Here is a 133019-nt window from a genome sequence, read left to right as displayed (position 1 = left end):
AAAAATACCTTGACCCCATGGTTTGGGGTGAGATTAGAGATAGCAAAACTCAGATTTCTGCCAGAGATTAATCTGATCCCGTACAGGTGAGGCTAATCAGCACAGTCCATTAGAAGGACAAGTCTAAGGGGAGCAGCAGGTTTGAGGAGGCAGAGGGAGAGGAGCCAGGTGATCCCTTCTAACTCCCATCTTTCCAGCATGTGTACCCCCCGCCTTCCCCTGCTGCCTTTGAATTAAAAGGAACAGGCTGATGTTTAACACAACCAGCCTGCGCAGCTGCTTTAGCGACATAAACCCCGCTTTAGCTACACCACTGGCCTCACGCCATGCCTTCCCTCACACCGTACACGTTCAGTAGTCATCAGCCTTGGAGTCAAAGCACTGCTGCATGTCAGCACGGCATGGAAGCGACGGTCTGAGGAAGTGCCACGGTAGAAACTGGAGCAATGGGGATTCTGGAAAAGGAATCTTCCCCTCTATGTTTTGTTGTCGTTTATTTTCAGTATGTACAACTTACGTTCCATCAAATGCAGTGACGGTACCAAACGCAAAGGCCTGACCTGGCTGAGTGCTTTCAAACCGACTCCATCGGGCTCCGCTCACAACATCAGTGACTGCAGTTTTGTTGCAAAGTTCTATATTCTTTATAATTCTGAAGATTTCTGTTGAAAATATAAATTCCAGAGGCAAAGTGTACACTGCAATTGCTTTTTCTTTCCTCCCTTATTTTTTTTTTTTAAAAACTCAGAGCAATTTTGTAACAGCCAAGTCTTTCAGGAAATGCAGGTGTGTGACCTCTTTACGGTAAGAGATACGCAACTGTGTTTCTGCATGGGACAGGGAACTACTTTTGTGACACCGGTTTTGTTCTACACAAAGGCACGCTTGCAATAAATTTTTACAAGTTTTGTACACCATGAGCTAAATTCTGAGTTCCAAAAATGTGAAGTGTGGCGACAATAACAAAATGGATTTATAGTATCACTCTGATATCTTGTCATGTGATTTTATTTCTTCAACAAAGTTTGTTTACAATCAACAACTTTGAAATACAGTCAGATATATTACCGGTTGCCTTTCCGTCTCGTTCTTTTCCGGAATAGGCGGGGAAGATGTTTGAGAGTTCTCTGCGCGTGTAGGTGAAAGGATGTGGAAAAAGTACTGCTAGAGTGAGAGCCTGTAATTTATCTAAGACCATTAGAGGCAAAAGCCTGACATCTTTATCCAGCCATTGAGTACAAAGGCGTTTTCTTATAGAAAGAACTGAGTTTTAATCGCCTTTCAACATGGTCTGCACACAGGCATAGGGAAGGGACTGGCGCCCCCGCAGTGCCTTCCCGGCACCCACAAGCGATGCTTCCCAGCCACCTCGGGGCAGGGATGGGTGGACACAAGGACACACGGGCGGCTGTCCCAGCTCTCAGAGGCGTCTCCACTGAACAGTACCAACCTTTCGTCCTCACTGCTCTAACTCTTCCTGGCAGGGTTTGTCTGTACCACTAATGGTGCCCACCAAAACCATGACCTGCATGACAAATAAGTGGCACTTGCAGGCAAAACCAGTGATGACACTGCCGTTTCACAGCTCCATGTAGGCAAGTTACTACGACCTGGTTTAAACCTTAAGCCACAAAGGGAGCAGAAACCTTGCAGGAGAACACATGAATGAGATTACAGAGGGTCTTTGCCGCCAACCGCAATGAAGATGTCCCCCACGCCTTGAGTTTGTGTCCCTCATTCCCCCATGGCCGCAGAGCCGTCTGCTGGGGACCAGGCTGCAGAGCATCCTCCAGGTAAGTGCTAGTGTGGCTCAGCACTGACCTCTTGCTGTGATCCGCCAGGTGTCTGCCGTGTCTCATTTGCTCAGGGTATTTCTTCACAGTAACTTGTGTTTCCCACGGGAAAAAATTGAGTTTGCATCTAAGTTGACCAAAGAAAAATCCAGATTTTCAGGGAAAATAAAACATTAAACAGAAGCAACCAGCACTGAGCCCCTTGACCTATTTAATATCTCTATGGACCCAGTCTCTAGAAAGTGACTATTTCTCTTAAATTGCTCAGCTAGTATCAAAAAAGGGGAGGGCAGGAGATTCTGGTGTGCTCAACACAGCCAAGCTCTCACAAACCTTTTCGACATATAGGCAGCTGAATCGACACCCCTTAATGTGCTGGTCTGAAAGACATTTTAGTGTGATCTAAAAGACAGTCTGGACCCATCATAAAATCAGCTTCTCCAAGAAACAGGTTCCTTTTCTCCTATGCCTTCTATTTTTGTGGGGAACCCCCAGGTTTCCACTTTGAGACATCACATCCAAGATCAAGGACTGATCAAACCCCAGGGCTCGCCTGCACTGTGGAGGCTGCCTCGTCCCAAGCGAGTGCCGAGTCTGGAAACATCTGGGTGCATCATCAGGGTGCTGGATGGGCACAAACACACCCTGGCTGGTGGCAGGGCTCCACGAGATGTGAACAGCCACACACAGCGCAGCACCTGCATCCACAGCTGGCTCCATACACGGCTCCACAGGCACGCAGAGGCAGGAGGGACCTAAGGAGATGATTATGAGCCCATGCAGTGAGACCAGCCACACGCCAGTCGAGACGGTCAACTGTGTCATAAGCCAAATGAGAATTTCCGTGTTCACTGTGGTGGCTGGAGGCCACCCCCAGGAGCACGTGGCTTTGCTCCCTGGTCCCTGGATGTGCCGTGACCAGAGCTGATGCTGTGTGTAATCAGCCTATACGATCAGAGGCGCGAGAAGCAACGTGAATCATCTTTAACACACTAATTGAATAAAACAAGGAATTTAATTTGTGAAATTATGAAATCCAGGGTCTGGTTAAGACTGACACACACACACACGCATAACCTCCGCGCTGTCATTTAAAGCAATGACATCCATTCATATCAGGCCAGGGCCTGCAGTAACTAAATCTCCTGCAAAATTATTCTCAAGAGAATTTGCAATTAATAATTCCAACAATGTAGTTTTTCTTAATTAAGCCAAACTTATCATTCCATTTTGCGGTGTTTTCTAATATCCTGCTCCACTTGCCCCTCCGTCCCCAGAGGGGAGCAGAGAGAAACAAAGTGCCAAGCCAGAGACGCTGCAGAGAAGGATCCCCCCCAGCCGTCACTAAGTCAAAGCACAGGCAGCTCTTAAAGCAGCTTCATCCGAGACTTGAAAGAGCACTTTACACGCAGTAACGAATGGCATCTCATCAGACCCCTGCAAAGCAAAGCCATCTCAACTCTCCTCAGAGATCGTCTCCGCTCTGGTTTCCTTAGATTACAGCCCAGATCAGAGGCACAGCCAGCCACAGTTTTGTCTTTGGGAATGAGAGTTTAAGAAAACAAAAGGCAAAAGGTGATGAGAATTGAGGACCCAGAGACCTCTCTCCCTTTTCTGCCGTTCCCACATCCCCAGGTGAGGGCTTGGACAGGATTCCCCAGGAACAGCTGCACCAGAGATGGTGGCACAGGATTCAGATATTTTACCAGCTTTGGCTTTGTTTTTGCAGAAATCTGTTTCCCATTACAGGTTTTGCTTGGGAACCTGCAATCCTTCCTTCATCCAAGAAGCAAGAGCAAAAGCAGGTTCTCAGGCTCGTGGGGACTTTGTGATGCACAAACCTGGATGAGAATCAACCTCCCCCGCTCAGACAGGCTCACCCACCGCAGCGCAGCCCTCGCCCCACGCTGGCCCAGAGGCAACCGCGACGTGAACACGCCGAGGTGCAACAAGCCAAAATACGCTTCTTTTCATACTTTCATGACTCGAGGCTGGATTGCAAACTTAAAAGAAGGGTGAGATATTCCTTCTGCCAGATTCGGACTCCCCAAGAACAAGGCAGGATTTACAATCGCAGCATTGTCTCATACCCTTTGGGGAAAACAGCAAAGCAAACCACTTCAATCTCTTCTGGACAGACACAAAATTTAAAAACAAACAGCCAGGTATAACGATGCCAAACAATAATCTACCAAAGTGGAAAGTTGTGAGGGAAAGCGGGGGAGGGGAGAAACACTTATTAAATTTGCTGGAAAGAAGATTAGCATCTGCAGCCAGCCACCCCAGAATAAACTGCAAATCACTGTCAGGCATTGGAAAAGTTCATTGCCTACTAGTCTATCTGTATCCCAAAGCCTTTTAACATTGAAACTGTTGGAGATACAGACAAATACATGAATTAATGTACATATGTATGTATGTTTGTATGAACATTTGGACTGCAAAAGCGGGTCTCCAAACATAAGCAACTGTATCTCCACCCAGCCACAGAAGAAAGTACCCATCCAACGCTCGCAAAGGAAAATATAGCTCTGTACCTGTCAGATTTCCTCTGGTTTGTGTGTGCTGTTCCTCTTCTCAATGTCTCTGCGATTCATCTTTTCTCAGTCCTCTCCATTACTGTGCCCAACAGCCCACTACCACCTGGTACAGAGCTACTTCTGAGGTTATATGGCAGAGAGGCGTCCCAACAACTAGCAGCATAATACTAGCATAACATTTTTGTGTTCAAGTAACCCCTTTTTTTTTTGTTCCTACCCCGTGATTAATATAGAGCAGGTAGAGCACTGCTCTGTTCAGAAAAGCAGTTTCAAAAGTGCCACTGCAGAGTTCCACAGTTTCTGTCTTTTCCGACACCCGATAACATCAAGTATTTACCAAACCAAACACGGGTGATGACCCACGGTCTGCAGCCAGACTGAACAACCAGTGCTATTAAATACTGCAAGCCAGGCTTAACGAACTTATTAAAGTAGGGGAGAGAGCAGCACTTTTAATGAAGACAATTTGTTACTGCAGCCAGGAGCTTGATGTGCGTCACCCTGGACTAGAGAATCTCTGACGTATCTGAAAGGTACTTCAGTAGGACTCAGACCAGCTGCTAAACATCCGTATTCCTTACAGGGGTCTTGGCCAATGCAATAAACAGGCATTAGATAGTTTAAACAAATCATCCATATTCAGCAGCACTCTCTTACCCGGGATGACAGCAGACAATTTCAAGGCATTGTGCACTACAGTGATTTTAGAAGCTGGTTTTACATTATATAAGATACACCTGCCTTCCCCCTGGCCTGGGGTAAAAAAGCACACACCAAGTGTAGACATCTGAGTGGCCTCGGTCCAGGAACAGCTTTCTATTGCTCATGCAGTAAGCAAAAGAGACTCCTGAACTTTTGTTCCCACAGGCCACCGTCAGCCATCCGTTTCTCGAGATTTGTCCAACAGCATCACCACCAAATTTTAATGGAAACATCTATAGAGGCGGGTTGGATCACCAGACCATTTGTAAATCACCTATCGTGAACAGGTTGCAAGGCACCGGGATGAATGTTTCTCGGATTCCTTCCCAGCAGAGCAGCCTGCGGGAGTGATGACCAGGCACCCTCTGAGCAAGGGAGAACAGGTCCTTGACAAAATCGGGCTGCAAGGGAACATCCCTGTTACAGCCTAAACCTCAGCGGTGCTGGAAATCCTGACCTGCAGCTATCTAGGTGGGCACCCAACCCTCATGCCTGTGCATCAGGTTTAACCACCAGATACGCCAGACCAGCCAGACCTTACTCTTCTCTCCGTGTGCTCACCCTACCTGTTTTCTCCTCGGCTTTATGGCTGCTGGTCCCGACCAGCTCCGCTTTCCTGCTGCAAATTACCAAATCGCTTTGACGCTACCCAAAAGGGAGAAAACTGGAATGGAAAGAGAGAAAGGAAGAATTTCCTCTTACTGTTTTCTTTTCGAACAACAAGGAGTTATTTATAACATGGTTAGGTTCGTTGTTGCGAGACAGCAGTGCCCTTTCCCAGCTGCCAGAGCCTCTCTAGCAACGACAGCCTCGCAGCAGCCTGCAGGATTTTATTGCCTGGGGGAGCTTAACCCAGTTTCTCGTGTGGTTAATGAAAATCAGCAGCGGATGAGATTTGCTGTCGCTGCGGTTCTTCGGGACCCTTCAGCAAAGGCTGAAGCACCCAGGAACAGCTGAGCAGCTCTATCTTCTTAAGACAGATTTACTTAAAAATGGGTGGCTGCAAAGTCATCTTCCCTCATCGAAAACAAAGCAAAATGTCTTAGCCGGAGTCGAGGGGGTTTACAATCTGGTTCGAAAGTTGCCCTTCCCTCCTGTCGGCACCTCAGGGCTGTGTGATTGAGGCACTAAGCAAAGAGCACACCGCTCCCTAAGCGGGTGACCTGAATCCTGCTTTGCCCATCGATGCTGCAGGGCACTGAAGGGGTTTCGTGTGCTGCCTTCCCTCCCCTCCCCATCAGGTAGGTGCTCCAGGATGCCAGGTAGATGCACCACAGGACAACCCAGGGGCATCCTCTCCTTTCGGAGGAACCCAACAGCTCCACAATCCCCAGGGCTGAGGGACGGTGTCCTCCACAGAGGGGGACAGCCTTCAGAGGCACCGCTAACAGGGTCGGCATCACAGATGCCAGGCCCTTATCCACACGGGTGCATGTTGGCACAGCACGGCTGAAGGACCCAACACTGCCCTTCAAGGCTCCCCCACAAAGTGGTCTGCAAGCGCTTGCTTCGGCACATGTCCAGCGAGAGCATCTCTGGCCAAACAGCACACAAGTGTCCCAAAGAAGTGGCAAGAAGAGCAGATTTGTAGGTCCCCGAGCTGCTCAAAGCAGTGGGGAAGAAGATGGAGCAGGAATGTTTTAGGAAAGGGTGATAAAGGGTCACTATCATGGGATGCTTTGGACCTTTGGCACCTTCACACAGGCCTCGAGTTTCATGAGTTGCTCCCTGGATGGACCCAAACCTCCTGAGTCGAGCTACGGCCAAAGAGCTTCGCTGTAACTTTGCAGCAGTGGTTGGAAAAAGACGCAGGACTTTTGTTTGGCGCGGCTGCCAAAAGTTAATTAAAACAACAAAAACAAACTAAGGAGAGGGCTGTGCATATGACAGGGTTCATCAGTCGAATCAGGTAGAGCTTGTGCTTATTACACGCGTCAGACCAAACTCCCCGCAGCGAGCTTTCTCTGCCTTTCCACCTCTTCAGGGCTAATTTAAGAGCTGTTCTTCGCAGCCCATAATAATCATTAGGGAAAAAAAAATAATCAAATTCTGTTCTGCCAAAAGGAGGACACTAGAACAAGGGAACCAGCAGGAAACTTGTCTTGCTGCCATCTCTGGCTTTCCTAAGGTAACTTGTGCTCCAGGGCGCCCAGTGACAGAAAACGGAGCTGCCAGCGGGACACAGGGCTCGAGCCCTCCCCGCGAGGGAAGCCGGGCAAACAGGAGCTCGGCTGCTGGGAAAGGGAAGAGGCCGCTTCCCACAGATAAAAAAAAAGCAGTGGCCTGATATGTGTAGGTGAACACAGAAATAACCTTACAGAGAAGCAGACAGACAAGCATTTTCTCTGTGGATACCTTCCACTCAGCCTCTTTTGTACCCAACAATCCCTCCAGATCTTCCCTGCGAGGGGAAGGAGCGGTAACCTGGTAATCCTGCGAGGGCTGGGAACCTCCCCTGCCCTGGGAGGCAGCCCCCGACAAAAGAGAAAGCGTCATCTCAGTGACAGAGCTCTTCGCACACGACAACCCCAGCTCAACAAAACGCTTAAAAACACGTTTGTGGCTGCACTTGCTCCAGCCTTTGCAGAGGCAGGGAGCGAGGCCGCCGGGAATGCCACCTCCAATGCAAGTACTCAGGCAGAGCCAGAACAAAGCAAGCAGGCTAAAAGGTCACGTTCAACTCACATGGATTTGTGACCCCCATGAAATGACCTGTTATTCGGCCTGGTGTAAAGAAGATATTCCTTTCCCTCTCAATGTTAAAGTGAATGCTTTTCTTTTTTTCTTTTTTTCTTTTTTTCTTTTTTTCTTTTTTTCTTTTAAAATCTTTCCAGAAAGTCACTCACAGAATCACAGAATGGTAGGGGTTGGAAGGTACCTCTGGAGATCATCTAGTCCAACTCCCCTGCCAGAGCAGGGTCACCTAGAGCAGGTTGCACAGGAACACGTCCAGGCGGGTTCTGAGTGTCTCCAGAGACAGAGACTCCACCACCTCTCTGGGCAGCCTGTGCCAGTGCTCTGTCACCCTCAAAGTAAAGAAGTTCCTCCTCATGTTTAGGTGGAACTTCCTACGTTCAAGTTTGTGCCCGTTACCTCTTGTCCTGTTGCTGGGCACCACTGAAAAGAGCCTGGCCCCATCCCCCTGACACCCACCCTTTAGGTATTTATAAGCACTCGATTGCTCCAAGGGCATTGCTCACTCCTGCCAGGCTCAGTTCTGCTCCGCACAGGCTGGGCATGTCTTCAGCTTCTTTGCCAGAAATTGTTTTCATCCATATGAAATGGATCACAAAAGCATAGTAACGGCACTAACAAAAAACAGTGGGGCTGCTTCCCACCTATCCCACAGCGCAGGAATTCCCAGGTTGCAAAAGCCACTTTCCCTTTTTGTCATTATTTCTCTAGCAATAGAGCCTGGGGTGCCCCGTCTTGAATCAGGACCTGCTTTGTCCCAGGTGAAGTTATTCAGAAGCTCATACAAGCCTTTCTCCAAGCACTGCTAATAAAGGTCAAAATTCAGATGCGGCACAAAGATCATTGCATCCAGGCTGATGGAAAATCCCATGGCATGTTTTCAGAAGTCTATAAAAACTTGTTTCCTTCAGAAGCTCTCAAAAACTGTCCTTAAGGACTGTGCAATGGAGAGACACTGGAATGGCAAAGATGCCGTCTTCTACCTAAGAGGCTATTGAGAATGCCAATTCTTATAGGTTTATATCTGTAGCGGTTCTGGATGGGAAGGAAATTCTTAAAATACCATGTGGAATTTGATCCCTGAAGGCACCAGACTTCTGCCATTCACAAGAAAATGCAAAACTGGTTTCCTGATCTTTTCTAGGCTCATTTTTTCATGTTTCTTCTTTCTAGATGAAAGTCTGAAATTTAAAATCTTTCTGCAGCCATTTGCCATTATGATATCAAAATCGACAAAAAAACTTTTCACATTTTATGCAAGAGGTTAAGGACACCGCTTTGTGAGCTGTAGAAAAGAAAGGTAATTTGAAACCTGTGCTGGAGACAGGGTTGTCCACTTAGCATATTAAATATCAGCTGCTTGGTAATTACTCCTGGGTGTGCTCAGTCGGCATCGCCACCTCACACGTTCCTGGCGATGCCCTGTTGCTTACCCAAGCCTGCTGCTCTCCAAGGCACTCTGTGCAGCCTCAGGTATGACCTACACAGGGCATTTCAGCTGGAAACTGTTACCCAACACGGACTGAAGGACAAGCTAACCCAGTAACTAAATGCCTAAGGAAAGATCAAAGGAATGAGATTAACACTGAGCAATATTTCCTCCACCTGCCCTCCAAGCTCCCTTCAGTCTCTGATTTGGAGACTTCCTGGTGCATGTTTTAGATGTTTGCACATTTTACAGCCTCTTTTTTTTTTTTTTTCCTTCACTGAAGAAGCTTTCACATCTATGGAGTAATTTTCAACAGCGTGAAGAACTTTTGTCTTAAACTTGGTACCTGAAAACATCCTTTTTTTGCCTTCTCATTCACTGTTTGTGAAGACCAAGACTTAACTCCCTACCCGTGTTCTCCTTACTGTTCACGATCTAACCTCTTCTTGTAGAGTCACCGTACCTTTCCAGCTCAAATCAGGTGGAACAAGATAATTCCTGCTCCATGCTGATAAAGGGCTTCGAATTAACAAGGAAAGAAAGTGGGCCATGGCATCCGCTCTGTGCCAGTTGAGCTATGTCTGCCTCCCTTACTCCATTTTCCCCATGTCTCTTAAGATTTACCAGCACGCTGTGCGAACACTTTGATCTATTCCAGCACATAATCCTGTCCTGAAAAATGGGAACCACAACAGGTCAGAGATCCCAAGCGGACAACCAATTTTTGGGATGTTTTCCGAGCACACTGACAGACCCTCAAGAGTATCAGAGCAGCAGCCTGCAAGCACTGCTCGTCGACAGCTAACAGGGTTTTCCTTGTTACTTTTTTGATCCAAAAAAACCCCACCCTGTTTTATCACCTGCAGGCCCAACACCAATTTACCTGGTTCTGCTGGATTTGCTGGAAGCCAAGGAAGATGTACCACCCCTCAGGATCGTTGACTCACAGCACCGTCTAAAAGCTGGCTGTCTTTGCTACAAAGCCTGAAGTACAACACCAGTGGTAAGCATCAGTGGGAACCTTACCCAAGGAACAGCCGTAAGGGCCTCATCCTATATTTACTGGAGTTGAGAGGGGGATCTTCTTTCCTCCACATCCCTTCATCTGCCTTGAGGACAGCTCAGGGAGCAGCTGTGGCAACGGATAGTCTGAAAAACCTGCTTCTCAGCTAGTTTAAGCGGCTCAGTCTGTAAGGGGAAAAGTTAAGAGATGACAGAATCAGACTCCAGAAGCTCGGATACAAGAAGAATATTTTGAGGAATAAAACTTGATTAGCAGGCAAGACGGATAGACATTCAGCCTGGAACCAATTACTCATTAAAACAAATATTGGAATAGCTGACAAGACAAGGAATAGATCAGCTGAAGAATAAGATTTCCTAATTCTCAAATTCTTTGGTTTCCCAAGATGTTTAACTGCTTAAATTTTATTTTCAATTAACTGACTGTCCTGCACACTTCTGAAAATTGATCAAGTCTTCTACATCTGAGCTGGATGATGTTGTTGGAGGTCACATCCAAACAGAAGCTGACGACTTGATATGGATATCATTGTTGAAGATGTTACAGCTTCTGCTGTAGAGCGCAGGAGAGCGAGACCTCATGTTACCTGAAACTGTGAATTTACTGACTTTGAAATACATTCTAAGCTGCAGCTCTGCAGCTGCTTCTCCACACCATCTCACCTTGCACCTCCTTCTCTTTCACTTCACTGTTTTTTAATCTTTTCTACCTTGACATCAAGATACTAGTAAGGGTGTCATCTTCTTTTGTAGCTTCTACTGTGACAGAAGCCCTGACCCTCCCACCAGTGACCTAAAGATGCCACCCTCTCCCAAGTAACTCGTTCAATAGGAAAAGTAAAAACAACATCTTCATACAGTTCTGAAACCAGCTGGCAGAGAGCCTAACACCGGTACGGTTTGCACCATACCACGCAAAACACAAACTGCATGCAAGTTGGAGCATTTTCTTTCTCAAGATTGTTTAAACCAAAGCATTATGTCCCTTCCAAGTAGGAAAGTCCATATCAAACATTAGCGTGATGCTGAAACCAAGACCTTGATGCAACTTAAAAATTTTTTTCTTTCTCGCTCTCTCTTCCTCCTGTCTTGCCACTACAGGCCCTGCTGGCTTAAGACTCAGATATCGGCTATAAGGCTGTTTTGGTATAAGTAACAATAATAATTGTTATTAAAGGCATCTCAACTGGAAAGCAAAACAGAACATCCCTCAGCTTGGGCTCTCTGATGAAGACAAAAGGTTTGATTTTTACGGTCTAGTCAAGCGAAGCTCGAGTGGCTTTCAGCTACTGAAAGTAACAACACTTTCCATGGGGTCTTTTTTGCCAACGCTCTTCACACCCCTCGCTGGCTCACCACGAGGCATTCCCAATGCTCCTTTTAAGTGCTGCTAGCTCACAGATCAGCACAAGGCAGCGACAAAACTGTTCCCAAAGTCTCACAGTGACGAGCGGGGAGGAGCAGTACCTTAAGCAGATGCTGGATCCCGCCACTCACAGGATGGGGAAGCTGCTTTCATGTTTCACTGGTGCGGAAGGGAGGGAAGTTCAGCATCTTCCCCCCTCGCCTGCTTCTGGTTATGGAGCCCCACCACTTTGTGCCAGCTCCAGCTCTCCACACCCTTCAAAAGGCCGACTCAACTCTCCAAGATAGACAGGAAAAAATACAGTTAATCTTGTCCTGCTGCTTTATTCACCCAATGGTCTCATAGAAGGGGCACCAACACTAGCACAAGGGAGGGGAGGCAGGATCAGCATCCCTCTCCCCCTCGGCAGCAACAAACAGGCCGGCTCAGCTGAGCACGGAGCTGCCACCGAGGAATCCACCTCACGTCCACTTCAAAACCAACTTGATGGACAAGAAGAAGGGTGGCACGGAAGTTAAAAAGTGAAGAGAAAAGTGTTTTGCAGAAGTGGTGCTCGCTACGCAACCAGCGCACAACAGGCTCTTTGTAGTCGTTTTCTAACCCTGGTTTTACCACAATTGCCAGCTCACTAAAGGTGAGGTTTAATTAATACAGGTGTGGCAGAAAACGTAGCTATTTGCTACTTTCAGACCCCTTTTAACAAGAAAAATAAAAATCTTTGTATTAAACCCATCTGCTGGGTAGAAATAGGGACTTGAAATCCAACAGGTCTCCCTTCCTGCATGCAGAGCAACAACACGCTGCTGTGCTGCAAGAAATCAAATCAAATCAAATCAAAAGGGTATTTTGCACCCATTCAGACAACTTCTTGGAGGGCTGTACAGAGAGAACATCTGCGGACTGACTTTATTCCCAATTTTTAAGCTTGATTACTAGCAGATCTTAAAATAGCTACTGGATGTTAAGCAGTAAATAAAATGTGCAGTCTAACAAAAGATGCAACCCTGACATTTGTGCTCATTCTGTAATCATGGCTTATTATCCCAGACTATTTTTTTCAGTGGTTTCCATTCATTTGAACTCATTCTGTACAGGAACAAGCCTCTTGCTAGAGTGTTCCATAAGTGTGTTCTATAACAACTTATTGCTATGAAATTATTCATTGTGTTTCAGGCTGAATGCGGACACAGGTGATGCATGCATGCAACTCAGGCCCACATAAATTTTCCAGAGTATCTATGTTTAATATACACCTAAGTAAGGCAAAGTAGACACTGGTGTTTGTATACAGAAAAAATAACATATTTTAAAATAACTGAGGTTATGGCAGTAGCACCCCAGACAGGAACGGGATAGTGCTCTACAGGACCGACTTTAAACAAGACAATGGTCCTTACCTCAAGCAGATTACAGCCTTTTACGCTACCCTGGTATTCAGCCCCCTTTCCAAACACATGCAGGCATCTATCTTCTTGAAAATTCAAGACTTAAATCCACAAAGAGGAAAGATTAAACGTTCCCTTATAAAAGGGGTATAAATATATCAGGTTTTATGTACAGTGACAGGCATGCAGAGTAAACCCATGCATAGAAACTGGATAAAAAGCATGACCTGAAATTCCAGAAAATTAATGACACTGAATGGGAAACTTTTTTCATGTATATACTTGGGTATGAAGCAAAGGAACCAACAGAGTTCTGGTCAGAAAGTAATGCAAAATTTGCTGGATGGTTCATTGGGTCCTGATCCTTATACCAAGAAGTTCACTGAGAACAATATGCACAGAAAGAAAGAAAGTTTGCACCCAAGAACCCTCCTTTCCTACAGCATGGTAAGTAAAAATCTTCCTGTCAGTACAATTAACAGAGTAGAAGCGTTTAAATCTTTCCTACAAATGCTCCTGCAGGTTATGCTAGCTGATCGTGTCCTTGGGGCTAACTGTAGAGCTAAATTCCTTAGACCAGGAGCAAGGATCCTAGTCCTGTATGCCACAGAGTGGGAAAGAAGGATGTGCCCCAAGGACTGACTTGAGGCATCTCTGAAGCAGGACAAAACATCACAGATGAGATTTTTTTTATTATTTTTTTTTTTACCTCATTCATTCTCCTGCTTCCCATTTACCGTCCCAGAAAGCATCGTACCGTCCCCTGCCTGTTTGGCTTGCTGCCCACCTCTGCCAAGGTGATGCTGTAACAGAGCACCGTGCCCTGGCTGCGGCCCCACTTACTCTTACAGCAGTGGGAGAATCTCACGCTTTCACAGTTGTCCATCACCTACCATGGAGGATTTGCTCCCTCCCCAACTGTGCCTGTGCCAAGTTAATTTGCAAGCTCTCTAAACTAGACCTATGAAGAGTCCACCTCCCCAAAATGCCTTTCTTCAAAAAAAAAAAAAGTTCTTTTTTTTTTGTTTTAAATATGGAATATTTAAGATCTGGTTTCCAGTGCACCACAGACATCTGAATTACCACCCTGCACAACAGAGAGCAGAAAGACAATGCGAGCAGATGAGGACAGGCACCCCAGTCGACTATGAGAGCTGCTGCTGCAATCATCCTGCAGGCTGCAGGAGGCCCCAGCACGCTCGGCACAGTGGTTTCTGGCAGCAGAGAGGGTCAGTGGAAGTCTCGAGAAGATCAGGCCTAATGGGGCAGGAGGGGGAGTGCCTTAACAGTATATTTTCAGGTGACTACATCAGGCAGTGTTAACTCACTCTTTAAGTTAAAGCGGCTTCCAAAATAAGACAATTTCCTCAAAGTTACCATATTAAATACAGACAAATTCTCTTTTCACAAATGCAAATATACACCCACATGTACACACTTTTAGAAACGTGATTTTATGAAACAAAGTTAACTGAAGCATTTGAAAAATACTTCAGTCTACAAGCTCCAGGCAGACGTCTTGATTTTATTCGGTTATATTAACCACCACACATTTATCTATAAAGCATTCTTCTTTATTTAAGTTAAACAATTTTTCAAGGATGGTTTCCATCTATAAAATGAACAAAGTACAAGCTCTGTACAGCAGACTTTTCAAACCAACTGAAAAAACAGTTTCCAAACTATGTTTTGAAAATCTGCAAAACAATATCACCATTCTTGCTCTGAAGACAATAAGAAAAGTTCTCAGGAGACTCCATCGCAATTTGCTTCAAGGGCTCTTAATTTATCTTTCAAATGGGCAAATTTCTTCAACATTAAAAACCCCTAAAATCACAGTAAGTAACTTTGGCACACTGTCATGTAAACATAACAAAAGGATACCACTTCTTGTCTGTTCTCTCAAAGAAAAGCAATGCTGTCTTTAACATACAGCTCCTATATTAAAACCCCTATGCACAGCATCCATGGGGAATTAGTGAAAATATTCCTACTGTATATGATAGCAGTTGACATTAAAGACTTAAGAGGTGGAATATGGATTATTTTTTTTTACAAGCAATTCTGATTCAGAGTTAAGAGACAGGTCAATATTCAGAGTTGCAACCGCTGATTTCCGTTAGTACTACCCTTACTATGATCAAAGTTGTAAATGGAAATACTTCCATGGCAGAGACTGAGTAGTTGTTTGGTTTTTTTTTCCTTTTAAATTCCGTTTTTCAAAACCTCAAACAACTGACTTGCCGCTGAGCCCGTATTTCAGCATTTGTTTTCCAGAATATGAAGCAATCTACTGCTATGTTTATGAATCACGTTCTTCAAGTTCTCAGCTAGGTTAAAAGGCTACAGATAGGGAAAGACTAAAAGCTGAGAAATAGTTTATCCACTGTACAGCCTCTAAAACAGGCAAGTTTTGGAGAAAGTGGATTGTGAAGAAGCCGGGGGCGGAAGTATTAATTATTCATAAAAAAAAAAAGTCAGATAATGGATGGGAGAAACTGGATTTCCCATCCAAAAGGTATGCAGGTACTTGCAAGTCGTGACTTCAAACACACAAGGTATTTATGGGCACATTGACTAGCACAGTTAAAGCCATTTTGCCCAGAAGAGTCCCACCTCTACACCTCATGTAGAGATGCAGCCAAAGGAAACTGAAAAATGGGGAACTACTCCATTTCCAGGAACAAAGCAAGAAGGGAACTGTACCAGCATACTACAGTACAGAAGGTGTTTTTCATCTCCTTATGATCAACCCTTACATTTTTTCCCCGAGATCCATCATCTTACCAAAACCACTTCCTGGCACTGCACGTCTGCACTCACTTTTGTCAGTGCTGTCTCACTTATTAATACCTATTTACCTTTCATTTTAAAAGCTCATTGAAGCATTTGCTTTCAATAAAAAAAGTATATAGTCTACACAAACATAAGAAAGGACAGGTCAAAGTTGGGGTTAACTTCGACAGTATTATTTTAATATAAAAATGACATCAGCTGGATTGAAGCTGCAAAATGCACGGGTTCTATGGTTAAAAACACATAGGATTTGCTGGTATCCAGGCTGATTCCCAGAGCCAAGCCTGAATCCATTCAAAAGCTCCATTTAAAGAAACAAAATGGAAGAAAGTTTCCCAGTAGTAGGTCTATAAATTAAGGAAGTGCAATTCAGAGATATTACATAGCTGCTCATCCTTGCAAATTAAAATTCAGATCTTGTGCTGTCAACAGTAACATTACTATTCTATCTTATTTCTACAATTCAAAAGGGGAGTTTGAGACAAAGAAATTTTTCTCATTAGGGCCCAGAATAAAACTGTGCCAAACACACAGGGCTGCATGAAAGCTCTGCAATGTTTATGTAATTTTGTAACAAAGGAAGAAGCATTTTAAAGACAAAGTACTACAGAAATGATCAACGCAAATATCAAGTACAAGTTTAACGTTATCCAGAGCACATGTAATGAATTTCCAAGTTGGAATAAACGATCCGAGCAATCATGTGTGCAGATGCATTGGCTTATTCTGCTATTTTCTTTCTCCTCCTGAGTTTCATGATCTCCAGTGAGGGCAAAGTGTTAAGAAGTAGATCCAGTTTGCAAAGCAAAAGCATCCAGTGTTAGCACGGACATCATACTCAGCAGCACAAAATCCGCACCTTCATAAAGTTTCACCCTCCTAACATTCCAATCCAATTTCTGGTTATACATATGTCAATCACTTCGTTGATAATTATAGGATGATGAAAACTGATATAAATCGTTGGGAGCTGACAATATATATACTTTTATATATTTATATTTAGAGTCCATCATAGAAAAGTTCATATTCAAATTACCAAGTACACATAGGAGAAAAAAAAAATCAAACCCTTCAAAATGACACTTCTGTTCTGGAAACGACAAACCATGATTTCTATGCAAATGGAGATTCCAAATGACCTTTTCCTAGTAATTTTTCCCACCCTCCCTCCCACACCCTGTTCCCCACAGGTGTTTCTTCAGATCCTTTTTTTATCATACATCAGTTGTTCCTAGAGTTAATCATCTGCTGTGCAAGTACATAACTGAAGACAGAAAGGAACCGTTGAAGTCTTCACACCAAGAAGGAATTGTGCTGCAGTCATGTTCAGTGACATCTTTGCAGTGCTCCAAGTCTCCTGGATCCCTGCTGTCTGCTTCAGCACTCTCCTACTTTCAGATAAAGGTGGAATACTGAGGTATATAAGTTCCGTGGAAAGTTTTAAGAAATACATCAGTAATTCAATCAAAACTTTGACCAACGTCTATGAATTGAAACAGCATTTTGCTTGTAAGTCCTTCTACTGCTGCAGATTAAGTGTGAATTTCCACTGTTGTGACAAAGAAGGACCGCAGATCTCAACGGTGAGACCACCATTTTTGGCATTTCGGCTGTCTAGACAGAGGTTGCTGCCAACGTGCCTCAGTTTAGAATTGCTTTCAATTTGTTCCCATTTCTGGAAGAGAAAATACAGTTACTGAGCTGGAAAAGCAGGAAAAGGACAAGTTCTACATCCTGCCTTTTGAAGTCTTCATAAGTTTCCCTGGCTTGTGCTTAGGAAAGCCGTGACAACTGCAATAATAGTAGGCAGTTTACATGATCCTCGAATAAGAGCATATATGTTATTGCAAGCCTTGCCAAAACAACTGTTCATTCAGCTAACACACTGCAATAGACACAGAATACACCAAATCATTTTCCTCTACTTCAGCACTTCTCAAATACGCTGTCACTTCACCTTACCTGTGTGAAACCTTCAGTCTGAAGAAAAAAAATAAAAATCACAAAACCCATCCACATAACACAACAATTCTGAACAAAGAGAAGTAAGAAGCACAATTACTAAAGACACCTTTACAGAAATCTGTCACCTTTCAATTATACAGAAGACAACCAGTCAACCTGGTCTGTCAGAAACTCTTTGCCCAAAGTGACGCCAAGAATAGAGTAAATCCCAAACACGGGATGTTAAATACAGAATGTTGTATTTCTTACATATTGTGCCTTTAAACCTTATCAAGATAATCTCACTTCCTTAGTTTCCTTTTCTGAAGAGTAGCAAGAATATTCTTCCTTCATCAAGGAATAGCATTTCATTTATCTGTCTGCAAAAACTGAGATACAGAAGCAGAGAAGCTGGCAGACAATCAGAACTGATGACTTAGAAGAAAGATATGAATTGTTATACGACTAGATCAAAAAGATGGAATGACTCTGCAAATGTGATTTTCTGCAGGCATAGGAAATAGATGAAGTTACAATGCTGCATTATTAAAAATGAATTGAAGGAGTCTAGCACTGTTATAAACAGGTCACAGCTGAAAGAAGAAAGGAAAGCCAAACCACACTCTTCTGAGACACAGACTACATAATCTTCAAACTTCACTGAATAAGACCTTTCAAAAATACGTTGTGGAATATGTATTCTATTTCAGAAAATAGACGAGGCAGTTGAAGACTGTTACACATCAATGCTGTTGGGTGAAAGCTTTACATAAGGCCAGCATTGGGATAAAACCTCTATACATTCATAAGAGATTGTCACTAGCATATGAAAACAAAAGCTTAGTACACAAGCTATTTCCCGCTGCTCTGCCCAGATGTCATGCATCCTAACTTTACAACAGCGAGACAGAGTGACAAGTAGAACGGACAGAAGAGATGATTACTAGTGCATGTTCTTGCATTCTCATTCACAGCCCTTGTTTTCTCCACTGTTTGCAGAGAGCATTCACAATATACTAACCTGTCTGCTGTCGTTTTCCCTACAGCCCTGAAGTTTTATTAGTGAACCAGGTGCTCTGTCCACAACAGTAAGGCACAAATCCATGTGTTTCACCGACTTGTCCTTTGTTAAGGCCCACTCCTAGAAAAAGGAAGAAAAAAGTATACAAAATTGTTTATACGAACATATGCACAAAGTGCACATGCAATCTCTGCATACATAGCACAGTTAAAATCCTGTAAATAGCTACGTATGAGGATTACAACAGTTCATTCCTTCCCATAAAGCAGGAGAGTCAAAAAGGTCCCCTTCAAACACCATAACTCCAATTGCTTCAGTATCCCTAAGTTGGCTCACAGGCTGGGCTGGCTGTTTGCCCCCTCTGCTGGCTTTACACAAGTACAGCAGGCAGTCACACAGATCCTCAGGTTTACAATATTTGTCCAGCTATATTTTTATTTCTCTCTCTATATATATATATGTGTGTGTATGTGTGTATTATACAGTCCCCATATCTTCTATGTAGGATAAATTTCTATATATGTAAAATATACATATATAATTTTACATTTTGCCTTCTCAGTTCTGTCCAGTTCGTAAGATGTCAACAAGAATCATTAGTAGCCACTTTTAACAACTTAAGGAATTAAGCAAGTTATTTTCAGAGCTTATCAGGATTCATAAGTGACCCTAAAACAGTTTGCCCCTTATAAGATTTATACTGAATAGTGACAGTCGAAAATACTACCAGGGAAGTGGTAAAACTTCTGTTTGAGAACCCTGCAGTCAGGGAAAGTTAGGGCCTTGAAAATATTGCTTCATACATCTTCACCCTTGCATCAAAAGGCTGTAAGAGCCCCAGACACAACAGAAACCATGCAAAAAATTAACACATTTAAAGGACAAAGGCACTACTTCACAAAAAGCTCCAAGCTCTGCTGCTGGATACATCTACATGACAGCCCCTTCATGATACAAAACACAGCGTATAGATGCTTTCCTCCAGTGATCAGGAACTAGACTAGCTATAATGGAAATAAGATTAAGCAAGTTCCACTGCACCAGAAGAGAAGAGAAGTTACAAGTAGTGTATGTGCTCAGGGCACAGGCTGGAAATAGGATAGCTCCATATAACAATTTGAAAATCGGGACATTCGAAAGAACCTGTACCATAAATCAGAAGTCACCACTAACCTGAAACCTTCCCCTTGCACTTAAGTGCATTTGGCTTTACTTTTAGTTCCTTATCATAATCCTACATATTTGTACATAATTGTCAAATACACCACAATTTCTTCAGCCCTTTACAGGTGCACATCTGCCTTTTTAATCATGGAATTCTAGTAACCTCAGGGAAGAGGGGGGTAAGGCAGAAAACCCATTTTGACTTAAATTTTGCATTTTAAATTGTGTTGAGTGTAAGCCAGAGAACACTCTTCAAATTATAGGAGGTGGTCTGCACAGCCTATAATATCTAAGTAGTCTTAAATCCAAACCCATCCACCCCCCACCCCCCCAAACCTCTTGATAAGAGCAGGTACAAAAGATGCACTACAGATTTAAAGACTCTAATTTGTTCCCTATCTCCCTTCTCCATGCTGTTCATTCCTTCCAATCCAATGTGAATTCTGCTTGGACATAAAACCCGGGTTTGACCCATTCTGCAGACCCACTCTGTCTGCATGGCCTCCCACAGGACCTGTTCAAAGCAAGTGTATATTGCTTTGTCAAGGTCAGCTTCACAGAAGAAACTACATAGAAAAAGAGGGTCAGGGGAGGGGAAGAGAGAGATACGGGGAGGGGCATTTGAAAGAGGAAGATAAATTTGTGTATCTATAGAGAATACGCAACATCACCAGAAACTTCCAAGATTTCTGCACCAAGGAAATTCTGACACATCCACCCTATCTCTTAAAAAACACTATGATATTCTGAAAAGATGAGTGCACTTTCATAAAGATAGTAGAAAAAGCCTCCCCATATACATTCCCTCTAATGATATGGAAAAAGGGGCATATTGAGTATATGATGGCAACACAATCAAATCAACAAAGAATCATAGAACGGTTTAGGTTGGAAGGGACCATAAAGATCATCTAGTTCCATCCCCCCTGCCATGGGCAGGGACACCTCCCACTGGACCAGGCTGCTCAAAGCCCCATCCAGCCTGGCCTTGAACACTTCCAGGGATGGGGCATCCACAGCCTTCCTGGGCAACCTGTTCCAGTGCCTCACCACCCTCACAGTAAAGAATTTCTTCCTTATATCCGATCTAAGTCTACCCTCTTCCAGTTTGAAGCCATTACCCATTGTCCTGTCACTACATGCCGTTGTAAAAAGTCCCTCCCCAGCTTTCCTGTAGGTCACCTTCAGATACTGGAAGACTGCTATAAGGTCTCCCCGGAGCCTTCTCTTTTCCAACATGGTGACTCTTCCAGGAAATAACTTCTTTATTCTAGTCTTTGGCTGATTTTAGGGTTTTCCCCTTCTAATTTAAATCAGAGCAAGCAAAATTCTGATACTCTTTCAACAGTTAATTTGTAATTGGTCAGCATTCTATTTTAACAGATGTACTTGAAGATTTAATCTTACATTTGATTTATAGTCAGGTTGATTCTGAAAATAATTTAGCGACAAAGCAGCTCACAAAACAGTGAGCACGTATGCATAGACTTCGTGATAACTAAGTCACAACTGCATAAATAGATTCTTTGAAATAATTAATGCTCTCATTTACAGATTTGACGCATTTCAATTATTTTAAGAGTAGGATTAGAAAGGATTTGTTGAAACACTCCCTTTACTGTGAGCGAATAGGATTATGACATTTAGGCACCTCTGTTTTCAACAAGAGCCAAACAGGGATTTAAGACAGATTTTTTTTATACCCCACTACCGCAAATTGGAAGTGACTAATAGGGCATCACAGTAAAGCATTCTTCTATTTTGCTGGCCTTAGGCAATATGCTTAATACAACCCAAATCTTTTTTTAAGTAAAAATCCCCTTCAAAAAAAATCAAACACACCAATTCTTTGAAAAAAGCTTTCTTTACAAGTATAAAGCTCCTGGGAAGGAAGTTACTGTCTTCTAGTATAAAAGCAAATATTAATAGAGACAAAGGAAGGGGATAATCTGATGCACATTGGATGTATCTCTAGGCTCAGATTCTAATCCTGAAACTGCAAAGTTATATTTGAGGGAGAAGTTATTTAGCCAGTCTGTTATAATAACTGATTTGCTGATTTGGCTTCACCTTCCTATCACCAGCACACAGTACCTGCTTGAGTTAAAAAGTTCCACTTCTGGTTTTTTAACTTAAAGGTCACATACTGTGGGAAAAAAAATAATAAAATCAATGGCATACAGACCTGATTTCCTCCAGCATTATGACATTCATAAACTCCAACAACTCCATCTGCAAAATGGCCCAAAGTGTCAAGGCAATTGGTACCCTGCTGCAAAGCCCCAAAAGCTATATCTTGATGATCAGGTACCCTAAAACAAAACCAGAAACATGTGATTAATGTAATTTCTTTATATTTGTCTTTAACTCCTTGTCTTTACTCAGAGTATTTTTAAGATGACAGGTTAAACATGAGTGATTACTACTATCTGGAAATTTCAATCATCTTCTGAAGAGGGAAGGCAATTATCTGGTCATGAACTGATCAAACATGAGTAAACTTGCAAGTTTTAGGACAGAATATAAAGAGACTTGTACCAGAGAATGAGGATGAACATACAAATCCAGCACAAAAAGCAAATTAAAGATGACTTATCATCATCATTTTAAGGTCACTCAAGCTTAATGCTATCAGTTAAGGTCATCAAGCCCTCTTGCTCTTTCAGCCAAGCTAGCTTGTGGCATAAATATGACATTTTACATTTTTTCCTAGACTGTTTTTACTGAAGTGTTAGAAAAGTGAACTTGTGGGGTAGAACCCATGAGTTCACATCAAAGAGTAAGGCATATTAGCTCTTTTTAAAAACTTCAGACTATAATATGAGTGTAGTAATTCAACCCAGCAGAATGAGCACATGAGAGATGACACAGTGTAAGACAGCATTACACTTCAGTAGTGCTTATGGTAGCACATTTTCCAGAAGAGCTTGCAAGATGTATTTTTTCTGACAAATTAAACAAAAATAAATATCCTCTGGCACTTTTAAGAGAAAAATAAGGAATAACTTACTTCCTCAGCATCATCCTGGTTTATGAGACTCTCTAGTATGTGTCGTTCTGTACATGTTTCACTAGGACTGTAATGGCTGGTGCTTTTGCATTCCAAGCCTAAATGCCACTAGCAGTTACCTGACTCTACTGACATGACATGCCCCCAGGAAAAAAACAAGTATTCTTATAAGCCACACAGAGTATCTTACCATTACGCTACCAATATTAGGTTGACAGCAGACAAACTAGTTTACAGACTCATATCTGACAGACATACTTATTAACGGATTATTGAACAAAAACCTTTTTATCCTTCCAAAAACTGTTTCTCCCCCAAGGATTTTTCGTTAGTCAGCATGCATTCATGTTACAGAAACTGTTAAGAGATGTTACCCCTCATTTCCGTCTTCTCACACACCTTCCTCAAAAGTTAGCAATTATCCAGTGACAGAGAACAAGAGACAGAAAGAGCAGAAGACTCAGTTTCTTAGAGTCTTAGGCATCTGCCCTTTTCTGCCAAATGTAGAAGGCCCTCTTGTCTGCTGACTCCCGTTAAATTGTACTGTACTGAGATTCAGTCTCCTCACTCAACTAGGCACGTGCTTTGGTGAAGGCGAAAGCTTTAAAGGGATGACAACAGGATACAGAACATCTCTGAGCAAACAGCTTGTGTAGGAGACTAACTTCAGGCTCAGGCAAGTTGGGTCCTTTGGACAGTGTTCTCTAAAATAGCACGACTACAGCTGCAGTAGCAGGTAAGTAGAAAAAGGAAAAGGAGCTTACTAGGGGAAAAATTTCTCTTTATGAATGGAACTAATAAAAAACAAAAGCAAGTAAGCCTGCATGAGGCATTGATTTCACGAATAAATTAAAAAACATCTTTTACATCCAAGGAAGGGGAAAGAGAAATTGATGATTTCTGGTGAAGGGAGAAGAAAAAAAAAAAAGAAAAGAGAACTCCATACTATCTCCGATTCAGCCAAGACTCACCGTAACTCAGGATAAACATTTTCAAGATACCACTTGAAGGGTTTGCAGCTCAGTCTCTTTCTGAGTTCCATTCGGCTTTGAATACTGGAGGGGAAAAAAAGGAGCAGTTTTCAAAGTCAGGCTGTTGTCTTCATATACATTAAGGAATATATAAGAACTACTAAGGAATATAAGAACTATCTCTTAAAGAGATAACATGAGACCTAGCACTGCTTTCACCTCAGAAGGTGCTGTCTCATGAGGAATAAATGAATAGGACAAAGAAGCACTTGTGACTTACTTGCCATAAGGTACATTCCTGGCTGAAGGCACTGCGGCGTAATAGAAGTTTTTATACTCATCCATCCAGACTTCTGCTGCCCTGCGTGTATTTCTAGGGACAATGATATGAAACACACAGGTTATATTTTGTCTAGCTGCAATTAAACCATATAATTTATCCTTGGGTTGATTTTAATCCTTCCTAGTACTACATAGTCAGCTGCCTCAAGCCAGGCAAAAGATTCCCTATTAAAGACCCAAGTAATAGAAAACCATTAGAGAGTAACATAACTGAAATCAATGCATTTATAATGAAATTTATGTCTTTTCCACACACATCACTACTTCAAGCTTTCATCCAGAATTTAATACGCATCTTGGAGTTCTTTCTGCAAACTTCATTAAGTTGTTATGTTGTTGTTTGGTTTTTTCTTTTTATAACAGTACCTTGACAGAAGCCAAATTCAGTGAGTGTTCACCTGGATAAGCGAGTTAATTGGAAACATAAAAATCTCAACAATTGGCAATATCTAATAACATCTTTTACCTTTCTGAAAGCAGATATGCTAACAGAGGTAAGATCTATTTTCAGTCTTCGTCCTATTCCTACCAGCAGGTCACTCAAAGTTCCCAAAAGACAGAAGCTGTCATGACACTTAAGGCTATGAGCCAAGCAAGTCTGCTGTAGCTGAGGTAACAGAGGAAATCCAGTAATTAGAAAATATTTTTAATGTTTTAAAATTCAAAAGATCAATTATTGCAATAAATGTGAAAAACACTAACCCAAATTCTTTAGTTCTAATCAAACACATCTCTAACTAAAATTCCTGTATTTATGTAACTGGTGTCTTTAAATCTCCTTTTGGACTGCCAGAGGGTAATGCCTTTTACATGGAAGCCAGGGGATGGAAAAACTCATTTACTTTTATTGTTTGTAGTTTTATGCTTAGAAAATTAAGTCTTATTTCACTTGCAACTGCCATGCTCTGAACTTATTTTACATTTGGCAGTAAGTTAATCTAAAGCAACTGGAGTAAACTCAGTCAGCCAATAACTTCTTTAAATATGATTTTCCAATCCAAAAGATAAAAATTAGTCAGGAGCTGAGGAAGGAAGAACGTGGGGAAGGAAAAAAAAAAAAACCCAAAACAAAACTCACGGGACAGACCTCAATCATTTTTTTTTTGTTTGAGGACTGATTTTTCCTTGCAAAGATTCCTTTAAGCTTTTTGTAAGCAACATCCCATTCAATACAGATTACAGAGCTATTTCAGTTTATCTGCACTTGCAGTCTCTCAGGCTTGCGTGAGTGAGAGTCAGCCACTCAGCACCTGCCCCTGTGGCTTGCTCAGCAATCAGCTTGGCTGCCCACAGACCAAACAGATTTTAGTGATGGGAGAGGAACTATTCAGTTTGCCAGGGTTTAACGACTCCAAAGGCACTGTCAGGGCCACAATGCATGCCCGCGTCACGCTTCCCCATACTCAGGGACGAACAGTTCAGGTTTAGTGTGACACGCGTACAGAAACTGTGTAGATGTAGAGAACTGCCTAAACTAGTAAGACCGCAAAGAAGGCAGGGTACCGAGGAACAAAACATAGGGCGCACTCAGCACTTAATGCTGAGCTACAGTTAATGAAACCTAGCACCGGGCGATCAGAGGCAGCTTCGCACAGAGCAGACTGAAGTCTGCAAGGTTTATGAGCTCGTCTGAAGTGGTGTATTAAGGCAGTGCATAATGGTCTAACAAATCCTGCCAGACACAAGCTGTGTCCGCCCACACCACAGAGCCAGGATGTGGTCTCCCCTCTCATGAAACAGGACTCCCAGCCACTCATCCAGAACCACCAATTTGTTTTGGCTGCCAAAAGGCAGTGCATACTGACTAGTCAGCTAAAAATAGGACACTTACCCAGAGCACCCCAGAACAAATTGCATACAGTCAAGGGACAGATGATGGTATAAGCTAACAAGTCCCGACTGCAAGACTAGCACAGATTCCATGCAGCAAGTTTCTTGGCACCATCGTCCTACACATATCTGATAATACCTGTATTACATGGGTATCCCATTACCTTACATTTCTTGTTCTCTCATTGCTAAAACTGATTTTAAGGCATTCTGTTACATTGCTGTTACATTGGGTTTGACACCCAAGAAAGCTGACCGATGAGGAAACCAAATATACAGCAACTTGTCAACCCTGCTTTTAGGTGATATGCAACTTTTGTAGGTCAATTCAAGAATAATTCCAATGAAACAAAGAATTTTAATGTCGTTTCAGAATTTGAGACAGCTGGACAGCTAAGGACACAGGTAATAAACTACTTGCAGAGAAAGGTAGAGCTGGAAAGGGATGTAAGTACCCAAGACAGTTTGCAGGCTTCAGCTGCTCTCAACATTCAAGTACGCGAGGGATCTCGTTTCAAAATCATTTTGAATACAAATGACTGCGAAACACAATGCGCCTTTTAAAAAAGCCGTCATAGTAATCGTCAGGATGTTTAAGTGATCAAATCACAATGATTTGATTTCACCACAAAATCCCAAAGCTTTAATCCCAGTATGAATGCAGAATCTTCAGTCCCTGCTAATATGATGCATTTCTGATGTCTGCTGTATGCTTGCATGCATACAGCCACACCTTTTTCCTTCTTTTCGGTTGAGCTATGTTTAAGTACCTATTTAAAAAAAACAAACAAACAAACAAAAAAACAAACAAAAAAACCCCACAAAAAAAAACCCAAGAAAAGCAGAATCTTGGCTGGAATAGAGATGTGATGTATTAAGATGTAGATTTCTTTGCTAGCTTTTGTTTTCCTATAAGTACTATTATTCATTTCACTGTAGTATAAGATACAGATCTCAAAGAAAAAGACCAGAAAAATCCCTACTATAACTACTGGAAGAAACAGGACAGTGACTTTATTTTAGCAAACAATTAAATTAGAGTCATCTTGGTGGCATAACCAGAGTGGAAGAGAAGAATTATACCCTAAGGAAGCTCCTCAATCTAAGGTGAAACACAAGTCCAAATGCATCGGCAGCTTACAACGTTTTTAGGAATTTAAGTACAACTGTGCTCTGTGTGTTGCTTCATGTTAAACAGAGTTTGGGCTCCATATCCCTTCAAGGGTGAACAAACAACTTTATTTGCAGCTCTTAACACACAGAACCTTTAGTTGAGACTTGTACTTCTTCAGCCCCCTGAGAATCAAGTCCAATTCTCTAAACCAAAACCTACAGTAATTCTTCAGCCACAACTGATATAGCCTTGGTCAAAACCTCCACCATACACTTATACAATACCTTCATCTGTATTACTTAAAAAACACTATGAACATGAATCAGAATTACTGTTCTCTTTCTACAGAGGAGAAAATGAGGAAAGAGCTCAGTATTTCAGCTACTGCTGAACATTGTATCAACACCAAAATTAATAGGCATATTAATCTAAACCCTTGATACCTCAGTTTCTTAGGTCTACAGAAAAAGCATTTTTAAACATATCACAGGAAAGGCAAATATGATATAGGATGAAGTTGCCAACAGACTGGCACAAATGCCAGAATCAGTCTACATAATCATTTGCATATCACATACTGATCATGTATTAACAAAAAGCAAACAAAGCATATTCATAACTTAGTGTATTCTGGCTCTTAGTGAATGATGAACCTTTCTATAAAACAAAGATTTATGAGACAATTCTGAAAAGAAAGCCTCCTTTAAAACCAATTAAGCAAAGTTCTCAAAATTGATAGAATGCCAAGCTAAGCGTTCCCTTTTTTTCTAGATTCTCAGGCTGTGCCTACTAGAAGTTTCCCTTTTTCAACTTTCAGGTTCTTCTCTCAATCTGCATAGTTGCTTCAAAGTCATTAATTTCCTTTTAATTTTTTTCCACGCTAGATAATATTGCAAATATTTCTAAAGAAGAGATCCTTAAAATGAAATTACTGCCACCTTCTGATCATCTGAAGAAATCCAAAATATTGCTATTTAGCTGAAGACTTAACAGTTACCTTGCAAACACGGTACCACTCCCACCGGGAAACGTGTAAGGATGCTGTTTGCGGAATACATGACCCACTCTGCTGCAAGGGATGATTTCTAGGCTCCCACCACATTGCCAAACTCTGAATGAGATCTCTGAAATAAAAACATGAAAGACCAACATCACAAAATACTGTAATTTTGTAGTATATTATTTACAGAGAAGGCTTTCAGTGATTATTGCTGAGAAGATCAATAAGATGGTTTTCTGAGAAATTATAGGATAAACAAAGGCATATTTCAGCATTTATTATTCTCCAAGCTTGAGAGAAATAATTATAATAACTTGGAAGCAAACCTGTATGTCTTCTCTTATCAGAGGTTACCAGCATTCCCCAAATTCATAAACCACATTGCAATTTGCCAGAGTACATTAGGTCTATATGTACTATTCCTGTGCTTTATCTAAAGGGTAAGCAACAGTAGGTACCCTTAACAGACAAATTAATGTTCTAGCTTATAGCAGAATTTTTTAGCTAAAGATGGAACAACACAGTGGAAAAAAAATCAAGGCATGATAAAACAATCAATAGATACGAGCTGCTAACTTATTATAGCAGATAACCAAACAGTCCCAAACACTGGCCATGGAAGGTGTTATATCAAGTCAATCTTTATTTGAAGACAGACTGAATAAAAATGCAACTTCTGTAAGCAGAAGGTTATGGACAGTACAATTCTCAGCCACACTAGTGAGCTTACCCACCTAGTGAGGACAAGAAGGTCTAGAAATATTTATACACCTTTCTCAACTTAGGCCTTTGGCAGCAAAAGTCACCTGGTACTGATAGAGAGCTTTTCCTCATTCACTCCAAATAAGCACAGTCAGAAGAGTGAAACAGTGCTACTGGATGCAATTTTGATGATTCCCCCTTTAGTCCAGCAGGTGCTGCCAGTTATTGAGTGCTACCTTTAGTTTCAAGCCTCTTCATAATCATTCAGTATATTTCCACAAATTAAAAATGATAGTAATAAATGCCTCTAATTTAAATTCAGTGTCTACCTTTTATGACTTCTAAGTGCCATTCCATCTCCCATAAGTCTTCCCCTCACATACACAAAATTAATCTTAAACAGCATTACTTCAAAAATTAAATTTACAAAAACAAAACAAAACCAAAAAACAACCCCAAACATTAGAGAGCATGTCTTCTTGGTGGTCTGTCCACAGAAAAAGAAAGAAAGAAAAAAAGAGGTGCTGTGATTTCAGCTGTTGACAGTGCAAGTCAACTGCCTTTCTTCTGAATAGCCTTTACTTTTACAAGGATAATTTCCTGTTTGTTTTACTTCAGTGATAAATTCTGTTGCATCAGGGCCAATTAGGCATATTCATGAGTCCTAGACAGTCAACATAGTCCAATCTCCAGACAGATTATCCTCCAAAAATATTAGTGACAATATTGTCCTTGTCAGTAATTTTTGGTCTTGATCTTCCACTTAAATTAATATGAGAAAATAGGCAAAAGTATTTTTAAAGCCATTGAACATGACATTCTCTGCATACATTTTTCACGGCACTGACTTCATTCTTACACCTCTTATTTTGAACTTAGAATGAAAAAAGTGAGAATCGCAGTAAATGACTGGTCACTGCTTCTATTAAACAAGTAAGTAACAAAAGCACTTCTATGTTTCTACCAGAATAAATTACACACAGATAGAAGATTTCAGGCTTTCCCATATCTAGCTCAAATTTCATCCCATACTTCTAAAATTGTGAAAGCAGAGGAGTAATAGTTTTCTTGTACCACTCTGAAGCATTATTTATGGAGTTTTGCTAGAAAGTTCATATAGTTATTAGCCCAATGTGAGGACAAGCTAGTGACAGAAGACAGGGAGATCTATCAAAGATAAAGGCTTTTGCATTAGACAAGTAAGTGCAGAGTAAATGCTTCAAATCTACTATTAGACTTATTTAAGTATTAGGAAATAAATGCCTCTGAAATGATGTAAAGTGAAATTCTGGTTAAAAATGAAGGTCAATGCAGTATGCCTAAAGCTCTTTCATTTTAAAATGATTCATTTGAACATTTAATCCAAAAAGTCACTGTCATCTATTAAATGTATGTCGGTATTGAAAAAGTATTGTTGTTTAATAAGTAATTTTGAAATACCTTGTGTCAACTTTTTTCATTATTCATAGCTTCCTCTACCGTGTACATTAATTTGATTAATTCTCCTCCATAAATTCCCAGAAATGTAAACTTACACGTATACTTTCCAACACCTTAGATTCTGAAGATTCTCAAAAAATGTGAAAATGATGAAAAATAGCTCTATAGAAAAAAGAGCAAGGGACTAGTAAATAGGGAGAAGCAAACTAGTTCTTATTTGCACCTACATGGCTTCTAAAGCCTATGTGGATTTTTTTAAAGAAAAAGGAATGTACAGCAACTGAGACTTAAACACCCCACAAATTCTCAACATACTCAAATAGTGGGAGAAGAAATGTTACTATTGTATCAATGTCGATGGACAGTTTTTCATTAAAAAGGCATAAACAGCACATCAAACATTCTTCAGTTGCATGAGGTTACGTTACACCTCTCAATAACAGATTTGCTCTTTTTATTGTAGTGTGTCATCAACATAAAAGATAGGGAATGTCTCTCTCACTCCCTGATTTTAGCAAAATTAAGAAAGGCCCAGGTTTTCAAACTAGACCCAAACTTTCTAATGGTCCCTCCAGCTTTCCAGTGTACTCCAATCCTTCTCTGCTTATTAAAAAGCATTGTAAAGATTCTGAGAATTAGAGTTTAGGATTTCAAGACAAGACTGAACAAACCCTGATCCATGTTTTGTACAGCAAGCACGTGTCATCAGTCACATTTAGCAACAAACTGAAAATGCACTGGGTCTTCATGGTAACGGTAAGAGCTGTCTCTTAGCTAATTTAGGGAAAATACTGCAGGCCCATCTTGAAATTTGTGAAGTTGGGACTATACTAACATGTGAACAAAATCTCATACAACAGCTGCTCTGTACGTGCTTGAAGGAAAAATGCTGAGTTTTATAAAGCATAAATATAATGTATAGAATTATTTCGCAAGTCCATCTAGCAGGTTATTTGCATGAAATATCAAGCTGCTGATCCAGAGATACGCTTGAGAGCAAAGAAGCGTGTGAGTACACATGTTGAATTTTAAAATGCACATCACAGATTTCCAGTATCTGGTGCATGTGTCATTTATTGCCCATAAAATCATTCGTCACATGATTTTTTACTCATCTTCAGTTAGTCTGGCAGCTATGAACAAATCATTAGCTGTTTGCTGTACTGACTGACTTTGCCTTTTCAGGGAACAGAGAAAAGGCACCCCAAAGTCTCCATCTCCTCCTTTCCACGGAGAAGGGGGAACAGAATGCAGCAGCAGCAACATAAACAGTCTTCTCATCTTGAGTAAGGAGCTGTTGCTTGTGCCCCTTCCTGCTATCCAGTTCTCAATTATGAAAGCAGCTGCTAAATTTTCAGGAAAAAAGCTTTGTCGCTCACGTACATGCTTGCAGCTAATCAAATATTTAAGTGCTGTAGTGGCAAAGGAGGTTTTCAAAGTGAATGCGAGTATTGCTGTAGTAAGTCTATCCAATAACTTTCCAGTACATTTAAAAAATGAAAAATTATGATATGCATATGAATACAATTTAGCAATATACAGCCATAATAGTGAGAAAACAGAAACACAGAAAGCTATTGTTGAAAATACATAAGAGCTTTCTTTGAGTATTGCATAGAAAGGTCAGAGACTGGACTGTAAGGATGCCTCCTTCCAGCCTTTAAAATCCTTACAGGAGTGTTAAACATTTGGTTACCACGTCTCCATACTTTGTGTGCTCTATACAACAGACGTTTCCTTGTAGGCCAAGCATACACTCGATGCATATGAATATATCAGTAACTCAAAATACTCACGGGTTTTTACAAGTTCAAGATATTTTAGGATTTTGCAGCTAGCACGTGCAGTAGAGAAGTTTCTATCCTTAGAACTGGTCCTGAAAACACACTACTTTGAACCATCCCTACCCTAAAAAAACTAAATTAATGACAGACTGGAAGTCTTGAGAAGTTAGACAGTTCTGGTCCTCTCAAATCTTTTTTGTTTTAGTACAAGTATACCAGTCTTAACTGGAGAAAAAAATTGCACAATACAGTAATGCAAAGCACAAAAAAAAAAAAACCAGAACAGTACTAAAGTCAGATCTAACCACCAGGTCAAAGAAGAGATGGCTAAAGCACAAGTTCTCTCAGCCCCTGCTCCCTCTTCCCTAAATCCCACTCACTTAAACATCTGAAAATAAGGAATTACAGCAAAAATGCCTTCTCAACCGTAATTATCTTATAGGGCTAAAGTAGGCATTTAAAATTAAAAAAGTCACTAAGTTTAGATGTCAGGCAGTATAGTATTATTAAAGTTAGAAACAGATTATTCTTCAGTCAGAGTTTTAAATGATTTCTTAAGCTGTAAGAACATTAAACTCGAACTCCTGTGTTCTACTTTCAACGATTAAATTTCAATGACTTCTTAAAACATGCCTTAGATTGCCAGCATTTAAACATTATTGTATTTTAATCAATAACTTTAGATAAGGAGATGACTTGCAAACAAGACAGTGTTTTTGAAAATCCTTTTGAAAGGATTTTGAAAAATCCTGTAATTTTTTTATTTTATCAGCCAACTTCCATTAAAAAAAAAAACCACGGTGTAATGAACAAATACTTTTATTCTCTCATATTTAGCATATAATTCCTACCTTGTTTTAATCCTTTAATTGAAACAAACTTTTTGTATTTTGCCAATGATATATGTGAAGTTTTAACTCTGGTTTTAACCCTTTTGGCACAAAATCAAGGAGACATGAATCCGTGACAGTAAAGGCAATGATGAAAACTTGCTTGCTTTCAAGACTTATCCGAAGGTAAATAATATACATACCTAAGTTTTCTCCACCCCAAACATCCATCATCATGTCATACTTCCCTAGTTGTTCAAAATAAGATTTGTCCATCACAAATAACCCACCAGCTATCATGGGTGTCCTAAACAAACAAGAAAAAATAAATTAAACACTTAAAGAACCATGAACTGGGAGGTAGCTATTATTTGCACCTCAAGATTAACATCTCCTTGAAAAAATTTGCAATGCTTTCAAATGCAATGAATTTCGCATCTACCACTTCAAATGTTGTCTGCACACATTTCTATAGCATATAGAGTGCTATGACCACCATCAGAGGCAGTTCCAAATCCCCATTTGGCTCACAAGTTCCTTATGTAAAGGGTGGCAATTTGTGCCAGCAATAAAGCATTCAAACTGATGCCGTATCTTTAGCCCTCAAAACATGCCAACTTTTAACAAAAAGCGGATGCCACTCTGTTTAGGGGAAATAATCTACTAGTGTGCTTTAAAGTATTTTTTTCAAATACAATTTATTTCTGAAAGTCCCATAATGCTATACAAATACGAATGAAATTTCAATATTAATGAAAGCTATAGTAAAGATCCCCTTTCAGACTCAGAGAAGATGATTTTTAACTTTGGTCAGTTGCAAACTACAGTCTTTTAGAGGGAGAAATGGTGGTTCAGACATACTTTATGGGAGCAACTGGATTTCCCTGCCGTGCTCTTCTTTGCTCTGGTGTCATGTAATCCCACTTAAACACCAGGTTCCAATCAAAGCCTTCAAGGAAAAAGAAAAAAAAAAAAAAAAAGAGTAGGATGTTAAAAATATTATGGTCATCATTCAACTTGTGATAACATAATGTTGACTGAAAAAAACAGGATCTGTTACTTAAAGGAAAAATTTAAACTTTTAAAAGCTTCTTGGTAAAAAACAAACAAGTAGGAGTCCAGATGAAAGATAAAGAAGTTGACAGGAAAATAAAACAAAAAGTAATCTCAAGTTCAAAATAACTTTGATTTCTCTTGTTGCCATCTATTACACGAAGTAAGAAACCCAGTCAACACGTGAAAAAAATGCCTTATATATGAATCCAGTGTCTCATATCCTTAAATCAAGTAGAACACCATATGAAGATCTTCCAGCCATTTCAAATGCTCCTAACAGTCTTTACTGTTCAACTCCTATCAAATGATCACATATTTATGTTTACACAGGCTTTATGCAGTACTCTTGCTACTCCTCTATCAGCAGAAACTCTGTACCGTGAAGGTCACAACAGGTTATGTAGCTCCCACTTATCTCATTAACGTTCATTTAACTTCCTGCCTCCCCACTGCGTACTTTAAGTACATCACTTTTTGAACCTGAGGCAAACGCTAGAGCACCAAAATCTTACTTCCCTTATGTATGCACATATATGTGTGTACACACACAGCAACAGCTGGCCTGGTCCTTTTGTGAGTTTAGCACAGAAGAACATAAAGATCACTAGAATAGACAAGACCAACAGATCACCTACAGCAGCTTTCTACCTGACACCCATTTGAATTAACTCCTTTAGGCAATGATACGCAGCTGGTATAAGACAAACTTCCTATAGAAAACACTTTCATAACAAGTTTCTGAGCTGGGTTATGCCCATAAGCATGAACATCTATTAAAAAAACTACAGAAGGTCCATAGCCCTCTCCCAGTACACCTAGCAAACCAGCCTTATACAGACTGCCTGCTGCAAAACACATTTAGATTCTATGAAGTCATATAATGAATGATTTCCAGATTTCTGGTGCACAGATGTCAATAGTTTTCTTTCTCCAGCATGAGGATAAAGCAATTACTTTGTGGGGAAGTGAGGAAAAAGCTAAGGTAAACAGACAACAATTACAGTTCTACAAACTGTCTGTCTGCATCTATAAATGTGCATAGTAACGATTGATGCAGGGAGTTAAAAACTAAACAGTTTTCATTTTAAGTCACAAGATACTTATCACACACAATACAGAAATTATCCCGAACAGGCTTTACAGCATGCATGCCAACTCTCTCTCTCCATGTTTGAGTATTTCATGAAGTGTTGCACTGTAAAAATGAAAGACTGTCTAACTACTCCAAAACTCAAGTAGCAAAACAGTAAAATGGCTACAATCGATAGTACTGCAAAGCCTCCAGCATGAAGAGTAAAATGAGTTTGAATATTTCCATGCAGTTAAAAAGTCACATTTCATCATACATATGCAGCAAAATCACTTGCATCTGGGAGACCTTGAAAATACCTACTCTTCTCTGGCAGAAGCGGTAGAGATACTGTTACGTATACTCCAGTGAACACAAGGGGTCTCTTTTGGAACACAGCACTCTGTTACAAAGTCTGAACAAGTGTATAAATTATCTACCCATAAAAACTGGTTTTCTGCCTCCATTTTCACTGACTCTGGGAAAAATCTGAACTCAATGAGATAATATCAGTAACTCTGTAAAAGGAGTATTTTTAAACACAAGTGCATATCCAATATGAAATTCTATCCAGTGTAAACTGCATCATAGGCATAGTCTAGATTATTAGATCTCAGTTAACTATAGTTTATTCCAGTGATTAAAGTGTTTCTCAGGGCAGCATAAACATTTTTGCAAATCCACCCTCAAAAAAAAAAAAAAAGTATTTGTAACATGAAGTGCATGGATTTAGTATTGGCCAGACTTGGGAAGTATTTCAGCACTGGCTGTTTTAAAATGTTTGTAGCATTTGCCAGGTTGCTCGTCTTGGGTGATTAAGTCCTTTCAAAACAGGCCAGGCACAACTGCTGTCCCAGCTGTCTCAACTCTCCCAGCTTCAGCCACACAGATACTGTATCTAAGGTTGAAAGCATAGTTTGGTCTCCATGTTTAGACTTGGCTCCAGCAAGAGTCCCGTGATGCCAAATGCTGTAGTGCCTCTAACATGGTAATCTGTCCTCTGGGAACTGAAAAGAAATATATTATTCATGTTTCAACAGACCCCCAAATAGCTTTAAACAGTGGTATGCGCAACACTTCTATTGTTAACATTAAAAAAAGGCAGCCTCTCACTACTTAGTCCAGAAGTATGGAGGCTCCAGGTACTTTAAAAAAAAGAAAAACAAAATTCAAAAAAATAGTCCATTTCTATTGTGTGCAAGGGGACAAAATGAAAAAAAAAGTTAAAAAGATAAATAAGTAAATTGTGAAACCGTTCCAAAGATGAAAAGTGAAAAGCAACAAGTGAAATGATCTCTCAATCTTCTCCCACTTCACTTGGGAAGAATTAAAGAACATGAACCCCGCAGGAACCAATCGAAGGTTTCAATGAAAGAATTCCTCCTCCTACTGCAAACAATAAAAGCCGCATAATGGTATAGAGATTTCCATACTCAAGGCATAGTGAATAGATTGGGTAAAAGCCTTAAGGTTTTAATAAAGCTGGCACACAGATAATAGCACAGAACTATCCATTAGCATACTGTGAATATAAGCACTGTAGGTGTTATTTCAGAACATTAATTAAAAGGATTAGAAGCTCTCACCTTCAGATCACTGACCGAAAATTGAAGCATATGTGACATTTTGCAAATATCACTTTTATTTTATTTTACTGGAACAACACTTGGTGGCCAGTTAGGGACTAGTAACTGATAGAACAGGCTCAAAATTTCTTTTTCCTTCCTCACTCATTCAGAAAAAGCTGAAACACTGTGGCAACTGCAATGCGTAATTTCTACATTGTGGTTCACCTTATACCTTTGAGCAGACAGTTCAGTTTCCAGGTTTGTGGAACAATTATTTCAGGAAAAAAAGAAAGGGTGTGTGTGCACAGAACAGCTGTTTTAAATGCTAGATTCTTGCTTACAGTGACAAAAACCAGGGAAGGATTTTTTTTTTTTTTTTTTTTGAGAGAGAGCTTCACAAGTCTTTTTATTATTTTCTGTCAACAGTTTACACTAGCTAGACATAGTGAAACCGTAGTACTTCTAAATTCAATTTAACAGGAATTTTTGTAACTGTAAAGGTATAAATACTGCAAATTTTCAAAGTCACATGTTACTCTCTTCACAATTACAGACCATGGCCAACAAAAACATTTAATTTTAAAACACATTCCAAAACGTTCTGCTTATTTAGAAGAGTTTAATTTTTTTAAGCAAACCAGCATCTCAAAAAAAACTCATAGGCACTGCATTGCTGATGGGCTTCTAAGCTAGAGAGCAATTAAAGCCTATCTTATCTAAAAAGAGAATCATAAGCTCTCGCCATAAGCTGCTTCTGACACATTTACACAATCCTACAAAGACTGGATTCAGTACTGCACATTATAAAAAGGCAGCATAAACTTACAAGAATTAGTATAATAAAGATGAAGTGTTTTAAAGCAGAAGACAATAAGGCCAATTAAAATCCAAGCCTAAAACCAACTGAACTATAGAACTTAAACTAAATATATGAAAGGGAAGAAGAGTACATTAAGTGCCCATTCCACAACTGCAGTGATCATGAGTTTTGATTCCTGATGCTTTTTTTAAAAAAAATTTGTATTCCAGTACAGGTACATACCGCCTTTTAAATCAGCTGACGCCCCCACGTACTGGAAGTTGTCCATATTAATTACATCAATAATAGGAGACACAACTCTGGTCTTGTCCTAAAATAAATATTAGAAAGTAATATTGAAATAATGAAATCAATATATAAAGGTTCAGGCAAGATGAGATGTTGAACAGTGCAGCAGGATTTCATTAGCACATCTCCCCCAGCTCTCCCTTCACCTTATGGGTCTGAAAAGCCAGCGCTGGGAATAGCATTACTCAGCTCTGCTTCAGAAAGCAGAAGCCACACGATATGGCTGGGAATCCTCTTTCTATTCTAGGCTACTTATATTCAAGTAATCCCCCTCTTCTGACTTGCTCTTGAAGAAGGCAGCAAACTTAAAGTTCTAAAGGCAGTGAAGCAAACAGCACTTCCATTCTTAGTTTTAAAACCAGCTCAAAGAAAAGAAGCATCCAGCCAATTCATATTTTCCACAGGAAATCTCTAGCCACGCAGTGTACTACGGTCTTATTATTTCAACCTTTAAGGAACACTTAGGCCTTTCTGCAATCAGAAAAGTCTTAGGTTAATGCTAACCCATTTTGCACTAGAAGAATCACACTTCACAATCGGATACTTAGATAGGAAAGACAACCTAACCCCCTCCCCTCTAAACTAATGAATGCTATTAATCTCCAGCAGCCAAGATTCCAGTGGTACAGATATTACATTCCTCTGTCGAACCATGGTCTCGTATACTACTCTGAGCAATATTAATTACCTCAGCTGATGTTTTTGGCAAAGCAGTTTAAGAAAAAATAAAAATCTTTCCAACAACTCCACATGCATCATCCAGTAGGATCACAAGACATCAGTACTCTAAAAAAAGACTCATCTAATATTAGAAATGCAGTATCATGGTTAAGCCAGTTTGTCTCCATCAATTATTAAGAGGGAAAAAAAGTTACAATTACACACTGGAGCATAACTTCTATGGTAGTTTGATGGAACATTTTGATTGAGCTCAAAATAAAAGTTTGAGCTCCACAATTCAACATCATTCAGAGAGCACAGATAACTTCAGAACAGTATAACACCAAACGTGTGAATATAAAAAAAAGGTTTGAATAAACAGGAGATATTTTGGTAACTGTTAGAGAGAAACAGGTCTTATAGTTAAAAAACCCATACCAACCTTAACATCTCTATTTTAAGAATTTACTTCATAAGTATGTCTTCAAACAACAATACATATATTCTAAGTAGTGGCTCAGCAAAGCAAAGCATCCCTCTTGCTAATCAGTATTATACAGAACAGATTGGAACCAAACTAGTACAAGAATAGCTTGAGCTCATAACATGAGATTTAGAAGCCACTCTCTTAGTCAAATGCTTTGCTTGGTCCAATAACGACATCAAACGCCCATTGTCATTTATTGAATCTTAACTATTCAACTTGTGCTGATTTTAATAAGCCATAATTCCACAGTTGGCATTTAGTAGGTCATCCTGCCTGAGTCAGCAAAAGGTCGCTAACTTCTTATCAGCCAAAAGACGAATTCAAGAGAATCCAAACTGAAGACTAAGCCAAAAGCTGAAGACTCATTACTGATTTCTATATTCCTTTTAAGTATCACTGCAGCTCTATCACCTGGGCCAGATATCTGCATTTATGAGGGATACAACATAAAATCTAATCAGGTCTGCTACTAAGTATTAATTAGCTTGGTCTAAAGCAAACTGGAAACACAGACAAAGAGACCAACCTGTCCTATTCCCTCATCGATCACATCTTTAGCTCATGGTTTTGTTAGCTGTAGCCCCAAGTCTGTGTTTTTAATGGCAAGCATACAGTTTTGCTGTGTTGTACTTGAGAGCCCATTATGACTTACTGCACCTTAACTGCAAAATACTGTGTTTGTGTGCCCTCCCCTACACCACTAAAGCACTTCAGATGAACCCATGAGCTTATTGTAGGCATTCTATGTACAGTGACAGAATTAAAAAACTCCTTTATTTGAAGACTGATGAATTAGAAGATATCCAGTTATTCACTATATATCCATCAGCATGAAATACAAAAATGAAACTACCCTTCCTTTTTTTCTCCTTCTTTCCTTAGATGAAACTGAGACATCTTATACATCTATGCCCATCTCTAAAAACCTTTTCTGACAAAAATGTGCATTTTCTCAGGTGGTTGTACTTCGCACAGTCGAATGTGGTGGTAAAAGTTGCCCAAGCTATCAGGTATCACATTAGCTGGAGCTTCAGTTAGGCTCCAACTTCTGTCCACTGTGCTGAGTAAGCGGGTATCATGCTGTCTCTATACCTTTGGGAATTCCTCAGGCTTTTACTGCTGGTCTGATTAGTTTTATCAATGTCAGTGCGACACCACAGTAACACCACTTGCTACACCTAACGTATTATTTAAACAACTTACAGTTGTTTCTCCAACAGACAAAGAGCCAGGTTGTGAGCATTCAGTTTGATGTACAACCACCACTTTGTTAGCTTGGAAACATACTGTTCCTTCCATGATTTGAAATAACAGATTTGCGCAGCAGCAAAATAGACAAGACTTGCACATTCTTAAGGTGATGCTTTGCCGGGCACTACAAAGTTGTTAACACAGAAACTGCCAAAAAGAGCTTGTGGGCTCCAAAGTACAGGGCGTTCATTCACTTAAAATACTAAAAAGCAGATGTTCCCTTTAAATTATCCTAAAGCCAGATACTTATTTATCCATAGTGTGATATTAAAGTAGAAATCTTATGTGCATTTTAGGAACAAAAACACAAGCAAAAAGGAACTCTTCTTTTTGTAATCTCCTGTTTTGTTCTGAGGGGATGATGCCATAATTTATAATGGAACATACAATTGGAAAACCATGTGCTTCTTGGTGAGGATAACGGAAAGAAATAGCCTGTGAATACTGCAAGTTTGTAGTGCCTGGAAATCTGTAGCAGAATATTTCATTTTAATACTTCATAAGGAGGTTATGTATACTCTAGAGACTTTGACTGTTATATATTATTCTCATAAACCATCAGAAATTATCCTCAAGATTCTGAATACATTGCTTCCTCCCCCCTCTAAAAATCTCAAGACACTTCAAAGATTAAGCTTCACAACAGTCTCAAGAGGAAAATATAAATATTTCCCTTTCAGCATTGTGCCACTTAAAGGTTGACACATTCAAGGTCACAAAATCCGAGACAGATATGAAAAAGCAATCCACATCTCAATTCTTAATTTTAGGTCTTTCTTCCTTTTAAGATCATCTTTGTTTAAAAATACCTTCCTAAAAGTGATATAGGATTTGCAGCTATGCTATGAAAACAGATCAGTTCAGTTCTGCACCAGAATCTTCCAATTTTTATTTTTCTCATATAACTGATGCATTATAAGAATAGAACATCAAAGTGATTAGAAATTGCAAATGGAAAAAGCCAAGTAGACAAATGCTCATGAAATAGCTAGTTGTTACCAATATTTTCAAGACTGTGTGTACTTATCACTATGTTGAAATTTTGGGACAATCAAAGGGTTAAACTCCAATGGCTCCTCATTTAATCTTCCTTAACCAATGCACACACACAAAAAATCTAGAAGTCCTGAAATATAGCCTTAGGGAATCAGGCAGAAAATCATTCTCCAGGAGGGAGCAAAGAGGGAGAAGATATATCAGCTCCAGGTTACACAGTTACCTGTATGTTCTGAACTCTAAAATATTCACCTTGTATGTATGTTGCTTCTGCTTTAAGCCTTTACTCAAATTGCTGAAGAAAAATCCTTAGCAGCGTCAGACCCCTCTAGGAATGTTAAGCAAGTATGATCAATAGACAAAGATACATAACCAGGAAATCATCTTGAAGAAAACTGTGGGATGGTTCATCCTTCAATTGAAGAGGAGCGCGTGATGCCTCAGGGGCTCCTAACACAAGCAAGAGGTCAAAGACACAGCTTTCTAAAGTGGTTACAGCACATAGAGTATTGTAGAACTGATTCTATTCAGACTGTTCTTGGAAGCTGTAAGTTTTTTATATTGTAACACACACAACTAATCCCCGAAAACTCTGACAGAATCAAATGCCAAGTGGGCAATTCTGGAAGGAAAAGATAAAAAACTCCCCACGCTTTCCACTACATATAGCACAGATGCAGCAGCTCATCAGAAAATACTCTCTTAATGTCTAGTAGCCCTGACTTGAAAAAGTTACCTTTGAGGTCAGAGCAGAAATGAGTTCGTATCTGTTCAGCTTCCTGTCACTGAGACTATCCAGATTGTTTAGCCTGGAGAAGAGGAGGCTGAGGGGAGACCTTATCGCTCTCTACAACTACCTGAAAGGAGGTTGTAGCGAGGTGGAGGTAGGTCTCTTCTCCCAAGTAACAGGCAATAGGACAAGAAGAAATGGCCTCAAGTTGCACCAGGGGAGGTTTAGATTGGATATTAGGAAAAGTTTCTTCAAAAGGGTTATCAAGCATTGGAACTGGCTGCCCAGGGAAGTGGTTGAATCACCATCCCTGGAGGTATTTAAGAGGTGGGTAGATGGCTTAGGGACATGGTTTAGTGGTGGTTTTGGCACTGCTAGGTTAATGGTTGGACTCTATGACCTTAAAGGTCCGTTCCAATCTAGACGATTCTATGATTCTATGAAGAAAATGCTGCCAATTAAGATCAAGTAACATACTGTCTGCACTGTGAGCAAAACCAATCCATTTAAAATAACAAAGAACTATCATATACTATACATAAACATTGTCACTGCCTTAGTTATTTGAACAAGCAGAAAGCTTAGAAGCTACCTTATCAAACCCCATACCTGTTGGTTGGGAATCTCCCCAGATGAAGGTAAACTGGAATTCCACATCAATTATTTAACAGTACATCAAGTTTTAGCAATGGAAAACTGTATTCATACAGATGAAAACTATTCAATAGCACATAAGATTAGCATGTATCACAGTGACAATTATGAGGAGCAAGTTTTGAAAGATCTAATAATTCATGTGCTGCTAAAAAGTAGCTGCTACACAACGCAAAACATGCACCAGTTTCTCCCACCAAGTATACCATGTGTAATGCTGGATCTTCACAAAGTTGTCAGCAATTTAATAAAAGGCTTTACATTCTGTTATTATGAAAAGTTAATGCTTTTTCATATCCCATATCAGTTTCGGAAAGCTAAATGAGTGTGCCCTGACAAGCAACACAGTTGTCTTACTAAAAGCAGGGTTTTGTTGACCAAAACTACCATTTCTCTTCTGATTTCTCAAACGGGTAGATGCTTCAAACCTTTTGCACAAAAAGGCTTGAAAACAGTTCCCACATCCTAGAATCCATTTATGAATTAGCTTCAAGCATTCTCCACTTCTTTCTCAGATGTATTTAATGCCTTCAAGTTTATTTGCCTAGTTAATAATTATAGAGAAATTTCCCCAACCCTTCTGAGACTGCAACACTTTACAGGGCCACAAAAATAGAAGGAAGTGCTATGTTACTCATGCTGAAGGGCTTTGTAGGCTCTAGGTATTTTAATAGTCTCCAGGTTTGAGCTGATTAAAGTTATTTCTACTCCAAAATAGGATTTTAACTGCTGATGTGTCTTAGGTGACTTACAGTATTTCTGGAATGCACAGTAAAGCATCATAGAACCAAACAGAATAAGGAAAATCAGTCATCAGTTGATATGCCAATGGAGAACCTACTGAGTATAAGGATTTAACTTCCTTATACCCCTCCCCTCCTTTTTGGGGGAAATGCAAAGGGAAGTGTAGGGAGGATAAGCAAAGAACTGGGCATTAACAAGACAGAGTAATTTAGCAAAACCACTTTGACCAGAGCATTTTGAAAGAAAGCCCTTCCAGGAAGAGGAGTTTACCAGAGAGAGAATGCAATAAAGAAAGAAGAAAAACCCTGTTGTCTTGAGTGTTCCCCAGTGCTTCTTAGGATCACACTTGATTCACTTACCACTTCAGCTAGATCCTCCAGAGGAAGTATAACCAACCCTTGGAGAAAACAGTATACTTTCACTCTCAATACTCTCAATTGCTTTTCTGGGACACAGATTAAGCGTCATTTTCATAGAAGCTGAGAGCCCACAGTCCCTGCCAATTTCCATGAAAATTTTAGTTTCACAGCTCAGCCTCTCTCCTATTATCACACTGAATCTTAATGAGACATAAATACTCAGGTAAACTGAATTACTTTGAGATAATATTGGTTGAGGAGAAATATACTTTGCTCTAAAGATCTTCAATGCTTACAGAGGAGGTCCCTAAAGAACCAAAAAGCCTATATTTGAATTGCACGTAAAGATAATAATAAATATTCACATTTTATGTTCCTGTGTTCACAGATTAAATGAACAAAAAGTGGGTTTTAATCACGAAACTCTCTGATCATCTCCATCATCTCACTTCAGAGAAAAAGCTTCCTTAGAAAAATGCATAAAATTAATGTAGTATAAACCAGATGGCTTTAAAATTTAAAAGCCGCTCCTTTAGGAAATTACTTTAGAAGAACACTACTAACCTCAGCTACTCTTTCCAAAAGTGGTTCCAACCAGTGTTCATTGCATTCACAGTGGCTATCCAGGAAGGTCAGTACTTTTGCTTGTGCTGCATCTGCCCCTCTGACACGGGAGCGCATCAAGCCTGAGATGTAAAGATAAAATGTATAAAGTATTTATTGAGGAAAACAATCTACAGTAGTGAGAAACTATTGCATTCCAAGTTAATCATGAATTAAATTACTTTAACTCAGACAGGACAAACACACAAGTTCCAATGTCAAAATGAGAATCTAGTTAACAATTCAGTGAAATGACTTCACAACAAACAGCCTGCAAGCTTCCAACCTACTGCACTTTAGCCTACAGGTTTCAATCTGATTTAAGTAGAAAAATTAAAGTACCTTTTTGAAAAGAGTGATACACAAGTACAGTTGGGTCTGCATTACAATAAACAGTATTTATACTTATAAACATTATTCGAGGTGAGTCCTAAACCCAAACACCTTTCCTACAGTTCTACAACAGAACTGCGGAAAGCACCATCATTAACTCAGCCCCCCCACCTTTTTGCTGCCCCCCCTACCCCACGTCTCCCAGTTCTCATCACAGTCTGTCCATTCTTCTATCGTCTCCTTCCAGAAATAACCATGCTTCATTAATTCATCTCTGAGAGCCTTCCCCCCACCTCTTTCAACTGTCTTTCTCCTATGATTCTTGTGACTCTCTTGTTTTGTGGTTTGGTGAGTTTTTGGCGTTTGGTTTTTGTCTTAACACTTACCTTGAAAATTTCATTTTCAGATACACTGATGCATATTTTTAAGTATGAATGAAAATTCAGTTCATCTGTGTATACATTATAAAGGTAATATTTATAATTACCAAAAATTACTAAAAAATAAAATAAAAAAATTGTTACTTCATCCCATTTTTCCAGTACTATTATCTCCATCTTTAAGTGCTGTACTGATCAGGGGAATGATATCAACTTACTCAGAACCCTGCAGCCATGCATGTCCTAAGAGGCCTGCTTTCCTAACAAGCCTTTTTTCACAAGTATATCCCATCCCAAACAAAATATTTAAACACTAAGAGCCCATCAGTTTGCAATTACTAATTACAGGACAACACGGGTTTTGTGCATGTCATTTCCAATTTCTGACAATCTAATGATTCTAGCTGCTCCCTAGGCCAGGCTGGCAGCCTAGAAGATACAGCACCTATAAAAATAAACAAGTACATATCTGCTAACTCAGTCAGCTATTTCAACTGTCAACTCTCAGTTATTATTTCAAACAGCTGTAGAATAACAGTTGCCTGTATCTAATACTTTAAGCTCCGTAGCCAGGAAGCTGCTAACTGAAGGGCTCAGTGACATGGGACAATAATTTACAAAGCAACAAAAGGGAAAACAAAAAAACATAAGACAAGTTTGTTACATGGCAGACTGGCTTCAGCAAAACTGGCATATATGGTCCCAGCCTTCCTGGCTACCCAAACACTCTCAAGTCTGCCAAACAAACTGTGTGCCGGGCTGTCCATCAACTGGATCCTTAAAATGATCTCTAGTAATGGAACCAGCAAAAAAGGAGACCTATTTTTAAACTGGATCGTTTCAAACATTCATACAGTTTACAGTGAGACTTTACTTACAACAGAAGCAGGTTAACTGAGGATTCAGTACAGTAAGAAAAAGGAGAGGGGAAGGGTGAAAAGCAATTTCTCCAGTCAGTAAAAGCCAACAACGGGCAACTGCACACACAACAATATGGAATTAATCTGGATTACTGTTTTGATGTGTACAAATGCATTTGTTGTTATTCCTTACATTAGTAAGTTGATTTATAAAGTGAAAATTGCCCCTCCAATATGGAATATATAGCAGAATGTTCCTTTAAAAAGACTTGATGAAGATTAACAGAGAAGGCAGCACAGAGGAATTTGTATCTTCCTTCCCCCAGATAAAGCCTACCTTCTCGGCGATCATTTCGAAGAACCCGCACTTTTTCAATTTTTCCCAAGAGAGCACCATCCTCAGCTTTAAAAAACAAAAAAATTAAGAAAAAAAAAAACAAGTTATGAGAACCAGTTTAATATCCAACACTGTATACCATAAGGGAGGCTGTCTTCAAAGAAAAACAAAAGCTTTGTAGTGGAAAATATTTATGGTCATAAATAGTTACATATAAAATACATGCTTAAAAAAAAAACCCACCTGCTTGTCTCACCAGAAATTAAGGAAAGTCACCAGGCTAAGAAATTGCTACCCTCATTATGTTATTTAAACATAATTTAATTTTAAACTCTTGAAATTTTTATTTGATTGTATTCTCTTTGCTTACTTTAGCCAGTTTCTACATTGCATAAGGAAAAAAACACTTTTATAGGATTAAAAAAAATAAACAAACTGATGTTTTTGCACATAAGAAAGTTCTCTTTTTAACAGCATTAAGGCTTAAACCTACCCTAAACTAGCTATAAGCTAACAATGCAAGTGTAGACACTAACTTCCTTTAAGAAATATTACTCAGAGGTCCATTTCAATTGTTGAAGTTTGTATTATGATACCCTAGTAGTTATAAAACCTTAACTTAATTTAGATTCAGTAAGAATTTTTCCAAGAGACTGATGGAGACCAGCATTCATTTAAAGCAGTGCTACAAAAACACTTGGCGCAAGCACCATGGGTTTAGTATGTTAAGGCTATTTTCAATTACATACTCCACTCCTTCAGCTAGCAGGAAGCAATAAAATACACTTGAAGTATTTATTAGAACTCTTCACATTTCCACAATGACAGATATGAAAGAATTGATAACTAGTTTTAGATCAGTCTCTGCAAACTCCTATTCACGTTAACCTTTCTTAACCAAGTCACCTACTAGCATTTACAGAAAGTCTTACCAGAATAAACAAAGTCAAAATCCTGTAAAAGTACTTACAATCATTACTGTAGTCATCTACCAGTATGATTTCCTTAATAAGATGTGATGGGCTTTTTTTAAGGACACTGAAACAGATTAAAAATAAGAGTATTCAAAACCAAGCAGTCTTAATTTTCTACAATAATGTCATAAAAGCAGTTACTTCATTAAACCACAGTAGAACCTAGCCAAGGATGCTATCTTCAATGTTGGCTTATTCTTACAGAAAAGAATCGTGAAGAGAGGCACACATAGAATCATTCCCCCCAGAATTCCAGCCTCCAGAAATGAGTGGATTAGACAACTTGTAACATGGAAGTCCTGCAGATGCTTTAGGTCAAACATCCCGTGAGAATCCATCTTCCCCGAGTTTTTCTTCAAACAAGTTATACAGCCAACTTCCAAACATCTTCTTTCTAGTAATCGGTTCCACATTTTCATGCATTTGCAGTTAACAGGAGGGATTTTATTTGTTTAATGCTGCTATTTCAGAATGTAAGAACCGGAGGCATGAAGGAAATTAAGGCTCAGCTTTCCCTCTGCAAACGGTTCAGAAAAACATAATGGATTGTTGCCTCCCTTCCTTATCATAAGCTATTATCTGACACAAATGAATGGCCTTTAGGGGGAAAATAAAATAAAAATAATTAAAGTCTTTCTTAGGTATACCTGACAACAGTTCGAAGCAAAGCAGATCTTGCCTCATTATGAAAGGTGATCACCACGCTAGTGGCTGGCAAATCTATCCGCCATTGTTTCCGTTGACATCTGAAAGACATAATACCCTGTCATTTAAACATAGTATTTACATCCCATGCTTAGCAGACAGCCTTCATCATGAAGCAGTTATCTGTTATATTCATATACATACTATATCTACCTAGGAAGAATGAAATATCTTCTTTGAAGGTGAGATTATAATCAACTCCTGCCACTTTTGGTAGCTGTCTTAGTACACAACAGCCTAAGAAGTCAGTGTAAAATATAGGCAAGTTCAGAAAAGTCACTGGATTATCATCACTGCAGTATGTCGTAAACACCTTTTATGCAACTGAATAAGGAACCAGAGTGCTTATTTTACATTAAAAGCATTCAATAAATCTAAGCAAATGAGCATATTTTCAATGAAAATGCACAGGCTAACAGGCTACCATATGTCTCCTCTTTAGCATGGCACAAGTCCACTTCTCCCTTTATTTTTAAAGCTCCCGTAGCATCCTGGTCTTGCTCATAGAAAAAATAGCTTTCTATTCTAATGAGAAGTCATAAGGATTGTAACATTCAGGATTTGAAAAATAAAGCTAGCTGTGATGATATTGAGCCAGCTAAACACAGAACCACATCCTACCAAACCATGAAGATAATGAAAAATTCCATCTATGTCAACTCATTTTTCATCACCTTTAGTAGCCTGAATAAAAAACAAATCCCAAAGGAATTCCTTCAGGACTACATAAAGCTAAGCTGTTCGAATCCATGACAATAAACCTAAAGAAGACACTACTCTCATTGTATTAGAAACTAACAGTACTAGAAAACACTGTATATCGAGTTTATGCTGAAAAAGCATTACAGTCTGACAGGTCACAATATTGATCACCGTTACGCAGTAACATACAGGAGTGATGATTTCTTCACATATCATTTATTTAATATTAGGGGTAGAGTCTGAACAGGCCTGATTGTCTTCAGAGGGAATAAACCCAGCTAGCATACACCTGTAGCAAATTCAGCAAGTAATTCTGTACTCCGTGCAGCATTAATCAAGCTAGAAGAGAGGTAAGTTACATTGCTACCTAAACTTCTAAAATTAGGCCTCTGCCTATAGAAAAGGCCTCTCTACACCTGAGTAAACATTTGCAACGTGTATCGTAAATCACACCACCTTTATCTTCTTGGAATCAGAGAGCGAACAGCAACGTGCTGCTTTCCCTTGCCCACCCTACAAAATCCCAAGGACCTGCAGCTTTTTCGATATAACACACCCATAACATCAACACTTAGTGCTTGCTGTGAAACAAAACATTATTGTGCCATGCTGACCTCATTCACTCTGAAGAAAAACAAAGCCCATGCCAACCCTACAATTGCTGTATCAGATTAGGAAGTCCTTATCTAGCTCTGTTTCTCAAATGGTGGATGTACAAGATGGCTTCGTCACTAGCACCCAGCATTGAAGCAATAAATCACAAACGTGTATGCATTCCTGGAAAGCAAAGAATTAAGACCTCCCCTATTGCAAGCTTCTGGCAATTCATCTAGACAGCTACAAGACATACAGCTACTATACACCAAAGCCTACAGTGCCAAAAAAGATAGTATTTTTTCCGCTAACTTCCAAATTGCCCACAGAGGACAAGCCTACTGTACATGCAGTTATCACATGAAGCATTTGCATTAGAATAATTTTAAAAGTCACATTAAACTTATACTGATCTCTTTGCAGAAGAGAGCACTTGAGGCAGAGCACATCTTAGGGTAGAATTACTCAAGGCAATGAAGCCTCTCAATTTTAAGAAAACTTAAGAGAAGAGCACTCCTGTGTATTTCTGAGGGAGAAATTAAGATCTTTAGGCTTTGAAATAGAACTGGAGGAATATTTCAACCAATGTTTCTGCTCTTCAAAAATCCCTGCTTTAACTGGCTTAGTAGCGGTCCTCCTCCCATTCTGCTGTGTCAATGGTGCCACAGTTAAAAATCAAACCAAAGAAACGATGTCATCACTTTTGGCACAGAAATTAGACTTTCTTTCCTCAACTTACAGCACTTAATTTTTAATGCAGAAAGAGAAGAGTCATTTGGATTAAATAGAATCTGAACTGAAAACTTCAATTTAGAGCTTCAATGCTCAGCATAGGTCTTTAAAACCAGTTAAAACATGGAAAGTACATTCTTTTCCCCCAGAAATTTGAGCCACTGGACTAGCTCACATCATTAACAAATTTTCTGAAGTGTCCATGGTTTATTGAAACCATTATTTGACAGAAATATCCACTTTAACTAGTGCAAAAAGTACATTCACCCCAACAGATACCTGGGTATCAGAGAGACAGGAAAGTTTGTCTGTTCTCTACTTAAGAGTAAAACTTGTGTGAGGTCAGAAGCTTCGATTAGTTGCCAAATGTGAAAGAAAAAACAGTTTAGCCCAGCTAAAACATTTAGCAGCAATTCTCAAGAATCAAGCCAACACATCAGGTAAGAGATGTGATGAGAAACCGCTGGTCCAAAGTAAGCATGGTGGACATTGGTCCACAAAAAAAGCATGGAGCATTTTACATTTCATCCCACTTGGGAGACTATTTTACCTTGACAGGACAGATCTGGAAGTTTCCTATTGCAACTGTAACACTCTCTTTCTCAATCTCCAAAATCTACTATGACACGGATAGCTCTCTGTTACTCCTTGTAAACACACTGCAAGAGGGAAACCCAAAGGTTTCTCACAGCTGTTGGAAGTGGCAGTTGTGAACATCAGCTGGAATGGGAATCTGCATTCCTGCTCAGACCTCCTCTCTCTACTTCCTTTCTTATGTCGTACCTGCCTGTTTCTCACTTCTCCCTTTTGCCTAAAATAAAGGCAAGAAGCTCAAACAGGCAAACCAAAGTGTTTTCTATTGCTGCTGGCAGGCTTTCTGAAAAAGCAAGTAGTAAACTTTGGTCTTAGGTTGATGCTAGTAAAAGTTTGTCCAGAGCAGAAAAGACTAAACAAAGTAGCATTGAAAGAGATGCATAACTACACACACATTTACATATCTAACGTAGAATCCTGATAAACTGTTTCTAAATAGCCTAGACAATTTCAGTAATTAAAGAGTATTATTATGCAGTTATTTTACAGTCACACCTCTTAGACACATCAATACAATTAATAAAATGTTGCTTAAGCAGAAACAAGTATTTAATAGAATAGAATAATTGTTTTGGTAGGAAAATGCCTTTAAGATCATCAAGTCCAACTGCTAACTTAGCACTGTCAAGTCCACCACCAAACCGTATCCATCAGCACACCTACACATCTTTTAAATACCTCCAGGGACAGAGCCTCAACCACTTCCCTGGGCAGCCTGTTCCAGTGCTTGTCAACTCTTTTGGTGAAGAAATTTTTCACAATGTCCAGTCTAAACCTCCCCTAGCATAACTTGAGGTCATTTCTCCTCTTGTCCTCTTGCTTGTTACTTGGGAGAAGAGACCAACCTCCACCTCGCTACAACCTCCTTTTCAGGTAGTTGTAGAGAGTGATAAGGTCTCCCCTCAGCCTCCTTTTCCAGGCTAAACAACCCCAGTTCCCTCAGCTGCTCCTCCTAAGACTTGTGCTCTAGACCCTTCACCAGCTTTGTTGCCCTTCTTTGGACATGCTCCAGCACCTCAATGTCTGTCTTGTGGTGAGGGGCCCAAAACTGAACACAGTATTCGAGGTGGGGCCTCACCAGTGCTGAGTACAGGGGGATGATCACTGCCCTAGTCTTGCTGGCCACACTATTCCTGATACAAGCCAGGATGATGTTGACCTTCTTGGTCACCTGGGCACACTGCTGGCCCATATTCAGCTGGCTGTCGACCAACACCCCCAAGTGTTTTTCCTCCAGGCAGCTTTCCAGCCACTCTTCCCCAAGCCTGTAGAGTTGCATGGGGTTGTTGTGACCCAAGTGCAGGACCTGGCACTTGGCCTTGATTAACCTCATACCATTGGCCTCAGCCCATTGAACCAGCCTGTCCAGATCCCTCTGTAGAGTCTTCCTACCCTGAAGCCAATCAACATTCCTGCCCAACTTAGTGTCTTCTGCAAACTTACTGAGAAAGCACTTGATCCTCTTGTACAAAACATTGATAAAGATATTAAAGAGAAATGGCCCCAATATTGAGCCTTGGGGAGCACCCCTTGTGCCCAGCCATTAACTGGATTTAACTCCATTCACCACCACTCTCTGGGCCTGGCCATCCAGCCAGTTTTTCACCCAGCGAAAAGTACACCCATTGAAGGCACAAGCAGCCAGTTCCTCCAGGAGAATGCCGTGGGAAACATTGTCACAAACTTTACTAAAGTCTAGGTAGACAACACAGCCCTTCCATCATCCACTAAGCAGGTCACCTTGTCACGGAAGGGGATCAGGTTAATCAAACAGGACCTGTCTCACAAACCCAGGCTGACTGGGCCTGATCACCTGTTTGTCCTGTGCCATGTGATGGCACTCAAGATGATCTGCCCCATAATGTCCCCAGAACTGTGGTCAGACTAACAGGCCTGTAGTTCCCTGGATCCTCCTTCTGGCCCTTCCGGCATTTCTTGTGAAAAAAAGTATGTGTGATGAAGAAAATTCAAAAGTCATTTTAAACTCCTCAGTATACCACAGGCATTGTGCTTCTCACTGCTTTCCTGGCAACAAGTGAAATACCAGATTATTCCTACTTGTCTGTTCAATTAACAGCAAATTATTCAAAACTTGCTTTACTCTATCTACAAGTCAGCTGCTTAAAGGAACCTAAACCCATGCTATTATACAAAGTATTCAAAAATGACATAGTAAGTGTCTGAGTTTTTATACAAATCTCCTTCACCGTGCCATTCCTGATTAAAGAGCTTTTTGGAGAAAAAACAGGCACCTTCCTTTTCTCTGTCCCTCTGGTGTCTCCTCCAGCTTCTTCTCCCTACAAAGCTGTGAATGTATGTTCATCCTAACTGCAGAATTAGTTAGGCAAATTAACTATACACAGTTGGCTAATTTTATGCTTGGAGACTAGTTTTTAAAATCAAGTTCAACCTGCTTTTGTTGTTTTTAAGTTATGGAAGTCCCAATGAGCAACTGCTGTTTTAATATTAATCAATTCTGCTTAAACAAGATTAGTGCAAGTCACTGAAATCCCTTTCTAAATGAAAGTCATCTCCACCCACAAGAAAATAATGCTTTTCCTCACTCTGAAGTGTACTATTTCCTGAATCTGCACAAGCAGCCTGACACAGCAACATTCGTTAAGCATCTCAAGCGTAATTCTGTCCTGTGTTCACTAGGGTGTGCATAAATGTTTTCCTTTAGGTCTGAGTTAGCAATCGTCATATACTTAGAAGAACAGAATCACAGAGCAACTGAGATTGGAAGGGGCCCCTGGAAATCTTTTAGTCCAAACTCCCTGCTCAAAGAAGGGCTAGCCACAGCAGGTGCGCATTGGACTTTGAATATCCCCAAGGCTGGGGACTTCACACCCTCTCTAGGCAACCTGCTCCACTGTCTGATCAACCTCACAGTGAAAGAGACTTACAAATGTAGAAACCAAGAAAAGCCATCAGATAAACAGGAACAAAAAGAGACTGAAATGCAGTAGCAGTTTGGATATAGAATACATACTGATGGAAGTCATGGGAACAGAAGAACTTGAATAAGATTCATTGCTGTTTAACCCACTGTTCAAGGTTCACACCACAGTTTAGTGTTCTGTCATTTTGAAAGCTGGAGAGCTCCTGCTTTAGAAAAAACACCTGATGCTCAAAAGCCATAAATATAAAAAGGTTAACCCAAAGTCAAACATGGCTCAGTTTGGCACTTACTGATCATGCCTAGTGTCAGGAATGCTTCGGTCCATTCGTAGTTTGTCACTTTCTACCTGATTGAACTTATTGCGGGCATACGGATCCTGACCAGATCGCACCATGGTTGCGCCAACATAAGCGTCTTGATCAAAGTCTTGCCACCGAACTTTTCCTACAATACAAAAAAACAGGAAAATATCTAATTTAATCCTTGCAATTTGAAGAACAGCATTCAGCAATCCAAACGTAACCAATGAACTAGCTTGTTTTTTTAAATTTTGCAACAAAGTAATTAATCCTCAACAGCACTGTTAACAGTGTAACATCAACAGTCATTTTTGCTTATTAAATTACTCTAGAATACCCTGCGAACCAAGTAATCACCAGACCATGCTTCAGCTTGTCCGTTTTGGGGTTGTTTTGTTTGTTGTTTGTGGTGAGGTTTTTTTTGTGTGTTGTTGTTTGTTGGTTTTGGGTTGTTTTTTTTAAACCCCAACTACCACAATTTCCATTAAAAAAAAAAAACCCTGCATGTATCAACAGACATTAATATGGCAGATGATCTATCCATAAAGTTATCCAAGTAACATTTATTTTTTAAGATTTAGTCCAGACTTCAAAGACATTATAATTTACTGTCTCATTAGATAAGTAAAAACAGTCAGTCATAAACAAACCATTTGAGGACAAGGCCTTTTAGAAGGACAAGGCAACATTATTCTCAAAAACAAGCACTTCATGTAGGCAGAGCACTAGATCGCACTCCAACATGACATAACTGCAACCTCCTTCACAATCAGAACTGATTCACAGATTAATCTCTCCTTAACAAGGACCGTGTTATTATGTGACTGGTTGTGGCGCTAACACAGAAAGACGCATTAGCATCCAGGCATCAGGAATGAAATTTCAGGACTTTCACCATCTTCAGGTGTCAAACAACAGTATGATGTTTACCAAATATCTTAAAACTACCAGTTCTTACCTCTAGTTGAACATTTACCTTTTTTGCCTATTGACAGCCAAACCTATGCTACCTACAGTAAATTTATACCATCTTTAACTCAAAATCAGAGCTCAAGTTCTAATGCAATACAGATGTTCTTGTTTTAACATGGATGTATATGAGAAGTATGTTGTGTGGTGAACACAGCATACTGTTGGCATAAAAAAAAAAGATAGAAAGCAAAGGCTGTCTTTGGGGGTCACTGTTTATTACAGATGAGAGGAGTTAATATTGTTTTCATAATTAACAAGTTTTTGAGGTAGTTTCTATTAAATTCAGTAAGTAGCAGATTGCAGAGATGTCACTCCATTCAAGCTCAACTTTTAGACAAATATAAGCTCAGGCATATCCTAAACTAAGCTGATACACATAGAGGGAATACTACTCCAGCAACAATTAACAAAAGTCAGAGGTTGCTCAGATGTTTCAAGATTTGCCTTTCCTCTGTCTCTCAACCTGCACAGCGTGGAAACTAAGGCAGACCTCATTTACAGCTTTCTATCCATAAGCCATGCCCCAACTATGGTGCGTTAACTCCTACTAGGAGATTTTGGTATTGAAAGAATACTTTCCAGCATTAAACAAAGTAAGGGTCTGTTGTTTAACCAGACAAATACTACCAACTTGATTAAAAATTCTCTATAATCTTAGGATCATTTAAGGAGCTCATCTACAAAAGCAACTTTGACCCAAGGCGTGGCTTGGTTATCAGATGGTAGTGGAGGTTGTAAGGCAAAAATATCAAAGTCACGGGGAGGTGGCTTCAGGTTGGTAGGTTTGTTTTTAAGAAACTTCCAACATCCAAATAAAGTCACAGAGTAAAAGAAAAGTGCCCATACTTTTGGATTACTGGTTTAAGAGCTAGCCTAGCCAGTTAATACTAAGCTACTATTTTAACTTCTTTAGGATGGTTATTCAGATGCAAAAACGTGCACACACACACACACACACAAGCCAGAACTAGAGAGTTAAATAAAAACAGACTGCAGAACATTTAACAGACACTCAGTGAAGCAGCCCAGAGGGGAAACTATAGGAAAATGACTGGAGGGAAAAATACAAATTTTCAAATTCCAGTTACTGAAAGAACACTACAAAGAAACTTTCCAGCTGTTTTGGTAGCCCACAGACTGCCAAGAGTTTTTCCTTAGCCTTTCAAGTTCTTTCTTCAGAATATTTCCAGGAACTTTGAAAACAAGTTTACACCTCAGCCAGCTACCACACTATAAATAACCCAATACAGAACTGTTTACAAATATTACACCAAACCTCACTTGCAACAAAACTATACAAAGTGCAAGAGCAGCCGATTCAGGAAACTGGAAGAAACAGCAGAGATCACAAGATCATATCCCTGTATAACTCTCTCCCTTAGCATTTCCCAATGCTTTTGCAAACTCCTTGGTAACTAAACTATATTACCACCCTTGCTTCTAATTTATAATATAACTTCAATCTGGAACATATGTTGAATATTTTCTGAAATACAGAACATGTCATGTCACTGCTTTTCTGGTCTAAAAATAAAGATTTTAGTGCATTTTAGAAAATGCAATGTACACTTAAAAATGCATTTATATAGGACTTTGAACTTTCAAACACTTCAGCTTCCAATGGATTTTAATGCGATGCCTGACTTCGGGTCTGCCAGCCCCATCCACTCCTCCAGTTGCCTTCCATCCTGTTCAAAGAACAGCTAATACACAAGAGGTCACAAGGGCACCACATCAGTGATAAAGGTGATGCCATCGCAAGTATTCTTCTTAAACAGGTTGTGCTCTTCATGAACTACAACATGTCATGTGGGCTGCCCACATGCTTACAAGTGCTAATGGCTCAAGTTAACTACTGGAAGGACATGGACCTGTTGGAATGGGTCCAGCAGAGGGCCACGAAGATGATCAGAGGGGTGGAGCACCTCTCCCATGAGGACAGGCTGAGAGAGTTGGGATTGTTCAGCCTGGAGAAGAGAAGGCTCCAGGGAGACCTTAGAGCAGCCTTTCAGTACCTAAAGGGGGCCTATAGGAAAGATGGGGAGGGACTCTTCATCAGGGAGTGTAGCAAGATGATGAGGGTAATGGTTTTAAACTGAAAGAGGGGAAATTCAGATTAGATAATAGGAAGAAATTGTGAGGGTGGTGAGGCACTGGAACAGGTTGCCCAGGGAAGCTGTGGGTGCCCCATCCCTGGAAGTGTTCAGGGCCAGGCTGGATGGGGCTTTGAGCAGCCTGGTCTAATGGGAGGTGTCCCTGCCCATGGCAGGGGGTTGGAACTAGATGATCTTTAAGGTCCCTTCCAACCCAAACCATTCTACGATTCTACGAAAATGAAGGGCTGATCCAAAGCTAAGTATACTGTCCAGCCTTACTTTTGATGAAAGGCTTGCCTTTCTGACGATTTATCAACTAAATTTTGAAGTCAGAAGTTGTTTAACAAACCTTTTCTGATAATACGTGCTGTTTCTGTTATACACTTCCCTGGGGTACACAAATATGAGCATGTTTGATTTAATTTCTTCTGGAGAGTTAGCTGGCTCTCTAGTTTTCTGAGATTCAATGACCTTGCCAGGTGGAATGAGTATCAGAAAATGCAGCTATATTATTCCAAACTTAACTTAAGCATGTTTATAACTTTAAATTCAAGCAAATGTGTGTCTACCTGTACAAAGGCCTACACTACAATAAATTAATCTTTTAAACTCAACAGTAAATTAACTGTAGAGTTTGCTACCAGAGTCAAATAGAGCCAAAATATAAAATTAAAAAAAATATATTAAAAAAAATTCACTGAAGCAGAACCAGGGTATGTTGCACTGCTAAACTTTTGACAAGAAGTGCTTATTTTACAGGCTGTTCTGTGCCTGAGAAGCTGAACAGAAACAAGAAAAAGGTGAAATCCAGTGATGCTGCTCCTCTTTGTCCCAGGTATTTCACAACTCTGAAGTCTTGGAAAAGGCAATCAACAAAAATAGTGCAACTCACTCGATTTTAAATAGGAGGCACATTTGGGTTTTCTTTGCCCTGTAATAAGTAGCTGTATTTAAAAAATAGTGCTAGTTTGGTACACTTTATTCCCTTACAGTTTCCATCCAAGTAGAGCTTGATATAAATAATTGTAAATGTATTATTTACCATTTTCCAATACTTTAAAACCAGCAAATGCAACGCTAATCCAGAAAGCATGGAGTAAATTTGAGAAGAAAGGAAGGACACTGCTTCATAGGACTAAATTTACTGAAAAGCAGTGACAGCCCACAGAATATAAGAACAAGTGAATCTGGCTTCTGGAGCCAGAAAGGAGGCAAAGCCTGGCTCTGGCTCCGGCTCCAGCAGCTCCAGCAGAAGGCCCTGTCAACTGTGTGCAATATGAATCAGACCTATTAGGGAAAAGTCAGATAACAGTACGAGCAGCTCAAACTGAGATAGAAGAGGGGAAAAAAAAAAAGCCTAACAGATAAATCTGCACAAAACCAAGCAGCAGGCAAGAAAGAATAGGAATAGATGGATACAAAATCCCCTAAATATCCTGCACTCCCTCTTACAGACTCAATACAGCTCAAAAGCAATAGGATACATATAATATGACTATTTTGACTTACAGTCATTAAGAGATTCCAGTTCTTCATTAACTAACAAAAAGAGCTGTTTGAGTAACTGATGAAACCATGATTTCAGAGAACTGGTTATACATTTTTGCTTTAGTTATCCATGCAGACAATTCATTGGTCATTCTTTCTAACTACAAGAGCTAACACCACTATTTTCACAAAATAAGCAATAGACTTTTGCAGGACATAAAAAAAGTCACCAAAGGACAAAGGATGCATACACTGTGATTCTCAGAAGGTAAAAAAAACACCAACAGTTTAAATCTTTATATAAAGCCATTTTAAAAATAAAGATAACAAACAATTCCTTAATTCTGAGAAGTTCTGAAAGATACTACGCTCTATAATGCTGAAACCTAAACTACAGGTCTCAACCTCCGTGGAAAAGCAAGAAAGTTTTGAACTAAAGCCCTCCTAAAATTTGATCACTTAGCTTTAAAACAGCACAAAGAAACTGGAGAAATAAAAATTTCAAGCTTCATTGCCATAAGGATTCAAAAGTTTGCCTACATGAATTGAAATAATCAAAATAGTAATTGAAGAGTGCGTAATTCTGTGTAGCCTTTGACATTTGATTCAAGACTCTCATATTACTTTGCAGTAACAATTCTCCTGCCTGCTAAATCAAGCCATAAGAGATTACTAATCAACAGATGAAATGAAAAAAAGAAAAAAGCCCTCACCTGCTTTTACTTCTAGCTTCAACTCTTCCAGCTTCTGATCTCTCCCTTTCAACCTGTTACACTTCCCACTTCCTTAATACTCAAATGGCTACTTAGGGACACTGGGAAAGGAAGGTCTTAGAGGAAGCGTACAGTGTTTGGCACAGAATATATAAACATTCAAAAAGTGGAAATAAGAATAGTAGCTGGAAGGTACAAAATTGGCTGACCTATAATCCCAGTAACAATATTTGCAGCAAGTTCTGCTAACAAAAAAAAGTACTTGAAAAGATCTGCCAGAAACCAAGTTAAGTAAGCCAGGCTCTTCAACTTTTTTAGCATTTATTTCCCAATTCATACACAAAGTAAAGGTTTTGCCAAAAAAACATACATACATAACCAGAGTCTTGTTTCCTCTCCCCAGAAAGCAGCTGAAACGAGGTAGGCCAAAGACTACAGGAAAAAAGCCATGAATGTCAAACAGCTTATACTGTACCAGGAGTCTAAGACTGTAAAACAAAAATCATATCTCACATTATTGGGAATGGAAGTTTCCAGCTGTTTAAAGGAAAATTTACCTTGGTTAGTTCTTTCTTCAAGACGTCATAGTATTTCAAATGTTTGGCTTAGACAAATTTGTCTAAGCCAAACATTCAGATTAACAGAAGAAGAATAAAACGTGTTGTGCTATCTGATCAGAAGTTGTCCTCCTTGTGTGGTAAACATTTTCGATACAGTGTAAAATATTCCAATCCATTTTACTATTTTTTTTTATTCCCTAGTTTGTCAACTCTAGCTATATATTAAATCTCATTGGTGTGAAACAGTTAAATAGCAAAAGAACTTTATGGAAGCAGTCACATAAAGTGAAGATTCCTTAACACTTAGCTTTTCTAGCTCATGCTCAACACATAAGACCATTTCACTTAAATAAAACAAAAATCATGTTGCTCTGTTATTTGGCAGCATGTGACAAATACTGAGCAAGTACGAAAAAATAAGATAGACCATCCGCACACTCAGGAAAATCTGCCACATCAAAAGCTAGACAAAACTTAAGTATGAACCTTGGCTAAATCTTCAGTCAGAAGCACAGTCCCAAAATGACTTGTCTGTTGCCTGCCAGTATCATCCATTGAGAAATCGACTACTTTTGTACCGGAGGATTTTATGGCGCATAATAGCAAAGAGTCACATTCTCTATGGTTTTAAACCCAAAGGAGCAGTGAAGCAGGTAAGATATAAGGAAGCTGAAGCTTTAAGAAAAGAGAAGTACATATTGCTAAAATAATCCTGGCACTTCCGAACTACAAAGAATCAGAACAACTGCTGTGTTTTATGGCTTTCCAGGATAATTGTTTTATGGCTATGGATCTTTCATAACAAATGTTACTGCAATACCTGGAGGTAGCGTCTCCACACTTTGTGCTTTGTCCTCCCCATCATTGCCACGCACGTCTTTCCTTTTGGGGTTGATATCATTTGGGTCCTCCTGAAAAAAGTACATAATCTTTAAAATAATCTCCTTAATTGATTTAATTTTGTGTTTTCAAAGCAAACAGCAATAACTAAAAGCTTTGTGGACTTTAAGCTCGTGAAGTGGTCCAAAACAATTAACTTTGGATTTTAAATGAAAGGAGGATTATTTCCTCCATCACTTGAAAAACATGAAAAACAGAGCAAAAATTTAAGACAGGCCTTTGCATTTAATTTATGCAGCAATTCTTATTTGGATAAAAAAAGGAAGGTTTAAGAAGGAAATGTATTAGGAAAGATGGAATAATTTATTTTTATTTTTTTTAAAATCAGTAATATTCAAATGAGCAATGCAAGCAAAAAGATTAACCAAAACCTGAAGAAAGCCCTACTCTAGCAAGGAATAGCCCAAACTGGAAAGTTATCTGAAAAAGAGAAGTCAGGTTATATCCAGAGTGGCATTCTTACTATTAGAAAAAAACAAAAAACCAAAAAAAACCCAATTTCTAAAGTATCTTCAAGTTGCTGTTTTCACATGTTCATTTCAGTGGAGCTTATTCTGGGCTTCACAGACAACTCCATGGGATTTGTCATTCCAGTAATATTGATAATACACATATAAAGAGGGGGAAAAAAGTTTCATCTCCCCCCTCCCCCGATTTCCAGCATTTATTCTGAACCTGTAAATCTCATTTTCCTTTCAACAGAAAAGAATCCCACGCTCTTGTATGCTCATTACCACAAAAATACAAGACGTCAAGCTGGAATTATCCCATTACGCATTTGGAAGAAGCGGAGAAGAGGGTAACTTTTTTTAAAAAAAAAAAAAGGAAAGATAATTAGCAACTGTATGCCGATTTGAACACTACACTTAGCCAACTGATTTAAGTGCCATCAGCTTCTGTTGTTCTTGTACACTTGCCAAAGGAAATTCTGTTTCCTTTTCTACATCTGCATTGAAGAAGTCCCAATTATAATACTGGCTTTATTTGCACAACCCTGCTAAAGACAACACCTTTATAAATCATGTAAGAGGATACAATACTATGCCTATACTAATCAGTAAGTGCACCTAAAAACATTACCAGGCACCAAAGCCAAGCAGTGCAGAACAGTTCGTATCACTTCTAGGAATCTGTCAGTCTCCAGAACGGTGTAGTGGTGTACAAACTGCATACAGTAAACTGCCTCTGCCATCCCAGCTCCTAAGCCACGGCGGGGAATTCTTTGGGTAGAATAGTAAGTAGCTGGAACAGGCCAAACTCATGTTGGGGAACATTTCAACCATGAATGATAGCATTTCAGCATGTCCGCACATGTCTGAATTTTCCAATGTAAATTCAGTGTAAACTAGTATTTGGAAATATGTTGAACAAAAGGCAACCGATTTCTAAAATACTGAAATGCAAAACTAAATATTGATGCTTTTTTTGTTACTGTTAATCATTTTCTGAGAAAAAACAGTGATATAAACACTAAATCACTTAAAAATGAAATGCTACAAATGCATGTTTTTCATAGCATCATGCATCGAGGATATCAGAGAGAAGGAATTTGTCCAGGTTCTTATACAACATTTCACCATGTTGGTACATGCTTTGGGCCACTGTGCCTTGTGGAGGCCAATAACTTTGCTTAAAGAAGGATTTAAGACTACAGGAAAACACAACCCAAACACACACACAACCACACAACACATATCAAGAAAACGATCCTGGCTCAAGTGCACAAAAGAGGGAGAAAGCAGACATTAAAGCCATAGACGTAAGTACAACCAGTTTCTTTACATCTCTGATCGTAAATTGCTTCAGCATGTTAATTTGGTGCAATACACGAATGAATCATATGGTCATATGGCATTCCTATGTTGTCATCACCACAGTACGGAGTTGCTTTTTCAGCTTGCTTGGAGTGAAACAAAATCCCAACTTGTAATGTGATCTTCAAAAGCTGCTTGCGTTTGATGAGTAATCTTCTCAGAAGATAACAATTCTTGCTCCGACAAAAGTCATTCATACAAAAAGCTAAGCTTAAGGCAAGATTGAGAGGAACTGAAACCATTTGAGAGGAGGCACAGCTCTTTAATCATGAGAGCATAAGAGGGAGATTTAATGAATAAAAATTAAAAAGAAAAGGCTAATGCCTTTTTCTATATTAAAATACTATTAATACTATTAGTACTTAATACTTTAAAATACTATTTTCCTGACATACTAAAAAAACTGACAATACCAGGTCACAACCTAAATATGGAAACGTTGTAAATACACCTGGGACAAGTATTTTCAGCTTATTAAAAAACAAAAAGGTAGCTGGCCAGCTAGCAGAGACACTAACCAAACATTAGATGCATGTGGAACGCCACTAGAGTACTACATTTGTGGTCATTATTCACACAGTTATTTTCTCAGGCCAGGACACATATAGCAACATCAGAATAAGTACATGCCACCTATAATGCATGTGTTGCAGGAATTTGGCATACATTAGTTTTATACATCGTGTCACTGCTTCCCACTAATTCCTGATTCAGTACCAGACGACATGCAAAGAAACAAAATTGAAACCTTTCAGCTCCATTCAGAGGGTAATCTTACAACAATATTTCAGTCATATTTTTAGATGTACCAAATAAACCTAAATTAAAGGTAATTTTTTAATTGAATTGTCTAAATACCTCTGTTACTCCAAAAGTTCAGACGTTAAGGTGATGTACACTTACTTACCAAGTTGTTAAAATATTCCTTGCAAACCATAACCACCATTCATTATGGTTAAATTGAAAAAATTTGGGGTTTGTTTTTTTTTTTCTTTTAGCTTTTTTTTTTAGGCTGATTAATCACTGAAGTGCAGTAAATATTTTTTTCTTTCAGGAGGTGGTAAACTCTCTATACCTCAGAAAGCTTACATCAGTTTAGAAACCGTGCTATTACTACTTCTTTTCCTGCTCAACTCACCCACTCCATTAAGCCTACCCTGTAGATTGAATTTGAGATATGACAAAGATGCAATACGAAACTCCAGTTTCGAGAACTAGACTTGAAAAAACTGTTTCACGAAATGATTAGTTACACATTTGCAGCTGCTCTGACTGGTGTGGGGAAGAGAGGATGAGGTAGTACAAGTGCAAAGACAGATTCAAACACATTTTTACAGCATTTCCACACATCTACAAGAAGACACAATTTAAGAAAGAAATTGAAGACTAGTGCCATTTGAGCTTAGAAAGCTGTAATTATACACAGACATACATTAGTGGATAATTTCATTACCATTACTTAGATCTTCCAGACCATTTACCCTTCTGGTTTTGGTATATTTGTTTCCATTGAATACTGCATTCCTTACAAGCATTGCAAAGCAATTAGCGTTTTGTCAATTGTTGTTTCACTTGGCAGAAAAAAAGATATTAAACTGATCCAAGTCCCTAGGTATTGCTCCTATATAAAAAACACTTTAAACCACTACTCTTTTTCCTATTTCTGTCTTCCAATACTTTTTTTTCTTTTAAAGTTTCAAGTATCACGGATTTGACATTTAACTGCTATGTATTAGATCTCATTATAGCAGAGATTTCTGTCCTACACTGGCTTCTTATCAACAAGAGAACAACTTAACCAACATGTAACATCACTACATATATTAAGATGTCACACTCCTTACAAGTGGCAAGTCAACACAGACTTCAGCAAAGCTCTTATGGTTGAAAACATCTGAAGTGGGAGCTGAGTGTGCCTCCAACACCAGCCATTCCTCTCACAGACAACCCAGATGCTGAACAACATCAACATTCAGGCGCAGGAGATGGCTGAGAGCTATGACTGCACCATGCGCTACCTGGACAGCTGTTCCCTGTGTCTTCCATGGAAATGTCAGCAAGCCAGATGAAAACAACTCACAGGCTAACACACAGCGCTACTCCAGGGCTAAAGCCATCCCGCTATCCTAGACCCACGCCAAACCAACTGCTTTGCTTATCACCGTGTACCAGCACAACTTTTCAAAGAAGTTCATACAGAATATAAAGCAGGGAATTACACAGAATACAGCAAAGTTCTACTTGCCTTGGTAGCATACACTCAGAATAGTTGAGAAATGTGGCTTCATGGGACAAACTACATGCTAAGGCTTCATATCTGTTTTGGTACTTGCTTTTAAGATGTCGGCCAAGGGCCAACTGCAGACAGATTTTCTTCTACTGATGATTTTCTAAGAGGAAACTGAATACTGGCAGCATCTTCAGAGAGCATCATTTGATCCAGCTGGCCTAATATAAGGCTTCGCTGCATCATGCAGTACAGATCAGTCAAATCAGTTGATGATTTTGGAAGGGGTGCTCTCACTGCAGACAACACTCCTCTCAGCACTTCTTATACTTCTCTGATCATGTACCTGGGGCCAGATACACAGAAGCACTTTGATGTTACATAGAGCAGCACTTGGCATTCCAACAGTTTAATGCCTGATACAATTCAGATCCCTAAACCAAGCACAAAGGCTCCTTACAGAGCTTAGTTACCTAAGAAAACGACTCAAAGCTAAGCAGAGTCAGACAGCTGCCTAAGCCACAGACATAGCCAAAGCCCAATCTTCTTTGCCCCTGCTGGCACTTAATATCTGCCTCTTTTTTCCCCTTAATTCAAATTGCAGTCTTTTAATTAGACATTACATTACATGCTTATAGAATAGCTAAGCAGGCTCTGAAGCACCAGTTCCTCCTAACCCAGGAGAACCTTCAGCAGAGGACAGAGTCCAGCTGTTGGCTTGCTTTCTGACCTGACACTCGCTCACTGCCTTCCGAGAGCTCTTCAGAAACACAACTTCAAGCCTCTCTTGCAGTAGTAAACGAATCCAGCTTTCCTATGTGCCAGGCAAGCACTCTAGCAGTTCAATGTAATTATATTATAGGGCACCCATGTCTTCCCTGGTCAGCAAAAACGTTTTGTATGAAACATACAAAGATATGAGATAAAGCATGCTCTGAAAATGCCTGGAATGCTGCTTCTTACAGGCAGGACGAGCAGAAAATATCCTAGAAACAAATGCTGACTTCCTTTGATTGCCAACTTGCTTAAGATTAGTAAAACAAACATTTCCAAGTACACCAAGAAGCAAAGCGTAAACAAACAGAAAAAACTCTGAAAATATACATACTTTGAGATATTTGATTACCACTGTTAGACATAGTGTCTGAAATTATTACAGCAAAGATGATTTAATTTTCATTCTTATTCCTTTACACGGTTTAAGTAAACTGCTGCCAAAGGTACATTCCTTTCATATGGTTGGATATTCAAATCAAAAATAGAAGCTTCCAGCAGGGGGGAACAAACATATGCACACATCCCTCGTGCATACAAGAAAACAATTTTAAATTCTCAAAAAGCAGGGGGGAAAAGTAATCTAAGATTACACTTTGGTGTCTCCATATATAGGAAATGTGTTTAGATCTACTCTAAAAACACTTTTTAAATGCCAATTACTATAAACTGTAGTTTCCAGACAAAATTAAATGCCTTAGTGCCCTACCTTCTCTGTAAATTTTACCTTTGCTTAGGGAAAAGTACACATTTTAGAGCTCACAGGCACTATTTGAAGTACCAAAACAACTATAAAACCTGACATTTTATAAACCCAGAATGGATTAGAGAAAAATAATGCTTTATCTGAAGTTTCTGGTATACACGTATACAGGTACTTTGAGGAAGGTCTGATCCAGCTTTGCAGCAGAAGACTTATTTGTACAGCAAATGGGATCAACTGGAAGTTCTGGTTCAACTTCATTTAAGATTTCTGGGCACAATAAACTTATTCAACTGAAAAGAGTCAACGAGCAACAGAAACCCCCAGGTAGGGCAGGTAAGACTATGCAGGCACTAAGCTTTTAAGTACAGGTAAGCTGTTAAATAACCTAAAAGTAACAGCATGACTTATCCCCCAAATCCTCACATTGGTTTAATATACACTGGGTTAATTGATTAGCCCACAAATGCTATGCCAGTTTAGACTGTATTTCAGTATTTCACATAAAAAGATAAATCCTTCTGTAAGCATCTGACATCATATAACATGATCCAAAAGGTATTAAAAAACCCACAAAACACTTACAGCTCCATCAGAATTCAGGTATCCAGCTCTAGGTGACCTCTAATAAACCACATTCCCTTTTGCCTGGAGATTTCATCCACTCTAGTAGTAACTGTCTAAACTAAGTGGTCAACCTCATCATTTACCAAGAAACCAGAAAACTAAACGTTACTTGCCTTACAAAATTGGCAAGCTAGTATACCACCAGAAAGAGGAAACAAAAACCCCTAAAGCCCACAAACCCAAAAAACTATGACACACCCTTTGTTTTCTTCAGTTATACGGTAAAAAAAGCTGTCAGAGCAGAAGTGGTCATCAATCTGAGAGGACAGTCAAGGTGCCACAATAAGACACATCTCTGCTCAGATAAAGCATGGGTGGATAAGAACACATCTTCTTGCCAGAAGCTACTTCTAACATCAGCTAAGCCAAGTCTACCATGCCTAAAGAAGCCTTACCAACCAAGCAAAAATCTCCACAGAGACTAACACAGACAGAAGCAGGATCAGCACCTGCTCTGAAGTGCCCAAGGACCAAAAAGCAAAACAGAATCTTGCTCTGTCTCAGGGGAGAGACTATTGCCTCTCTACAGAAACAGCAGAAGCAAGGGGGAAGTCTCATACACCAGAAAAAACACAAATGCAACAGAAACACTGCAGAGGAGCCATCAAGTCTTTGCTTCTTTTTTTTTTTTTTTTTAAGTTTTTTTTCTTTTTTTCTAAGACTATTCAATCTTCATGTTCATGAAGCTGCATAGATGTATAAGGGTGGATGGCAGGGTGGGGGGTGGGAGGGAGAAGAGGAGAAACATTTAAGGGTACTGGAGCTGATAGAAGGGTAAACTCTCAAGTGCACTAGTAACTTTGAAAGCAAGGAATAACAATCTCTAAGGATGGCAGCAGGAAGTCAGAAACAGTATCCAGTATTTCCTGTTAAATTTATCATGTCCCAGAAAAAAAAAAACACTCACTTGTCTGCACTACCTGCCACAGACTATAGAAATAAAACATCATAAAACATTTGCAACGATTACTTAAATTCAAGATAACATCTAAGTCTATTATCACTCAATTTTAGTTCCCAAAAGCAAAGATTGATGGAGACAAAATAAGACATTTCTTTCAATAGTTAATTCATGGGGGCTTTTAAATAACATTTTAAACAGCCTTCTATTCCAAAATTATTGTCAGTGCAGACACATAGTTCCACTATTTCCACAGTAAGTGCACACTCAGCAGCAATGGTGTTTACATTGCTCTTTTAGTTGTGCTACATTGGGAAAAAATCCAAGAATTAATTAATCATAAATAATCATCAATCAAAAGGAGCTGAGTGATCTGATCTGTTACACATATGCCAGGAAATCAAACTTCAACAGCAAAAAAGAAGAGTCAGGAAGATGCCTCAAAACTTTACCATTTGCAACTTGTGAAAAGCATCTTATTGGTATGTCCATATTCAGGAAACATTTTGTAATCACATCTCATACGGGTTAAAGAGTGTTTTGAGGTACATGCAGCAGCACTAATTTTAGCATGCCTATCTCATACGTACTGCTTTTCCCACACCTTATAACATTTGCAAAGAATATTTTAAATTTTTTTGTTTGATTGTTTGAATCAATCAATTTCTGGAACGAGACAAGGTAGAAAAAGTGGCAACAAATCCCAAAAGAGTAGGGCATGGCTTCATGCACAAATAGTATGTGCCCACTGTGCTTCTTTCAAAGTCCACAGCTCTTGTTTGAGAATGACTGACCGTATTCATTTTCTCGCTTGAGCGCTTTCCAAGATGTGAAATCTGAACATTCGAGTAGCTTAACACAAGTACACAGACACCAATTCAGATCCAAGAGATACAGTGGGCACGTTAGTCATTCAAAAAATTAACGAGATTAGAATAAAGCCCTGTTTAACAATCCCAGTTGGTTTTACTTACAGCAGATGAAAGATCCCACAGAAAAACTAGTCCAGCAAGGGAAAGAAACCAGAGGACAATATAATACTAAACTCCTGCAACGCTTGCAAAGCAAGCATGTAGCTGGTGCCACATACCCTGACAAGTCAGTTGCTTTAAAGGCCAGCTGCTGCTGAAGGGGGCTGTTCACACTTCACCACACCTCCATCCTGAGCTGCTAGGTGGGCCCCACTTCTCCCCTTATAGACACTGGTGTGGCAGATCAGGTGATGCAATGAATTCAGCTGACTCGACAGTGGGCTGGGGGGCACGAGGGGTATGGATGTATTGTTTCACTGGTTGCACTTTTTTAAATTATAAGATCAACCAGTAAATTATATAAGTAGTTTGCTGCAAGGGAAGCAGCAGCCAGGGTAGCAGAGTAAAAAGTGCTGAAAGAGGTATTCCCATTAGAAGTAAAGGATTACAAGTTTAGTTACAACATTAAACCACCCATCGCTCAAAACCACTACATATTTTTCTGCTTGAAAGAAGGCAATTACTCTAACAAATGCTCAGGCATGATTTAATGCCATCTCTTGTTAATTCTACAATATCAGAAGTGTCTGATGAATTAGCCTGCATTTCAAAGTCCTGTCCCTAATCCTCTTTGAATTCAACTCATCATTGCTTGCTCTTAGCTCTAAGACTGACTCTCTAAAGAAAAAAAAAAAAAAAAAAAAGCTTTTCCACTGTAAGGGGTGGGGGGGAAGCACAGAAAGCGAAGGGTACACTGCTTTGCTTTATTTTGATATTTACGCAGAGGAGAAAGTCTTATATTTTCTGGAAGTCCAGAAAACTGGAGTTAAATAATTGAAAGAAAAGCAAAGCATTGAAGAAGTGGAACTCAACTGAAAAGGATGTATCCAATAACTTAAGTATTGGAATAACCCACGTATTTCCAATTCTCCACCTATATACTTCTGAAGGAAGCAGTAGGCAATCCCTCAGCTGCAATACAAGAACCAAGTGGGGCAGAATGGGGAAAAAAAAAACCCTCTCGTGCCTTTACACACATCCTGAAGCGCAGAGAGCAAAAAGGGAAAGCAATTAGAACTAAACCCTTTTCAGCTTATTTTTGTTTTATAAATATTTAAACCTGCAAATATAACTGAGATCAAAAGGATATACATTTATCAGAAATGCAGGTATATGTAAAGGCAAAACTGCTGTGGCAGTCACACCTGCAGTTTTTTAGTAAAGCGAACAAGGTGACTATTGCAACAGAACAACACAGAAACAGGATCCAGGAAAACTATCTTGGATGAGGAAAAAAAAGAAAAATGAGATGCAGTTAACAGGTTTGGTGTTTTGCTGGATCAGATCTGCAGGATTATGATGCAATGAAGTAACACAACATTACACCACATTTTCTCAGCTGTTACAGAAGGTTATCACAGACATATAAGGAAACTGAAGATCGGTTGAGACATGGGAATTAAAGTTGCTGTGTCTCAGATCTTTTCTATAGCATGCAAAAGCATTGCTTTGTTCTCTAAGAAAACAATAGGAAAACCAAAAGCAAGACTGACTTAAAAACTTATCCTTTTTAAAAAGGGGGAAAGGTTAACCTTCAGATTCAGAAACTGAGCCACTGAAAAACAAGGGAACTATTTCCTTCTAGGAGGACATCTTTGAACACAGATGGAGTAAGTCCCAGAAGTCTGAAAAATTACTTAGTAACTCCTCTAATTAAATAACCTTATGACAAGCTTGCATTTGACAGATGACTTCTGCCTTTAATAACTCTGCATATTTTCCCCTTCCATCCCAACATTAGGATTTATGGACAAGTCTCTGCGACTCTGGGCACATGATACAGTACACGTAGTATCACTATTTAGCATCACTGTTTAACTGCAGATTCTTATTTTTTAAAACTTAAAATGAAAAATACTGTCCACAGCAAGTGTAAGTTCTAGTGCAGTCCAAAAAATTTTGACAGTAAATGATATCTACTAATGCATCCAAACATTATCTGTGTGAGTTTCGTACTGTGGAGACGATAATTGCCAGTAACATCTTTCAGTTTTGCCAGACCTAGGCAGCATCGTTCATGACTACTAAATCAAAGCTCAATCCCATCATGAAACAAATGCCTACCACAAACCAGACAAGAAGTGTGAAAGGCAGAACCCTGCACTAGGAGGAAGAAATACTAATCCCTACAGAGATAAGGGACATCTATACTTCCTTCAAATCCTTTCTGGCAATTTTTAGTACTAAGATTTGGATCTGAAGTAGGTAATGCAGATCTTTGTATCTCTGCTCAACACAGAACAAAAAACTATACAACATTATACCTTTGAAAGACACCATTCTGCAATAAGGCACCAACTGGGGAAAAAAGAGCTTGCTTTTTTTTTTGTCTACTAAGGTTAACACCCAAACTGATGCTATTGCAGGAAACCAATGTCAGAGCACTGTATTAGTAAAATTTCAATCATGCACAGACCCCCAGCTTCAAAGCAGGAAATCAGGCATTTCGCCTTGCTGGTACATGCTCTACTCCTAGCACACAGCGCTGCTTTTTCTCCTTCATTCCTTCAAGTTGGGATCCCATTTGTTCAGCCCTGAGCAGACAGTGAGGTACAGAGGAGAGCAGCAGCTTTATGCAGCTAAATTTTATACCAAATGTATAGATGGAGCCCTTTTGATACGATTTAGGTCCCGTGTGCAAAACCTTCAAGATTTACCACTGTGTATCAGATATATCTAAGACCTGGGAGAACATAACCTTCTGCTAGGTTCACTGAGACAAAGCTAACAATACACTAACCTGTTCATAGGAAAACAAATTTTTCAGGACCACATGGAAGATGTTTAGGAATGACTGGGCAATTTACTGAAGCATCCCAGGAATTCTGCACACTTGCAAGCAGCAAGCTGGAAGGCAATTTCACACTATACAGGCACACTGGAGTCAATCTCATTCTAAAAGGAGGCGGGAAACCTCCTCCTGGATGTTAAGGCCTATCAAGAAGAGGACAGGGGCTAGAGTCTGCTGAAATTATGGCCTGTTCATTTGCAATCCCTCAGAGAAGAGGTCACCAACTGTGCACCCTTAGAGGAGATCTCACACAACCTCCACAAAGAGCCTTTATCATAGAAACTGACCTAAGAGGCGGAAAGCCGGAACTAAAGGCTGATCCAAGCATAACAGCTAAGCCAGGTGCAGCGCAGAAAGCTTTTGTGCTGCTCTCAAACCTACCAATAAGGAAAATCTTGGAATTTAATAGCTCAAAAGACTCCAACAGGAAAGATGACTCCAACTCAGATTCTGCTTTAAGATTGCCTAACTCAAACTATTAGAAACTTCTGAAAGTTGAAATTTAAACCCTTCTCAGGATTTTATGAGCTACCATTTTCTAGAATTCATTAGCTCAAACAAGGTTTTTTACTACGAACTTGGAAATGGAATATTAGTCCAAATGTTGGAAAATGCCAAAAGATGAAGCAATAACCTGTTTTGAGTTATAATATATATATTATAAAATATATCTATTTATAAAAAATAATCTGTTTTGAGAGTCATGAATGGTATATAAAAAGACAAGAGCAAGACGTCAGTCCTGTCATCTACAGTTTCCACAATACGTACTACCTCACTATTTTCAACAGTGAGCTCTGTGTCCTCTCACTAGATACATCATCTACTGACATTTAAGTCAGAAGTCATACCAAAGTAAGTGCGAAAATAAAAAAAAGGATTTGAGAAGAAAGACTCCTGAGATTCATGTGTTTGCATGCATATATACATATATATGCACACACAAAAATAAATACACACATGCATACACAGAGATAAGTATCCTTTCACATCAGTGGCCAGAAGTGAACTTGAATCCCAGACTTGGTGGTAGAAAAATGGGGGCAGGCACAGGGTAGGAGACCAAGTGCACTTTCAAAAGTGCAACAGAAATCCTAGTAAGTAATTTGAGCTACCACTAGAAGACAAGAAAAAAAAAAAAAAAATCTTGTGCTCTGGCAATGAGAGAAGAGCTGAAATCCTGATTATAGCACAATAGCAAATAAAATTAAGAGATACATTACCCCAAAGAAGGAGAAAAAAGAAAAAAAAAAGAAAACAAAAGAAAACCAAAACACAGCCAACCAAAAAAAATAGTAATATCAACTGTCTTGAACCCAAGCCACAGTAGCATTATCAAATTTAGCTGGTAGAATAAAAGGGTGTGTTCAGCTTCTTGAAAAATACATTGTCATGTGAATGAGAGAAGTCCTTAAAAAGATGAGAGAGTAAGGACTACATGATACTCAGGAAAGACATGGTATGTCTATACAATAGAAGGCAGCTCCAAATCACAAATTTGGAGCTTAGCTTAGCTTCAGTAAGAATACGCTTACTTAGCTTCAGTAAGAATATGCTTACCAGTTTGATGCTTGTACCAACCACAGGCTTCATATTGAGAAAGATCACTGCACTGCTGCAAATATTTTAATTACTCTACGTGAACATACTGACTCATTCATATGTTGGTGGTCAATCAAGCAAGATACAGTCAGGTAATGCAGTAAGCACCTAACACTACAAATAATTTTAAAAAAAATAGCACAACTCATGACCATAAAGAGTTTGTGTTTCATTAATAGGATATTGCTTCTTATTTCTCATAATTTTTCATTCCATTTTCTGCAACAGTCAAAACAGTAACAGAACTGACAGAAGGAAATAACTGATGTGGTGGGAAAGGACTGAGGATTATTTTAGTATTGGCTATTCCACAAAATACCCAGGAAAAAGAATATATGATTTGAGACAGTGGTATTTTCCTTCCTTGCATCAGTCTGAAAACACGGATTTTATTTGTGCCCTCACACACTGCAGATATGGTCCTCAGTTTTGAACATCAGTAACACCATTTCACACCTGAAATCTGACTCATCTACTCTTTTACAATTGTTATCCGACAAGGGCATCATCTCTACAAGACAGCAACCTTCTTTCTGGCTAAAAAGGTGATCTCTGTCTTTAAATCAGACTCACACTCCATAGGAAGTGCCACTGTGTTGACTAAATTCACCAGACACGTCTCATCACACACCAAAAAAAAAATAATTTTCAACACTGGACTGTGCAATCAGATTGCTATGGCTGTATTTTCCACTTTTACTGATTGTAGAGACTGTTTAATCTCTCTTTTATACAGAATTTTATTTTACGTAGAACTTGAAGCAGGCTCATCCTTTACAAACACATAAAACAGCTGTCCAGCCCCAACAGTTCAGACAACAGGGAGATGAAGGGAACAAGTAGCGAAGCAAGATACTACATGTAGATATCAAGACAGCTGCATCATTGGCTTTTTAAGCTACTTCCTTCAACGTTGTTCTTTCAAATCGTCCGTAATTCCTCATCACAATGAAGCATTAGAAGTGTCAAGCTTCATCAGCCAGTCCTTTCACTTCAAGCTGAATGATATTTTTGAGAGCAAGAGGGTACAGCTGCAGACATCCAGGATCTAGCTTTCAGGCCTGAGACAGTCTAAGACAAAACAAAAAAACACACCCAAACCAAAACAACTTTTCTGGATATTTCTTAAGACCTAGAACAGTTTGTTTCACCTAAAAGATTCAGAGAAGAGATTAAGAAACAAGTCATTCATCAAACTTGGAGGGATTCAAACTACATGAGCCAAAAGTTCTCAGATACTGTCTTACCTTCCAAATGACTTGTTTTGAATAGTGTAGATAAATAAACCAGGTATAGTCGACTGGCTTTAATTTTTAGACCAGTCATGCTATCCAAAAGTCAGAGCCACCAGATTTGAGAAAAACCACACATTTGTCTAATTTCTTACCCATTTTGTTCGTGTTTTGGAAAAAAAGCACCAAAGTATTGAGAATACAAGTAAAAAAGCTTCAGAAAGGTAGTACTTAACACAGCGATACTTCTCACTTACACAGATTAATAATTCAAAAGCTATTTCTAGACTAATGAGTAAATATGATCTGTCAAATTCCTTAAATTCTGACTCACATAGCCAGATTAATAGTTGAGTTGCAGCCTAAATGCAGCCTTACCATCATTTTTAAGACTTCAGTAAGACTAGGATAGATAACAGAACTATGCAAGCAGCAGCATTTGTAAGATAAGGCCATAAGGAATTAGGCTTTGTAATCTTAACCCACAAGGGGTTACAAATATTTCAATTCACAATACAGCTGTTCCTTCAGGGATGTCATAATCTGATCTGTCCTTATCTACTACATTGTCTACTTTCAAAGAACTTGACAAAAACGAAGTATTGAAGTTTATTTTGAATTGACTAAAAGATTCAAAAGCTGGAGGAGGAAGAAGGAAGAAAAGAAACAGGACAGTCCATCAAAAGAGTTTTCTGGGGCAGGAGGAATGTTAAAATAATACTGACACACAGATGCAAAAAAACTAGAGAAACTGAAGGAAAACTTCAGAACCACCAAGCAACAATTCAAAGCAAGTATTTCTTTGACATTTAATTCTCACTACTGGATACATATGTTTCAGATAAGAGCAACTTTAAAGGGTTTATTATTAAAAATATAGACCGATTGAAAACTCATTTATTTTGCACTTGCAGGAAAACACAGATAAAGACAGAGACATAGATTAGTTCACCTGCTCTTAAAGTGTGTGCTGTTCTGTTGATGGATATTAGTTACATGTTGAGATTAAAGTTGAAAAAACAAAGTGCTAAAGAAAAGGCTGAAAGATAAAACCTCCTAATTTTACACAAGTGCTAAAAGCAACACTCACAAATAATTTAAAAGGGGAAAGGAGGGGGGACACATTAACTTCACTGGCTAGTGAATGCTTCTTTCCAAAAGCCAAGCATCTGCTACCCTTTGTCAGCCCTGAGCAATATTGCTTGGTGTCTCCAACTTTCTCCACCTTTTCCCTTTTCACTTATGCACTCACACTTCTTTCCTCTAAAAGGATGAATCAGTCCTTAAAATCAGAGTGAATTCTTTGATGCTCAAACTGATCGGGTACCACTGAATCAAGCTGCAACACAAACAGGAGCAAGCCACAGCAGTGATTTCCCACATTGCTTTTGAAAACTGCCAGCTCTACTTCCTCCTACCATCAAAACCTGTTCTGACCCTGCATTTCACAAGGCCATCCCCTTCCCTTTCTCCAAATGTTTTTGACTGCTGGCATTATAAAAAGGAATTGCTTACTGTCAGCATTAGCTGCACCTCAAAAAATGTATTATAATTTGTGATGGCCATACTGGGTTCTAAAACAGTGATAAACACTGTTTATATATTTTCTGCTACTGCTTCAAAGGCATGCACGCAGCAAACACTGTTTTTACAGATTCTTGTGCTTGTCAATCCTTTATCATCAGCACTAGTAGAAAAATACTCAAAACCCCATTGTCAGCGCCATACACAATGCTAACCATTTGTTGCAGTGGCACATATTTAGAAATACTGCTGAGATTATATAAAGGTAAACTCTAAACTTTCTTATACATGGAGAAATGCAATGGGGCAAGAGTCTCCCTTCATAACCACAATAATATAAGTTGGTTTGGAATACTTGTTGCACAAAATTATTATTGGGCCTATTCCTCTATCAGCTGCTTTCATATTACCAAAGGAATACTCTTTTTTGGCTGGAGTTATTGAAACAACTGGCCCATTGCTAAAGATGAGATAAGTGAATTATCAGCCATAAGTAGGAACTCAGAATTTTAAAATCATATTTAAGTAGATGCAAATCAATAGAATATTGAATATGGGTTAAAATTCATGACCTACACAATGGGAACAATAGCCTTTCTTTTAAGGAACACCTTTATAGAGTAAACTGGTTTTTAATCAGGCTATTAGTTTAAATGCTTTTCACATACATTAATAAGAATATCATTAAACACATGACTACAAACAACAACTTCAAGAATAACTTTGGTTCATTGCTTGATTACAGTAAGCCTGAAGCAGTGCACCAGACTTTTTGCTGTTTGCATTCCTAATCCACTTTCTATGTTGGTTCAGCACACAGAAGGATGTGTTACAAGTTTATTGATTAGTTTTGGACACAGGAAGACCTTGCATGTATGAAATCAACATACTTGAGGCAAAGATAAACTTACACAGAAACTCATACACTATAGTTTACGCTTCACTTTAATAGAAGGTATTGATTCTGTTTTAAGCATCAGTTTACTCCACTGACTACAAACCATTGCTGCTAGCATCACCAAAGAGAAATAAGGCAATTTAATTTTTGGATTTTTTCAAATACCCTTTTGTGTTGTTTTTCAGAAGTGTTTTAATTAATGGAAAAATTTTATTTATGGAATAGTGAGACACCCTTGATACCACTGCAAGTAAAAAACAGTAGAATTTTTAAGCCTAGGATATGAAGTTTTACGACAATTATTCAAGACTTGTCTAATGAATTTAGTATTTGGAAATAGCTCACTGGCAACCACGCTTTAAGCCTTGTGAATAGCAAGCAGAACCTTTTATTTCTTGGTATCTCTTTACACAAGGATGAACCTATGCCTGTATCTTCTCACACTAAACACTTTCAAGTTCAAATAGCACATTTTTCCACTCCTGTTTAATTTAGATTTCTCAGCCCAGTTTTCCTACCTGTTAATGGATTTTTACTACCATCTTGCAGTCCACTAGGTTTCTGGATTAAAAGGGGGTTTTGATTTTTTTTTTAATCCACTTTTCTGTATGGAATGGTTTAAAGTAAAAGAGAGAGACTGTCCCCATAATAGTTTTTATTTCGTGTGCTTATTCTTCCATGCCCTCCTCCCTGAAGAAAAATACACAGTACCTCTCAAACAGTTTACACAGCTGACGGCAATTCTCAGGGATAATTTTGGGGAACACCTGCCACCACCATAGAAAACAACCACCTCATATTGAAGATCTCAACCATATCACATAGGAGGGGCATATGGGGCAGGGCAATCAATACAAGAGGTGATCTGGAGAATATAACCCATCAGCCCTCAGATGTGATATAAAGAGGGCTGTCTCCTGAACAAAAGATAATGCTTCTCACTTTTCAACCAGGTTAGTCCTTTGTATTGACTTAGATCTGCCAAGGTTAAATTCCAGGAAACTCTGTAGAACTCTACAGAACCTGAAGAATGGACAGCAGCAGAGTCAAGAGATTTTTCAGAAGAAAGGGACTCATCTGGAACTCTCTAGAGGGAGGGAAATGAGGGGGGAAAAAAAAAAAAAAGAGGATAATATAATATACTGTTTACTCATAAAATCTGAACACATGCATCTAAGGAAAAAAAAAAAGAAGCAGCTGCATACTCAGGTTTAATTATGGAAGAGAAAAGCATCTTGGGATTACTTCAACCATAAACTCTTGGAAGGCAGCAGGGATCATATGAAATGGTTCTCCAAAATGAAAAGAAACCTAGAGCTCTGCACCAGCAGGATGAAGAAAAAACAAACCTGCTCTGAAGTCCAAAATGAATCTTAATCATGAATATCTACAAACTATATAACGGTATGAATAATGCATATTCCAGATGAGAGAAAGTAAATATTTGTTTTCTTAATGAAATCATTCCTTTGGAGATGAAATAAAATACTGGCTATTTTTACTTAGCTTTGAGTTGTCACGTTTTTATCCCCTTAAAAGGGGAACTGCATCCCTAATGATGAGGGATTTTCTTGGAGATCAGTATGAGTTGCAGGGCTCTGAACTTCCTAGAAACTATACTGAAATCTTGTAACTTTTTTTGAAGAAAATAATGTCTTTATTGACAATCACACACTAAAAGCATGAATTTCTGTAGCTAAGGTAAAAAAATACAGTGTAGGAAGCAGGAAATATATCAAGCGTCAGGGAACCCAAATGAGAGAGCTACTGAAGAACACCACCACCTCCCTCCTCCACACTGTTAATAAACTGGACGTGTCTGGCTTTCAATGAAGGACTAGATTAAAATTAGTTTTCTCTGCTCTTGCACCAGACTTTTTGTGGTTTGCATTCTTAATCCACTTTCTACATTGGTTCAGCACGCAGAAGATGTGTTACATGTGCACATTGGCAATATGTTTAGTTACAGATGAAAAACAGCTCAAAAAACCCTTAAAGTTTATTTCTAACGAGCTGTGGATATCTATCTAGTTCTGAGTATGTAGAAAAGCAAACCTAGTTCAGTCATATGCACGCCACCACCAGAAGATTAGCTCGTTGAAATAGTGATCGACTCAACTAGCAAGAACTAAGGACATACATGAGATAAAGGCAAAGGAGCAGAGCTGGCACACAGAGAAGAGCGTGTCTGTCCAGGAGCTCTTCATAGGGCTCTGCAGAACAGAGAAAGAAGGAGAGCTCTGCTTTGACAGACAGAACTCTTCTAGTAGTGAGTCAAAACTATCAGAGAATACTTTCAAGCAGAGTTTCTCATACTTCCCATCTAGATCTTTATTAATATCTTAACAAATGCCAACAGGGCATCACTTTTGAGCTTTCAATTTCATTTTCCACTAAAGGCAGGGTTTGGGCACCTTCAAGCCATCATTACATTATGCTTTGGCATCCAGCTGCGCAACTATGTTAGCTATGACCCAGCTAAAAGTTGTGAAGCTCAAGAGCATGAAAGCACCGATATGTGAACCCAGACACTCAGCGAAAGCCTGTTTTTCTAGACCAATTACACCAGTCCTCTTCAAGTGGCAGAGCTAGCACATCCAAGCACATACCGCAGCAAAAATGTTATAGCATATATGGATAACGTACTGTGAGGACATGGTCAGCCAAGGCAGCAGGTTTGAATCATCAAAAGGAGAATTTGGTCATGAGGGCAGCTGTCTTGACTGCTCGGAGACTTTAAAAGTAAAGGAGTTTGTGCCCTGTGAAGTTTTGCTCTCTTTCTCTCCAGACATTGGAAGAACTATTAAATATCACCTATTAGGCTGATCCAGAAGATGGATGTGCAAGACGTTTTTTTAAAAAGTACATAAGTAAACTGAATTTTCTGGTAGTAAATTCACTTGCATTTTAGCGATCCCTACTGAACCTAAGGAAGGGATGTATTTTCTCAAGAGAATGTTATCCTCTACACAAAAATTGCCCCGAATTTAATTTTTTTTAAAATGTTTTCTTGTGTACAAGAACAATGGAAACTGAAGCGGTGGGCAAAACCAAACCACAGTACATATTCAACACTTATAAAAGGTACAAAACTTCAAAATATGCCATTTATCCTATTCATTTTCTAGATAACTAGCACTTACAGGTGAAGTTTCAAACAAGTCTTCCTTGTAAGAGCAGTAAGTACCGAACTTTTGTAACAAAACAGTTGGAAACAAACTAGTTTTCTCTCATAAGATTTTTGCTTAAAAATAAAAACAGATTCCACCTCAGAAGCCTACCTTTCCAGAAGTTAACACAGACTATGAGAAATCATTCTTTATTGTTCTGCAGCACCTTACACAGCAACATTGACTAATACGACAAAAAAGACATTTCTCCTTTTCCATTGGTCCTACATGGTACTTTGATAAAGCCAAATACCACAGCAGATGCATAAAAAGTCCCGGGCCAACAAAGAAATTATTAGATGAACTACTTTTTTGTTGCACAACTAGCAAGTTGTATGGAAAAATATTCCTTTCATAGGAAAAAGAGTTATAAGAGAGAACAGAAAATGAAATAGCTGTTCTGGCAGTCAATACTTCTCTTATCCTAGAAAAACATACTGCATGTCATCCATCGTGAGAAATGTATTAATAAAGAAATGAAAAGTCTAGAATCCTCAGTCTGCCAAGTTTCATTGCAGTGCAAGAAAACCAAGTTTGGCTTCCTCTTAACTCCTACTCATGATCTTATCAAGTTCTTGTATTAGTCTTCCAATGACTCATATCCAAACAAACAAATCTTCACCTTTTAAATTATTTTTAATTGACTTACTACTGATAAGATTTATATAGATGTAAACAAGAAGAAAAAGAGTGGTTTATCAAAATAAGATAGGTAAAATGCAAGAAACATGCTAACCCTAAAGTTTGTGTGAATGCTTATCTGTGGGTTGACAACGTTCCTGTTCTGAATAATACTCTTTAAATTAAGATTTATTAGAAGTACACTAGATATACTTCTTGGTCTACCAATTAAGGCATTGCTTGCTAAGACAATCCTGTTTTACCGATGATTGAAGAATAACTTCGCAAAACTGTCAGAGTTGTCTAATTTATGAGAACAAAAAAAAAAAATATTTCCTAGTAACATTCCTTTCCATCTTGAGAAGGTGACTGTAAAGAAAAGGATTTTTAACTTTTGTTTTTAAACAAAATGCATACTGTAGACATTACCACAACTATCTAAAAGATAAAGCTTATAGAATATTAAAGAATTGTCTAAAGTACAGTTAACAGTTAGCTATTCCATGCAGTTACTACACTCTAGCACATCCACTTTTCCAGTACTGTGTCAGGGATTTAAGCATTTCTTTATAAAACGTTCCCAACATTGAAGCCTCTATACACACACTGTAATATTACACTCAGAGTTTTCCCTGATTTTTTTTTTTTTGAACAAAGAACAGATACTCCTGACAATTTTTTTTGCAAGAGAATTTTAAGACTTCAGAATGAAGGTGTAACACCCATGTAATGCAACATGATTTATATCTTTCCTAGGCATTGAATGAAGAGCAAGAGCTGAATTAAATTTTTAGGCCAATCTGCCAGCACAAACAAGAACTTGACTAAATGGCAGTTTTCCTCTTAATTCAAAAAGCTGCGTTTTGGGCAGAAATTCACTTCAGTGCCTGCACAATGACCCACAGAAGAACTATCCCCAGAGTCCACAGCTCACTGCTTGGCCATGGGCCACCCCCTGCACCATGCAGAAGTTGGCAATACAGGCCTGCTCAGAGCTGCCAGCTCAACCGCACACTCTGCCAGGAAGCTATTACTCTGTGGACGCACACAAGCCTATGGGAGAGAGCAACTGAGAACTAGTTATTCCTGAAAAATATCTTGAAACGCAACAAGAACTATGGGCTACATTGCTCTCCTCCAGCCATATTTTCTACCATTAATTTACTGCAGTCAGGAGGAGCATCAGCTTTTGCTCCGCTGCTATGCTTAGCGTGCTCAAATCAATTATGTGCAGTTTTGATGACATTTAACTGTTTCAACACAGAAGTGCCAAGACATGCCTGCCCCACTGACATTTGCTGTGCACCTAGTCCCCCTCTTGTGAGGCTGTTCATGACTAATACAACTTTAGCCTGATCTCTGATCAGCTCAGCCACATCAGCAATAAATCACAGAATCATAAAACCACAGAAAAATGATTTGTTAGAAAAATATACTCCTTAGTTGCTGTCAATGCAACTGAATAAACATGCCTCAAAACCAGGCAAGCCTTTACTTCGCTAGTGATGGCCCACATTGCGTGGCCTACAGACTCACATGTTGACGAGCAGAAGTTAAAAATATCCAACTAAATAGCATAAAAAGCAGAAGACAGACTAACAGCCAGTTCTGTGATCCATCTTGCACTGTACAGCATGCATTCTCGCACAGGGCTGTGGTCTTACCTCAATAAGCAGTGAAGTATCACGTCAAAAGATGAAATGTTAAATTTTTCTTAACTTGTATTGCTATATAGTCTAAATGACATCTAAGGACATAATTGCGCCCTACTGAACACTTAAACACAGAGCTACTTTGTTAGTTTTCCAGTTAGATTCACAAGCAGCCTTATTCTCATTTTTAATGGGGAAACCATCCCAGAATGAATGTGTGATAACAAAGGCAAGACCATTTGTCAAACATCCAAAATTATTATTTTGGAAACAAATAGACATGTGCAATTTAATTTCATTTCACTTAGCAAGTGCTAAGAGCCAAACAATGTGATACTAATTAGTTCATGTTGACAACAAAAGGAAATTCCCAATTACTCTAAGGATTAGTTTTTCAAAGTCAACCTTTCCTAATAAAGGCAAAACTTCTATACTTACACAGAAATTGTAAGATTGAAAGAATTAAGTTTCTGCAAATTTAGAGAAAAGTACTACAAAGATAAACTTTGCACTACAGAACTTCATTCACTACTTTAATGGCTGTACAGCACTTTTAGAAGCAAAAGTCAGTGTTTCATGTGACTATTAGTTTCCTGCAATAATTAATGCTCCGGGGAGGCAGGACAGGTTAGCCTCATTTTCAGATATCTTGACCACACGAAATGCCGTAGCATTAAAAGACAGAGTGCTATGCTACAAATACATAGGCAGTACTTTCAAGGAAAGGAAGAACTCAGGTAACGGTCAAGATAGCAGGCAGCTCCCCAGATAAGAGAAAGACCACAGCTGGGCTCTTGATGAAGAGAAGTCATTCATGAAGGAGTCAGGAGCAAAGGCAGAGCTACAACAATTATTCTACTTTTAAAATATGAGCTAATACTGAGAGTAGTTTGGGGGAGGGTAAAGAAATCAAAGCAACTCTAGTATATAGTTACACAAACACACACAAAATAAATCAGTGAATGTTCTTCAGTGTCATAAAAAGATAGAATAGCCAAACTTTGATAGTTAGAGGAAGAAAAAAAAATAAATATATACACATACATACCTATACACATAGTAGCCCATGTATTAGGCCTATTTGGTATAAGGTTAAGATAAACCTTTTATATAAGAGGCATTCCAAATCCTATTCTGCAAGAAGATTGAAAGTAATTTATCATGTAAAAGCAGGTCCTTTGCATAAAACTCATTTCAGAGATGCACATTGTTAAAAGTCTGTGATTATTAACTGGGCAAAGGGATTTTGAACACTTAGGATCCACCTAATTGCTGAAGCAATATTGAAAATTAGTACTATGACGTTTCCAATAACTTTCAGTTCTGCAGAGTTGCTTTGGGGAAAACCTGATCTCTCTGTGGTGCCTTCAGAGTAATTCAGTATCATCATGACTATGAGGAACAGAAGAAAAATCAGACAACACCATGAATTCTTGGAAGACATGGTCTCAGTACAAATACTTTGCAAATTAACCATGGAGATTTACAAGCACACCTATAAAAGTTAAACATAAATCTCTGGTCCAGAAATACTGAGTGGCAGTTTCATAAACTGTTTTAACTCCAAGAAGATGCATCCAGCATCTAAAAAGGTACAAAGTATCTTGAATGAATAATTATCATGCTTCTACAAAGGAACTTGAGAGCCACTGGAAATATTAGAATCCCTGCCACAGATTTCAGTACAGATCAAAAATAAACTCCTGAGATATAACTTCTATTCTGCTGCAGGCACAAGTGAAAAAAAGTTGGAAGTGAAAGGGTATTTCCTTCTCTATATGAATTTCAAGAAATATCTTTGCAAGAAGCTAACTAGAATTGCCAGTGATATTTTACACCAGTTAACCTAGCCTCCTTGAGTCTTCAAAAGTAACCACACTCCTTTCCTGTTTAAGCTAAGGAAGGAAGCTTTGCCTTAATTTATCAGTCATGCTCTGAACAAATGTTTCCATAACCAGGAATCCAAACCACTGCATATTTCACAGCTTCAAAAGATACAAACTTCAAAGATATCTTTAACCTACCAACTTTCAACAAAAGAACAGCAAGAAGTGAGATACAATAGTTTTTCCAAATGAAGTCTTGCTCAACTGAACATCTTAAAAGTCGACCCAAAAAAGGACTGGTTGCGAAATGGCTCTTTGCCCTAAAAGTTTTCCGTAACTTTATAAAATGAGAGAACAAAGGGTAAAACATCAAGTCCTGTTGGTCTCAGATTTGTCAAAGGACATAGATTACTAATTGCCACACCTTAGTAGAAGGCATAGGTGAAGTAAAGAAAAAAAGCTCTTAAAAATAGTGCACCTTCACATTAAGGAGCAGAAACCCTTTTTCTTCACTGAATTGTAAAGGAAGACGTCATTTCTCCCCTCACTGAATTGATGGGCTGTGTGCATCTTTTCTCCTAATTATTTGAACTGTCAAGCTTTGTGTTAAATATCCAGGGTCTGCTTAGCCTGGAACACTATTTACACAGACACTGTAGGAATACACTCATGTTTCTCACACATTTAATTTGTGAAAATTTTCTTCATTAAAAAAAATCTGACAGTTGTTAGAAGTCACATCTTCTGTTATTCAGTTCACATAAATTCACTTTCAAAAACACCATTTTGCAGCTGACAGCATTAAAAAACATAACGTCTTTAGAGCATCATGGAAGTGGCATCTGTGCTAGTTCAAAAACAAGTATGTTCATACAAAGTTGTGATCAGGAAGGCCTGTATATAACTTGTGGGAAATAAAGTTTGAAAGGGCACAATATAAGGAACTAACACAAGGAATATTAAGCGTTAACAGGCATTTGCATTTTGATGTTTAATAATCTTTGGCAGGCATATAATTTCTGTGGCAGTTTTCAGGTACTCAGACAAATTAAGAAGGACACACAAAAGATGATGTTATAACTGAATTTTAGACAAAGCAAAGACCACATAGAGATATTTCAATTTCTGCTGATTTTTCATATGAATTTGCAACTGTTGACTGTTTTCCTCCTCCTATTAATATCAAAGAACTTAAAATAACTCCAGAAACTTGTCTCCTACAGACCTCATTCTTCAAAGACATTCAGAAGGTACAGAACAAGCCTTTAGCAACAAGCATTTAAACAGGTAATCATACCTCTATCTATTTTAGAGTCGTTTTCACCAAGGGCTACTCTCTAGATCATACAGTATTTCCTCCAAACTTCTCTCTAAAATAGCAGCAGGCAACTAGGAACAGGAGTATCACCTCAAATAAGGGCGGAGTCTCAGAGCATCTCTCAACTTTCTTTATGAGTGTCAGACACTAGATTTGGACTTTCCTAAAAATAATCTTTCAGGAGTTAATGGAAAGCAAATTTACAGTGAAGCATCCCTGTTCAAATCCTGATATTCTTGCTCAAAACTTCCCCAAATCACTACAGAAATATCAACTTAATTATTGGAAAGATGTTATTAGTCATCTAGGAAACTATGCAACCTACACAAATCTGGCAACTAACTGTAGCTGCAAAACAGTTATAAAAACAAGTGACAGTTTTAGATCAGAGACCTTTTCCCAGAACCCTCGAAGAAAACACTCATTTCCACTGTTCAGACAGAGTAGAAGGGCAGATGGATCCTACACCTGCTACCAGAGCCTAGAGAAACTGGAGTGACTAGGCAGGCCTCTGGATCTCCAGCAGGCAGAAGGCAACAGTAAAACCTCTTTCTTCACAGAATGACAGTCCAGGATCAGAACCACTAAACCTTCTTTTAGTAGTGCAATTACTAACAGACTCTTCAAAAACATTAAGAACTGTGAAAGACTGATTGGAGTTAAGGAGGCAGTTATCAGGAAGCTGATTGAACACAGACGTTTTTACACCGAATATGCTAAGCAACAATGTAACCTGTCAATCCAGGGAAGAGTGGTCTATAGACATCTACCAGGCTTCTTTCCCACAGTAAAAGAACAGAGCGGAATGGATGAAGTGACTAAGGAGAAGAGTTAAGATACCATGGAACACAAGAAAGCAGAATAGAAGTGGTTGAAATATTAATGGAAAGACAAATTGCAGTACACTGCACCAACTGTAGCCTTCCAGCTAAAAAAATCGGCAAGTTCAGAGGTCCCAATCAAAACCAACCAAAAACGTTTGGCTGCTTTTCCGCCCAGACTATCAGGCTCTAACTCCTGTTTTTAACTGACAGCAAAGTTTTCAAAGCTCATCACTCAAGGGAGATTAGCGCAGAGGGGAAAACACAGCATTTGACTTCAGTGATAGAAACCAAATTTTAATTGTCAAAACCACTTTGAGAAAATGGCAGATCTGTGCATGATGGGCTCTACTGTTTCTTAGCTGAAGACATAGTAGTGCAGTTCTGAAACTGCAGAAACAAGATACAACTTCTCATGCAAAACTAATATGCCTACTAGAACATTAGACAAGGAAAATGTTATTGATACAATTTTACAAGCAAGCCATTAAGGAATATGGAAGCATTCATACTTGCAGGAAGATGCTTTTGGTGTCTAATGGAGGGCCATTAAAAGTTGCTTTGAAAATTACCACTCACAAGGTGGGGAGTTGTAGCGAAGCTTCAGAGGGCCCACTAGCACTGCCCATTTCCTGGGCAACACACAGAGCAATGCCAATAGCAGAGTCAGGAAGCTGTTTATAACACAAGCACTTAAAAAAAAAAAAAAAAGATTTAGAACAGACCCACAGATTGTATATAGTCATCACAGAAACATGCAGCAAGCTGCATCTCTAAATCAATTTTAAATCTCTAATAAATCTCAAATCAAATTTAAATCTCTAAATCAATTTAATCAATACTCCTCTAACACACCAGGTGAGCTAGGTAAGTAAAGTTTTATTTTCACAATTAGTTGTGAGTGAGTGTGCCTTACAGCAAAACAACAAAAAGCCAAAAGCAAGATGCGCTTCATACTATGAATATTTTTTCTGTGGTCACTCTGCCATGAAATCACTGCAATCTCTCTATTTTCTGAGTCAACTAAAGAAGTATTATCACCAAGGAGTGCCAAGAATATTTTGCCTTATCTAAAATTATAACCCTATATATTCACAGTAAGTGAAGAAGAATTCAAAATCTGTAAGACTATACGTGATACTTTTTTAGAAATTGCCTTTTTTTAAGAAGTACAAACAATATCACATAGTATTTCTGTGACGTTCTAGTATGGTAACTCACTATACTGCACATAAGTACTGATGATTGAATTTCCATAAAACCTTCTTTTAGTTTAGGAGAATTAAAGGTGCATCTTAAGCGGTTTGTATCTCCATTCTTGAAAACGTGTACCAAGTTAACAAACAGAACATCATAGAAGTGTATTGACAAAAGCGGTATCAATTTTTAACCTTTACTCCTCTAGCGACTCACTTCAGATATTGAAGTTAGTTATGCCAGCTGGCATACCAAAAAGTGCGTCTTACACTCTAAAATGCTGAAGAGCATCACCATAACTTCATCCTCTTCTATATTCCTGAGAGGTGTCCTCAAACACTAATCAGTTTCGTGCTGTTTCCATAGGTAGCTGCTTTCTACAATGAAGTGCAATGTTACCTTTCTAACTCACAACTAGGTATCTCATTTATGGCTTCTCCATATTCCATTTTTCTGCAGCTCAAGTTCATACGCTGCTTTGTGAAACATAACTGAACTTTCCATCGCTTGAAATCAGTTAGTCAATAAGTACTCTGCAGAAAACACACTTTTTTATTCTGCTACAGATGACTATCTAGAATTTCAAGACGGGCGGTAGAAAAGGTTTGCCCAGTATTTTGCAATGGCAGGGGACAGAATAACATTGTTGAACTTCTGGAAGGAAACACCATTACATACCCACCCAATTCTCTACTAAGGCTATGCTCTAGATCCCACTGATAGAAATTAAAATCCACTTACTCTGGTCCAACTCTTTGCTATCCTGGACTTCAGCAAAAGTAGTGTAGAACTGACCAGCAGGTATAAAAAGAACTGTTGTACAGAAAGATGTGCCCAATAAGTACCACCATTTCAAGGCAGCTAATTCTACAGCTTGCTGTAGTTCAAGGCAGCCAATTACACTGTGATTCAGATTACTTTTATTTTTGCTTAGACAGTCCCTGAGTGCTTTTTTTTTTGTGCTAAAATATAGGCTGGAGGAAGACAACTATAGCTAGAACAGGAATTTGCACTTTCTTAAGCAAATTTTTGTCAGCAAAAATCTAAACCACTATAATTAGTCAACATTTAATTACCCCTGACATGCAAGAAACAAAGATGTAATCAAGAATGATTAGAAAAATTGCAACTTCAAGTTGTGTAGCTTAATGCTAGCAGTACCTTATAGAAATCTCAGAGTTCTAATTTCATAGAAATTAGCACGATTTAGTGCTAGGAGTTTCTGAAGATGCAAACAAACACCAAATAAAAAAAAAGCAGTACTTGTTTCTTCATGTAAATTTGTGAGGCTTATACTCATGTATGCCCCAATGGTTGACGAAAAAACATACACATGCAGAAAAGCCATCACAGACAACACGCAAGGCCCACTTTTCAGGGACTTTGTTAGTCACTGAGTTTGTGTTTTAATTTCTTTCTGATTTCACCCAAAAGTAGCTTTCTTTTCAACAACCAGAGCAGTTTAGAGTTTCTGAACATACATGAGTTCAGACCGGACTCCTGTTCTCAGCTATGCCCTTTAATCCTGGTCAGGAACCAAATAAAACACATTTCCTGGGACTTGAATAAATTTGTGTCATGCAATTTCCTTTCTAAGACAATACCAAGTAACATGACTTTGGGAGATGCAATGACATGATAAATGCAAACTGATTTCCAGCATGGTCAATATTAAGCACCAGACTTGAATGCCCATAGTATCATAGCACAGTAGCAGCTATTAAGCCTAACCAGCAACACCTTTTTGCTGACAAAGAGCACTAGCAGATCCCGACTACCTGGATCCCATTTAAATTCTGAAAGCAGACACACCACATCTGACCTTGTCAAGTATGAATTAGCATCACAACAATTTCTAAACATCTGAAGTGCTCTCTGTCTTCCTTCTTTGCTTATCTGGGACATCTGTGAATGTTGTCTACCAAGACTTTAGTAAAGCTTTTGACACAATTTCCCACAGCATTCTCCTGGAGAAACTGGCTGCTCATGGCTTGGATGGATGTTCTCTTCACTGGGTAAAAAACTGGCCAGGCCCAGAGAGTGGTGGTGAATGGAGTTAAATCCAGTTGGTGGCCAGTTCCAAGTAAGTGTTCCCCAGGGCTCAATATTGGGGCCATTTCTCTTTAATATCTTTATCAATGTTCTGGACAAGGGGATCGAGTGCCCTCTCAGCAAGTTTGCAGATGACACCAAGTTGGGTAGGAGTGTTGATCAGTTTCAGGGAAGGAAGGCTCTACAGAGGGATCTGGAGGCTGGATCAACAGGCCGAGGCCAATGGTATGAGGTTCAACAAGGCCAAGTATCAGGTCCCGCACTTGGGTCACAACAACCCCATGCAACGCTACAGGCTTAGGGAAGAGTGGTTGGAAAGCTACCTGGCAGAAAAGGACCTGGGTGTGTTGGTGGACTGCTGGCTGAATGTGAGCCAGCAGTGTGCCCAGGTGGCCAAGAAGGCCAACAGCATCCTGGTTTGTATCACAAATAACGTGGTCAGCAGGTCAAGGGAAGTGAGGCTCAGGGTAGACCTTACTGCTCTCTACAACTACCTGAAAGGAGGTTGTAGCGAGGCAGGGGTCATTCTCTTCTCCCATGTAAGAAGCGATAGGACAAGAGCGAATAGCCTCAAGTTGTGCCACAGGAGGTTTAGGATGGATATTAGGAAAAATTTCTTCACCAAAAGGGTTGTCAAGCACTGGAACAAGCTGCCCAGGGAAGCTGTTGAGTCTCCATCCGTGGAGATATTTAAAAGATGTGTAGATGTGGTGCTTAGGGACACGGTTCAGTGATGGACTTGTCAGTGCCAAGGTAACAGTTTGACTTGATGATCCTAAAGGTGTTTTCCAACCTAAACAACTCTATGATTCCATAAATTAAACATTCAGTAAGCAGATTACAGCTGATCGAAAACATTAACAGTGAAGTAATAGATGTGACTCACATTAGCTGCATCTACAATAGTGTTTTAGCACGCCAGAGGGATATTCCTTCGTGCAAGTTTGCATTGTGTCTATATCTGGAGTTCTGCAGCATTTATTAAGGCACAGCCCAAGCATGCTCAAAGCATCCCCCTCCTGGTGAAACCAAAGCTGAAGTCCTACCCCAGGACTCTACCTGTAGTTCCCTACTTTTAATAAAGATGCAAGATCATCTGACAGTTTGTTCTCTATGCAAGTGCAGTACACTCCAAGGACTGATAGCTAATGCAAATTTTCCTGACATGAGAAATGCAAAGTGGATATGAAGTCTTAGAAGCACAATGGAACATAGCAAATAGCCTCTCTTCACCACACAGAGCAACACCAGAGATGCACCCAAACAACTTCTTATATCAGTACTACATACATAGCAATACCAAAATTAGTTAATTGGTTCCTAAGTTAACTAACACCTAAACTTGTCGTACTAAACTTATAGTAGATTGTCAGGGTTGGGGGGGTGTTTTCACAAAAATCTTATTTTTCTTCAGAATACCCCATCTGGGTACAGAGCAAACACACCAGCAAATATTAGAAGTAAGCTGAGGTGAAGTTTTCTAAGTGAATTAACACTTAGGCTTATTTACATTTCCTAAAAAGTGATGATAAAGAACAGGTGTTTGGTCTACCCACTGTCACTTTAAAGGCACAAGATCAAAAATAACATGCTTAAATTCATTCTATCATCTACCCTCCTTTCACTAAGGCCCATCTGCTCCTTCAGCTCTACACTGCCCACTCCCTGTGCTCTGCCAACTCTTCTCCTAAAGGAGTGCAATTATTTCTACCATGCTGTTTTGACAATACCACTTTAGTAGACATCCTTACATATTTTCTTCTTCTGCCCTTCTTCAACCCTAACTGGTTTTTTTTGAGCTTCTTTCCTGCTCCCTTCCTCAACTCTGCTTTCCTCCCCCTTTGCTTCATGGGTTGCAGAACAACTGGGTCTACCAAAGTCTCTTTTACCAGCCCAGTAGTACCGCCCACTAAGTTATCTGTTCTTGCTAGATAAGTATTGATACAGAGTAACTGAGATCACATAAACCTATTAAGCTTAATAAGCTGGTTAAAAGAGGGTTCCTGCAAAAGCACAGAGCAATCAGTGCACACCTGAGTGTATTGGGTTTGTGTGGCAAGGTTTTGGTAGCAGGGAGGCTACAGGGGGGGCTTTTGTGAGAAGCTGCTAGAAGCTTCGCCCACATCCAATAGAGCCAATGCCAACCACCTCCAAGACAGACCCACCACTGGCCACAGCTGACCCAGTCAGCAACAGTGGTAGTGCCTCCATGATACGTATTTAAGAAGCGGGAAAATAACTTCACACAACAGCAATTGCAGCCAGAAAGGAGTGAGAATGTGTGTGAGAAACAACTCTGCAGACACCAAAGTCAGTGAAGGGGAGGAGGTGCCCCAGGCACCGGAGCAGAGGTGCCCCTGCAGCCCCTGGTGAAGGTCACAGTGAGGCAGGCTGTCCCGTTGCAGCCCATGGAGGTTAACAGTGGAGCACGTATCCACCTGCGTCCCATGGAGGACCCCATGCCAGAGCAGGTGGATACCCTAAAGGAGGCTGTGACCCCATGGTAAGCCTGCACAAGCTCTGCTGGCAGGGCCTGTGGACCAGTAGAGAGAAGAGCCCACGCTGGAGCAGGTTTGCTGGCAGGACTTGTGACCTCATAGGGGACCCATGCTGTAGCAGTCTGTTTCTGAAGGAACCCTGAAGGGACCCTCACTGGAGTGGTTTGTGAAGAACTGCAGCCTGTGGGAAAGACTCACATTGGAGAAGTTCATGGAAGACTGTCTACCATAGAAGGGATCCCACGCTGGAGGAGGGGAAGAATGCGAGGAGTCCTCCCCTGAGGAGGAAGGAGCAGCAGAGAATGTATGATGAACTGACTGCAGCCTTCACTCCCTGTCCCCCTGTGCTGCTTAGGGATGGGAGATAGAGAATTCAGGAGTAAAATTAAGCCCAGAATAAAGGCGAGGGGGGGAAGGTGTTTTATTTTTTATTTCTCATTATCCTACTCTGATTTGATTGGTAATAAATTAAACTCATTTCCCCGAGTAAAGGCTGGTTTGCCTGTGACGGTAATTGGTGAGTGATCTCTCCCTGTCTTTATCTCAACCCATGAGCCTTTCATTGTATTTTCTCTCCCCTGTCCAGTTCAGGAGGGGAAGTGACAGAGCAGCTGGCGTCCAGCCAGAGTCAAACCACCACACGAAGCTAGACTGCTTTTAGTTACACTGACAGTCAGAAGGTAAACAGAAAATTGTTTCCTCATCACTACTGCTTTGCTTCCAAACAATGCATTGCCATACCAGAATTTAGAGACAAATAATAAAGGGCACTGGCTCAAAATCCCTAGAAAACCACATAAGTGTTAGTGACACATGCTGTAAGGCAACCAAACTTCGACAGCATGGCAAGGTAGAGACATGGCCCCTTACCACTTCCTCTTGCAGTTGTCTAACAAACCAGTTATTACATGACAGGCCTCACACACACGGCTACTAGACCTCTAGCAAGACTAGTAACTATTTTACATCAATGGTGCTAGCCTGTGTGCTTTTATTTCTTCAAAATGTAAGAGTGCTCTTACATTAGTGCAATTAGTGCTCTGATTATCACTGCTGTTTCATTCAGCAATCTACATCTTTTAACACATATGACAATACCATCTGCAATGAAAATGTACAAAGTTGTTAGAGATCCATGGTCACGCTATTAATGATACAGAAGCCCCTTATCCCCTATCATAGTTCTTGTGTTTGACAAGCTTGCACATTTTCCTACACTGTAAATGTGCATATGAACTGTGCACCAGAATTGTTGACTACTCTCTTGCTTTACCACCTTTTCACATTTTTAAGTATGTTATATATGTTATATTTAATTGAGTTTCTACTCAGTTAAGAGTTGAACAAGTAGAAATTTAAAAAACAACTGAGTTTTACAGTGACAACAGGAAGGGAGAAGGCAGAAGAGCAGGGAGTGAAATTAAGCCTGAGAAGAAAGGAGGGATGGGTCAAATTTGTTTTAGTTTATTGTTCTAATTTCTCACTATCCCACACTGTTATTAACTGTCAATAAAGTAAATTAATTTCCTTAAGTAGAGTCTGTTTTGCCAATGACAGTAGTTGTTGAGTGATCTTCCTGTCCTTATCTCAACCCAGAAGCTTTCCATTGTATTTCCCTGCCTGTCTTCTTGACAAGGCTGAGTGATAGAGCAGCTTGGTAGGCACCTTGTGGCCACCACACTGAGCACAGATGAATGAAGAGCTATAGTCATTTGCTTGACTTGAAAATGAACAGTCCTCAAACATCATTGTCCAGAATCTCCTTTCTACTCTCTGCTGCAAAGTATTTTTTCTACAACTCTCATGCAAATGCAGTCTTTCATCATGGACTGAAGAGTCAAATCTTCCTGACACATAAGCCACAAAAAAAGCCTTTTGTAACCCACCCTAGTGTGGTGAACAGCAAAACATATCCCACTCGCCTCAGAGAGCAAAGGCTGACAATACTCATTCATAAACAAGAAAAGCTGGTTTAATCTCCATTGAAATATAGACACGCTGTTACGTTTTCAAGGTGCCAGCTATGTCTGCTGCAGCAGTTCTGTGGGCTCGCACTCCACTGTAGTCACATATTCACCCCACAGTCCTTCTGACAATAAAAATCTCACAGAAAGCACAGCCAAACTTGCAAGCAACAGCAATTATTTTGACTTATTTCCAGCCACAACAGCCTTTCTCAATGGCACTCACTAGGACACTTGCAACTATGAGGAAGAGGGAGTTCACAGTCTATCCATATCCCAGCATAGATAGGAGAATGGGAAATTGTCACATTAGTAGCAAAAAGGATCTTCACAGCAAGCAGGAGCTAAGAAAATAATAGAACGCTTTTTATAGACTATGCTTATTACTGTACAATACAGCAAAACCAAAGAAGAAAGGATATTTGTATGCTGGCTGTGAGGCTTTCTTCTTCACTACTTGCCTTTTTAGACTCAAAGCAAAAGAGCTTCCAACATAATACAAAAACACAGGGTTTGTGAATTTGTTCATAGGCTTGCTCTTTGGAGTCTAACCAGACAAACTAAAACACCAGATACGAGATGCTACCAATCATTCTGAATACTCCACAAGCAGGGAGGAAATGGAAATCTAGATTGCCCAGGAGGAAAGCCATTGTACTTTTAGAGGTACTGAAATACCTTCAGCATTAGTTGACAGACTCAGCCCTTGAATTTTTAAATTCACGATCTGGATTTAAAAAAGGAATACAATACTATTGTGCTACTATCTGCAACCGCGCAGCCTCTCCCACCCGCCAAAGAAGAGAATTTCATAGCTGCTTGTAAAAACATACTCTGTCTCGCATAGTTGCATGAGCAAGACACACTGGGAAAATTATCTAAGAGTCCAACACCAGATTTCCCTTTGAATTCAGCAACACCCCTCTTCAGACTTTCTTTTCCTCATGCTCTCCCTCCTTCACAGGAAAAGCCACAACGATTTACAGCTAAAAATCTGGTAAACAGAAATCAATTCAATCTACCTCAAATAAGAACAGAAGGAGGTACGGGGGAATAATAATACTGGGGGCTGGATTTGGGCACATTTAAAATTTGGCTCTCAACAAAATAATTATGTCAGTTTATTTGCTTTCTGCATAAATTGAGACCACTTATTCACCCATTTAACAGAGAAGTGCCCATACAGTACTTTGTAAGATTTGATTTCTCATCAGAAAACAAGCTACTCAAGAATACAGCAATACTACCATTAAAGCAACAGGAAAGAAAGACTTGAAAAATGTGACCTTTCCACTGGAAAACCACATTAGATTGACAAAAAAGAGTAGTCACATGGATAGAGAAAGCAATGGCAGGCAAGAATTCCTGTGTGTTGCTGTTCAAAAAAAAAAAGCCACCGAACAGATTGCTTTTTTCTTACATCAGACAAATGCTTATACTGGCTTCACTGAACAGAAGTACAACAAAGGCATAGCTTACAGTCAAAGATGTTAAAATAAGATTTTAAAATCCAGAAGCCACTCTCAACTACTTATGATAACAACCAAGTAATGTTTCAACTTCTGAATCTAGCTTCAGCATCAGAGGCTAAATTTGAGAGGGTTTCTGTATTGTGGTAGTTTCTACCCATACATCCGCGTTTATAATACGCACCAGCAGAGCATATTTTTCTGCAGTTCACAAACTGTATTCTTGTCATCAGTACCTGCTATGGACAAATCTCAGACGTGAAAAGCAGAAATGTTAACTTCTACTTTCCTCTCAGTCAATACAAACTCCTGGGTTTGAAAAACAGTTCTTCAAGTTAAGCAACTGAAAATGTCACAAAGGCAAAGGAAATTTCAAGGAAAAATACTGAGAATTATATTTTATGGAATGAATATATTAGAATGAGCAGAACAAAGATGGTTGATTTTGTATACAACTAGAATAAAGAAATAGCTACATCACCACTCTTCAAAAACTAATTCCCAAGCCTTTGGAGATATGCCATGCCACACAAACAGAATCCAAGACTGCTACTAGTGCAGATTTCTTTGGAAAAAGAAAGCCCACAATGACAGCAAATTCAGATATGGCAGAAACTGTTCTTCAAAATGTCCTTGTGAAGCCATCTTTAAGTTAACCTTCATTCAAAATCTCTGATATAAATTCATACCTAAGTTCAGTTTGAAACATCAAATTGCCTGACGCAGTAACCTGAAGCTTTACTACCCACACTCCCACCACCCAAGACACACACTCTCACTGCGAAGAACACTTTTTTTTGTAAGACCATTTTATTCCTTGGGCTCTAGTTACTATCAGCACAGCATTGTGTCACACTTTCTCTCCAGCAGGAAAATAAAAATGTTATTTTTCTTTTTTTTCCCCTGAACTTCCACATTTCACACTAATTTGAGGATTCTCTAAGCAAGAGGGGGAAAAAAGTTATTCTTGTTTTATGACAATGTTTTACATTATTTCCTCACCAAGGGGTACTGGCGTGCACTGGTGGTCAAAAACCCTCAACAGGCAAGAATTCTTATTTTCTTTTAAGTCAGTGCCTACATGTATGGCTCACATCAGAAAAAAAAACACTGCTGTAAAATAGATAAAGAATTTGGCTGCCAGTAGGATTGTACTGCATTAAAACCTGCAACAACAAAATAGCATAACTTCGCAGGAAGATACTAAAAAAAAAAAACCCACTATTTGTGAGAACAGGAACTACACAGCTACTTATTTGCAGTAGTCAAGTATCAGCTGGAAGGGAGAGAACAGAAAAATCAGAGGGACAACACAACACACAGTTAGCAGATGCAAAGAGAGCCAGGCAGCACAGAAGGAGAATCTACTCAGTGATCTTTATACACCAAATCCAAGTTCCCTTCCTGGGGCAGAGCTGAATGTGCTCCTTGGTACAGCAATGAACTAACCTTCTGAACACGTAACTGATTTTTTTTCAGTATCATCTTGAAAATGAACATTAGTTTTAACTTAAAAGTTTGGTAGCCTCAGTACTACTTCCATATAATCATGCAAAGAAAGCCTGCTAAACCTTACTTGAATTTCAAGCATTTACTACACACCAAGTTTTTTTATTATGACAACTGCATGCAGAAGATGCTGTTTAAGCTCTGGAGAAGAAAGACTTTGTTATGAAGAACAACATGCTTCAAGGACTCCCAGGAGCTACTTGGTCTCCCAAAGGTTATAACTTTCTGTAATTCTCAAGGAGGTAAATAATTGTGTGTATTAAGATTGTATTCCTATTAGTTAACACTATACAATGAGGAGAGCAAGGGGCGGGGGGAGAAGGAAGGACTCAAATTTTTAGGTAAGTATACTTATGCATTAATCATGACCATAAGGTCATAGTATCATGCCATGAGATAGTTCAGTAACAGTGCAAAGACAAAAATAAAGTACAAATGACCTGTCCACAAGGATTTTACTCCTCTTCATTAGTCCTTTATAGAGGAAATTATTACAATGCCCTTATCTCTGTGGCATTTCAGGTCAACATTTACCTAGTTTGGAAAACATGTTCAACTACAACTGTCTCATAACCTGAGATCTAGAAAATAAGGCGTTGGCCTGCAGCCTTATGTAGAAAAGTAAAGGCTCTGACATGCCTGTTGCTTCCAACTGTAGCACAGAGTAAACAGTGATGTGAAAGAAGGAATCGGATACATTTTGCCATCCTCAAAAATAAACAAGCTCCAACATATTTAAGAAGTCTTAAAAATTGTAGACAGTACAATGGCAAAAATATCCCAAGCAGATTAAATCAGCTTTTATTTATAAGACATAATACTTACCACTTGCACTCAATGCAGACAGTTTATAAAGTAAAATACTGCGCTTACATCAAATGGTAAAAATATTTTGGAAAAAATGGTGCTCGTTATTTCTTGTTGCAATAGTAGAAGTCTCCATTCCAGTTTCTTTTACAGCAGTGTGACGAGACAGGTTTTGTTTAAAAGTAATAAAGGTGGACAGCAAGGGATGCTGAACACTCAACACATTCAGAATTAGTGCATCTTTGAGGCAGCTGCAAAACAGAGCCTTGGCAAATGAACATTGTTGTGAAATATACAGCTTCTCTCAATGAACAGCCCAAGCCTATCATTGAAGTAAAGTTTGAAAAAAACATCGTAAAATAGCAAACAAGTTAAAATTTCTAGATACCCAACCACAGGAAAAAATTAAGTTGCCAATTTCACCTCCCTTTGACAACTGCAGTTCTCTCGAAACACCTTCTGAGCAATTTTGAAATAAGCTGAAGTGGTGCAACCTTAAGAAAGGCATTGACATTTCTAATGCCCGTGCCACTTACTAGCAGGAGTGATGGCCCAAGAAGGCAGGCAGAATGAAAAAGAAGTTCAATGCCAACTGGTTTGTATCACAGAGAGGCACTGAATGCAGTGGGAGCCATGGTCGTCCCATGCTTGGCAGACCCTAATTCACTACCTACCAAAAGTGGGTACAATCCAAACCACCTGGCATCCTAGGATGAAGCACCATGACTGTGTTGTATCTTTTTTCTTAGTTTTGTACATGCCTACACCACATATTTAATTTCTCTCTACAAACACCATATTTTATAGCTGCCAAAAAAGACACTGTAGTATCACGATGGATGTGGTCTCCATTTCTTGAAGCCTCCTTCTCTACTAACGTAAATCTGAAGGCAGCTGACAGATTCCATTTCCTCACTATTCACAGTCTATGAAAAAACACAATTGTCATCATTAAAACCCAAAAATGACTGAAAAAGAAATAAATCAGTAGAGTTATCAAGGAGCAATCAAATGGTCAGGTAGAGGTATACAACAGCCCAAACAACAAAACATAAACATGAAGAGAAGAGCTTTCCACTCATATTTGCTCTTAATAGTAAATAATTATTTTTGTCTACAAGTAAGCTTGGTAAACAGGTATACTGAACAGCTCAGTCTAAAACTACATTGTTATTCTTAGCAGAGAGACTATTGTTTTATAAACCTCAAAGCTAAGTGAATTTAACAGGATAACTAAAGTTATACATAGTTGCCATTAGTACAAATGAACAACAACCAAAAAACCCCACATCTGCAGCATGGTATTCTCCCCAGATTTCCTTAATTTCAACTGGATTTGACTTTCAAGCAGAAACCAGGTAATAATACAGGCGGCATATACTAATGGTAAGATTAGTATAATACGCATTTGTTCTCTTAGAGCTTGTGATGATTTTCCGAGACAGAGAAAAGGGAAGTAAAAGTCTAGGCTTCTTTAGCATACCCTTCTTCGCTTTTTGACCTACCACTTATCTTCACCTGTTTTTTACTTTTCTTACACAGGATGCTTTGTTGGTGACTGATGAAAATTATGTTCAACAGATACTATGCCTTTTAAAACAAAGTAGCAGCCTGTATCACTACCTTTCCCTTTTCTGTTACAGAACACAAGTAAAATGTCTGTTGGTGTGTGCCAGATACTATCAAAATTATTACATTCTGGCAGCCCTTCTTCCTCCATGGAAACTCTGGTTTTGGGCATGATAAACGGAAGCAGCTCATTCCTAGTTTCAGTTACTTACTGAAACAGAAACACTGAGCTCTTTTTTTTGTATTCTACCAGTATGCAATTATTTAATGCATAAATCTAGGATCATAAAAGTTCGAGTTAATGGAAAATAATAAAGTGACCATCCAACTTTCTCTTTATAAGCTCCTGGCAAGATAGCAGATTTCCCAAGAAGTATTCACCATACATTCTTTATTCCAAGGGAGGAATACCGTCATGTCAATACCAGTAGCTTTTCATACTTGCAGGGAAAAGTGAACCTGGAATTTATTTACGTAGTACTTTCTTTCAACTAAGACACAAAGAGTACAGCTGCTAGAGATTCAAATACAAACCCAAGAGCACAGCACAGAAACCGGGCAAACGGAACTAATACAACTTCTGCTGTACATCTTCAATCCTCAAAGAGGGCAGCGTATGTTATAATTCACCTCTATTATTGGAATAGGCATAAGAGCTAGGACTGTGCTTCCAGGAAAAAAAAAGGGCAGAATCAAGTTAACAGTTGAAAAACTACATGGTACTACGTGTGAGACAGACTACACTATGATAAGTAAACATAAAAATTGTTATTACTAATATAATGGTAGGGACTAACTACTCCCACTATAAAATGATAAAAGGCTTCTCCATTTTTACTATACATGAGCCAGTCATTACCATTTTCTTCAACAGCAAACAAGAATACCCTTGGATAATGTATTTAGGGGATTAATCCTAAAGTTAACATGGACGATTTAAGACCACATACTTAGGCATGCTAGCACTCAAAGGCACAGTAGAAATACAGCCCATACCATGTTATCCACCTATAAAAGTACAATTGGGAAAATTCCCATCTCAACAGTAGTTCTATCCATGTTAACATCACTGCATTAACTGGCAAGCACTGCTGTTTACCGGCAGAGTTGGAAAAAGCTTTGTTTTCCTGGCAAAATCCAGAATTCAGAATGAGAGGGAAGAGGAGAATTGACTGCTTGATCATTGAACTATGGGCAAAAAATAGCACTCAGGCATGCAATAACCACTGTAACTTCCAAAACCAGAACCGAAGCCAGTACTAGCACTTCCTAGCACTTCATTGCCATTTTTGTCACTACTTGTATAATGGCAAGAGGCCATTCAAGTATGGGGGGGGGGACGACACACACACAGATGACTACAAAATTATTGTCTTAAACTGATCAGCCTGAAAAAGAAGACTAAACCATGTCACGAGAAAGCAAACATGCTGACATCCCAGCTGCTACAGCCTACTGCCAGTAAGAGCATGAGAACAGACTACATGAAAACATCGTGAAGTTGCCAGAAGAACAAGTTATACTGACATTCTTCCAAAAACCTCTCCCATTGGAGACTTCTTCCTTCAGCTGACAAAAGAAACAGCTAAACAAATTCAGAGCTAGAAAACTGGTATCTGCAAGCACTAACTGATCACAAAAAGATAGAAAAAAATTCTTATTAATTATTCTAATAAGATGCTTATGTGAAACTATGTTTTCCAGACTGATCATTTAACACTCCCTCTATCACCTACCCCAGGAAAAGGAGCACATTACTTTAACCCACAGAAGACAAATGCAGACAAGTCTTCAACTCACTTGAAACTGCAGATAGCAAGCTGTGTCACTGCAAAGTTCACACTTCTAGGCAAAAAGAAGAAAATTAGACTTGTTCAAATATTGTAGGAGAAACAGCAGCAAACAAAGTTTCAGTACCTACATAAAGGCCCCTGTCTTTGGTTTGACAAAAAAAAACCACCAAAAATCACACAGACACTTTACCAAAACCAGTTTATATCTATCTTCACTTGTATAATAAAATAGAATCTCTACCTAAAAGCCTGGTTTACCTAAGAAAATGTGTTTTAAAAAATCCACCATGTGTCATGATGTTCTGACTAAGAATTATGACAGTGCAAGAAGAAAGTGACAGAGTCATATAGCTAAGGGCAATTAGGGATAAACTCAAACTAAGATGGTATAGAACACAAACAGAAAAGAACTAATAATTGAAGCAAACTGCAGACACTTATTAGCTGTTTTGCATACACAAACAAATGTTTAGAGTCTTGAAGCATTGCCATAATTTCAGTATTCCGTGGACTATTTTAATAGAAATTGCCATCTTAAATACAGGATTTTTCCTTAAGTTCTACTACTCACATCTTTTAAAAGAAGAAAATAACATCTTGGAAGACTATCAAGTTCATACACCCACTAACATCCAACACCTTGCTTATTCATCATCACAAACTGGGTGCACAAACTGGTAGTTTTAGAAAGTCTTCACAAGACTTTACCAAATGACTTGTGCAGCAGTTCCCTTAAAAGGGAAAAAAAAAATCGTCTTCAAAACAACTTACAATTGAAAAGAGATCAGCTCAGGCATTGTAAAGTATTCAAAGGAAGTAACATCCAAACTACTCCTGTACCCCAAGACTCATAGAACAAAATCCTAAACTAACTTTTTAATCAACCTTTTGGAACACCAAGGACATTCTTGTAAGTTTGGGAAAAAAAGTCATTACAGGATACATAATATTCAGCAAACAGAAGAAAGAGTTTTACATCAATTTTCTTGTGTACTTATCCAGATCTGTCACGGGAAACTTTTCTTGGTAACTGGGATAACAACATAATGAGATGACAGCCACAATCACAGTTAATCTGAACAAATGCCATGATATTTCCAAACTGTTGTCTGCGTCTGAGCTCTGCTCTTGGAAATAAACATTAGAATATCGCGATTCTAAACAAAATGGAACACGCATGAACTGGAGGTTTCATAAGGGGTCAACATCAGCCACAAAGATTAGACACTAGATGCGGTTCACTGCATAGCATGATTACCATATCAGACCCAGACCTACAATACATTCTCACCCTGTTCTCATGAAAGCTTAGCAGCATGAGGTCCCATCACACTTAAACACCGAAGACTGACAAGCTTGAGCTATCTTTTCCATATGATGTGTAAATTGGGACATTATAATTTGTTACATTTAATTCGATTACTGAATTTTAATCCATAAAAGCCAGTTCTCTTACATAGTTTGTTGATATGCACAGACAAAAAGGTGTGGTTGTGAACGAAAGGCCACACTAAGAGATGGCCACATGAGAATTTCTACTGTAAGACCACAGCTAACGTCCACACACTGATACCTGAATCCTACTAGGAGGAAGCCCTTTTCTGAGTACATGGTGTAGAAATAACCTAAAACCACTCAAACTTTTGTACAATAGAACCAGGACTCTAGACAGTGCTATAATGCAAACAACAGTCAAAAGTCTCCTGAACAAGTGGTGGTTATCTTTTCACCAGAATTTCCAATATTGTCAGACAGCATTTACAACATCCAAGTTTATCAAGAAAAGGATTACATCTACACAGACAGGCTAGCAAATGTGCTACTGGAAATTGTCAAAAATATTTTCTACTTGCTTACCTTAAAAAAAAAAAAAAGCTACTTTGGCATATTACTAAATAAAGACAGTCATGGACAAATTTGAAAAATTTGCAACCATTAAGGAATAATAATGACAAATTTAAAAAAAAAAAATAAATAAAATAAAATCACACTCCAGGACCACCCATGTGTATAAAACCAGGTTTTGCCTCAGTTTCTGGCTCTTGGGATTGCAAGCAGACACAAGAGAGAACATTAAGTGATTGCAGACTGATTTTATCATCTTGATTTTCTAGCTATTGTTCCCAGGATACAAGTAGTATTTTTTCCTAGAACACCACTATGATCCGTATTAGTTATCTCAGTAGGTAACTGAAATGGATTTTTAAGCAAATAGCTTTTGCTGTGTATAAAGCCAGGTACTTTATGTCTAGGCTAAGTGAACATCAAGATCAATCTCTTGCTTATTTTTGCTAGAGAATATTCAGGAAGTGTTTGGAATAACTGAACAACTGCACCTTAACAAGGTGTACTGCAGTACTGCATGCTTACCAGGTCTCTCACAAACTTGACAGTCAATGCAGAAAAGTCCTTCAAAATTTTTTTCTCCTCTGTTCAGTATAAGTTTTGCCCTAATATATTTCTAACTCTTGTGATACCCCAGTGGAAGTATCAACACTCTTCCACTCAGTTCAGTCTTCCCACTAAGAATCTACCAGGCCAAACAACACTTGCACTTATGTTTCCATAAAGACAAGAAAAAAAAAAGTAAAAAGTTTCCTCAAAAAGCGTTCAGGCACAATTGTTGCTGTACAAAGAAGCCAAGTCCCTCCCGCTGTACTTTTTGCACATTAAGTATGAAACCTAAGGATGCAAACAAGCTGTTTGCTAGGCCACTGCCCACTACTTTTAGTTGAAATACTTCTTTCAGTCTCCAAATGCCTTTTTATTTAACTACCAACACCTGCAAGTTCTTATGACATGCCTATTAACAGAAAGCACATAGCTTAGCCAATTCGGGGGGGTGTCTTTGACAGACATCTATCAGTTTAAGAGGTATTAAGAGTGGTTCTCAAAAGTGCACCAAGTAACTGAACCAAGCTCCAGTTCTCTCACGGCATCCACCTACAGAGAACACTGAAAGAAAGCTAGATAGTGCATCAGTGGAACGAAAAGGAACATTTCCTTAATTAAAACTTTAAAAAGTATGCACTAACATTGCATACACAGGTAATAACTATTCTACATGCTAGAACAGTTGGTTCACCATTTGTTGAGACTAAATGACATAGCACATCTTCGTGTCAATAGCTGTTGGCACAGCAACACAGTAAAAACCCAAATACACATTGTGTTGTGAGAGCACAACTCAGAGGACTAAAGAACACCCCCTTAATTGCTCCAAATAGATAATGCTAGAGAAAATGATCAAGGTTGCTGTTGATGGATGGTCTGGTATGGTAACCAGGAGGACTGATACATGCCACTGTAGCAGGAGACATGCTACCATCCATAAAAAGAACGTATTACATTGTTTGGGCAACATATACAACCCTGATTTTGTGAAACGCTCCAGCAAGTATATACTGTAATTCAGTCACCCCCACAATTTTGGTAGATTCACCTACCACAGCAGTGGTTTTGTGATAGGGGTCTGTAACCATTTCCAAATGGTTGAAGAGCAATCTGTATATAGGGTAGCCTACCATTAGTCAATAGCAGCTTGCTACCAAATAGAGTAATTAATGAGAAGGAAATTTTCTTTTTCCTTACAAAAGTCTTAAGAGAACCTAAGTGCATTTAAGCGAACAGACTTTTCCATTACACTTAAGAGACCCAAGAGAAAGAAAAGCCAAGCTATCTAGAAACCTTAACATTTCATCTCACTAAAGCATATATCCACATATACACCCATATTTATTGGCCATCCTTAAACTGACAGGCCAGCTAGAACAAATTTATTTTAGCAACTGAAACTAATTTCAGCTGGGCTGATTATTTCCAGGGTGCTTAAACATTTGGAACTTCATACGAGGAGAAAACATTTTCTCCTCATCAAGTCATAGCTCTTTGAGGATTTGTACACAATAGCATTAGCTTGGTGCCAATTCTTTGTATAATCTTTCCTTGGCTTAAGTCTTTTTGTTTCAAGCAGATCTGTTACTCAGTACAGAGAGCCTACTGCACTTTGCTAACGCCTGAATTCAGCAGAATCTCTAGTTATTCTTTGCTCTCTTTAAAAAAAGAAAAAAAAAAAAGATGCCCAGGTTTTATGACAATTTTACAACTTCAGAAAAGTTATTCAACAACTGAACCTGCAACCTTTTCAATAGGCTCCTTTTTTCCATAAGAGACCATAGTTACAAAGACAACAAATCCAAATTATTGCCTTTGATGGGCACTACATAGCAGTTTTGGGGGATATATGGAATGCTCTAAAATTCAGACTTTATGCTCTTTTACTATCTCATTCCTTTCCCATTTGAATTTCATAAGGAGAGCTCAAAACTAACATCTGCCTGAATAGTCAGTCCCTTCACACATATGTGCCCTGTCAGGTGGTGGAGTTATTTGAACTAGCATATTTTAACTTGTTTAAATGTTCATAAAGATATCCTGGGCAATTAACAAGACCAGTGTATAAAAAAGGGACAGTGAGGAAAAGGCAACTCCAAAAAAAAGCGTTGACAGAAATTTGCACAGGCTAGGTTGGAAATGTTATCATATGAACAAATTACTTTGTTTTCTCAGAAGAAAAACAACTTTAACATGCAAGTTGATACAAAAAAAAAAAAAAAACACACACACACACCAAAAGAAGCCTACCTTAAAGCCGCAATGGAATTTTAAAATAAGCTATATTCTAACAGGGGATGTATCAGTCACAGTTTATAGAAAGAAAACAGATGCTGATTTTTTCCACTTTCTTGATCACTAAAGACTATGACAGGACACAATAAATAGGCCAGGACTGCTTCATTCACGGCAAGATTACTTGGCAAATGAACACTTAGAGAACAACAGGTAAGCATGTACTCAGTGTGCATCAGTAACATACAGGTTTCATAAAATAATTCGTTCTCCAAATAACAGAGAAAAAACCAACACTCGCGCATTTTAAAATTTTCACTTCCACTTTGCAGGAGAGGTCTATCATATGAAGTTTTCTATGAAAGAACCTTACAGATACAGAGGGAACATGAAATGGTTCAGTTTCTAGTGTTATCTAGACTGTCTTATGCTATGCCTTTATATTCCCAAACACACAAAATGATCATTTTGATGTGGACATTTAACATTATTTTCTTTCCCCCCTCCAATCTTCCCTCTCAATCCATTCCTTACTCTTTTCAAAGCTTACATGAAAGGCAAAAGCCAAAGAGAAGATGAGCACCTAACTCGTATCCAAACAAACAGCATGAAAGAATGCACCCAGGTTTTAAAATTTAAGATACCACCTCTTTGAATGACATGATGGCAATAAAACCCGCTTAGTGTTTCCTTGTGTAACACCCACGCTGATACTCTGTTTCCACACTATCCCAATATATTTGGGCAATGACATTCAGCCCCATACCCCTGCAAAAGAAAAAAAAAAAAAGGCAAATCTCTCACTGCTTCCTGGAGATTCATTATTAGAATTCGAATGTATCACACAACACATGGCACCACCAACATATTGGCAATATATGGCTTCTCCACTAAGTCCTAATAAAAATCACATTTAGTAACAAGTTATCAATGGCCAGAGAGCAGAAAAACTGTTCATACAACACCTGGCTACACGCCGATTTGTACTGCTATAGCTAAACTACTGTCAAGAGTAGGTTATTTAATAAAAGACTTCGGTGGACCAAAACAATTTAAACAACAATAAAGTTTATAATTTGCATTGACTTTATTTGAGCAGCTTACATTCATTATCTAAGTTGCACAGGATCAACTGTGTCCCAATGTTTTCTTTCCAAACAGACTTAACCAAAGGTACTGTATATTATATTATTTATAAATTATATGTAGTTACCAAAAAGCCAACCAAAAAAAATGTATAGGCTATCTGCTGGAATTATTATTTTTAAATAGTTTCTAGGCACACAACAAGGGTTACTCTCTCATGACACCCAAAGGTCTCTCTTCCATTCTGTAGTAGAGTATCATTCTGACTGGCTTTCTAGCAGGCAATATGACATCTCTAATCTGACCTACCATCATCTTAAAAAAACCAGTATCAGTTATATACAAGCCCTTGGATACCACATAACATCGTAAATCAAAGAGAAAAGGGCCAAAAGAACAGACAAGACAAAAGAGCAAAAAATAATCAAATAATCAGGATTTCTAAGGAAAAAAAAACATGGAATTATCATGTAATTTTGAAGACTGACATTGAAGTTCTCTAGTATACGTTTAAATGGTTTATACTTTGATTTTCTAGGTTGGTTTAAAGACCAAGTGATGACATTTTCATTTTGGTAATCACCACTGAGATGGATCTTTAATATTCTTCATATGAAGCAATATCCTACCTTTTCTAAACTAGAAAAAAGTGCTATTATATCACTTTCCATGTTGTATTTTTTGAGGGATCTAGAATACATGGAAAGAACAACTGCCATTAATTTGCAATACAATTCAAAACACAAAACTGACAAGCCAGAACAGGTAAGGTATGTGGCACACTTCATTAGCGCACTAGTTAATTTTTAAACAATATCTGTCAAAGGACATCACTACAACTTACAAACTTTGTACACAGAGATCACAGCAAGCACAGCAGCAACAGAATAACACGGAGAAGCACAGCAAACTACTACAATATCCACAGAAAAGGGGAAAAACTAGGGGAAAATCTGGTTAACTAGCCTGTTTCATATGAAACTACTGAAGAAATCATTCTTGTTTCCCCAACCCCTTCTGCCATCACTACAGCCCTGCTCTACTTCTCCATTTATGAAACAAAATAGCTATCAGTAATCCAGGAGCGATAGCATCTGTACCAAAGCCAGAGTCATCAGTTTCTAATCTGGCAGGTTGCAGGGGACAACACACCAGTCTTCTAGCTAAGAATTAATTTCTCGCTACCCTCCATATCAAGAGGGAAAAAAATACCCACTGAAGCACTTCAAACAGAAAGGGAGGAAAAGGGAAGAGCCCAATATGACCACAGACCTAAACAGACAGCACAAAGTTTGCATCTGACAGTCTTTTCATTGCACTCAGAATTAAATTCTATGAAGTAATCCACAAAAATAAGTAACTGAATTGACAAGATAGTAATTTTGTTAAGTGACATATGTGAGATTAAGAAAACATATGTACGACAAATTTCAGAGACTCATTTTTACATTCTAGTGAGAGAAGGACAGCTTTATTATTCAAGTGCCTGGGCATTTAATTTCTTTCCCATTTATTTTAGAATTGTAGAGAAGAAAAACAATCATGAGTAGAAACTGTTACCTGTTATACAGAGAAACATCCTGTTTTATCTCCTTGCACCTTCTAGGAAATGAATGCCACAGAAGTTACACATGATAATTTGACTTTTTTAGCCTTTGATATCTTCACTTGTCTAAAGATCAAGATATCAGAAATCATATCCAATGTCACATCATATAACGGACTGAAGTTACATTTAAAAATGATGTGGCAAACTAAACCTAGTATTTAGCAATTAAAACAGGCAATGTCTTCCTCAGATGAAAGAAAATAACAGAATTGGGGAGGTTACTTTTAACCCCTTTCCAAAAAAAAAAAAAAAAAGCTCTACTGCCTTCACACACAACTTGAGAGAAAGAGTCAAAAGAAGTTACACTCTGCAGTTTCACTCTCTGACAAAAAGAGGTTAATGTACCTAAAATTAAAACACATTTCCTTCTTCCTCCTACTTAAACCTTCAAAAAGAAGGTTACATACACTGAATCTGTAGTATATGTAGTGCTTTTGCTCTCCTATGTATGTCATTATGTATAATGGCAATAAGAACCTCATTTAACAGTAACTTAAGTAGTTCAAGGGCTCCAAAAAAGGAAAAAAGAAAGCTTTCTGTATGCTGAGAGGCATTATTCTCAAGTTTTATCCTTGTAGAACAAGAACTTGCAAAGCTTGCTTCTCTTTCTAATGCTTTCTCAAAAGTGATTGAGTCACTTTTAGTCAGTCACGTACTCAAGGCAAAGCATCACCTTCTACCTTTGGATTTACTTCATCTCAGCTAGCTCCATGGTACAGCCACCTATCAAAACCTTGCTCCAAAATAATAAAAAATAAAAATAAAACAAGACCACCCCCAAACCAGAATATGGAAAGGAAAAATAGCACTATATACAGGGTAATAATCAGTTCCACAGGAGAAGCCTGCCTCCTTGTGGCTCAACTAATCATAAATCAGATTTCTCCAATTTGTTCCATTACATCCAGTAAATCTGGTGAGCCAAGAGAGTAACAACAAGCTTCCAGTTTGAGGTGGCTTTTGGGTTTGGTTTTTTCTTTGGTTTTGGGGTTTTTGGGGGAAAGGGGAGAGTTGATGAAAAAGAAAGATGTTTCTAATTTTAAGAAACTGGCAAAAGTTATCCGTCTCTGATTACTGAAAGATTGCTTTTAGCCTCCTTTTCTAGATAGCAAAGATGGGCCAGGAGGGGACAGAGGCCCAACTTAAAAACAACCGACATTCTTTACAGGGCAACAAAAGCAAAAGCTTGTCCGCACTTTGGCACCTAAATCCAGAAGGGTCCAAACCTTGGCTCAGCTGCAGCTTAACCTATCAGACTTCTCTTGATGCCTTAGCTTTCAACGGATAAATCCCCCTTCTGCCTACAGGTCTGCTTCAGGGTACACCTAGGAGGATTTCACTCTTGGCAGCGGTGGAATGTTTGCTGCTTTCAACAAGATGCAGACATTCCTCTGTCCTGCCTGAAGGGCTCAATTACATGGGGCTACTTTCTTAATGCCTAGAAGAGTAAGTCCTTTAGAAAACAGCTGGGGCTTTTGGCTTTTTTTTTAATCCAGTCACTCTATTGTGCAAGAGCTTAGTGGTTAAAGAACTCAAAACCTGTGTGACAAATACACAAATTCAAATTCACACCAGTCTTAGGAGGGGATCACATCATCAGGATGACTTTGGCTTGGGAGAGCATGAGTAGCTTTCCAACCATCTTGCAAAAGCTGCTCCATTTTGTGCAAGTCTGAGACACAAACCACTTTTGCTACAGATTAGGAAAGTCATCCATGAAAAGAAGGGAAGTTCCAGCCTCCAGTCCAAAGGCTTTTTAACTTGAAACACATTAAGTCAATGCAAAAGTAGCCCACATTTTTCTCAGTCTCACAACTGTTGGGCTTGCAATTTGCTTTCTTCTGTGTCACAACCCCTGTTTTAGGAACTGTTTTTCTACCCTTTAAAAAAGTGAATTGGATTCACTCTTTCCAATCTACAACACAGTGATTTTTCTGGAAAAGGAGTGAACTGAACCCATGGCGCTCTCATGCTTGCAATCATTTTAATTGGAGATTCACTGGAGGGGAGAATCAAAAAGAAAAAATTAAAAAAGAGACATTTCTGCTCCCCTCCAAGCACATTTTGAATGAAAGGCCTTGACTCTACCTTTTTTTTTTCCCAAGGAAAAAAAATAAAAGAAAAAGGTTGGCACCCCTAAATTACAGACATAGAAGACATCCTTTCTTGCTACTACAATTTTTATGTCTACATCCAGAATGAGAAGCATTGCAGGTTCCTTTTTTTTTTTGTTATTATGATTTACACATTTACTAATGAGACAGCTTCTACATTATCTGCTCTAGCCCTTTCGTGCCTGCTCAACTCCTGCCAGTCCAGAGCACTGCACGCAGGGCTGTGGATTCCACCACTCTCGCCAGAGGCCAAAAATTAGGCAAGGCTGTACCACACACTGCAATATTCAAATAGCTTCATAGACCTCATTAGAAAGGTTATAAATGGAGAATCAAAATAAGTAGAAACTTATATTAACTCTGAGACTACTCTAATAAAAAAAGCAAAGCAAAAAAAAAAAAAATCACTCTTTTCTCTTACTCGGCTGCAATCCTGGCAAACACCTTCAACTCTACTGAAGAGAAAGGGAATTGGTGGTGTTCATCACATCACGGGACTGGCTGCCATACCAAACAAGTCCAGTACGTCTGGATAACGCACTGTCTGTGTATGGGAAAAAAAAAAAATCATCCTTACGGAAAAAAACATTCTGTTTGTATAACCAGATCTGTAATTAACATGCAAATTACTTACAAAAATGAAGAACTATCCCAGCTTTTGTAATTTTATAGAATGAACATGGCAGACACTTCAATTTATTAAAAGTGATGTTCTTCTGTAAGCAACTCTGTCTCCATTATATTGAAATAGTGTGCAAGTAATAAGGACTACATGAAGTCATACACACCAAGAAATTTACTACAGCAGGGTTTCTGTTCATAAGTTTAAGACAGTTTGTGTTTTTGCTTTATACCAGGGCCTGACACTAAGTTAATAAGCCTTTTATTGAGATTCAAAAGCTATTACATTACACACATCTTCTTCTACTTACATTTGCTAACCTATGCTGAGGCCCAGGATTAAATTTTACGCTTCGCTGACAGAAAATAGAATCCTAAATCACAAATCCACACATAATTGTTAATTTCCCCACTTTTTTCTTGTGGTCACAGTACCTATTTTCTTCCTTACCACACAGCCTTACTCTAGACTTTCACATTTTCAAACCTAGCTCTGAGCTTCAGTTTAGGCCTACGAAATTTCTCATTTTCTTTAAATTATCTTCACTAAACTCTCCCCATTACCCCAACCAGAAAGGTTTACTAAATTTTGAGCAGAACGTTAACAACTACTGAAGCAAGGATCAGGATCATAGGTCTCTTAAAACCTAGTAAAAACTCTTACTAATATCAATAATAAACAGCAGCAGGTTCTAGTAGATTAAGTACCTGACTTGTACTCAGAAAAAACAGGTTTCTTTTCTATTTTATCCTCACCTAGTCTTCTAGGTGACCTTGGGCAAATCACTATCCCCACACTGATGTTTCCCCAGCATTAAAAATGAACTGTACAGAGTTGCAAATCCGTCTGGAAACTCCAAATGAAACACACCATAAGACTTAAAAATACATTTCCCTACCTTCAGATATATTTGCCTTAGATAGCTATTCTTTATCCCATTATACATCATCAGCAGCGTAAGATTGCTTTTACTTTCTAAATACGCTATGGTTGTTCCTCAAAAAGGCTTTAGGCTAGTGCCTTACTTTGTATCACATGCTTGATCTATTTCTGATACTGTATCTACTTTGAAAGACCAAGAGCTTGTATTTAGCAATACACACTTAACGCACACTTTAATATATTATGTCAAAAGTTGCTGTTGAACGCATTCCTAAGCTACTGGGAGAAAATAAAACAGGACACATGAGAACAGAGAGCCAATTACCAACGAGCAGCAACTCATTCTCTAGACCCTTGCTCACGTAAGCAATCTTGTAAGTAATCATGAAAGTATTCGTTTCCACAACCTACCACGGGAACCAGTCATCAACAGATTTTTACTGAGAATACATGCATTGATGAACCAAACTGCATCAAAGCAACAAAGAAAGATTCCTCTTCTTATGCACTGCTGGACTTAAGAAACATTACTTTCCATTTAACAGGAAACTGACATTTAGCAGCAAATAACACTGCTTAACTGCGGTGCACTTCACTCACTTGCCCTCTTCCCATTTCTGGGTTTGTTTGGGGTTTTTTTGAAAAAAAATGATGTAATCATGAGATGCTTTTCCACTTTTCCTATTCCAAAATACAAGGCTTAAACAACAGTTTCTAAAAGCTCTTGGCTTTGCTAGTCTTTGGCAGAAAAAAGCCCACCAAAAAAGCGCACTTGATCATAACTATTTTTTCTAAACAGAGATTAGTGGATAACGTTGACACTTCCCATATCATGCCACAAAAACCTGTTTTGATTGACATAAATGTGAACTATGACGTACTTAACTTCCAGCTATTTTCCTAATCAATGAATTACTACAACACATTGAAAAATTTACTTAATAAGTTGATGGACAGAATAATGCAAAATTAGTCCTGTACTGCCAGACAACTTCTTGAACATCAGTAACTGAGCCGTTAGAAAAAAGGAAGAGACAGACCTTCCACACCACAGACACGAAACGTGACAAATCCAGCTATTTCCTGAAATATTGCAAAACCGATCGGAAAACTGTATCTTCTGGGCGTAGCGATAAGGAGAAAGGAAACCGCTGTGCATCCAAGAGGGGGGAAAAAGCGGGGGGAAACGCATTTGCAGCTCGGATCCTCGGCTACTCTCTAGGTGGGAACACCAGCACAGACGACTCCGGTGCCAGCGAGGGAAGGAAGGGGCAGACGTTATCTGCCGGGAGGGGAGCGGAGCGAAGCAGACACACACAAACCCCCACCCCCGGCCCGGGGCTCAGCCCCGGCCCCCCCCGGGTCTCCCCTCCCACAGCAACTTCCCCCGGCCCGGGACGTGGCCGGCCGCAGTTGGATAGGGAGCGACGTGACGAGGCTGAAACCGGTCTGAAGTCCACAAAGAAGCCATCTGCCTCCGGGAAACGGGCTGGGGAAGGGCGGGCGGGAGGAAGGACGGGAAGGAGAAGCCCGGAGGAGTTTCACCACGCCTGAAAGCGACCGGCTCTCCGCCCCGCGGGGGTGAGGAGACAACCCCCCCCAACCCTCTCCTCCGCCGCTGCCCCCGCCCCGAGCCGCCCCGCCGCCGGGGCACGGAGCGGGCGCACCTTCCCTGCCCGCCCCGCGCAGGGGCTCCGAGCTGGGCTCTCACCTTCCTCCCGCCGCCACCGCTGCCTCCGGCCAGCGCGGCGCTGCCGCCCGAGTACATGTAGTAGGCGATGCCCAGCACCCAGAGGAAGGCGAAGCAGAGCAGCAGCCGAGACCTGCGCCGCATCGTCCCTCCCGCGCCGCCGCCAGGCCACCAGGAAACGGCCAGCAGCAGCCACCGCTCCTACCGCCGCCGCCGCCGCGCAGGGTCAGGGGGCAGAGGGCGAACGCCCGCCCCCCCGACCAATCCCGCGCCGCCCGGCCCCGCGGGGGGCGGGGCGGGGCGGGGCGGGACTACCGGCGTCGCCATGGTTGCAGCACGCCGGGCCGCCGGCCGGGCCGCCCCCCCCCGGCTCCTCCTCCTCCTCCTCCGCTTCCCTCACGGGCCGGGGGCCGCGCGCCCCCGGCGGCGGCAGAGGAGCGCACCGGCACGGCCCCGCCCCGCCCGCCGGCTGCCTGCCTGAGGGGCGCGCGCTGCCCGCCGCCCCGTGAGGGGGTTGCCGCGCGCTGCGCCTCGCGACCAACGGCCGAGCGGCGCGGAGCAACGGCTTCCCCTCCCTGGGGCGGCGGGATCGATATATTCCCCTCCGGCTGCGCTGTCCCCGGGCGGGCGGGAGAGCAGCCGGCCGGCGCCCGGAGCGGCGGGTGCGGCAGCGCGGTGTGGCTTCGGAGCCGCTCTGGGGGCCGCTTCGCCGGCTCGGCGCGCTCTGGGCCCCGGCCCGCCGCCTCCCACCCCCGGCCTGCCTTCGGGCCGAAAGCGGCGAAGGGTCGGTGGCCGCGCAGTATGGAGCGGCCTCCCGCGGGGTCCCGACGGAGCTGGGGCACGGGCAGCGCCGGCAGCGGGAGCCCTGATGTGAGGGGTGATCCCGGCTCGCAGGGTTTGCTGGTGGCTGTACCGCCGTTCAGTGCGGTCTCTGAGCACTGTAGTGCGCCACTGGTGTGTTGGATCACTTGGGTTGTCTCACTCCCACCTGTATTGGTGGATTATATAGAGGCTCCCAGGTCCACAGAAACTCCAGGCTGGCCACCACAGGTGATGTCCATCTCTCTCCTTGCTCTTCCCACCGAACAGCAGGGAACGGAGAAAGTGCTTCATGAAGGTGTCCTTGAAGCCACTTGAGGCAGGTAGTGAGGCTGGTCTTCATTAAACCTCAAAGGTGAGAAAGCAAAGCCATGTTGGATGATGCCCAGTGTCCTCTGCGTGACAGGTGTCTGCGCCTCATTTGATAAGTCTGCCTTATGTTATTTAAGAGATTCTTATGTGGCCTTATGAGAGACATCAAGCTCCTGACAACCCCACCATCCCACTGAGGTCACGCACCTAATCCCCTTGCACTTCTGGTGTCACTGCACTACAGCAGTGCCCTGTCTGGAAGCACGGTTGCCCCTACGCGGGCCTAAAGAGACCTCTGTGGGACTCTACCTGGACCTTCCCAGGAGGTAAGGCTCCACTCTTAGAGGCTGGTCTGTTGATACGGGGTCATTGCCTGAGAAAATCACCTTCTTTCTGCTTCCCCAGTTCCACCCTGAAACACCTCAGGACAGACGCTACACTGCTGCTGGCTCTCACTGTGGTTCACTGACTTGTGTCTGCACGGCTCATGCTGCTGTTTTTCCACGCCACTGAGTTTCCTGTTGGTCGGCATTTGCTGCTATCTCATCCCACTGTGAGACATCAAAAACAAGAACGCAAAACTAAGAAGGGAAGAGACATATTCCCTAACAATTAAAAAGCACCTCTATTTCAGAGCCACGGTATCCACTCAAAGCAGAACATTCCTGGTTTTCAAAGGTTATAAAAAGTATGCATTCAAGGAGGGTAAAATAAAGACATTTCTTTCTTCAGAGCAAATGACTCAATAAGCTCAGCATTACGATTCTTGGTGTTGGAGGGAGTTGGAGAGAGACACCCAATTTGTGCAAAATACAAGTTTTGGAATCAAAAAACCGGCATCCATTGAAGTGAGGTACACTGGAGAGCATGGGCTGCCAGGAGACACGCAGATGTTCTGGATGAGAGTTTTTGATTTATCCAAAGTGTGTTTGATGCAAGTGAGAGCAGTTCCTGCAAAAGCACCGATTGTGCCTGCGTCTAAAAAGACACACACATGCACCACGCCAAAGGCTAAATTTTAATTAGCAAGATTTTCTATATATTTCAGAGCAGGCTCAGCAGCCCAAGAATTTGAACTTGCTGATAAACTCCTGCTGCTTAAGCTCTACCATCAGCCAGAAGTGAGATGAAGGAGGAGCTCCCCTGCTGCTGGGGGACTCCTTCACCGGGCAGATCTGCCGAGGGAGAGGGTGCTGTGCATGACATGCTTCCCCACAGAAAACATCATCCACTTGCGCGTGTAAAGTGCTCAATTCTGGAGCCCATTAATCCCATTTAACCTTACAAAATCTGCAGGCTGCTTACTCTTTAAACACCTCACAAAGCCCACAGAATCACTTCTTGCCCTTTTCATAGTCTAAAAGATCTTGGGATGGTCTTCAAACGTCTCCCTGAAGCCCCAGGTATTTTCACTGATTTTAGCAATGTGCTTAGATAGGTTTTTCCCTTTCCAGAAAAATTAGCCAGCCATGCATGTACAGAAAATCCGTCTGTAGCTGCACACTTTACAAGCTTACCGAAATAATCCACTGCACATGCTCAATCGTGGTTTTCAAAGGTTTATAAGTCAGTCAAATCAAAACTAATTTCTTCTCGAACAAGCAAATACATGCCTACTTCAAGGAAGGCTACTTCCATGTCAGAGTTCATTTTTCAGCCTTCTGCTGATAAAGTTACAGAAATGCTCCAAAGAGGCTCTAAGAACCTATTTAGCTTGAGAAACACATTTATTTTTTTTTTCACTCTCTTGATATTCTGAACTGGCTGAACCAGTTCTGTTCAAATCTTTCCAAAATATTCACATTTGGACAAAGTCCCAATCCGGCAGATTTCATCCTGAATCATTTATATTTCAGAGACCACAGAAAACGCAGAGGTTTAGAATGGAAAATGTTACATAGCTTTAACTCTAGGAAAAGCTGCCTGTTCTATTACAACATATTCGCATGCACATACCTCTTTGCCTCAAAAGTCCTAACATGTTTAGTCAGCAAAGCAAAACTGAAAAAAAAAAGCACTTCAATTAAAGCAAAGAATTCAAGAAAAATGTAAGACAGTTTAAAATGATTTTTCCAGTGCATTTCAAAGGAAAATATTAGCATATTTTAAGAGCAGCATTGCTAGAATGATTCACAGAATATAAACGCTTCTGTATCAACCACAGCCCTTTAAACAAAAGAGAGATCAAGCATGTGAGAGTACAAATAGGAGTGAAATTCGCAGAAGGAATCATCAAAACTTTGCCTTTGATCTGTAATGCAGGCACCTAGATTCGATGGGCCGAATTCTGATCTACTTAGCTAGGGTGTAAACCAGAGGGAATTTCACCCATTTTATTTGAGAGAGGGTATAAAACCAAACACAACTGCAACGAGAGTCTAATTCAGAGTATTAATGTCCACCTTCTTGTAATTAAAGACCACAACAGTTGCTCATCCTTTTCTGGAGTTAAATGACCTAGTCAGTGATGAACGAATCCTCAGGCGGTGCAAACGGAAAGTAGTCTTCACCTTGAGGAATAAGTGACTCAATCCCTTACTCATGCAAACAATCTTGTCCTTGCAAAGACAAAGAGAATTTTCAGCTTAGGTCTAAAATACAGAAAATAGGTTTTAAAAACTTTAAAGGGCCAAAAACCCAAGCAAGATGCCGAACCTCTTTGATACAGGGAAGCTAGTAAGCTGCTGATGCAGTTCAGATTCCATTCTTTCAAACCTATGCAGTTATGTCAGAAAGTATGTCATTCCTCCTCTCTCGTGAGAAAGGTTACTCATTAGCCTAATGTAAGATGTTTTATAACATAGAAATCACACATTAACGTCAAATTTAAAATACATCTGTAGAGGGTATAGGTTTATTAATGCCTCGAGAGCTTGAGCTGAGTACTCAGCCCGAGCCGAGTTTGTGTTTGTAGTGCAAGAATAGTGTTTGTAGTGAAAGATCCTGCTCCTGCAAACGTTTATGCAAATGTTTAACTTCATTCAATGCGTATTCCCATCGGAGTCAGTCAGACTACTCACATGTTTAAAATTATATGCTCATGGCTGAGTACTTGCAGGATTAAAGGTTAAGTGCAGCTAGCAGGTCTGAAAATCTATGTGGGTGTTTTGCAATTCCTCACTGCACAGTGGTAACAATGAGAAACAGACTACCTCCTCAGCTAAAGACTTGGGAGTCAACATGTCCTTTCCCATCTGTTTAGATGCCAAGAACTATGTTTGTTTAATTTTTCAGCACAGTTTCTGATGCTACCCAGAGTAGGCAGACATGCTGGCAATAGAATTCAAAAGTGGCTCACTTCCAGAAAATCTTGTTACCCTCCAAGAATGTTTTTCGAGCTGTTAAAACCCCAAGTAGCAAATATTGTATCATGCACATTTTACCTTGAAATCGTATCTCACTCTGCCTGACCTGTACAGGGTTTGCTCTGTGTGAGGTCTGAATGCATTCAGGCCTTTTAGAACTGAAGCTCTCTCGTCCTAGACTTTTGATAGCAAGAAGGTAGTATCTTCACTTTTAAAACATAAAGCAGTGGCTATTTCCTCTGATAGCAGGTTTTTTTATGCTGTTTCCCCATTAGAGATCGATCAACACATTACATCATGTGATGCAGATATTGTAAACACTGCATTTTCTCACGCAAGTTTGCAGTATCAGCTCAAGCCCTCGTGCTTCCAAGGCAAACGATCCAAATCTGGAAGCTCTTCCTCTCTATTAAATAAAGTTTAAGGTTCAACATTCCTTGGAGTTGTTCAGTTCTACAACGAGAGGAAACAGATTCTTTTCCTATGGGTGGTGAAGACAAAGAAAGAACAACTCAGCCTTTGGTAGGCCTCCCACTAAAGATGGCAGAAGCCAGTACAAACTGCAGTCCCATTGCCAACTATTCTTCCCGAGCTGACTCACTTCGCGTGTTGGACTGAAGTTCAGCAGCAGAAAACAAACCTCTTGCGGTATTCTGTAGGCTGATGGTCGGATTTCAAAATGTGATACGGCTCAGAAGCATCTCTCATAGGAGAGTGATGATAGATGAAAGAGAGAATTGGCCGTGGAGGGAGACTTGCTGAAACAATGACCTCACCTTTGATTGAGGTAATACGATCCCCCTTCATTGCATGTATGTGAATTCTGAGGGTCATGCTGCATTCTTCAGAGCTGCCAGGAGTGGTAAAGACTGATGATCTACGGTCTGAGACAGGGCAGGAAATTCCATCCTTTCCTCTCGAGCAAGACTCTGTTTCAGTGGTGTGCAGCTGTAGTACTGTAAGTCATTTGAGGCTAGGGGTAGACACTACGTGCTAATGCATAATACAAAAGTCTATTTTTGAGCAACAAAGACAAATGTGAACAAATCACACAATGGTGCTCTAATCGCAACTGGTGCTTTGTCTATTCAAACTCATAATCCAGATCAGTAAGACTACAGCTAAGTAATTGGAGGCTATCTATCTATGACACAGCTTTGCTACAGCAAAGCATAGAAAATGCAGCTAAATTAGCCTACAATAAGATTCCTGGAGATCAAGAAAGATGTTTCCCCAAGTCAAAGTGTTCCACCAGAAGCAGATTTTGCTTATCCCTTTAAATGAAGTCTCTCCTAGCTAATTGCAGCATTATCGGCTCATCAAGAGGAATGTAAGAGACTTAGGGAAAAAGAAAGAAAAAATGCAAAGAGGACTGAAGGAGGTGTGGCAGGAGGGGAGGTGAGAGTGCAAGGAAGCAACTTAGGTCTTTCCCTTACAAAGTTACTGCAACATATTCAAACTCCTTCTCTGCAGTGTCTGAATTGAAAAGACTGATAAGTGATTCAGATCGCCAGCTGTCAGACCCTGGCTTCTTATACAGACGGCAAGGAGAACCTGATGCTCAACAAGTGCTCAACCTAGGTATTGCACATGCTTCTCTGCAGTGACTGTATATGATTCAGAGGGGCAGAGAAAGAAAATCTTTTCTCACTATGCAATATTTTAGTTTGAACTGGACAGTAGAAAGCATCTCCTTACTTTTTCCCCACTTGCCTTATTATAGGAGTTAAAGAAAGCGCTTTCAGTCTGAGACACAGTTTTCTGGAGAAGTATCCTAGTCACTGACAATGACAAGTTACTTCCAGAGGTGCTATAGTGGACAGGCTGAATACAGCAGAGGTGTCTTTGATGAATTATTTATTTTTTTTTAATACCACTCTTCCATGTTCATATTGTTGGCTCCCACTCAGATGCACACGGGGAGCCTATGCCTCCAAAGGGGCATGCTGCCCATAGCAACCTATTCTCGCTGTTCCTCCTGGACACAGTGCAGTCTGACAGCCAGCAGTGCTGCACATCCCTAGAGACTCCCCTGCGCCAGGTGAAGGACACCAGTCCCCCGCACACCTGCCTTAGCACCGTGGCTGCTTTTTGCATTACAACGGTGGCTAAACAAATAAACCCCAGTGATTTATTTTTATCAATGCTATAGATTGTACTGCCAGATATTGCTCAAGAATATTTTGCACCGTGCAATTAAAAGTAGTCTTTTCACATGGCACACATCATCAATAAATAAGTTACTTTATCATGTTCACTTGCATATTTGCCGATTTGCAAAATTTGGTGTTTGGATCCCACAATTGTTATAACAAATTACACAGGTCTTCTGTATTGCACGCAAGAGCATATTTCATATAAGAGGGAAAAGAGATGCTCACAGCTATTTCAGTTCACACACCCTCTAGAAGTCATGTATTGATTTCTCCCAAATTTAATCTTTCGGTACTTTGGAACAGACAGTAAACGGCTCACTTACCACAGGGAATGGAAATTGACCCCACTTGTAGACTTCATGACACTTTTGGCTTCAAACCTTTATCATCATCTGTTGAAATCATGAAAGAAACTGTTTCTGAAAACAGGGTCAAAACCAGCAAACCTGGAGTAACCTAGAGAGTTTTACAGTGTTCCTCTTCCAACAGAAGTAGCCAGATCCACCCTCTGTGTAACACGACTGAACCACAGTGAACTTGGCCCTGGCGCCTATCACACAAACAAAATCATTTGAAAGAGAAACTGGGATTGCCCCGCAGAGACCAAGTGTTTTCCACCCACCTTGTTCTTTCAAGAGTTTCAGGTAGAGGAGCAAGTATTTTCTTCCAAGAAGTCAAACAGCAAATAAAAGAACTTTCTGTCCTGGTTTTGTAAACTGAAGGTCTGTGGGTCTGCTAACTGAGGTTAAGATCCTTTTTTCTTTCTCATTCTACCAGAGTATCCCTCACTGTTTTCTCCCACTTTCGAAACTATTACTGAACTGAGACATGCACCTCATGCAGAGATGGTCAACTAATGATTTTACTTTTATTTGTAAATTATATTCTTCCAACACATGCAGGTGTAAATGAGGCCTTCCCTGCTGAAATAACATTTTTGACCTCAGGAATTTCCCAGCAAGTTCATTCCTTCCATAAGTCCAAGAGAGAGTCCAGTTGTTATCTCGTGTACACTGGTATAAACTGGGAGTAACTCTGTAGAAAGTCATGTCACTATAACAGGCTAAAACCGATGTAAGTTGAGAAAAAGAATCAGGTTCCCATATAGCTCCTTCTCTCACTGAAAAGTGGTAATACACAGTGGAGAAAAAAAAGGCCTTTGCACACAGTACTGCACCTCTACATATACTTTGCACAGAAGAGTCCTAAAAACTGTCACCACAGGACACTTAGTGCATGGAAATGCTCACAGGGCCATTATCAGCCCCAAAGGCTTGTGTGCAGGGAGTAAGGGTGGCAAGGGATGCAGGGGAAAGGAAGTCATGGGAAGAGGAAGAGGAGAATCAGAAAAGAGGGCACATGCCCTCTGCTTGGTTACATACAGGCATATACTGGTTGTGTCAGGAAGTCCAGCACAAGGGACATGCCTTCGCACTGTAGCCAGTTACGCATCACTTGTTAAGGAGGGAAAAAAACCCACGTTTGGGGAAATGTTTCCTGCCATGGTGCTTGGAGTAGAAAACTCTGTGATGATGAAGAAGAAAAACACTGTTTCTAGTACCGCATCTTTGTAAGCAGCCCTTCTACTGTATACTTATTTTTCTTTTATACTGTCTGAGGCATCCCCTCTAGATGGATGTCCCAGGACAATCTTACAGGAACAAACATCCTTGGCTGTGCTGCATGGTATAAAACATTTACCAGCTATTCTCTGCCTGTCCTTGTTATAGAAGAGCTCACTAAATACTTGCCTAGGGACACAGATGTACCCGCAGAGGTACAGCATGACAGCGGCGAGACAAATGTGCATACACAATATTGACCTTGGCGGTCATACGCCATGTGGAGCAATAGCAGAAATCCTGCCTTTAACCAGTACAGCTGCCGCCAAGCCTCACAGAGCCTCACCTAAGCCATTATTTGTCTGAGTCATCTGCCCTTTCAGGATCCTGCACGCTACATGCCCTGGAGCAGATGAGACCCAGAGCTCTTGCTGAGGAGAGTGCAGAGCGGATGGCAGCTTGACACCACCCTCGCACCTGAAGGCAAGGATCCCATCAGGAAGAGGGCCAACGTTGACGCATGTTAGCCAGGCACATGCCTATGTGCTGCAGAGAAACCCTGTACTTAAGAAATATATCACCCTGTGCTCCCACACTTCCCCAGGACTCTGTCAAGCCACTGGTACAGGATTTCAGCCAGAACAAAAAGCAACATTCTCTGTGCCTGGGTGTCATGGCTTTCCCTGCTTTCTGATGGGACTGTGCTAGGGGCTGGATGCAATGGGAAGCCTCACCACTGTTAGCAGGACCACTGTTAGCTTTTATCTCACTCTTTCCTGCTTCTATTTCAGTTTATCAAATTCACAGATTTTGTCTTTCCTCCTGGCAGGCAGACTTGTTTTAAATTCGATGAAAAGCAGTGCATTTTATTGCTGCAATTAATAGCATGCTTTCTGGCATGTGACTAAATAACAATAATTAACCCAGCAGTTGGGGTTTCTCTGGGTTAGATCATGATGCTCTATGCTGGCTCTCCATAGCATTTGCTTGCTGTCTACACTGCTTTCTTGGCTAGGTTACCTTCAGGCATACCATGTGCTTGACTAACAATAATAAACAGGAAAAATGAGGCAGTTCATAAGATCATTATTATTTTAGTTAGATTTTCTGTTCTAAAAGCTAAAAAAACATCAGGAGGCCCAATAGACTCAGGAGAGCTGTTTTTTCCCTCTACTCACTAAAACATTGAGCTGTTGCATGGCTATACCAAAGAATTTGATGGGACACCAAATTAATTCAGGATCCTGATGGTGCTTCAGCTGCTGAATTTGATCATCCATGAGCTCATATCATCACTCGTAAAGAGAAAGAGAGGAAAGATGGGGAGTTTGCATTTGAAAGACCTGAACAGGTTCAGATGTCCAGTGCTTGTCAGGGTCAGTCTGTACCTGTCATTCTTTCAGTTCTTGAAAAATTGTACTGTGGTGCTGTACAGAAAAAAAAAGGCTTGAAATAAAAGGCCTCCAAGAGCCAGAAGAGGTCCTGACAGGACTTCCACACCCTGCTTCCCCAGCCAAGGAAGCAGGGTCCTGCTGGGAACTTGAGGTAGTAGCTGATACATGGCTGAGAGGAGTCAATGTGTTTCTGACATCCCAAGAAACGCAGAACCAAAGGGCTCACACCTACAAACACAACAGAGGTTTGCATTTGCAGTTTACCAGGTGGAGAAGTTTCTCCTTCCAAGAAGAAGAAAGTCTTCAGAGAGGAACCTCTTAATGTTGGAAACCCTGCCAGAGCTATGCTTTTATTCTGTATGCCCCATGGGGAGTGACATTACCTAGAGATGAGAAAAGTTTGAATAAATAAATCAGCTGAGCCAAGGCCTCTTTTCAGTGTGTAACCAGTTACCCCCTTCCCATGTAAATCTGCCTGCCAAGATTTTCCTCTGCTTCCTTGAGAAAAGCCCAGAAGCATTCAGACTTCTCCTGCCCCAAGCAGGCTCTCCACGGGTCTGCTGGGAGAGATGGCAGCCTCAGGCAGCTGGTAACAGCACACAGAGCTCCCAGTCTCCGCCAGAGAGAACTGGCTGGGCTGCTCAGTCCCCCGAAGCCCTTCAACAGCTGCCTGTGAAATGGCCTAGTCTCAAGCACTTGTAGTGGATCAGAGCCCACAGCACTGGTTACGATCAAACATTTGCACCCTGTAACAGGTACTTGCGTTGTGTGTTGTTGCAGGGACCACAGCCAAGCCAGTACACTGCTCTCCATCCTCCTGTGCTGAGATACACCCTTGTAAGGAAGCCTCAGTAAAGCCAGCACTGGCCCTGTACCTGCTCTATGGAAAAGAAGGGGAACATCGGTACAGAGGCTGTTCATCCGGCACCATTCAGGATCATTAAATCAGCTAAACCCAACCAAACAAAAAGAACAGACCCAATTGAATTTACTGTACCTTCAGCTCATTGTACTAGTTAGATGTCAACCCTACATAGAAAAAACAGCATGAAGGAAAGGCAGGATGAATACCTTGTGGAAGCAAAAAGATGTATTTTGTCAACTGATTACACAGATGGGAAAATCATACAAGCAGTGGCAAAGTTGACAGCAGTTTGTGAGAACTGGCAACATCCCAAAAGCTAAGGAAAGTATCCTCTTTGTCCAATGCTTCTTGACATTTCCTCAAAGAGCAAGTTCACAAATTGTGCATTTCTGAGTTCAGACAAAACCTCCCAGGCTTGTCAAGAGTATAGATGCTGCAGTCGCCAACCCAGGGCTGTAAGACTTCTATAGGTGTTGCCATTTCTTTTTTACTTTCTTTCTTTTTTTTTTGCTAGAGATGGCTCTTGTAACATCTTGACTCCTGAGCAAGATGAATTCTGTCACTGTGCCAATTCTTTGCACCAGGCAATGGAGGGCAAAGATAAGGCTTCAGATGTGTCCCACTTATATGTCAAAATACTGCAACACTGACAAGTATTTTAGTGCTGTACGTTCCCTGAATACTAAATTTCTTTTTGGTACTATCTTGTGCTACACAATATGGCTCTTTTTATACTTCAGTTTACCAGCATCCTTTTTCATTTGCAGTTAGGCTGGTAGGTGAAGAAAGCCCCTCACAGAAATCAGGACTGCGTTTTTCCAATCTTTACTCAAGTATGTAGCACATGCGAACTATCCACACAAACCAGGATTAGAAGTCCTAGAGCTAAGATATATTCCCACCTTTTTCATCCTGAAGTGTCCTTTATCAGAGCTTAACTCACTATTTATCTTTGCAAGGTTTAAAAAGAATGTTTTATTACCTAGCTCAGTATTTTCTTGCCATCCTCAGAGATGATGGAGTGGAGAGTGCACTTATAAAATTTGCGGATGACACCAAGGTGGGAGTGGATGCAAGCACTTCAGAGGATGGGATCAGAATTCAAAATGATCTCAGTATATTGGAGAAATAGTCTAAAACTAGCAAGACAGAATCTAGTAACAATGCATGCAAAGCACGACATGAAGAAATGAAAGATCAAATGCACAAATACAAAATGAGGAATCATAGAAGAGGTGGAAGGACTGAAAAAAAAAGGATGTGAGAGCTACAGTAGGAATCAAAGCAAATATGAGCGAAGCAGGTAAATCTCATGAAAGACAAATCTCATACTGAGATCTATTATTACAGGAGTGTCATACGCAACAGGGAATTATTCAGCTCTGCAAGGCACTGGTGAAGACCCAGCAGGGGTATTGGATCTAGTTCTGGGTGGCTTTTAAAAAGAGCAACAAGAATATAAGACCTTTAGAGAATGTGGCCTATCAGAAACAGCTCAGTTAATTAGATTGGTAACTCTAAAAGCTCCAAAAGGAGATTTGATAATAGTTTTCCAGTATGTGAAAGACTGTCCAAGAAAGGCCAACAATCATTTATTCCCTTTGTCCAGTTTTCAGGAAAGGATCTGCTAGATCCTGCAGAATGGCAGTTAGACATTAAAGGAAAATCCAAGGCTGGCTAAAAATCCTTAGGGAGACTTGTGACTCTATGCTAGCAGTGGATTTTAGGAATAGATCTGGTAGGGCTGCAGGTATATTTGATCCCACTTGGAGCAGGGAAATTATCTCAGTGGTTTCACATAGCTTCTCAACAGTGTCAATCCTGTTTTGTCAATGTCTCCATCCAGTTCCTTTTTGTTTGCAACAGCAGAGTGTTGAACCTGAGCTGCAGGTGCTTTTCAGTTGCTCCAATACTTTGGCAGTTACAAATTCAGGATCAGACACCTTTCCTTTCTCATACTTTTGTTGGACAAGCAGGGACCATTCTCATCATCTAACTCTGCTCCCTCTGCTTGCACACGTGGATTTCTCAGCAGTGAGAGCCCGGAGGGAGCTGCATTCCCCCTTCTCTCCCCAGCAGACTGCGTATGTTCCCAGCTACGTGACATGGGTACACACAAGTGGCCACACATACCCCCTTTCATAAAATCATAGACTCATAGAATGGTTCGGGTTGGAAGGGACGTTAAAGATCATGTAGTTCCAACCCCCAAGATGTCTTTCCAGTCACTCCTAGATCTTGTTCTGATATGGGACTCTACTCGTAATATTTTCTAGGTCAGCCTGAATTTTTCTCCTCACTATGGCTGAAAGCAGAGAAGGTTCATTCAGGATTCATCTGTCCATGAAGACCTTCAGGTTCCAATCTCTACCCCAGGATCAACCCTACTGAAGGCAAATCCTGAGCTGTGGGATTCTGCAGCCCCCCATCCTGACCTGTGGGCTGCTGTGCAGGTGCTGTGTGAGGCCTGAACTGCTGCAAGCCCTGCATCCCTGCCTGACCAGACACAGAAAATGAGAAATCAACAGCATTGGTCCAGTTTGCCCCCTGAGTGCTGCTTCACAAGGAGTCCTGTAAAACAGAGGTCTCTGCCAGAGCCTGAAAGCCCAGCACCCATGGCAAATCCCCCTTCTCCCACTGCACACTGACATGCGACAGCTTTATGATCCAGGGACCTGGAGGAAAGGATCGGACTCTTTCCTCCATGCAGGTTTGTAATAGAGCACAAGGGAGTGCTTGTGCTGCAAGAAAATGAAGACACCGCCATCACCTCGCCTGCTCCCTGCCTTAGTGGTGAGGAGTAGTATGGGCAATGTTTGTCCGGCTCTCTGCTCTGTAGTGAGCTGCAGACTGTGGTGCAGTATCAATGTGTGTGAGACAGCTTCAAATTATGAGAAACGGTTTAGCTGCAGGAGGATGGAGCACCACGCAGGCTGATTTGCCCTGCTTCACAGTGGCTCTTACAAGTGATTTTGTTCACAGCCCGAAAACCCCAGCAATGCAGTTAGCACAGAGAGTAAAGCTGGGTGGCAGCCTCAGGACCGAGACCGATGGGGGTAAGCAGACTGGAGGTCTCCCTTGCATGGCTCTGCAGTGCTTTTGTTATGCTTGGAGAATATCCTCCCCCGCTCCAACAAACAAACAAACCTATGCGAAGAGGTAGTAAAGCAAAATATAAAAGCTTTCAGGCAAGTAATTCTTTTCTTGGAAAGTATAAAAAAAAGTGCAATTGCCTGTATTTTCAGAAAGCTTTTTTTGTTCAAAAAGCATTTTAAGTCAGAATCAAGGAAGGTTCCTTGTGGAACTCTAATTTGCTCATAGCAAGCTGTTGGGCTTCTGGTACGTCAGTGTGCACCAAGTGTACATCACTGCATGGATGTACCCAACTGCATCCTAGCCACCACAGAGAAGCTCAAGAAAATTTCTGAAGAGGGAGAGATGTACACTTGCACCCAAAATGCAAGGACTCATGTGCACACCACTCAGCCACCACCAGACCTGACCGCTTCTCCTGCCTCTCAGCAATCGTGCATTGCGGAAAGTGAAAAATCAAAACTTGTTTCCACAACATTCTGGCACCAGCCTTTCCACAGCAACATTGATTTTTCTTTTTTTCTCTTGCACTTTCTCAGCCATCCAATTCTCCATCTACCTCACCCTTCTGCCAGATTCTGACCCCTTCTCTGATGCAGACAAGCCCTTTGCTCTGCAGAGCATCTCCCTGGGTTCACTGGCTTACCCACACCAAACAGCAAGATGTTGTGTGTAAGGACAGTAAAGTCTGGTTCTACTTTCTCTTTACTTCCATTCACAGCCTATGCTTTCCCATCCCATAACTTCAACATGTAATTTTTAACATTTTTTACATCCTTCAGGATCTTCCTTTTACTCCTTCCTTTCAGAGCTCTTCATTTTTCTATTTTCTTTCTTCTCATTCACCAGTTCCCTCTCTCAACTCCCCCTAAGAAAAATGAACACTCAGTAAAATTCTTTTTTTTTTTCCATCTCTTCTCCTTTCCTTCTCTTCCAGTCCTTTTCTCTAATACTCTCCTTTCTTCCACTTACTTACTTTTCTTACTACACCCAGGGATATGTTTCCTCAGCCATTTACTGATTTATTTGCTTATATGTTTATTGCTTTTGGCTACTGTCCTCACAGAAGCCCTCACATTTTTCACATTTCCCATCAACTCCCAGTTTTGGCTTGTGTCTCCTGCAGCTGGGGTAAGTTTCTGAGCTCCAGCCCTCCAGCTATAGGTACGCTACAAGTCAGAGTACCAATTGCAGCCGATATAACACCTAGTTTTACGGTATTAAAAACAGTAGGACTATAGCTATGCAGGGTTTAGTATGGCCTGCAGTCTGTCCAGGATCTTAATAAATATGTTGGGGTTTAGCTGTGCCTCTGCTCTATGCTGTGACATCTACATGAGGCCCAAGCAAGCTGTAAGCTCATTGTTGCGTAGTTAAGCTGCTGTAAGAGGCACAGCCGGGAGCTCACAAACTCCACAATCAGGGCATGGCAGCTTTTAGCCACCTGCACGTTACCCCATCCTGCTTTGCTCCATAACGTTCTGAGTAATGCAGAAACCCTGCTGGAGTCCAAAGGGTGATGTTCCCAGGAGAAATGGTCCTGACTAGAAATGGCACTGGAGAAAGCTCCTCCCTCTTTCCATATATACCCCTTCCCCATAACTCATGATACCCCAGCACATCTCTCCCAAATGCCCAGGAATATAGCCTTGTGGCTGCTCCCTGCAGAGCCCACGAGGAAATAATCTTTCCCCAGAGAGAGTGGGACCTTCCGTGGCCCTTTGGTGAGCAACACGTAGGGGTCCAAGCAGGGAAGAAGGTAATGCAGGTTAACTTTTTGGTTGTGCAACACCTCATATCACCAAGTGCCCGGATTGTGTGCTATTCACACCCCAGAGAATTTTGCCTTTGAGTTCAAAGGAATAAGAGAAGCCTTGTGGCATTTGCTTCCGATAAGATATAGCACTTTTTCAGCATGCAAGAAGGGGGATAAAAGGAATAAGAGAGAGAAAATAAAAGGAAAAACAGACCCGTGTGATTTAGGAATGAGGTTCTGGAATTCCCACTGCAGCTGGTTTAAGTCCCAGTTTCTCAGCAGGGCCAGTTCCCCAAAGGTGTTTGACTGTACAGCTAGCAAACGAAACAAAGAAGGGCTTGGTACCTAATGCACCCGTGTGAAACCCTTTGATGGTAAGCCCTGAAGATAAGGGAGCGAAAGCCAGACTCACCAGAGCACAACACGCCAGTTTAACTTGGCTGAGAGTCAGGCTCTGTGTGCTTTTCCTACACAGTGTACAAAACTGAGCTCATTGGCAATGCTCAATAAATAAATAATGATAACAAAGTTTGAAGCATAACCAAAAGGATACACAGAAATTACTTGTGTGTGGAATTCCCTTAGATATGGCACGGAGCCTTCAGCACAGGGAAATATGCTTCCATTGGAAGCTTATAGTGAAGTAACTGCCCCTTTTCACCAGTTATTCCAGGGTTATAAAAACAATAATCTGAGACTGTGGTAGGTCAAATAGTATATAAATTATCAGGCAGATTGTATTGCAGGTACATAAACCAAACTGATGGTGTTCTGGGAATAATGACTGAAGTGTTAAAGATATCTGAATGCTTCTCTTAACATACGGTCCAACCTTTGCATCTTGACGGCCGGCCAGACTTGTCTATGGTGCATCACTTGTTATTTGTGAGAGAGGACTGGGGGAAAATAAAAAGGCTGGATGAGAGCAGAAGGCACAAAAGCGTATGTTGATGGAACAACATCTATCTTGGAAATTGTCCTTTCTTCTCATGCTGTTCAAAACCGCCACAGTGAAACAAGGGATTTCTAGTCGCAGGATACTGACATGGGAGATATTTCTGTGGATCTGTACTATTCTTTTGAGAGAGTGAGTGCAAGGCACAAAAGATTAAGCAATAAAATGTTGTGCAATGGGTAATAGATAAATAATTCAGGGCTATGGATAATCAGATGAACACCAGCTGGTTCAGGTTGGTATTAACTGCAGCTCATATTGCAAATCGGTGTCTTGGATTGGAAGCTACTTGCTGTCAACAGACTTCTCAGCTATTCACATTCAGGCACTTCAGGCAAACATTTAAAAGCCACTGCCTGACCTGGTGCAACCAGAATCATCGCTGCATTGGGGCAAGTAACCGGCCATCCCTTGAGCTCGGCTTCTGGTCTCCAGCTGTGACCGGAGCAGCACAAATCACAAGACATTCCTGCAAATTCATCCAGGCAGCTGAGCTCTGCCCTGAGCTAGCAGGACCTCTGAGCTCCTCAGTACACACCTTGAAGGGTGATATCAATGACTTGCAATTGTAATGGACTCAAGCTTCCTCCTGTCATAGATAAGGGTGATTTCTCACAGAATTCAGTTGGGAGCAGGATAAAACCACAGGATCATATCATCACTGCCATGATGATAAGCAAATATTGTGTAATTGTTATTAATACTCTAGCTAGACAAGAATCATGCTGTCATACAAGCACATGGGGGAAAAAATCTCTAAACCAAATACATTTAAATCAGATTTAAGGCATATCATCAGCAGCCAGAAGAAAACCTGTAAGGAAGGAATGGAGAAACGAAGAGAAAGATTAGAAATGATAAGACACTTGTGTTCTGGGCACAAGTAGCAGAGTTTTATTCCTTAGAAGATACAATTAGGAAATACTGAACCATGTTATTAGCATCTAATGAATATTTACTCAGAACAGCTGGCTCTGCACTTCACAACTGAAGAGAGATTTGCAGAGGACAAAGCAGTATTTTCATGAATGAGTTAGAGAAGTTTATTCTGTGTATAGCAGAGAGCAAAAAGAAAGTGTAAAAGCCATCTGCTGAGATGGCAAATCACTCGTTATCCAGCCTTGTCTTCCACCAGTCCATAGAGAGGAATGTTTACCCTCTAGTGCTTACAATGCAGATCTCCTTTAGGTCATTTCTGACATGTTCGCCCTGCTCACATAAAAGCCACCGGCTGCAATATATGGATGAGTCTGGACCAGTAGACGCGAATCTCAAAAAGTAAGCTTCTACATTCACAGGTGACAACAGCCTCTCAGCCAACATCTGGGAGAGGGAGCAAACCTGGGATCCTCAGTATGAAAACCACCAGCTCTTTCCAAATAACCCAGGCACCAGCAAAGAGGATGTCATAAAACCCACTCACCAGACATGAGTCCTTCTGCTTGTGGTGTTTGCCATAGTTGGAAAGCAGGGTGTAACCCGACTTGTGTCATGGACACATCCTTCCAGCCCAAGGAGGACTGTGTGGGAGAGGAAACACAGCTGGAAGAAAATTGGATGGAGGGCTTGTGATACTTGGGTTTTCTGTCTGGTGTGCAATTGGAGGTGGGGGAAAATAAAAAACAGCTCCAGGTTCGGGTAAAAGTGAACAAGAACAAATTAGAGGTTTTGTGAAACAAGTAACGGTCCACCCAAAATGAATTTTCCTGAAATACTTTGTTTTGTTTGAAATAAAATAGTTTGTTTCCATCTCAAATTATGTTGCTGCATCATCATCATCTTCATCATATTTCCCAGGATTTCCCCAAACAAAACATTCAACTTCAAAATCATGAACACAACGTATATTAAAATCTTTGATTTGACAAATTTGACTGAAATTTGTTAACGCCTTGGTTCTCTTCCACAACTTCCATGATTTTCTGAGTGAAAATTTACTGTTTCTCAAAGAACTGCACCTCTTCATATTTGCAACCACTCTTACCCTCTGTGCATCGCGTAGAGGCTTGCAACATATATTTACTAGGGGCTACAAAGATGGTTGCCAAACGCTTCCCTGTTCTGTCCTGCGATGACTTCAGGAGGTGTCATTCAAACGGCACTCTCAAACAAACATTTGATTTAAAAGTACTTAAAATATGACGCAGGTTCCCTGCTGTGATGCTCTAGATGTACAGTTTCTGACAGCAAAACTATCTTTTTTTTTTTTTTTACCACTCTTCTAACACTCTGCAGTGCTTTCTTCTGTCTGAACTGGCTGGGTTGGACCCTTACAAATAGCAGCACGGCAATAATAAACACTGTATTCTCAGTGTCATTCTAGTTCAAAAAAAAGCCAAATACGAGATTGTCAGTTTTACCTCAGTGTCGATATACATCTATAGTTCAGTCAAATCTGCACAGTTCTTTCAGAACTGAATTTGAGGTCTTTTTTATGCTTCCAGGTCACTATGTCTCCACCACAATTCATCAAAGTGCTACTTGTGCTGACGATCTGCCAAGTTGTAATTGTAAAATATTATAATCCAGAGGTTTCAGTACTGTTTACAAACTGAAGCCTGCAAGAAGAAGCAAAAAAAAGTAAACTTTCCTCATTAAACAATATCTGATTTTTCTTAAAATTTACTGCAGCTGGAAACAATGTGGGCAGAAGAATGTGGTTTTGTTCATGGCGTTGCCTTCAGCTGGAGAAACACGGTCCGGGCGTGCGCAGTGACGGAGCTGAGCACAAGCCAGCACCAGCCCCCACGGGCTTCTGGCTCTCGCTCCTCTGCCGAAGCCACCGAACAACTCCACTGACACGGACACAGGGGTTTTCACAGGGAAGCCGTCACGGGGTTTTTGGGAAGTGAGTTACTGCAATGCCTCACGCCTGCTGCAGAGTCATGAGGTGCCCCAAGCTTCCTTAAACTTGATATCTCTCCATCCACGTTAGGGATGGAAGATAGGTTTCGTCTCAGTCACGTTCAGGGCTTGTTGATACGGGGATGTTCAGGAGAATTAAACTAATTTAACTTTGGAAGTGGATTTAGTGCTGACACATAATGAGCAGCAGATTTAATGCTCTCATTCAAAAATAGAGAGCCCCTAATTCAGTTCATCTTAATTCACTCTGGAAAGGATTTAAGGCTGTGACTGAAGCGTGGGGAAGGCAGGCTCGGGCACAGCAGCCGCCGTGCTCCCCCAGCTCTCCCCAAGCCACTCATCAGGTGCTACCAGCCCATGCAAAGGGTGGGAGGAGAAGGGGTGGGAGAAAGCAAGCCTCCGCTCCCTCCTCACCACCACAGCTCACACATCTGTGCGTGACCAGTGACAGGACAAGGGGTAACAGACACAAACTTGAACATAGAAAGTTCCATCTCAACATGAGGAGGAACTTCTTTACTTTGAGGGCAGCAGAGCACTGGAACAGGCTGTCCAGAGAGGTGGTGGAGTCTCCATCTCTGGAGACATTCAGAACCCCCCTGGATG

At 40.1% G+C, this 133019-nt stretch overlaps 1 protein-coding gene across 1 annotated transcript; it reads right to left on the bottom strand.

The window, feature by feature from the left end:
* Positions 1 to 16944: 16944 nt before the first annotated feature.
* On the bottom strand, positions 16945 to 113548 carry GALNT2 (polypeptide N-acetylgalactosaminyltransferase 2). Its single transcript, XM_074580150.1, has 16 exons — positions 113353 to 113548; positions 60230 to 60320; positions 53572 to 53725; positions 47700 to 47798; positions 47049 to 47116; positions 46079 to 46144; positions 44130 to 44251; positions 37619 to 37706; positions 33745 to 33832; positions 33087 to 33190; positions 28125 to 28251; positions 24122 to 24214; positions 23842 to 23925; positions 22046 to 22172; positions 18697 to 18816; positions 16945 to 17406 (listed from the first exon to the last, which is right to left on the bottom strand). Exons 1-16 carry the CDS (start codon positions 113473 to 113475, stop codon positions 17251 to 17253), a joined length of 1710 nt encoding a protein of 569 aa, XP_074436251.1. The 5' UTR covers positions 113476 to 113548; the 3' UTR covers positions 16945 to 17250.
* Between the last annotated feature and the right edge of the window lie 19471 nt (positions 113549 to 133019).

Source organism: Larus michahellis, chromosome 3 (genome assembly GCF_964199755.1).
Source record: "Larus michahellis chromosome 3, bLarMic1.1, whole genome shotgun sequence".
Taxonomy (NCBI): Eukaryota; Metazoa; Chordata; class Aves; order Charadriiformes; family Laridae; genus Larus; species Larus michahellis.
The sequence above is the reverse complement of the archived record's forward strand: the minus strand, read 5'-3'. Positions and strand labels throughout refer to the sequence as shown.

What these genes read in the sequence shown, in the direction of transcription:
- GALNT2 (XM_074580150.1), bottom strand. Translation starts at nt 113,475, where the DNA reads ATGCGGCGCAGGTCTCGGCTGCTGCTCTGCTTCGCCTTCCTCTGGGTG. An exon ending in AGGAATGTACCTTATGGCAA is followed by an intron (nt 23,926 to 24,121) that starts GTAAGTCACAAG and finishes TTTCCCCTCCAG; the next exon opens with TATTCAAAGCCGAATGGAAC. An exon ending in ATAATGCTGGAGGAAATCAG is followed by an intron (nt 18,817 to 22,045) that starts GTCTGTATGCCA and finishes TCCTTTTTCTAG; the next exon opens with GAGTGGGCCTTAACAAAGGA.